This window comes from Taudactylus pleione, unplaced genomic scaffold (genome assembly GCF_031769625.1).
Source record: "Taudactylus pleione unplaced genomic scaffold, aTauple2 ptg000704l, whole genome shotgun sequence".
NCBI lineage: Eukaryota > Metazoa > Chordata > Amphibia > Anura > Myobatrachidae > Taudactylus > Taudactylus pleione.
The window spans coordinates 690,384-823,482 of record NW_028285106.1 but is presented as its reverse complement, the minus strand read 5'-3'; the positions used below and the strand labels follow the sequence as shown (position 1 = coordinate 823,482).

The window sequence follows — 133,099 nt, the reverse complement described above, 5'->3', positions numbered from 1 at the left end:
AAGTGTCACCTGCTCATGTTATCTGGGACTTTGCTGGTTTGTACACATGGAGAGTAGATAGCCGGCCACTGTTATCCAGGCATAGCCTCTCACCAGCACAGCCTGGCATGCTGTAGTCCCACAATCCACATTTGAGGAGCAAATTTGTGAAAGTCTGTGATTGTTACTGTTCGGAGGCTCCGTTATTTCGAGACCGTTTGTCGCTGTTGCAATTAGTAAAAACAGCATTTTTGCTCTTGTAAATCTGTCTCCTACACTGTATCATTAAATCTACATTACTGTATTGATATAGAGGCTTGCAAAACTATTCCATGCCCTAATAAGCCAACATATTTGTCTGTATTACAAATGACACTGACACAGATTGTCCTAGGCAGTGGTTTTAGTTTTTTTTTTTTTTTAACTTAAATGAACTCTGAATTAGAAAATTTACTTTCAAAGTCTACTGGTTCTCAATAAATTTATTATATGGGACAGTCTATGTAAGTGCCATTTGTAGTACAGACAAACCTGACTTTTTACGGGGTTGAATACTTTTACAAGCCGCTGTATAGCGATCCCCTCGCTAGTCGCAGCTTTTCATGTATACCTTGTACATTGTATGTATGCTAGTAAGTTTTGTGAATGTCTGATTTTTAAAATAGGTCTATTTCTATTTATCTTTTTTTTTTAAACCCATCATTGTGGTATTTTAGGGTCTTTACCGCTGTGTAATCTAATTTAAAGCTGCACTTAATAGTACATTTTCACTCGGAGCAGGACAGTTATTTGCTGGCTATTTGGGGGTTCATTGCTAATATTTACATGAAATGCGGGATTATTAAAGGGTCGTTATGCTTAAAATATAAGTTGCCTTGCGTAACAGCGCTACTGAATATCTACGTCAGCCCTCGTGCATTTTCAGCACTCAATACATTTGGGCTGTGTTCGTAGGGTTGGGGGAACTAGATTGTGAGCTCCTTTGGTGCAGGGACATGCCTTAACTTCTGCTTGCTGTGAGTTTGTCATTTGTACAGCACTGCGCAATATATTTTCAAAATCTTTTGTATTATCTGTATTATATATTCTTTCTAAAGGACATTTATCTAAGCCTGTACCTTTGGGTGTCGGCAGTTAGGGAGTGAGTGTCTTGGGACAATAATAGCCTCTCCGGTACACAGGAAACAGGACAGACTAGATCCTAGCAGTTCACATTTTGTTACTCCATATAAAATTGTGGGTGTGTTAATTAAGGTGGGTACACACCCGACAGATATATCTGCAGATCACTCGATGGTATTTCATACACTCTCAACGGCCATCATCTATCAGGGAGGCGGGTCGGGGCCTCCTCTCTCTGCGGTTACGCTGTGTGTGTACTACACATTTACCGATGGACAGAGATGTCCTATGTATTAAAACTCGTGGAAATGCCTCAATTTCTTTGTCTGCATGGCAGCGAGATGGTTAATATTTGTATGTGATTATCCCTGCTATGTACTACCAATTGCTACAGGGATTTTGATAAATCACTGTCCCGGTGTAATACTCAGTGTGTAGAAATCCTGTGACGGGCAGAGGCTGTGGGAAAGGGATCGGAAGATCCTTAGATAAAATGATGCAGAAACTGCAGTTTCAGGCATAATTTTATGAAAAACCAACTTGATCAATAGGGGTCTATGGACCAGTTTTATGGCACATGGAGGCATTCTCACAGGAGAGGGATTTTACATTCAGTCTCCCGCAGCCTCTGTCTGGCTCTCGCTGAAGAACACTGTGGATAAGCGCAGTGTCAGATTCTCAGGAGGAGTCTTTCAAAAAAGTGGAAGACTCCTCTGATGTGGCCGGGATGTGCCTGCCGCTGTCCCTGTGTGTTACAATTAGTACATAGAAAATTAATACATAGGCCTCTAAGGGGTTATGTACTAAGCAGTGATAAGGTGCCAGCCAATCAGCTCCCAACTGTCATTTTTCAAACACAGCCTGTGAGATGACAGTTGGGAGCTGATTGGCTGGCACCTTATCACTTTCTTATCACTTTTCACTCTTATCACTGCTTAGTACATAGACCCCAGAATCTGAGATTTAATGTTTTTTTTTTTTCTATTTATTTTTCTCTTCTCGGATTTTCTTTGGCATTGTCAATTTAATGAGAATTTTTATATTTTAGTGTTATGAGCTACTTGTGTCTCTGTAGAAAAAAAAAGTTCAATCATTATTTGAATTATTTAAGGGTGTTCTAAAATTATATATATATATTTATATTCTACCTAATGTGATTATTCATTTTTTAATTTTTAGCCAATGAATTGACTGTACAGCCTTCTTTTTGGCAGCTGTATTACATCACTCCACCATCTTAAACACTACAGCCAATAATGCCATATTTTTCTACATTGCCTACTAAACTTCGCATCCTAATGGTGCGTACACACTGGGCGATTAAAGTGGACGACTGAACGATAACGATATCGTTATCGTTCAGTCGTCCACTTTATCGTCCATTTTTAACACAAAAAAGATGAACGATGACGACGACGCGCGTTCCCGCGGGTCGTTCGTCATCCTCGTTCATCGGGCTGACATGCAGGCCAACCTGACGACCTCGTCAGGTTGCTGCATGTCAGGGAATGGGTGAGAGAGCCCGGCGCTGAACGATATCGCTAATGATATCGTTCAGCGGCTGTGCTCAATGTCATGAACGACATTGAGCACAGCCTGCCGGGGACACACTAGACGATATCGCTCAGGGAGCATATCGTCTAGTGTGTATGCACCTTTAGTCTGGTGTAACACCCCTCCCCCCACTGATTGTAGATCATGTTAAGTTTAGATAGACAACTGACGCACTCTGTAAAGGCAACGTTTTGTTGTGTGTAAGGGGCCTGTGTGTATCGCAGCAGGAATAATCATTTCTTATCCCCCTATGCTCTAACAATTCCTTTTGATAAAGTGCTGTCACTGTGAAATACTTCCTGGCTCATCGGATGATTCTTTTGTGGTTTTTCGGAGAACTACAGGTTGAAGGCTGGCCGTCTTGCATCCTGTACGCATTGTACTCTCAATAAGGGCCATTTCCTTCATATCTGCATGTAACCGTATCCTGTCACATGATGGCTCGCCCCATGTATGAGGCTACAGGTACTGGTAATAAAGGATCTAGAGCCGCAGTAATCAGGAGAAACTTAAATGACAGTGAGAGTATAAAGATATGGTAAGAGAACCTGCCGCTCGGAGATCTCTTGTTTTGGTTTAGGCCGGGGCCCCAGATTGCTATGACCCTGGTAGGAGCCTCGGTTGTCTCCATGGGCTGTCTATCACTGTGACTAGAACCATCTCAATAAACTTGTTTAAAACCTGTTCTGCACATCCATGTTTTCAACCTTCCCTGAATAGGTAACAATAGAAACAGGAGTTGACAAACCGGATTTTTATTTCTATGATCTGTGACTACAACAATATTAATTATTATATAACCAGTAACTTATTAGGTAAAAATAATTTCCTGGAAACGGAACACACCCGAACTTAGGAGAAATGGGTGAGTCCGAGTCCTGGCTCGAGTCTCCGGATCCTGAAATGAGGCAAAATGTAATCTACATGGCGTCTGATCTCACTTGTTGTGGAATGCGTATAGAAGTATCTCCTTCGTGATCAGGCGCCATTTCACGCAGGAGAGCTGAGGGAGAGGGTGTGTGACCGGGGGCTGGAGCACTGTGTAAAGAAAAAAAAAAAAAAAAACACCCCACAGAATAAACCAACCGCTTTAGCAGAGCTATTACGGTGCCATTAGCAGCAGCAGGGGGTGTGACTGCAGGCATCATTGTCACTTGTCAGTGTATCATACCTGCCTACGCTCCCGCAACAGCCAGCCGGAAAAGTGGGCAAGTCTCCCGTCCGGACCCCTGCCCGCACATACTCCCGTGGCCCAGCTCCCTGCTTCCCTGTCAGTAATCTCGGCATTGTATAGTGGGGGCCGGTCCATGATGATCTGATCGCTCAGTCACTCCTCAGCTCCGCCTCCAATGTCTCGTCAAGTCCCCGCCACGTTCCCCTTCTGCGGTGCCACGCCTCCCCTGCCATGCCGACCTGGCTGCCCCCTCCCCGTTATGTCGGCAGGTATACAGTGAATGTGTGTTCGTCGCCCACACTGCAATGCAACTAAACAGGCTAGCTACTGTCCTCCTTACTGACTTGTTGAGATTGTTTTCTGTTTCTAATGCTGCCCATCCACTAGGCGATTAAACGTAGCGATAATGACCATCGTTATCGCTCAATCGCTTGGTAATCGTCCGCAAATCGGGCAGTTTCATGTAAAAAACGACCAGCGATGCGCATGCCCGCTGGTAGTTTTTGACATCTATCATCGCCCGAACATGACGGTCAACCTGACAACCGCCGTCAGGTTGCCATGTACAGTGTATGCAGATCAATCATCCCCGAACGTCTGAACCTTCAGTGTATGCACTTCACCCCTAGTGCGACGACGGCACGATTATGATGTCATAGTCGTGCCGTCGTTCCCGCATCTAGTAGTGAATGGGCAGCTTTAAAGTGAACCTTTTTTTTTTTTTTTTCTCCAAATATTTGTTTATCTGTCCAAAATACTTTACGGCTGCTGCTCCCCAAAACGACCTCTTTGTGTTGAGTTTTCCACTGCAGGGTCCATAGGGTATCCACAGGATACCTTGGGGTATAGGTGATGACGTCAGTCTTCACGCACCACAGAGTTAAAGTTTTCAGCCTCCCAGGATGCATCTGGGTCCCTCTCCTATACCCCGCCCCCGGGCCAAGGCATCTCAGTTTCGTCGGTGCCTGGTTCGGAGTCGGAGGCACTGTGCAGAGGGGGGCTATGAAGAGCCCCAGAAGTTTGTTTTAAAGGCAGCGCTGGCTGCACATCTGGGAGTACAGCATGGACAGTCAGTACTGACGTCCATGCTGTCTCCCCTACACCCCGCCGGTACCAGAACGCCGGTACTGATCCCGGGATGCTGGTAGACATCTGGGGTCACGGCTAGCGGTGCCCCCAGATGTCTTGGACCATGGCCGGATGCCAGGGGATAGCAGGTAAGCAGTGGGTCCCCGCTGGTCACATGGTCCTGAGTCCCCAGGCAGGGGACTCCCTGGGGACTGGCTGCAGCGTGGAGCCAGGCGACCAACCTGCGCTTCCACTACCCCCTGGGACAGCGGGCCGCTGCTGAGCGGCATGCGCTGCGGCGTTCCAGGGGTTAAATGCATGCCAGGGGAGCGCGCTTTCCCTGTCTCACAGCCGGCGGCTCCCCTGACGCTCTGCCTGATTGGCCATAGTGTGTCAGCGCTCCTCCCCCAGGCCGGCCTCCTTCAGCCTCTGCTCCTCGGTGGCCATCTTTGAAGCATGGTGAACACTGCTGGAAGCCTATGAGCGGTGGCATTGCGGTCTGGGTCCCCCAGCATACCTCTCCTCTGTTTGTCACAGGTCAGTGTATGCAGCGCTGAGTCCTACCAGCCTGAGGGTCTGAGTAGTTGAGAATCAGCGCTAATAGTGCAGGGATTTGTTTCTTCTGCATTGTATGTGACTAATCTGCTAGCCCTGCTGTCTGTACTTTTACTTTCTACTGTCAGCCTTATTACTGTCCCTGATCTTGCTCTGCTCAAAGCCCGCGCGGTGTGCAGGGTGTTATTCACACTATACCAATACGTATAGGTGTGAGTGTCACATACTTACCATCATGTCTGAGACTGACTTTCCTCTCCAGCTCATGTGTACTAAATGTAAGGTACCAATAGCGGAGGGGGAGGGTAACGCGGAGGGGTTATGTCCCCAGTGCCTGGCACTGTCACGGCCGATTATGGTCCCGGTACAGGAACCTCCCTGGGCTTGTTTCGCTAAGGCGCTTACAACCCTTGTGGGCCAGCTAGCTCCGCCACCTGCGTTTACCCAGACGGGTTTGTCCCAGCAGTCAGTGGTGTCGTCACCCATGCGGGAGTTCCCGAGACAATTGATGGTACTCCAGTCTCCCTGTCCCTTCCCAGGTTTCTCCGGAGCCTGCGTGGGTTAATAATCTAACTACAGCGGTTCAGCATTTGTCCGATGTTTTACAGGGGGAGTCTGTGTTGCGGCCTCATAAACGGCCGGTGGCGTCTTTATCTGCTCCTTATGGAGATGACGATGAGACGTCAGATGATGGGGAGATTCTGGATCTATCTGACCAAGAACCTCTCCGTACCAAAGAGCCGGACGCTAAGTCCAAGGTGTATATCCCTGGTCTTATTCGAGCGGTCCGCATGGCTTTAGTTATTGAGGATATTGATCCTTCGGTGGCCACATTCATATATGCCTTTTTAAGGATATTAAGGGTGAGGCTACGGTGTTCCCTCTGTCTGATCAATTAGTGGATCATTTAGAGGAAGCGTGGAAAAATCCAGGTAAACTGTTTCAGCCCCAGAGGCGCTTAGCCGTGGCTTATCCGTTTGCGGTCAATTATTTTTCTAAGTGGGAATCCCCTACGCAAGTGGATTCACATGTCACACGCCTAGTCAAAAGTGCCATGTTGCCTATGTCTTCGATGTAATCCTTGAAGGATGTCACTGACCACAAGGTGGAGATCTACCTCAAATCCGTTTATTCCCTTGCAGGGAAGCATCCAGACCGGCTATGGCCGTGTGTTGGGTAGCCAGAGCTATGGAGCGCTGGGCGGATAATTTGGAGGCGTCTTTGGACTCTGACTGTTCGGCTGAACAGACCGAGTTGGTGGGCAATCTCTGAGAGTCGGCCACTTACATTAATGAAGCGGCCTTAGATATCTGTATGCCTACCTCTAGGATCTCCTCTGCAGCCGTGGCTGCTCGTCGCACCTTATGGTTGCGTTCTTGGAAAGCGGACGCGGATTCCAAAAAAAGGGGATTAGAAGGTCTGCCTTTCAATGGACAGGTACTATTTGGTCCAGATCTGGACAAAATAGTAGCTACGTTGGCAGCAGCAAAATCTGCATGTCTTCCGTCTGCTATGATTCCTTCTAGTGCTGGTGGGTCGTCCTTTTGGCCTCACAGGGCCCAAGGTAGGCCTAAAGCACAGTCCTTTCCACGGCAGGCTGGGACCAAGAAATTGTCCAAGCCCAAGAAACAGGTCTGGAGTACCAGACGTCCGGCTCCTAGGTCAGATAACAAACCTGCGGCCTGACGGTCCGGGCCTCCCTTTTGGGGATCCCAAAGTGGGGGGCCGCCTGCTTCAGTTCACCTAGTGCTGGTCGAGGACTACGACAGACACTTGGGTTCAGGAGGTGGTCTCTCACGGGTATGCCCTCCTTTCGGCACAGGCCTCCATCCCGGTTCTTTACCACAGGCCTTCTGCTAGACTGGAGCAAAGCCTCGTAACTTCGGAAGGTTTTGCACACTATGCTCCAGGCCGGAGTTTTCGTGCTTGTTCCAATTTCCCAGAGGGGCCTGGGTTTCTTTTCCAATCTATTTTTGGTGCAGAAACCCAATGGGTCTTACCGTCCAATACTAAACCTAAAGGCCCTCAACAAGTCCTTGAGGGTGCCTCTGTTTCGGATGGAGACCCTGGGGTCCATTATTCTGGCACTGGAACCTGGGGACTACATGGTGTCATTGGACATCCAGGACGCTTACCTGCATGTCCCTATTCTTTTGCGCCATCAGCAGTTCCTCAGATTGGCAATCCGCAACAAACATTTCCAGTTCCGGGCGCTGTCTTTTGGCCTGGTGACTGCTTCACGGGTATTCACCAAAGTCATGGCGGCTCTCCTGCGGATGCAGTGAGTCCGACTGTTGCCTTATCTGGATGACCTCCTGTTGATAGCGGGGTCTCCAGAGCTTCTTTTACAAAATCTGGATCTGACGATTGCGGTACTGCAACGTCACAGCTGGTTGATAAACTGGCAGAGGTCCACTCTCACCCCGTCTCAGAGGATCCTGCACCTCGGGGCCTTATTTGACTCCAGGCAGCAGCGGATCTTTGTGACGGAGGAAAAGATCCTTACTTTGTAGTTGAGGGTGTGCAGTTGTCTGCAGTGTCGTCGAGTGTCAATACACTCGGCAATGAGGTTATTGGGCTCAATGGTGTCGGTACTCGACATGGTGGAGTACGCCCAATTTCACTCCAGACCTCTGCTGCTATTGATCCTGTCCAGATGGAATGGATTGCCTCAGTGTCTCAAGTCCCAGACGATGGGGCTCACTCCGGATGTTCGCCTGTCTCTAACCTGGTGGTTGCAGACGACCCACCTCAACAAGGGTCACCCGTTCTGGGTGGCGAACTGGGTCCTGTTAACAATGGACGCCAGTCTCCGGGGCTGGGGAGCTGTCACGGGTCCACACTTGTTTCAGGGCAGGTGGACTCGGGCGGAAGCGGAGCTTCCAATAAACATTTTGGAGCTCCATGCTGTGTTAAGAGCTCTCCAGCTGGCACAGCCGGTTCTCCAGGGTCACCCTGTGCAGGTCCAGTCGGACAACGCCACCACGGTGGCCTATTTAAACCAGCAAGAAGGAACCCGAAGTCGGGCAGCACTCGCAGAAGTGTCCCGTATTCTGGTCTGGGCGGACCGCAATGTCCCAGCAATATCAGGAGTGTTCATCCCGGGAGTCCTCAACTGGGAAGCGGATTTTCTCAGCAGGCAAGACGTGCATCCGGGAGAGTGATCTTTACACCAGGACGTCTTTCAGAGTCTGATGGACAAGTGGGGTCTTCCAGAGATAGACCTCATGGCGTCCCGGCACAACAACAAGTTGCCGGTGTACGGGTCTCGAACAAGAGACGAAAAGGCGTCTCTGGTGTAAGCCCTGTCCGTCCAGTAGACGTTCCAGTTTGCCTACCTTTTCCCTCCGTTTTCCCTTCTTCCGCGGGTAATACGGAAATTCAAAATAAGAAGGAGGCACGCTACTGTTGATAGCTCCCGAGTGGCCCAGACGGCACTGGTTCTCCGACCTCCAGAGTCTGTCTGTCAGACGTTCCTCTGAGGTTACCATTACGACCGGATCTGCTGTCACAGGGTCCTTGTCTTCACCCGGACCTGACTCGGCGTGGCTGTTGAAACGGTCATGCTAAGGTCCATAGGGTTTTCTGGCTCCGTGGTGCAAACCATGCTAAGAGCTCGTAAACCTTCCTCGGCAAGAATCTACCATCGTGTGTAGCATACTTTCTTCCAGTGGTGTAGACCTAGAGGGTATTCCCCTAGGGAGTTCTGCCTGTCTAGGGTATTGGCTTTCCTACAGGCTGGACTGGATCATGAGCTTTGCCTGGCTTCTCTGAAAGTGCAGGTGTCTGTCCTGTCAGTCTGGTTTCATCGTAGGATTGCTGCGCTCTCTGATGTGCACACCTTTATGCGAGGTGTTCTTCGCATTCAGCCACCTTTTGTTCCACCGGTGGCGCCTTGGAATTGGGCTGCGGTCCTGAGAGTTCTCCAGGGACCGCCGTTTAAACCACTGGACTTTAAATGGCTTACAGCTAAAACCATATTCCTTCTGGCCATTGCCTCGGCCAGAAGGGTTTCGGATTTAGGGTTTCTCTCTTGTAGACCCCCTTTTTCTGAATTTTCATAGGAATAGGGCGGTGCTTCGCACTTGTCCGGGATTTCTTCCCAAAGTGGTATCCAGTTTTCACATCAATGAAGAAATTGTTGTGCCGGCTTTCAATTCACCTGGACTTTCAGTGGGTGAAGCCACTATGTTGTGCGGGCCTTAAAGATTTAAAGATTTATGTGGATCGCACTTCTTTGTTTACGAAGTCGGACGCTTTGTTTGTCCTCTATGGCTTCCGTAAAAAGAGTTGGCCTGCTTCAAAGCAGACTTTGGCAGGCTGGATTCGTATGGCAATTTCAGAAGCTTATCTTCATGAAGGTCTTTCAGTTCCCTCCTCTGTGAGGGCTCATTCCACTAGGTCTGTGGGTCCTTCGTGGGCAGCTAGACGTGGTGCCTCTGCAGTTCAGATACTGCAAGGCTGATACGTGGTCTTCTGTCCGTACCTTTGTGAGGTATTACGCTTTTGACACCTTTGCCTCTCAGGATGCTTCCTTCGGGCAGCGGATTCTCCTCTCAGCACAGGAGCATCCCCACCCTTGAAGGATACTGCTTTGGGACATCTCCAAGGTATCCTGTGGATACCCTATGAACCCTGCAGTAAAAAATAAGAGATATGGTAAGAACTTACCCTTGTTATCTCTATTTCTACGAAGTCCATAGGGTTCCACAGGACTCCCGTCCTGTCGCACCTGTACTGCAGATGGGCTTTATTCTGGTCACCGGTTTTTCCGTCTCCCTATGGTGAGAATGTGATTCTCGTGAGTGTCCAGATCTTTCTTCTCCTCCTCCGGCCTATGGCTTGTGACGTAACTGAGATGCCTTGGCCCGGGGGCGGGGTATAGGAGGGGAACCCAGATGCATCCTGGGAGGCTGAAAACTTTAACTCTGTGGTGCCTGAAGACTGACGTCATCACCTATACCCCAAGGTATCCTGTGGAACCCTATGGACTTCGTAGAAATAGAGATAACAAGGGTAAGTTCTTAGCATATCTCTTATTTTTTTCCCAGTTATATATAAGTACAAATTGCAAATATATATATACATATTATATATTCCTGTTTAAAACAAAACACCTGCAGTCTATTCTAATTGAATTTGCATAGTGTGTTATCCTTGCAGTGTAAGCGAGGGTGTGTGCAGTGGTGCAATGATGGATCAGTCGCTAGAAGAGCAGGAGCAGCAACCAGATACTAGTGCTGCGGCCGCTGCATTCTGATAGTACTTTAACATCTACTAAAGGTGATCAAGGGAAAAGAATGTTCAAAGCCACCCATACATGCGACGCGACGGGGGATCTGACGGCTGACATATTGGATGGTCCCCGCACACGGTGCGATCGGGTGGCCGACTGCCCGATTTGCCGGCACCCCCCTCTCCCACCCGCATAGCGCTGCATGGGATTGTACATCTCATCCCCAAATCAAGTGAACATGCAGAAAGAGCTGGAGGTGCGATGTACGATCCCACAGGCACTGGCCGATAACATGCCCATACACGGTACGATATAGCAGAGATTTTGTACCAATCCATCGGATCGGCTGCCATATCGCACCGTGTATGGGCACCTGAAATCTAAACCATGTTTCACAATATTAAGCTGCATACACACCTATAGATATATCTGGTGGAAAGGAAAATCTCAGGGGCAAATGCAGGATTTTGAAAGGGGGGGGGCCAAATACTTGATTGACTCTCATTGGCTGCTAAAACAAACACACCGCCGCCTGGTAGTATGAGTGTACTACCCGGCGGCGGTGTACTTATTACTGCGTAGTGCGGACCGCACTCGCTGCAGTCCGCACTACACTTACTGATCGGCGGGCAGGGGGGGTTTCTGGGTACTCAGAAAACCCCCCTCCACTTTCCAGTGTTTGGGAGCAAATTTCTATTGTTATTTGCTCCCATACATTACCAGATTTTCCTTACCACCAGACAGATTGGACAGATATATCTATAGGTGTGTACGCAGCCTTATACGAAAAAAAACATCACCTCTAACAATAATGGGAAAATTTACTGTCGAAAAACGTAAAAATTGCCAGCAAGCCATACACCACACACAGTGGCTAGGAAAGGCACAGACCACGGCCTGTCTGTGCAAGTGCTGATCCTGCTACTGCTCTTCCATGCACTAAAATGTCTATTGTGGAACCTGAGGCTAAATACAGTCATTCATCTTCTGTAACCTCGCATGCAACAACTTCCCCCTCTGAGTCTAGAGGTGTCACCTTTAAAATGGGCAAAGCAGGACACAAAAAAGCACTCAGGGGTAAATTTATTAAGTGCGGGCTTTTAGAAGTGTAAATGTTACCCATAGCAACCAATAGATTGTACTTAACTTTTATTTAGTACCTTCTAGAAGATAATAGCTAGAATCTGATTGGTTGCTATGGGCAACATCTACACTTCTTAAAACTCTCACTTTACTAAATATACCCCTAAGGCTGAAAAACAAACTGTTTACAAACTGCAAATCCCTGTGGAGAGTCTAAGGGTATCCATAAGTGTGTGCACCCTCTGCAAATGTGAGGATGAGTAGCAGTAAAAGTAAAGATTGTGACATAAAAATTGAGGATATTACTGTGGAAGTGCAACAGAATAAGGAGGATATTTGTGTATCTGACGCACAGAGGATGTTGTTTACGTGTTTGACAAGAAGAAGTTGGTAAAATTCAGGAGGAGGATGATGATGATGATGATGTTTGTGTCCAAGTAAGTCAGCCATTAGTGGCAGCAGTTCTTGCCCATGATGATAAGGCGGCTATGGTCATGTCTGGCAATAAGACCAGAAACGCCACCTCTTTTGTGTGGAATTATTTTTACCTAAATTCTGACATTTGTGAAGCCATTTGTACCAAAGTAAGTAGTGGTAGGGATGTTAACCTCCTCCCTGTGATGTCATTTGTAGTGAGTTCAAGCTAAATATTTTGGAAAATATCAAAAATCTTGAAAAAAAAAAAAAAAGAAGCCATCCAGCATCAGCTACCAGGAGCTTCATCATCAATCTCCCCATTAATAATCAGAGGTAGTCATCCTGCATCCAATTTGCAAAGGCTAACTGACTCATCCCCTATCCAGGTCAGGATTCCACCGAAGAATTCTTGTGAGCTAGGGCTGCTGCTGCTGCTGGGGGTGGTGAATTTTTCTCACAGAATAGGACCAAGAAGACTAGTAGTTTTGAAAGCTGCCAGTGTGTTGCACAATGGATCACTGAAGCCATGATGGCTGTGCTAGCATTAGATTTGCATCCAATGTCTGCCATTGATGCACGTGGTTTTAGACAGTTAAGGCCATATTCAATTAGCTGCGAAAACGGACGTTTTTCGCCAAAAAAAAAAAAAAAAAAAAGGCAAAAACGGCAATAGGTGAAAAAAACTGGAGAAAAGTTTTCTCCATCCCAGACCAGGAGAAAAAAAAAATGCAAAATCCCTATTTTTGGCTAAAAATATGGAAATTTCTTTCGCCAGTTTTTTTGGCAAAAACGTCCGTTTTCGTCCAACGGTGAAAAAAAGTCTATTTTCAACGCTAATTGAATACGGCTTTTAGTTGAGGTTCTGTGTCCCCACTACCATATTTCATATCAACTTTCATTTTACCAGAAAAGCAATTCCTCGCCTGTACCAGGACGTAAAAATAACCATATTCTTCATTGTGCCGAGTATCTACTTAACTACAGATATGTGGACAAGTGGTAGTCGTCAAACAAACGATTGCATGACTGTGACAGCCCACTGGGCGGGTGTATCGCTTTCAGCAGGTCTTTCACAGGCAGGCTACTCTCTGTATCACCGGCTTCACCAAGAGGCATACCAGGGTATAATTGCCAACATTCAGCTCCCTCCTTCGGGGAGGGAGCTGAATGCCTGCACACAGCAGGGGGCGTAGCCGGACACTGACTCCGCATGGGGGCGGAGCCAGGGCGTGTCTGCATGATCGCATCATCGTGGCCCCGCCCCCTCCTCACAATGTCAAAAGTAAAGGCATTGTGAAGCAGGGGGCGGAGCCACGATGACGCGATTTAGCGCGAATCGTGTCATCGGGCCCCCCGCTGCGGGGGTTTCTAGTTGTAGTTGGGGGGTCAGGCAGCAGCCGGGAGGCTTGCCTGCCTTTCCAGGGGGTCGGGAGTGTCAACGTGTTGATAAAATATAACACATGGCTTACCCCGCTAGGACTCTCCTCAGGGTTTGTCATTTCCAATAACGCAAGTAACATATGAGCATTGCAACTGGTTGAATATCAACACGTACCATGTTTTGCAAACACAATAAACGGTTGCGTGCAGGAGATGCTGTCTGCGGCCCATAAAATTTCTGGGCGTTTTCTGCATTCAGCAACCGCATGTAAAAGTCTGCAGCAGCTGTACCAACAGTTCAATTTGCCATTCCACCAACTGAAGCAAGAGGTAGTAACCAGGTGGAATTCCACCCTTTCTATGCTTCAGCGACTGGAGGAACATCAAAAAGCCATCCAAACCTACACTACAGGCCATGACACACTAAGAGGATGGGGAATATACTAGAGATGAGCGGGTTCGGTTCCCAGAGAACCGAACTCACCCGAATTTAGCATATCCGAGTCTGATCCAAGCAGGCTCGGAGGTTCCCGCCTTACTCGGTTCTCAAAACTGAGGCAAAACCATAGAGAATGAAATCTCATTGTACGCGAGCTTTCGTCTCTATGATCAATGTAGTATATAGGAAGCACACGACGGACGCCATTTCACTCCGGCTGTGAAGACTGAACAGGGAGGGTGAGTAGTGTAGGGCTGGGAGAGGTGCTGGTGCTATCTGCTGTGTCCTGGGCTGGTGCTGATCCATTATGGTCTCTGGTCACTGTGCTGTCTGCTGATACATCTGGGCTGTCTGCTGTGTCCTGGGCGTGTGCTGTGTTCATCTCTGGGCCCAAGTCCTGGACTCCAAAGAAAAAAAAAATTGAATTGTCTTTATTATATTTTTTCTGTGTGTGCGTGGGTGTTAGGCTGAACCACAATAGCGCACAATATCCAGCGACTCCAGTTGTGCTCAATCAAAAAAAAAAAACAATTAAAAAGTGTTTTATATTTTTTTTTCTTCTGTGTGCTCGTGGGTGTTAGGCTTAACCGCAGTAGCGCACAAGAGCCAGCCAGCAACGCAAGTTGCAACCTTGTGCTGCCCGACTACAGTCGTGCTCCAAAAAAACCTCTGGGGCCAAGTTCTTCTGGAGCTGACAAAAAATAAAAATTATCATTTGTCTTTTTTTCTAATATTTTTGTGTGTGCGCACGACTGCACGTGTGTGAATTTTGTAAGCGCACCTTGGCTGCACTATTGGGGATTGTGACACTGCTTCTAGACTGCAGAAAAAATATGGAGGGCTGTCACATGACAGGAGAGCAAGGCCAAGAACCACATGTTGTAGCTGCCGCCAGCAGTGCAAGGCCGTCAACTTCCTTGACCTCTAGGAAGGCCCATGCCCCAGGGCTTAAGTCACACCATCGATATGGTAAAGCAGGTTTTACTGAAATTAAGAAAGAAAAATTGAAAGGATATTTGCCTTTAGATAAACAAAAAAATGGCAATATGCCATTTACTACACAAAGTGGAAAGGAAAGGATAAGGCCTTGGCCTTCTTACTTTATAAAGACTGCTGATAGCCCTTCTGCTTGTAGCAGTAGTCGTGGTGGTCCAATTAAAAATTTGAAAGTTGTTAAGACAGCTCCGGAAAAACCACCTGTGTGCCCTGAGAAATCGAAATCACAAATCCCCGAGGAGAGTGCAAGTGTGTCCGTGGTTGCCATGTGTGAGCCCGACCTAAATACTAGTGTACTGGAGGATCCTCCAAGTTCCAACAATTGTGTGCCCTCTGTAAATGTGGGGAAGGGCAGTCAATATCTTGCACACGTAGTCATTGAGGATGCTTCTGTGGAATTGCACATGGAGGATGAGGATATTATGGTGGATGAAGGCGTTAAGGATTATGAAGATGTTGGTGATGAGGATGTTGATGCCGAGGATGTCCTTTGTGTAAGTAAGGCAACAGCTGTTGCCCATGGTTTGAAAAAGCCAAAGCCCATTGTTGTCATGCCAGGACAAAAGACAAAAAAATCTACTTCTCACGTGTGGAATTATTTCCATCCCGATCCGGACAACAGTTGTCAAGCCATATGTGCTCATTGCCATGCAAGAGTGAGTAGAGGGAGGGACCTAAACCACCTGGGAACCTCTTCCTTGTTACGTCATTTGGCGCTCATTCATCAAATATCAAAGTGTATGTCGCCAAGTTCCAAAACTCAAAACGTAACAAGTCCAGTGTCACCTACCTGCTCCCTCTCTGTGAGATCCAAGTGCCTTCGATCCCCAACACCAACACCTGCATCATCATCAACATCCTCATTCGTCATCACAAGTAGTCCTGCTGCATCCAATGTTGGTATTCGAAGCATGATTGACTCCTCTCCTATCCGTGATTCCTCAGAAGGATCCTTGGTGACTATGCCTGTTGCTGCTGTTGCTGTCAGTGGATCTTCATTCCAGAAGGGGACCAGGAGGAAGACTACTTGTAGCGTATCCTCCAAAAAAACAATTAACTGTTAAACAATCGTTTGCAAGGGCAAACAAGTATGACAGCAATCACACAGTTGCACAGCGGATTACTGACGCCATAACAGATATGCTGGTATTAGATGTGCGCCCAGTATCCGCCATTACTGCAGTGGGTTTTCAACAGTTAATTCAGGTCTTGTGTCCTCACTACCAGATCCCTTCTAGATTCCACTTCACTAGAAGAGCAATTCCAAATCTGTACAAGGACATTAAAAAAAAACCTTATTAATGTCTTCAGAAATGCCGTTGTACCCACTGTCCACTTGACCACTGATATGTGGACAAGTGAGACAGGGCAAAGTAAGGATTACATGACTGTGACAGCCCACTGGGTAGGTGTCTTGCCTACAACAGCAACATCTACCAAAAGACAACTGATACAGAGGCAGGCTACTCTTTGTATAACTGGTTTCACTAAGAGGCATACCGCTGAGAACCTCTTAGAAAAACTCAGGGAAATCATTGCTAAATGGCTTATCCCCACTTGGACTCTCCTCGGGATTTGTGATTTCGGACAATGCGACCAATATTGTGATTACATCTGGGCGAATTCCAACACGTCCCATGTTTTGCTCACACAATTTGGTGGTGCAACGTTTTTTTAAAAACTGACACGGTCGTGCAGGAGATGCTCTCGGTGGCCCGCAAAATATCCGGACATTTTAGACATTCGGCGACCGCTTGTCGAAAATTGCATGACCAGCAGGTACAGTTACATTTGCCCTTCCATCAGCTGAAGCAACAGGTAGTAACTCGGTGGAATTCTACCCTCTATATGCTTCAGCGGATACAGGAACAGCAAAAGGCCATCAGGTCATTCCCCTCATCAGGCTTTTGCAAAAACAGCTAGAGAAACTGAAGGAGGAGCTGAAATGGAGCGATTGCGCAAAGTATGTCGGACTGGTGGATCAAGCCCTTGATTCACTTCACCAGGATCCAAGAGTCGGCAATCTATTGAAATCTGAAAAATATATTTTGGCCACCATTCTGGATCTTAGGTTTAAGTCATACCTTGTGAGTTTTTTTCCAACAGACCAAAATCTAAAACTATGCAAAGAACTGTTGGTCAAAAAATTGTCAGCTGCAGCCGCATGTGAAACGCCTTCATCACCTCCTTCAGTTTCAACAGCTGCCAGGAAAAAACTAAATTTTCCTTACAGAATGCCTGCTGGTCACGCAGATCAGTCACCAAAAAATTACATCTGGTCGGGCCTGAGAGAACTGCCTACTAGTGACATGTCTTCTACCGTGACTATGTATGACTATGTATGAGGCTACAGGCACTGGCAAAAAAGTTATATGTAATAAAGGATCTAGAGCCACAGTAATCACGAGAAATTTAAAGTGTATGACAGTGAGAGTATAAAGATATGGTAAGAAAACCTGCCGCTTCGAGATCTGTTTTGGTTTAGGCTGGGCCCCCAGATTTATATGGCCCTGGTAGGAGCCTTGGCTGTCTCCATGGGCTGTCTATCACTGTGACTAGAACCATCTCAATAAACTTGTTTAAAACCTGTTCTGCACATCCATGTTTTCAACCTTCCCTGAATAGGTAACAATAGAAACAGGAGTTGCCAAACCGGATTTTTATTTTTATGATCTGTGACTACAATAATATTAATTATTATAGAACAAGTAACTTATTAGGTAAAAATAATTTCCTGGAAACGGAACACACCCGAACTTAGGAGAAATGGGTGATTCCGAGTCCTGGCTCGAGTCTTCAGATCCTGAAATGAGGCAAAATGTCATCTACACGGCGTTGGATCTCACGTGTTTTGGAATGCGTATAGAAGTATCTCCTTCGTGATCAGGCGCCATTCCACACAGGATAGCTGAGGGAGAAGGTGTGGGATTGGTCGTGATAGGAGCACTGGAGAAGTAAGGGATGGTGTATATGTGTGTCCCAGATTCCTGTCATATCTATTTTAAACCCCCAGGAAAAGTCTGTTTTACTAAGCAGATTTGAGTGTCGGCTTTTGGTAAAAGCCGGATAATGGGTCCTGGGGGTGTGGGTGTGAGAGAGAAAGGAGGGCTCCATCCACAGGGCCGTTTCAAGTGTTAAGCTGGCCACACACTAGACCAACTTACATCCAACCAGCCAACTTGTTGATTGGTTGGAATGAAAATCTGGTAACGTATGGGAGTAAATGACGATCAGCAATTTGCTCCTAAATGCCAGAAAACAGATGAAAATGGTCGTCAGACAAGTTTGTTAAATGTTTGATCTAAACAATTTGTTCAAACAACAGTTTTTGTCCATTTTCCGGCGTTTGGGAGCAAATTGCTGATTGTCATTAACTTTCATACCTTACCAGATTTTCATTCCAACCAATCAACAAGTTGGCTGGTTGGATGTAAGTTGGTCTAGTGTGTGGCCAGCTTTAGGCCTTCCAGCCTGTGAGCAGGCTAATTATTGATTACACCTGGAAGTGGCTCATAAGAGCTGTGAGTTTTGATGCAGTGTCTCACACACCCTGGGGAGAACAGATATTGAGGTTTTGTTCTGGGACACTGTGACATTGGTATGTACTATGTTTGTGGTAAGGCTGTAGGCCCTGCCACATGTAGAGAGGGAGTTACCTGTCTAGTTAGCTAGGATTTATTTTAATGTTTTGTGTGTTTGATTATTGGTGTCACACAATAAAAACTGGTGCGGACCAGCTTGCATGAAAACCCACGACTACTGCTGTTTCCTGGCTGCTGTGTCTAATTTGGTGTCCGTCTACCCCAGGAGAGGGTCCGCTGCCTCGATCATATCACGCAGAACAGCAATTCCTCGCCTGTACCAGGACGTAAAATAACCTTATTCTTCATTGCACAGAGTGTCTACTTAACTACAGATATGTGGACAAGTGGTAGTCATCAAACAAACGATTGCATGACTGTGACAGCCAGGGCCGGACTGGGACTAAAAATAGGCCATGGTATTTAAAGAGCACACAGGCCCACCTTGCGTCAGCATCTGGCTCCTGGCATAGGCTCCTCCCCTTCCTATTCCTGACCCCTCCCACTACTTAGTCTATGCTCTTACATATATAATTAATATCACAACAAGAGACAAGTACACATCATAATAAATATTAGAACAAGAGACAAGTACACATCATTCTCTATTAAAATACATACAACAGAACACATCCTGCAGGGGAGTCAAACATTTGGTATTGTGTTGGTTCTGTTAAGCTATGTACACACCTATAGATATATCTGTCCAATTCGTGTGGTGGGACAGAAAATCTGTGAATGTATGGGAGCAAATAACAATAGAAATTTGCTCCCAGATGTTGGAAAATGGACCAGATTTTCTTTCCCAGCAGACAGATTGGACAGATATCTATAGGTAAAGCTGGCACTTCACTGGTGTAGGTCATACACAAAAGAAAGGGGAAGGCATTTTCCCCAAGCCCTAGTTTAGCAGCTGTAGAAGATTAGATAGTGTTCATTGTAGGACTTTTTAGGGTAGGGGTGCTGAACGCTGAGGACACATCTGTGCCACCAAAGCAGAGCTGTAACTACACATTTTGCTAAAAGAGCATGTGTGCCGCCATCCATAGGGGCAGCACGGAGAAAAATTCAGGTGTGGTTTTGCTGGGAAGGGGCGTAGCCACCTAATTTTTCATGGTACGCCACACAGTAGTGTCTCTTTCACTACTGGCGTGGCCAGACACTGACTCCGCATGGGGGCAGGGGTGTGTCTGTGTGATTGCATCATTGTGGCCCCGCCCCCTCCTCACAATGCCGAAAAGAAAGGCATTGTGAAGCAGGGGGCGGAGCCACGATGACGTGATTTAGCACAAATCACGTCATCGGGCCCCCCCCGCTGCGTGGGGTTTCTAGTTGTAGTCGGGGGGTCAGGCGGCAGCCGATATTCGTGAGGGTAGGCAAGCCTGCCAGTGTCAATGTGTTGGTAAAATATAACACATGGCTTAGCCTGCTAGGACTCTCCTCAGGGTTTGTCATTTCCAATAACGCAAGTAACATACGTGTATTGCAAATGGTTGAATATCAACACGTACCATGTTTTGCAAACACAATAAACGGTTGCGTGCAGGAGATGCTGTCTGCGCCCAATAAAATTTCTGGGCGTTTTCTGCATTCAGCAACCGCATGTAAAAGTCTGCAGCAGCTGCACCAACAGTTCAATTTGCCATTCCACCAACTGAAGCAAGAGGTAGTAACCAGGTGGAATTCCACCCTTTTTATGCTTCAGCGACTGGAGGAACATCAAAAAGCCATCCAAACCTACACTACAGGCCATGACACACTAAGAGGAGGGGGAATGGACCTTACTCCAGCACAGTGGAAAATACAAGATACTGAAACCATTTAAAATGACTTCAGACACTGCCAGTCTGAGAGGTAAACCTAACTCAGGGGTAAATTTACTAAGATGGGAGTTCTATTTAAGAAGTAATATTGCCCATAGCAACCAATCAGATTGTACTTCTCATTTATCTAGCACCTTCTAGAAGATACCTGGAATCTGATTGGTTGCTATGGGCAACATCACTTCTTTATAGAACTCCCATCTTAGTAAATTTACCCCTGAGTTAGGTGATTCTATTAGGAAAACTACTGCAAATGCAGCTAAAGAAACTGAAATTAAGTGATTCTGCAAAGTATATTGGACTTGTAGATTAAGGTCCTGATCCAGCAAGGACCGCAATATAGCGTATGCACGCAGTTTTACTACGGATATATGCTAATCCATAGCGATCGCAATGCCGCCGCACCACTACATAAGGTCACCCACTTCACCTATACGCACATCCGTAATGTTTAGCAAGACTGCGAAAACATTGGTGCAATCGAGTAACATCGGACCCATATGCACAGTAAAAGCAGGTCAGACCTTACTCAGGAATTACTCACTTCAGCGCATGCTGTCACGACCAAAGTTGTTGTACCTGGTGAGTCGCGGTCTCTGTCTGGGTGGGTGCTTTGGCGCGGTTCTACTGGTGGGGGTGCTGGTGTCTGGAGGTTGGCGCAAGGTGCCCATGGTTGTCTGAGGGGTACAAGCCACGTGGTGACAAGTAAGACTGGCAGCGCTGCCATGTTGGGATTTGCTGGGCGCCGCCATCATGGTTTTGGGCATGTGACTTGAATGGGCCAATCAGGTTGGTGCATCTTGTGTTCACTCTCAGCAGCCTATCATTTACTTTCCCATGGTACTTAAGGGTGTTTAGCACGCCCTCTAGTTGCTAGTGCAACGTATACACAGTGCAAGCTGTGTTAGAGTTCTCTGTGCTTCTTAGCTCGGTGTGATTATTGCAGTCCCAGCAGTGCTCTGTCTCCTGCCCTGTCTCCATCACAGGATTTACTCACCCCTTGGTTTGTGAACCCTCCAGCTCTCTGGACTGAGAACCCACTCCAGTACTTCAGACCTCTGTTCCTCAGTCACACCTCCATTGGACTTTGTTTTCTCTGCCTGACACCTGTTCCCAGCCTCACTAATTGGACTTTGTTTTCCTGACAGACATTTGTTTTCAGCCACACATCACTTTGACTTGTTTATTTGTGCCAGTTTATATATCCAGCACCATTTCATGAATAATAATACTCCTATTAACACTGCTACATTTCAATACCACAAACCAGTTCCAGTTTCTTCTCCTGCATCCACCCCGGGTTAAAAAAATAATCCGAACCTGACACATGCTATGATAATATATGCACGCCCATGCAACAGTGTTGAAATGCACTGGCACTCCTGCGTTCGACCAACCAGTCCCCCGTCACCACCCACAAATGGCACTTCCTGTCAATGCCTCTGTGATGGGTCTGCTTAGTCATTGAGATTGCAGTGCTGATCGCAATGACTGGTTTGTGCACTGCGATGCATATGCATGTGGCGAATGCAACAATAGGCCCTAAGTTCTTTATTTGCTTCACCAAGAACAAAGGATTGTCAACATCTTGCAATTGGATCACTATATTTTGGCAACCATGCTGGATCCTAGGTTTCATTCCAACTGACACAGACTTTAAGAGATGCAAAGAGCTCCTTGCGAGCAAGTTGTCAGCTCAAGTGGCACATTACACATTGATGTCTCCTGCTTCAGTTTCCCCTGCAAATGAAGGAAAATACTGACCTTTTCCAGAAGTCCCACTGGTAATGCATGCGGCATCTATTAATTGAAGAGAGGGACTGGGTGCATGTCTAGAAGCTCCCGGAGCACTGGGCATGCTCCCAGCATGATGAAAACTGGGGGCGTGGCTAGTGGGTATGACTTTTCCAGTGATACCTTGTCCCTTTTTGGGTGCACCCCAAAGGCAGTCACAAAAGTCCCTTTGTAGAATGTACTACACAATGCATTTTGGATGCAGTACATCTAGCCATTTATCCTGTACATTATAATGCCGGTATGTTCCTAGAATTGCAATTAAAATCGCAATGAACAGCTCTTCCAAAAAGAGCTATTCTTTGCGATGATTTGACTACCGGGCTAATGATCCACGCGCTGTGGGGGGATGCTGGGATGGTTGAAACTGGCTCTCGGTGCACAATGCAAAAAGAAGCCCGTAGGCTTCTATTTGACAATGCCATCTATCAATGGTGTTGCCCACCAGGTCCAAGCTCCAGGATAGTATTACATTCTTGAACTTGGAACATACGGGAAATGCATCCAAAACTCTGAAAATGGTAGTATTCAGAGTTTTGACCATATTTTAGCCTTAGTACAATACTGTACATACCGCCTCCTATTTGCAATTCTATAATGTTGGGAAGTATTATCTATTAACATTGAGTTTAAGCCAGTTTTCTAATAGGTGTATTGTGTTTTTTTAATGTATACTGTATATGTTTATTTGTTACTGGATGTATTTCTCTATTAAGTCTTTAAATTTTATTTTAAAGTTATCTGACTTCGATTTATAAGTAGTTGTTACTTAACATATTTAAAATTTTCATTTACTTTTATTTAATTATAATCATTAAGGCAGCGCTTTTTGCCATTTTTGTTAAGTTACAGAGCACCCCCAACCCTTCAACCCCCTTCTGGGGGAATACACAGTTATTTATTTCTTAAATAATGAAAATAAATAAAAACTAACAAAACACATGCACTAAGATTTTTCTGAGAAAACATCCGCATCTCCTGACCCCCTTCTCTCCGCCCCTGGAGTGACAAAACCAAGGGTTCGACACACGAGGCCACGTCCTTACTGGTGTGTCCACACCCCTCTTTACCGGCGTGCGGCTTAGCCGCACTACTATCCTTTCCGTGGCCCACACCGGATGTCACCAGGGTGAGTGACACCACTGCCTTTGTGCATAACATCATGGTGTTGGGCTGCCAGCTGCTCTGAAGGTGGAGGAGCCAAGCCGCAGCTCGAGGAGCAGCAGCAGCCGGAGAGACCACACAAGGGAGGTGAGGGGCTGGAGAGACAGAAGGGGGCTGTTTATGCAGAGCCGCCTGTCACAGCTATGCTTCACCACCACACCCTACCCCTATGCATCATGGGGTGATCGGGAGGGCGCGGTAATAATGTTGTGCCTTGGCGTGGCCTGACTCTTAATTTAGCGACTGGCTGCATAGCAGGCTGAGATGGTGTACTTAAGCGAAAGCTAATCCGGTCTGCCTTTCAATGAATATGAAGAAGCAATAAAAACCAGCAGCGGCTCCTACCCTGTGACTCTTGGATGAGGGGCGCTGCCGAAGGAGAGGAGAAGACACTGCAGTCCCAGCGGGCAGTGTGGTCACACTCTCAGGGTATTTTATATCAGGGTATCAGGGTAATTCAGACCCGGTCGTTAGCGCCGATGCGCTCGGATCGGGCCGATGGCCCCCCACAGAGCATGCGCGCAATGGCACAGTCAGCGCCGGTCGTAGCGGGTCTCGATCCAAAGGGGGCGAGCTGTCGATGTTGATTGACAACTCGCCCCGTTTGGAAGGCGGGCCGGGGGGGTGGCAGTCCAAACGGGGGCGTTCCCATGGGAATGCCTACCGTTTGGGGGCGGCCCCACTGACATCACTAGTGATGTCAGTGGAGAGCTTCCGGCTCAGACAGAGCCGAAAGCTCTCCGGGGCTTACGACAAGGGAGACCCTACCCTAGGGTCTCGTCGTAAGCCCCGATGTTCTTGACTATCGCGACCATCACCTTAGGCGTTCGTAAGGCTGTGGGTGTTAACCCAGAGCCTTACCACCGCAAAGGAGGACGTCTTGAAAATTCAAGACGTCCTCCCCTCATTCAGACCGACCTCACGCTCTGTGCGACCGGCTCTGAATGAGGTCCTAAGTTCCAACCAATCAGCTTCTGTCGTTTTACAGGCTACAGTTTGAAGAAACATTTTGCGCTTTTTGCCTGTTTTTTTTACTTTTCTCCGTATTCAATTCCAGGATTTTTTCTTCGTACTTCGTAATTCACGTTCGTGAAAACTTTACGTCCATGCATAGGCAGGCGAATTGAAAGTGCAAAATTGCTACTTTGGGGTGCATATGTGGGGATTTGATCCAGGACCCTTTGGACAACCCACCCCCCTCCTAATGACTAATCAGTCAAAAAAATACAAAAAAGTGTTGGAAAACGTGGGAGGTTAGACGTTTTGGGAGCTATATGGATGGGACAGGTGTTTCTGAGATTGAAAGAGGCTGCAGCTGGTGTATTTTTAAATCCTCATTTTAGAGACATCAGTACCCATTTTCATGTACCCCAAATTTAACTGCGGTACTTATTTTTCAGAAAAAAACCCATTGTATTTATATAATTTGTACACACATATGCAAATATGTATATAACAGCCAGGGCTGCCATCAGAAGTTGTGGGGCCCGGGACACTCAAAATAGGCAGGGCCCACCCCTTCCCATACATTACAAAAACCGTGAGGCGGAGAAGGGCTCGGGCTGCAGCCGATGGCAGGTACGGCCAGTACACCCTCCTTACACCATGTATATAGAAATGCAGCATGTTCCTGGTTTGCTGCTGCTAGATGCCAGTGTTATGTCCCCAAACAGATAAATAAAACTACATTTTATTTATATATACACCCATATATATATATATATATATATATATATATATACACACACATACACACTATATATATATTATACACACACACACACACACTATATATATATATACATACACACACACATACATATATATATATACATACACTATATACACACATACACACACACTATATACATATTATATATATATATATATATACATACACACACTGTATACACACACACTATATATATATATATATATATATTTATATATATAGTGTATACACACATATATATTTACACATTTTTTTTATTCATTCTATATAGCCTATGTGACTAATCTGACGTTCCCAGCCCCCTTCTGCCTCACTGCATACTGCACACAGTGTTGGTCCAGCCTGTCCCCTTCTTCCCCAGCAGGCAGCATATGAATTAACTTACCTTTAATTCCAGGTTAGGTCCAGGCTTCTGCTCCATGGTTGTCTAGAAGGGCGCTGCGGCTCCTCTGTCCTCTCTCTCTCTCCTTTAGTGGCGCGTTGACGTCATGACGCGTGCCGGATAATAAACTTTATTGATCCTGCGGACAGTCACAGGTCAGGCACCGCTTACATGCTGGGCGAGGCAGTAGCGGCGGGGGGTCCCCATTCATTTGCGGTGGGCGGGCATCAGACAGGAGGCCCCTTTGCCTTGCTCAAGCAATAGCGGCGGGTGGGGGGTAGGAGCGGGCCGGGCCCCCCTTGTTTGGCGGAGTGCCCGGGCCCGGTACAGTAGTCCCGACAGTCCCCCCCTGATGGCGGCCCTGATAACAGCTCTTTGCCTCAATATAAGTTGACTAAATACTTTTACTAGAACTACTACTCTTCTATATTGATTCTCAGGGTAACTGAAGCTGTTTATGGGGTACAAAATTATTTCCCCCCCAAAAAAGTCCTTTTCGCTAGTTTCGCTTTGTAAGACATTCGCCTATCTGCGTTTTCGCCTGTTTTACAATTGAATAGGACGAAAAGCAGGGACGCGCATGGAGAAACCATTGCGGCAAAACAGGCGGATGAGGCAAATTCATTTCGCTTTTCGCCAGACGCCACTTATCGCGGCTAATTGCATTAGGCCCTAAGTTTGAAAAATGACTGATTGGTTGATACTTTTGTCCTTGCTGAAGATTTGATAAATCTCCTCCCAAGTATGAAAATCGATGGTGAGTTTCAGCAGTTTGTTGCAGGTAAGAAAGGTCAAACTCGCTGAAAAGTTGTCAAGAACTCGCCAGAAAATGGCTCTGGCCGGCAAGATTTGTTCAAACTACCGGCATTCTGAGTCACCAGACTGGGCAGAACATAATACAAAGCCGCATTAAACATATGTACTACATTGTCACTAATTAATACTCTATTAATGGCCCACAAAATAATAAAACAAATCTTAGTACATTTACCCCTCAGTCACACATGTAAGCGGCTGGGAAGGGATGTATCAAACCTTCCAGAGAGGATAACTGGAGTAGTTACCATAACAACCAATCAGCTTCTGGTAGAAGCTTCTTTGTTGCTATGGAAGGCTTGATACATCAGCATCGCTGGGACCCTTTAGTGCGGGCAGCAGATCAGGATGACGGAGCACACAGGTCAAGAGACATTGCTCTCTCCTTCCAGCTCTTTCACCAGCATCTCCAATAATGATCTGACATTATTTGTTTGGACTATTATTGGGCCTAGAGTTTGCTTAGTGATCTCAGGCGCTGCTCAGTTGGGTGACATCACAGTACGTGTAGTCAGCATCAGGTTTCCCAGCATTTATTACTATTAGGCATAGCGTTCGCCAATAGAGAATGCGATTACTAGAACGGCTTTGAAGCACTTCCCTAGTCAGTGGCTTCCCTACCTGCTGATGCACCCAGTGCAGGGGTGGACAGTATAGCAGTGTACGCGGTGCCGGTGTGTGCAGGGAAAAAGGGGCGTGACCTTGTGGCAAGGGGGCATGGACTGGGGGCGGGGCCACGCACCCAAACCACAGTTTTAGTCTCTCAGGGGGGATCCTGGAGGTGCGGGCTGCCCCTGGGGACCAGTGTACCAATAGTGCCTGCTCCCTCACTGTGACAGGAGCCGAGTGCAGCACGTAATTCTACAGCGCAACACGTAATTCTACAGTGCAGCACGTAATTCTACAGCGCAGCACGTAATTCTACAGCGCAACACGTAATTCTACAGCGCAACACGTAATTCTACAGCGCAGCACTGAATTCTACAGCGCAGCACTGAATTCTACAGCGCAGCACTGAATTCTACAGCGCAGCACTGAATTCTACAGTGCAGCACCCGCCTCCTGTCACTGAGGGGGAGTCTGCACCTTGGTGTCACCCCTCGGCGGGTAACACCCGGGTGCGGCCTGCACCCCCCTTGTGACGCCACTGTCCCTAGTCATTGTCATAGGGTCTTAGGGAAATTCTCCTCTGTGTGTGGGGAGACACAGGATCAATACAAAGGTCAATAATGAATGAACCTAAGAAAGGCTAAAGCTGGCTACACCATACATGCCGACATTCAGTTCCCTCCTTCCGGAATGCCTGAGCACAGCGGGGGGTGTGGCGGATGATGACGTGGTGTTAGGGGCGGAGCCACACGATCGCGTCATTGTGGCTCCGTCCCCTCTTCACAATGCCGAAAATATTGGCATTGTGCAGCAGGGGGCGGAGCCACGATGACGCGATTCAGCGCGAATCACGTCAACGGGCCCCCCTGCTGCGGGGGTTTCTTGTAGTAGTTGGGGGGGAATCAGGCGGCAGACGAGAGGCTTGCCTGCCTTTCCGGGGGTTGGGAGCGGCACCCGATATCCGGGAGGTTCCCGACCAAATCGGGAGGGTAGGCAAGCCTGGGCTACACACTGGCAGATATATTGGCAGACCAATTGATCGGCCAATAGATCTGCTGCCCGTCGACCAGTGTGTACCAGCGATATGTCAGTGTCACATGTACATGGGAAGTGCGGCAGACAGAAACAGGGCACTTATACTGCTTAAACCAAGTCTTAGAAGAAATAGCAGCACACAGGTTACAGCCAGGAGTCTCATAACTGAGCAGACTGTAGCTTGCACACATATAGTGGAGATTGCAGGTAATGATAATAACTGAGGAATCTGGATATGGTCTTATTAAGATGTACCAGGATCACCAGACTGAATGGCAGTGTAGGGAACAGAACTCAGAACTACAGTAGCAGCAGAAATGCTGAAAGTAGAATAAGAACCTCGAGCTGATGAACAGAGAACTGATTGCAGCATGCAGCATACTGAGCAGGATATAAGGCTGGCAGGTTCCGGGTACCTGTAAGCAGATAACAGGATAATTGATGGCTGAAGTGCACAGCGTAAAATAAATACTGGAACTTACAAATTGGAGACAATAGAGCAGATATTGTAAATGCAGAGAATAATAAGAGCTGTCCTTTGTGATAGAGGGACTTCCGAGTCTAATACCCAGAAGTGCCTCTGCGCATGTACAGAACACTGCGCACCACTGCAGGGGACACGGGGAGGGAACCAATTGGTGTAAAGGATGTAGAACAGGTGTGTGAAGGTGTAAATGATGTGGGACAGGTATGTGGAGGTGTATATGACATAGGACAGGTGTGTGGAGGTGTAAATGATGTAGGACAGGTAGGTGGAGGTGTAAATGATGGGGGACAGGTATGTGGAGGTGTAAATGATGTGGGACAGGTATGTGGAGGTGTAAATCATGTGGGACAGGTATGTGGAGGTGTAAATGATGTGGGACAGGTATGTGGAGGTGTAAATGATGTGGGACAGGTATGTGGAGGTGTAAAAGATGTAGGACAGGTGTGTGGAGGTGTAAAATATGTAGGACAGGTATGTGGAGGTGTAAATGATGTGGGACAGGTATGTGGAGGTGTAAATGATGTGGGACAGGTATGTGGAGGTGTAAGTGATGTGGGACAGGTATGTGGAGGTGCAAATGATGTGGGACAGGTAGGTGGAGGTGCAAATGATGTGGGACAGGTAGGTGGAGGTGTAAATAATGGGGGACAGGTATGTGGCGGTGTAAATCATGTAGGACATGTGTGTGGAGGTGTAAATTATGTAGGACAGGCATGTGGTGGTGTAAATGATGTGGGACAGGTACAGTCAGGTGCATAAATATTGGGACATTGACAGAATTTTCATATTTTGTCCTCTATTCACCACCACAATGGCTGTGAAATGAAACAAACAAGATGTGCTTTAACTGCAGACTTTCAGATTTAATTTGAGGGTAATTACAACCAAATCAGGTGAACGGTGTAGGAATTACAACGGTTTCTATATGTACCTCCCACTTTTTAAGGGGCCAAAAGTAATGGGACAAACCAAACAATCCTAAATCTAACTTTCACTTTTTAATACTTTGTTGCAAATCCTTTACAGGCAATTACAGCCTGAAGTCTGGAACGCATAGACATCACCAGACGCTGGGTTTTATCCCTGGTGATGCTCTGCCAGGCATCTACTGCAAATGTCTTCAGTTCCTGCTTGTTCTTGGGGCATTTTCCCTTCAGTTTTGTCTTCATCAAGTGAAATGCATGCTCAATCGGATTCAGGTCAGGGGACTGACTTGGCCATTGCATAACATTCCACTTTTTAGACTTAAAAAACTCTTTGGTTGCTTTTGCAGTATGCGTCAGGTCATTGTCCATCTGCACTGTGAAGCGCCGTCCAATGAGTTCTGAAGCATTTGACTGAATATTACAATATAATATTGCCCGAAACACTTCAGAATTCATTCTGCTGCTTTTGTCGTCAGTCACATCATCAATAAATACAAGGGAACCAGTTCCATTGGCAGCTATACATGCCCACGCCATGACACTACTAACACCATGCTTCACTGATGAGGTGGTATGTTTTGGATCATGAGCAGTTCCTTTCCTTCTCCATAATCTTCTCTTCCCATCACTCTGGTACAAGTTGATCTTTGTCTCATCTGTCCATAGGATGTTGTTCCAGAACTGTAATGGCTTTTTTAGACGTTGTTTGGCAAACTCTAATCTGGTCTTCCTGTTTTTGTGGCTCACCAATGGTTTACATCTTGTGGTGAACCCTCTATACTCACTCTTGTGAAGTCTTCTCTTGATTGTTGACTTTGACACATATACACCTACCTCCTGGAGAGTGTTCTTGATTTGGCCAACTGTTGTGAAGGGGTTATTCTTCACCAGGGAAATAATTCTTCTGTCATCCACCATAGTTGTTTTCCGTGGTCTTCCGGGTCTATTGGTGTTGCTGAGCTCTCCGGTGCGTTCTTTCTTTTTAAGAATCTTCCATACAGTTGATTTGGCCACACCTAATGTTTTTGCTATCTTTCTGATGGGTTTGTTTTGATTTTTCAGCCTAATGATGGCTTGCTTCACTGATAGTGACAGCTCTTTGGATCTCATATTGAGAGTCGACAGCAACTGATTCCAATTGCAAATGTCCCACCTAGAATCAACTCCAGGCCTTTTACCTGCGTAATTGATAATGAAATAACGAGGGAATAGCCCACACCTGTCCATGAAATAGCTTTTGAGTTAATAGTCCCATTACTTTTGGCCCCTTAAAAAGTGGGAGGCACATATAGAAACCGTTGTAATTCCTACACCGTTCACCTGATTTGGATGTAATTACCCTCAAATGAAATCTGAAAGTCTGCAGTTAAAGCACATCTAGTTTGTTTCATTTCAAAGCCATTGAAATAGAGGCCAAAATATGAAAATTCTGTCAATGTCCCAATATTTATGCACCTGACTGTGGGCCTGATTCAGAGCCGGACGCTCTGACCAGAGCGCTCGCTCTGAATCAGGGCCCTCGTACTAAAAATGGAGCGGCCTCCTGGCCGCTCGCATAGCTGTGGGTGACCACCCACAGCTTATGCGAGCGGCCAAAAAGATGGTCGCGATGGTCAAGACCATCGGGCTTGCGACGAGACCCTGCAGTAGAGCCAAAAGCACTATCAGAGCCAAAAGCACTCCCACTGACATCACTAGTGATGTCAGTGGGGTCAGCCCCAGACGGTAGGCGTTCCCATGGGAACGCCTCCGTCTGGGCAGCAATGCCCCCAGCACGCCCACCAAAGGGGGTGTGCTGTCAGTCACCATCGACAGCACGCCCCCTTTGGTGTGAGACCCATAGCGACAGCCTGGCTGTCGCTATGCGTGTCTCGCACATGCGCACGACGGAGCTCCCTCTGTCGTGCGCATGCGCATTAGGGCACCAACGACCTGCTTGCAAGCGATCAGCGCTCGTGAGCGGGTCTGAATTAGGCCCTGTATGTGGAGGTGTAAATGATGTGGGACAGGTATGTGGTGGTGTAAATTATTTGGAACATGTATAGTAAGGTGTAAATGATGAAGGAGAGGTGTGTGGTGTAAATTTTGTAGGACAGATCTAGGGAGATGTAAATGATGTGGGACAAGTATGTGGAGGTGTAAATGATGTGGGACAGGTATGTGGAGGTGTAAATGATGTGGCACAGGTATGTGGAGATGTAAATGATGTGGGACAGGTGTGTGGAGGTGTAAATCATGTGGGACAGGTGTGTGGAGGTGTAAATGATGTAGGACAGATATGGGGAGATGTAAATGATGTAGGACAGGTATGTGGAGGTGTAAATGATGTGGGACAGGTATGCAGAGGTGTAAATGAGGTGGAACAGGTATGTAGAGGTGTAAAGGATGTGGGACAGGTGTCTGGAGGTGTAAATGAGGGGGGACAGGTATATGGAGGTATAAATGATGTAGGACTGGTATATGGAGGTGTAAATTATATGGGACATGTGTGTGGAGGTGTAAATAATGCGGGACAGGTGTGTGGAGGTGTAAATGATGTAGGACAGATATGGGGAGATGTAAATGATGTGGGTCAGGTATGTGCAGGTGTAAATGATGTGGGGCAGGTATGTGGAGGTGTAAATGATGGGGGACAGGTATGTGGAGGTGTAAATGATGTAGGACAAGTGTGTGGAGGTGTAAACTATTTGGGATATGTATAGTAAGGTATAAATGATGTAGGACAGGTGTGTGGTGGTATAAATTATGTATGACAGATCTGGGGAGATGTAAATGATGCGGGGCAGGTATGTGGAGCTGTAAATGATGGGGACAGGTATGTGGAGGTGTAAATCATGTAGGACAGATGTGTGGAGGTGTAAATGATGTGGGACAGGTATGTGGAGGTGTAAATGATGTAGGACAGGTATGTGGAGGTGTCAATTATTTGGAACATGTATAGTAACGTGTAAATGATGTAGGACAGGTGTGTGGTGGTGTAAATCATGTAGGACAGGTGTGTGGAGGTGTATATGATGTAGGACAGGTATGTGGAGGTGTATATGATGTAGGACAGGTGTTTGGAGGTGTATATGATGTAGGACAGGTATGTGGAGGTGTATATGATGTAGGGCAGATATGTGGAGGTGTAAATGATGTGGAACAGGTGTGTGGTGGTGTAAATGATGCAGGGCAGGTATGTGGTGGTGTAAATGATGTATGACAGATCTGGGGAGACGTAAATGATGTGGGACAGGTATGTGGAGGTGTAAATGATGTGGTACAGGTATGTGGTGGTGTAAGTGATGTGGGACAGGTATGTGGAGGTGTAAATGATGTGGGACAGGTATGTGGTGGTTTTAATGATGTTGTACAGGTGTGTGGAGATGTAAATGATGTGGGACAGATATGGGGAGATGTAAATTATGTGGGACAGATATGGGGAGATGTAAATGATGTGGGAAAGTGTAAATGATGTGGGACAGGTGTGTGGAGGTGTGTGATGTAGGGTAGGTATGTGGTGGTGTAAATTATTTGGGACATGTATAGTAAGGTGAAAATGATGTAGGACAGGTGTGTGGTGGTGTAAATGATGTAGGGCAGGTATGTGGTGGTGTAAATGATGTATGACAGATCTGGGGAGATGTAAATGTGGGACAGGTATGTGCAGGTGTAAGTGATGTGGGACATGTATGTGGAGGTATAAATGATGTAGGACAGTTATAAGGAGGTGTAAATGATGTGGGACAGGTATGTGGTGATTTTAATGATGTTGTACAGGTGTGTGGAGATGTAAATTATGTGGGACAGGTGTGTGGAGGTGTAAATGATGTAGGACAGGTATGTGGAGGTGTATATGATGTAGGACAGGTGTTTGGAGGTGTATATGATGTAGGACAGGTATGTGGAGGTGTAAATGATGTAGGACAGGTGTTAGAGTCTGTGTTTGTTGTGGACCCGGAGTGGTAACAGGAGTAAACACCGGAACAGGTGTAAATTGAAAAGTAGGTTCGTCAATGTGAATGTTGGTAGACATGAATAAGATAAACTAAAGTCCAGAAATAACAAACTAATAACTGTAGCAGGAGGAAATTGTAGTGAGTGGGAATAAACAAATGTCCAGCACGGTGACAGAGATGAATAAGGTGAATCCACATAGACTGTAAAGGTGATATGGATATCCGGGTATGCAGAGTATTGGCTGAGAGGGATATCTGGAAAGGCTGTGATGATGGCTGAAAGGAGAATCCGGTAATGCTGTGATGATGGCTGAAAGGAGAATCCGGTAATGCTGTGATGATGGCTGAAAGGAGAATCCGGTAATGCTGTGATGATGGCTGAAAGAAGAATCCGGTAATGCTGTGATGATGGCTGAAAGGAGAATCCGGTATAGCTGTAATGATGAATGTACAAGAATGGGGTTAACTGCGGAGACAGGTTCAGGCAGGAGTTGGTCTGGTGGAAGGGGAAGGGCGATCTCCAGCAGAGTGTAAGGCAGAGCAGTGCAGGCTGCAGGGAGCCGAAGGCAGATAAGTAGCTAGGGCAAGCACTGGAGCACAGGTCTCAGGGACAGGGGCGCAAGAACTCTCTCAGCTAACGCTGTGAAACACCTTGCACTGGCAACTACAGGGCGCTCCAAACACCCTTAAGTACCCAGGAAAAGAACGTGATAGGCCAGAGAGAGCAGGTGAGTCACAGACAATTGGCCTGCTATGTTACATGGCCAAAGACAACATGGTGGCGCCCAGACAGCTGTGACGTGGAGACACCACTAGTCTTACCTCCATCAGGACGGCCCAATGCTGCCAGACCTCTGCGCACACGCAATGCCAATCTCCACACGCCAGCTCCCCCACCAGAAGGACCGCGCCACAGCGCCCTCACCGATAAGGACCGCAAACCTTCACGCCAGTTGCATTAGGTACAAAAATGCTCTGCTCCTGGTCTTCCCACCACCTAATGTATGATTGCAGCCATCTGTGTTGAACTAGTTAATAGATGAGACAGGTGTTTCAACGCTATGCAGTCGGGAAGCCGGCTGACCTAATGCCGACAGCCGGCTTCCCGACTGCTTAATCCCGGCGAGGGTTAAATGACAGGCGTCTAAATCTAGACGCCTGTCATTTTACCGACGCCGGGAGACCGGCGCCCGGCATCCAGATCGAAGGGACACCGGGTGCCGAGCGCAGATAGCCGCGGGGAGGGTTAGGTTTAGGGTTCCCGGGGGGGATTTAGGGTTAGGCACCCTCCTGGGAGGTTAGGTTTAGGCTAGGGGAAGGGGGGGTTAGGGTTAGGCACCCCCCCCCCGGTGGACTTAGGTTTAGGCGGCGGGGAAGGGGAGGTTAGGTTTAGGTACTTAGAGGGGGATTACGGTTAGGTACTGGGGGGAAGGTTAGGCACCCCTAAGGGAGGGTTAGGGGAGAGAATTAGGTTAGTCAATACTTACCTTAGGGACGATCAGGATTTTCACCCATGTCCGGCAGCCGCTGTCGGGATTCCAACCACCGGACATGCATCCGGCAGTAAATCATACCGATTCAGTTTCAGCACAGGTGTCTGCAATCATCAATTAAGAGGGAAGTCCAGGAGCAGAGCAGTTTGTACCTAATGGGTCATGTCGGAGGGTCTGCTATTGTAGGCTAAATGCAAACTAAATGTAAATGCATAAGAGCCTTTGATCCTTTTTCCTACAATGACTGGCTACGTAGGTACAGTACATGGTAGGAATCCTGCCCCCACCCTGCTTAGTTGCACACAGGCAGCGAGAGAAGGGATGGGGGTGAGCGCAGCACATCGTGCCGCTATGTCGCAGCTGCGGGAGCAGAGGGGAAGGGGGTCACCTGCTGGCCACACACAGGCAGCGCTCACACCTGCGACACCTGGGCGTGGAGAGCAGCAAATCCCCGCACGCATGCGCAGAGCAGCCGCCAATAATCCCAGCACAGGAGCGACACTCACCTGTATCCTCCTCCTCCTCTCCCAGGCTGACTCCCAGTGCTCCCAGCCATGGTCAACTACAGGTTCCTGTCCGCAAGTATGTACCTACTGTATATGTTATATGTGCCGTCTACCTACTGCTCCATATGTATGTATGTATGTATGTATGTATGTGTGTCATGTATATACCTTGCCTTCTATAGTGTATCATTAATGCACACATTAACATCACACACTTAGTGCATCACACTGTATTCTAGGAGGCTGTAACATCACACGTACACACAGAGCACACTATGGTGTATAATAATAGGCACGTACACATACTATATTATACAGCATAAGGCTGGACCATATAACACATGTTGTATGTGTCTTATAGAACACGATGCTTAGTGTATATTCTCCTTACCATTCTGGACCATACAACACAATGCAGGTCATATGTACTATATAGTATATTATCATCACTGTCACACTCCACTGTGTGTTTGAGGCTGTACTGTAGGCACACCGTGTATGCTACATGTCTGAGGCTGTAATCTATCTATCTATCTATCTATCTATCTATCTATCTATCTATCTATCTATCTATCTATCTATCACACTGTATATACACAGGGACCTATGTCTAATCTGGAGTCTGAATGTACATGTGTGTGTATATAGGTATAAGTGTGTATATATGTATACGTGTGTGTAGCGGCCAGCGGTAAATCATACCGAATGTGTGTGTGTGTGTGTGTGTATATATATATATATATATATATATATATATATATATATATATATATATATATATATATATAATTATATATATATATATATATTTTTTTTTTTTCACTTGTTCCTGCCCTCTCTGGCATGTCACATTGGGAATAATGCCTGTATCAAGGTTAGTGACAAGGAAGTTGTCTGCTTATTTGTTTAGCTCTCACATGGCAGTTATAAGAAGGATTGGCAGATTGTCACAGTATGATTGTATATTTTTATTTATTATTTGGAATCTTTATTACCCGGTACCCCTATCTTATGCCCATGTCGCCCCCCCCATCTGATGTCCATGCTCCCCCCTGTTCCCCATCGGATGTCCATGCTCCCCAATGCCCCCCATCTGATGCCCATGCTCCCCTGGACCACGCATGTTCAGAAGAGTCCTTTGCCCTTTTTAGAATAGATTTGGGGGCCTGAGAGGCTACAGCAGCATTGCTGGGCACTTGCCCAATTTTATCTATGGGGGCCCAGGATACATTGTTTTATATTACATTATATTATATTATATTAACCGTATAAAAAAATATATATATAACCTGCCTGCCACCTTGTACTTTTATATGGTTCCATAATTCCCAAGTGAGTACTTTCTACCCTTATAGATCACAGTTAGGGGCACATGATCCTAATATGTAATAGAAAGCAGGCAGACTGTACAGCGAATATAACTTACAATGATAAATACCCCGCTTTATGCTAACATCCTACTGTATTAAGTAGGATATTTTGGCAGGTTCTATGTGGATGCAGTCAGTTACTTTGTCATTGCAAAAATAGACGTCTGTGCAGCTGATGGTCACTATAAACTTGCAAAAGCCAAAAAAGCTTTGTGTTTGGAAGAAGCTTCTGGCGTGGTGGCCACAAGCCATTAGTGAAAAGGAAACTAGAGTTACATTAGGGCTATTACCAGCAATTGGTTACTTTCGCTTACATGGTAATGAATACAGGAAGACCTCTATGCATGCGACTACTCTGTTGGTAAATTAGGCAAAGCAACACATATCTCCCAGCTGTCTCAATTTAGAGGGGGGGGTGGGCATGTGTTTTGAAGGCACTCTACCACTATTCTGATTAGGCTAGAAGGTTGGGAGGTAAGTACTGGTGAAGGGGTGATACATGCACCACGACAGGTGACGTTCAAAGGGTGCCCTAAGGGAGAATGGAAGGTGGTTGGTCCAACGTTTCAGAAAATTTTAACATGCCAAGCAACACACGTGGCCGTATTCAATTAGTGGCGAAAAGCCGTTTTCGTCTAAAAAGTTTATCCAATGACGCCATTTCGCCAGTGGAAACTTATCCCCGTATTCAATTGTTGCGACTTTTCGCCGGTGCGAAAATGCAATGCAGTGTACCTGACGGAAAAGTTTCGCCTATGAATAGCAGGCGGAAAAAAGTGCAGAATTGCGGTTTTGGAGTACAAAAGTGGGGAAACCACCCTGCACCCTTAGGACAGGTCCCCAAAGGTAAACTGCGTCAAAAAAATCCTAAAAATATTAAAAGAAAACCCCAAAAAATTACTTTGAAAAAGGGAGGCGAAAAAGTACAGAGTTGGCGTACAAACTTAAAAACTAGCGAAATAGACTTTAGGGGTCTGCAAGTAAGGGGGAGGGGTTTTTATGATTGCAGGTGATTGCTGAAGGTGCCTTTTTTACGCTTTTTAAGACCTCACTTTTGCGAATTTTAACCGTGCTTGCGCCCATTTTCATGTACCCCAAATTTGCTGGGACTAGTTATTTCCACCAAAAAAAACTGCTAAATGCTATTCTTCACCACTTGTGCAAAGACACTAATTAGCGACTAATGAGAGCATTTAAGTACCCCAAATAGCTTTAGCAGGTCTATTTGGGGATATCTCCCATGATCCCCAATGTTAGTGCATCTTTTGGGGGGTGTCAGGCTGATTTTCCCCAAATCTGACAGCACTTTTCGCCTGTTTGCGTTCGCCAGGACACGTTTTTGCGTCCTTTGGAATTGAATACGGGGATGATAAGTTTCCGCGGCCAAAACACGAGATGTAGGCGGAAATTAGATTCCGCCGACGGCAGCGAAATTATCGCGGGTAATTGAATACGGCCCATGGACCGTTACCTCCTATGCTTGCACGTATGTTTGTCCTGGCTCCACAAGTGTAAAGCTGCGTACATATAGATATATCTGTCCAATCTGTCTGGTGGGATGGAAAATCTGGTAATGTATGGGAGCAAATTACAATAGAAATTTGTTACCACCAGACAGATTGAACAGTTACAGTATATCTGTAGGTGTGTACGCACCTTAAGTATATATCAGATTGTTGTATTAGCTTAGTCCGTGTGCTGCTTTGTTTGGTAATGTTATGGGCAGAGCAGATAACGGGGTTTATTTACTAAACGATGATTTTACAAACATCAGATTTTCGCAGATTTTTTTTTTTTTAGAGGTTTTGCAGCCGGAGGATTTTATATGATTGATTTTTTTTTCTCTTTTAGAAAGACATTCGCTGCTTTAAATCTGTCGGCAAAACCACCCTTTTAATACACCCCACTGTGTTTAACTTTGTTAATGAGCCCAATCATTTCTAGTTACACCCATGGGTGTCTGGAGACACCCAACGGGAGAGCATAAATATCATATCGGATGACTTTAGAATTTAAAATGTGGGTGTCTGTATTTCTGAAGTGTTATTATCACTATCCACAATCATTAATTAATATGGTGCTTTGAGGGATATTGGCAATGTGCAAGAAATTCATAATTCTTTGTAATTTGCTGGTTTCCATTCAAAAGAAATAAATAAATTGACAAATCCAATTCACAAATTGTCTTTACAGAAACTTTATGGTGGGGGTGCAGGGGGGAGGACGGACATCCGATGGGGACCAGGGGGGAGGACGGACATCCGATGGGGACCAGGGGGGAGGACGGACATCCGATGGGGACCAGGGGGGAGGACGGACATCCGATGGGGACCAGGGGGGAGGACGGACATCTGTAGGGGACCAGGGGGGAGTACGGGCATCCGATGGGGACCAGGGGGGAGGACGGACATCCGATGGGGACCAGGGGGGAGGACGGACATCCGATGGGGACCAGGGGGGAGGACGGACATCCGATGGGGACCAGGGGGGAGGACGGACATCCGATGGGGACCAGGGGGGAGGACGGACATCCGATGGGGACCAGGGGGGAGGGCGGACATCCGATGGGGACCAGGGGGGAGCACGGACATCCGTAGGGGACCAGGGGGGAGCACGGACATCCGATGGGGACCAGGGGGGAGCACGGACATCCGATGGGGACCAGGGGGGAGCACGGACATCAGAAGCTTTTCTTCTGCAAGTTTAGCAACTATCAAAGCCTAAATACAGAACATACTGTACGGCAGATATCCTGTGTGTTTGTATTTAGGCTTTGAAAGTTGCCTGCTTTCTGTTACATATTAGATTCATGTGCAACTAACTGTGACCTATAAGGGTAGAAAGTGGGAATTATGGAACCAAATAAAAGCACAAGGTGTCAGGCGGGTTATTTATTTATTTTTTGTAATACGGTTATGGTAATCCATATTCGTTTATAGCAGGTGTATGTACTATGGTGTAATAGAAAACAATGTATCCTGGGCCCCATAGATAAAATTGGGCAAGTGCCCAGCAATGCTGCTGTACCTCTCAGGCCCCCCCAAATCTATTCTAAAAAGGGCAAAGGAAAGGACTCTTTTGAACATGCGTGGTCCAGGAGAGGATGGGCAGCACGGGCATCAGATGGGGGGCAGGGGGGAGCATAACATCCGATGGTTAACAGGGCAGAGTATGGGCATAAGATGGGGGGCAGGGGGGAGCATGGACATCCAATGGGGAACAGGGGGGAGTATGGGGGGCAGGGGGGGGGAGCATGGACATCTGATGGGGAACGGGAGCTTTTCCGATGGGGGGCATGGACATCCGATGGGGAACAGGGGAGAATATGGGCATCAAAAGGGGGCAGGTGGGAGCATGGACATCAGATGGGGGGCAGGTGGGAGCATGGAAATCCGATGGGAAACGGGAGCTTTTCTACTTCAAGTTTAGCAACTTTCAAAGCCTGCATACAGAACATACTGTACGGCACTTTTCCTGTATGTTTTGCATTTAGGCTTTGAAAATTGCTAAACTCGCAGAACTCTTTTCCAATAATGCCAAGGAGACAATAACGTAACATCTAGTGATTAGTGAACTCCCATTCTTCCCTATAAACCGGTAAAGGCGTTCTGTGATTATGTATAGATAGCTGAGAGCAGGCAGCAAAACCTGTTTCATTGTCTGTGACATGTCTGTCGCTGTGATTTCAGCTCCATACACAGTCTATGGGACTGTTCCCCCTCCCCCCTCACCCCCCATATTTCCGGGACCTCAGACTAATCACATGTAATCACTACTGCTTATTTATCTGGAAACACTTTACGTTATCATCAAAAGGCCATATGATGTGTATATATGAATATAGCTAAAATCTTAGATTTAAGCCCACGATAAAATCTACATTTGTAGTATTTATTGCTTGTAATTAGTGTTACATCTGCGTTTAAGTGTAGCCCAGAGCTTCTGAGTCACGTCATGTGCAAAATATCTCTCTCGGGGGCCATTTATCAAAAATCGCATAGGAGACCGTCCCTGCAATGTTCTCTGAGGGCTGTCGGTGCTACTGCACATGCGCTGACCACATTTGCGTGGCCGCCATTGCTGGGGAGAAACCTATGGGGGCTGCGGCTGATGGCGGGATTGCCGCACGTATCGGAGATATCTGTTGCAGTCCCTCTGTCATACATTTGTGGGATACTAAATATTTGTGGTTACCCCCCCCCCGAAAATGGGTTATTTCGGGGAATAAGCTGCATATACTTATTGATAAATGGGCCCCTCAATGTTACAAGAGTCTTGGATTTATATGGCTTTAGTTTTCCCCAGGGTGATCATGTTGTATTATGAGCACAGAACACAGGGGTCCTCAATCACATTTGGGGCCGTATTCAATTAGAAGCGAAAAGCCGTCTTCGCGTGGTTTTTAGCGATGATATCGTTTTTTGTTTTTTTTCTCACTTCCTATGCGGAAAGTCAAGGCACTGAAATAGGCAATACTCTTTCTCCACAGAAAAGCAGGTGAAAAAAAAGTGTAAAATCTATATTTTGGGGTGCAGATGTTGGAAAACCACTCAAAACCATTGGTACACCCCCCCCCCATTGGACAATTCACCCAAAAAATTAAAAAATTTCCAGGATCCCCCAAAAAACGCCTTTGAAATTGGGTGCGAAAATGGCAAAAGTTTGGGACACAACTTCACAAACTAGCAAAATAATCTTCTGAGGGTGCTCTAAGAAGGGGCCAAGTGTTTTTGGGATTGCAGGTGCTTGTATGATGGAGGAATTTCACTTTTCTAAAACTGCACTTTAGAGCAGTGATTCCCAACCTCGGTCCTCAAGGCACACTAACAGTCCTGGTTTTGGTGATATCCATGCTAAAGCACAGATGGTTTAATCAAAATAACTGAGGTACTAATTAGGTTGCCTGTGCTTAAGTATGGCTATCCTTAAAACCTGGACTGTTAGTGTGCCTTGAGGACCGTGGTTGGGAACCCCTGCTTTAGAGACATTAAAATATGCTAGCACCCATTTTCAAGCACCCCAAATTTGACAAGACTGCTTATTTTCACCAAAAAATACTGCTTAATGCCATTCTTCACCACTATTGCAAGGATGCTAATAACAAGGATTTTAAACAACTTCTGCACCCCATATAGTTTTATTAGGGCTATTGGAACATTTCTACATTGATCCCCAATGTTAGTGCACCTTTTATTGGGGGCGGGGGGGGGGGGATGGGTAAAGCTGATTTTCTCAAGTCTGACATTACTTTCCGCCTGTTCTGCATTCGCCGGTTGCCGTTTTCGCCTGTTTTGGAATTGAATATGGTGGAAAGCGAGGACCCGCACGATAAGCTTCCGCATCCAAAACACACGATGTCGGTGAAAAGTCGGGCAGGCAAAACTTTTCTGCGGGTGCAAAACTAATTGAATACCGCCCTTGGATGGGAACATAGCTCTACAAGGCACCCACTCTTTTGAAAACTTGACGCTTAGATATTCATGTGTGTCTTGAGGACATCGGCAATTGGCTTTGATTTGTTGTTAAACCTAATGAAAGATAAAAGTATTGGGGGGCCAATCGTCATTACTTAAATGGTCCGTTACACATGCAGAAACGCTAAAGTAACGGGCCATTCAACATCAGGGGTCAGTCGTGCGTAGAAGCCGGCCATGAGGGAGGTAGGTACTTCTGTAGCCGTGTTACTAATTGTGGGGCGTCTGCTTTTTGGAGCAGCTGTCCCCGCAACGGACCAATGATGAATTGCTTCGGTGATAAGTATCCCCCTCTGCAAGGAGATTACTTCATCATCGGGAGTCCTCACAGCCCCTGATGATAAGTAGGCCCCTTGGTGAGCTCTCTACCATATTTGGGTTTCTATTAGTTATTCATTTTCTTATAGAATTAATTTGCTTCTCTTTTAAGGGCGTCTAACGAGAAAGAAACGTCATCATTTTCGCCGATTATCCCCGTTTTTCAACTGGTTTTTTTTTTCACCCTATTGTATTATTTTGGTGGAAATAATAGGACAGTTCTCCCGAAAACACACAGGTCCGTGAACTTATAGCGGGTCCTATGTGTTTTCGCCATTTAGGTGGTGAAAAAATGGCACTTATCGTGGATTATGTTTCAGTACACATCGGGTCCCGAATAATATCCATGATAATTGCCGGCGTCATAGACCCATAAGCCCCTCCACCGTAAAGGGCCGCTCTTACCGACAGAGCGGTCCTTTGCGGGGAACGTCATTACCAACGCCAGCATGCGTACGATGACCGGCGGAATGCATCACATGAAAATTAGTTTTTGTTCTTTTATTCTAAACCAGTATGTTGACAGGTGAGAGAGGTATTTGTGCCGTAAAGCAGCTGTGGCACTGCCGATGTGCCTAAGTGCTACATGGTATCTACTAGGCTGTTAAAGTTAATGAGCTGAAAATAACTACAGATAAGGTCTACCACTCCTGTTCCTGCTTAAATACAATCATATTTTTGTTTCCTTATACTGGATTAAACTTTGATCTGTGCTCATATAAATAAAGCTATTGTATTGTGGGTTGGGACACATGACAGTCCTGTTGTGTATATCATTTTCACTGCACCTCGTTTTGCAGTCTTTTTGGCTTCCAAAAAGTGACTCGTATTCTGGGCCATCTAAATCTAATCTCCAACACTGAAAAAGCATACTTACTGACATTCTGCAGGGTGGGGGCTGCCAGGTCGGTGCAGAGGGTGGTGTGGGGGCGGCTTCAGTTGGCGGTGCGGGGGGGGCGTTCCGGCGTCATCGTGATCCCGCTTTATGATGGCGATATTACTGGCATTTGTAAAGCAGGGGGCAGGGCTACGATGAGTCTATTCCCATTCTCACGTGTGTGTGTGTGTGTGGGGGGGGGGGGGTGGTTTGGAGCGCCTCAGGGGGGCGTAGACCACCCGGGAGACTTGCCTCTCCTACTCTGATTTTCATGAGGCTCTCGGCAGTCCCGGGAAAGTAGGCAAGTATGCAATAAAGCATCTAAAATTTGTTTATGTATCTACAGTCATTGCCAATTTCTGCCTTGCTTATCATCAATTGGCGTGATTTATTTGTTTATAAATGTGTATTATATAGATCTTAGACCTTAGTCACTGTGGAGATTTGTAACAAAATGAAAGTAAAAAGAATGTAAGCTCTCACGAGCAGGGCCCTCTTTCCTCATGTGCTTCTCCTTCCCTCACTCATATCGTATACTCCAGACTCCCCACAAGGGCACCTAACACTTGGTAGCTGACGCCCTGCTGTTTATTTGAGTGTTATGATCGCTATTGCAGCAATGTCTATAACCCATGTACTTGTCCTGCATTGTGTTAAGTCGCTGTTTTCTTGTTTGCTCATTTGTTTATGCACTGTGTAAGGCGCTGCGGAACCCTTGTGGCGTCATATAAGTAAAGGATAATAAGTACAAGGCTGTGACTGGTAGGCAGAGGCGGCTGTATATACAGGTCACAGATATCTCAGCTGACTTATAATATCCAGAATCGTTATTAGAGATGAGCAGGTCCGGTTCCCTGAGAACCAGGGCGATCCAGGGCGCCCCTCGGATCTCTCCTCCTGCCCCGGATCCCTAATCGAGGCAAAACCTCGCGATCTCTGTTGGATCTCGAGGTTTTGCCTCAAGCGGCTATTTTTAAAATCCCTTTGCCTTCAATAGGCAAAACGCTGATTGGCTGACAGAGCCATCTGTCACGGCTCTCAGCCAATCAGCGTTAAGCCCATTGAATGCAGGGAAAAAGAAAATGGTGCTGGTACCCGCAGCCGGCACCCCCTGCTGCCGACTCACCTGCTGTCTGCACTCCCGCTGCCGACACCAGCTGTCAGTACCCCAGCTGCTGACACCACTGGCTCCCCCATGCTGCCGACACCACCGGCACCCTGCTTTGAGAACACCCCTGCACTGCCGACATGGTCAGCAAACCTGCACTGAGGACACCGCTGGCATGCCCGCTCTGCCGACACCGCCGGTACTCTGCACTGAGGACACTGCCAGCACTCCCACACTGCCATCCCATGGACTGAGGACACCATCAGCAACCCCTGCACTGCCGACACAGTCAGCAAACCTGCACTGAAGACACCGCTGGCCCCCCGCTCTGCTGACACCACCAGTACCCTTCACTGGGGACACTGCCAGCACCGCAGCACTGTCATTCCATGTACTAAGGACACAGTCAGCAACCCCCGCACTGCCGGCACTCCCACACTGAGGACACCACCAGCACCCCTGCACTGCCGACACTGTCATCACACATGCACTGAGGACACCGCTGACACCCCCGCTCTGCCAACACTATGCACTCAGGACACTGCCAGGGCCCCCACTCTGTAAACACTGACGGCACTCACGCATTGAGGACACCACTGGCACTCTCGCATTGACGACACCGCCAGCACCCCGCAATGCTGACACTGCTGTCACAGTAAGTGCACTATTGGTGTATCCAACCCACACTGTATAACACACTGTATCCGTGTTGGAACTTGGAAGCTGAACTGCCACATCTTAGTGCCGCCCACTGTGTCACTTAGCTTAGTCAGCCAGCTAGCTGGATGCAACATTTTGGACTTAACTAGATTAAAAAAATCATATTGTGAGGTGGTCAAAATTGATTGGAAATTACTGGAAATAAATGTTATTGAAGTTAATAATACTGTAGGAACAAAAACAGGCCCATTTTATGTGATTTTTAGCTGTTTTTTTATGATATTTTAAGAAAAAATCCAGATCCAAAACCTAAAAACAAAACCCCAAGCAAAAAGATCCAAAACCAGATCCAGAAACAAAACCAAAACACGGGCTCGGCGCACATCTCTAATCGTTATTCCTTATAACACAAGTGATTATGGGACACATTCATGACTGAAGGGGAATTTGCGGTAAAACCCCAGAAAATGCTGTTTTCGGGTGATTTTACTGCATTCCCCATATATACAAAGCACCGAAATGCATTGTTTCGATCCCGATGGGCAACGCCATCTTCAGGTGGCATTTGCAATATTCTAGGTACTGTACATAGCGCGGTAATGGACTGCGGTAAGTACCCGAAGACGGGATGTGCCCACTGACTGATTGCTTTTGGTAGTAATGGAGCTGCATCTATCAGTTCGACCTAAGACCCCTTCTAATCTAAAGCCTTACTGTGTCTGGATCACACAGCACTTGCTGTGGGGTATCTTTAATAAAGGAGTGCTGAAGGGGTTAAGTCCTAGCGCTCTGGGGCGAGTGTAAAATAAAATATGAACATGTTTAGTATATAATTTAAAAAAAAAAAGGATGTTATAGTAAAATAAAAGCTACTTCACATATCCATTGGTCTAATGGGGATGAGGGTGCCCTTGGGGGTATTTTACTGCCTCTTTGGGTCACAGTCAGTGAAGCTGGTTTGGCTATTTGTGGACCAGACACGCACTCTGGCATCGGTAGCAAAATCTGCTCATTGGATTTAAAGTACAGCCTGTGGCTCGGATAAAAAAAAGATCCTGGTGATGATCTGATCAGAACTGATTTGGATTATTATTGGCATGTACATAAATGCAGGTTAAATATGATTAGCCTGACTCTATAAGCAGGCTCCAGTGTAATTGGTCTATGTCCGGTTCTCATTTGAAAGGAGATGTACCAAGCCCTGGAGAGAGTGGAGAAGTTGCCCAAATAAACCAATCGGCTTCTAACTGTCATTTCATAGACTGTGCTAGATAAATGACGGAAGCTGATTGGTTGCCATTGGCAACTCCTCCACTTTATTTAAGACTTGATACATTACCGCTTCAGTTTAGCCACTACGTTGATTGGACAATGATTTTGGCACTTGATATTGGCATAAGATAGCTGTCGACAAATAACATACTAACTTGTGCCCCATTTATAAACGAAGCATAACCCCTTTAGCGCTCGCTAAAGGGGTTATGACATCCTTTCTGTATTTAACAAACAGCGGTAATTTAAGGTTACCGCTGTTTGTCACGGCTGCGGTCTCCATCTATGGCAATAGGGACCCAGCGTTGCCTTTCCGGCTTCAGCGAAGACTTCTGGGCGCTGCCTGGTCCCCATGTCATGCGTAGATGGACCGTCATGCATGCGCATTACACAAGACCCCGTCACTGGCGGCGTTAGGCTGCCAGCAGCCCATCGGAGGACATCGCAGACGAGGAGAACTTCACTGGACCTCGTCGGAGGGGTAGCTATTTAATAAATACTAGTGGCATTTTGGTTTGTATTACAATGATACTAGACTAGAAATGCAGCTGGTATTTACTTTCATTTATAAATGGGCCCCTTTTTTTCCACTCTCTAGTAGAAACCCACTGCAAATGCCACAAATCGTGGGCCCGTGGGGAAGTTTCAAAAACAATGTGATTAGTCAATTTAGCCATGCCCCCTCCATGCTGACCCTGCGATTCCCGGTATTGTCTCCTCGTATTGCCCACTTCATTAGGAAATGGGCAGGATGTGGGAGATCCACCCACTCTTGTGGGGGGCCGGGGGACTACCCGAAAAATCGCGAGTCTCCACCACCTTCCAGGCAATCAAAAAAAAAAAAAAAGAACATTTTGTTCTGATATTTTTTTTATTTTTTTTTAATGGACCGTTATTGTTATTGTTTTGCGAATCGGTCTGATACATGTTTTAACAGACCCTGTAAAACCCTGGGATTTTATCATAGCTATGGAATGTATAGCAGTCATCACTGACCACGAAAGCACGGATCCAAATTTAGTGAATCTATTTACTAACGAGTTTGTCCTTTTTAATGATATTTAGCGTTATCGCTCGCCGCAGCTTTTTAAAAAATTTTACGTGAATTTATCAATTATTTGCTCGCCGGCGAGCGGTAGTGCTAAATATACTGTCAGCGCTGCTTCTTCTCTTAAAAACAGCGCTGACGAATGGAAGTTTTATTTTTTGTAATGGGCGCATGGAGGGAGTGGGGTGGAGAATTGGGTGAAAGGGGCGGAGAGTTAGATGAAAGGGGCGGAGAGTGGGAGGGAAGGGGCGGAGACTAGGAGTGGAGAATTGGGTGAAAGGGGCGGAGAGTGGGAGGGAAGGGGCGGAGACTAGGAGTGGAGAATTGCGTGAAAGGGGCAGAGAGTTAGATGAAAGGGGCGGAGAGTGGGAGGGAAGGGGTGGAAAAGGAGCTGCAGCAGTGAATTGTGGGCGAGGACCCGGATGCTGCAACCTCCAGCCGGGACCATAACGCTAGTCAGCGCTAGATAACAGCACCTGCAGGACGGAGAAATCAAACTAAGGCAACGAGCAGTAAGTTCTAAATATCTCTCGTTGTTAAATACAGGTCTGAGTAGGTTTTGAATGAGTGTATGAAAAAAAAGATTCAAAAAATGCAAGCTGAAAACCAGAGCTGCTTACAATGATAAATATCAGATTCCTCTGTAACACATGTAACGAGTTTGAAAAGTGCTCAAACTCGTTAGTAAATGGAGCCCTTCATTTCGGGGATTACACAATGCCACAGGAGAAGCAAAGCACAGAATGCAAATAGAGAGAGATTTAAGATAATGGCCCTCATTCAGAGCCGTACGCTCTGAGCAGAGCGCACGCTCTGAATGAGGGCCGGGCTCCATTTTCATGGAGCGTCCTCCTGGACGCTCGTATAGCTGTGGGTCACCACCCACAGGCTATACGAGCGTGCATTGTGATGGTCGCGATGGTCGAGACCATCGCGACCATCGAATTTGCGAGCCGGAGCCTGCGGTTGAGGTTTTCAACCGCAAGCTCCGGAGTGATTTTGGCTCTATCAGAGCCAAAATCACTCCCACTGACATCACTAGTGATGTCAGTGAGCCGGCTTCTGACGGGAGGCGTTCCCGTGGGAACGCCCCCGTCAGGGAGGCACGCCCACCAAAGGGGGCGTGCTGTCAATCAACATTGACAGCACGCCCCCTTTGATCGGACACAACGAGCGAAGGACTTTCCTTTGCTCGTCGCGTCTGGCGCATGCGCACGACGGAGCTCCCTCCGTCGTGCGCATGCTCAGTCCATAACATCGACCCACTTGCGAGCGGACAGCCGCTCGCGAGTGGGTCTGAATCAGGCCCAATGTTCTCAAATGCTAGAAACTGATTTAATCATCGGTAAAATAAATTAACTTAAATTATCAGAGCATTTAATAACTAGTCACCTAATGTGTTCTGTAACAGTGATACGTGACTGAATTTATGATTAATACCGAGATGCCACACCCCGACTTCATAATTTCTTATACATCCAGTTAGACCTCTCGTAAAAGACATAGGGCAGAGATGTACTAAGCTCTGGAAAGTGATAAATTGGAAAGAGGTAAACTACCAACCAATCAGCTCCTAACTGTCACCTTACAGGCTGTGTTTGAAAATGACAGGAGCTGATTGGTTGGTAGTTTATCTCTCTCCAATTTATCATTTTCCAGTACTATGGGCTCTATTTACTACAATCTGCATATTGACTGCAGATTGTAGTGTGATATTACCGTATTACCGATTGAATTCGCATTGCCAATATCACAGGAATTTACTAAAAATCACTTGCAGGAACAGAGCTTGCGATAAAGCTCTGTCCCTGCGAATCCCCTCCGCACGCTTATCACGGTATTTTTGCAAAAACTACTGTGACAAGTGCCCGCGCATGCGCCGACCGGCCGCCGTTAAGCCCCGCGATCACGGAACCCCCCCCTCGTTAATTACACTTACCTCCGGTGAACGGGACTCAGGTGATGTCCTCCGTGACTCCAGCTGATCTCCTATCCTGCACTGGGACCCGGTCATCTGACCGGGTCCCAGTACAGGATGGGAGACCAGCTGAACGGAGGGAGGACATCACCGGAGGCCCGATCTCCATTCCCTGGACAGGTAAGCTTTTTTTTTTTTTTAATACTAATTATTATTTTTATTTTTTATTTTTTCCACTGTATCAATGTGTGGTCTGTTTAGACTACACAGGTGATCACTGGGGCCGGCTCCCGGCTCTGCTCTCCCCGTTAGAGCAGGGCAGGAGTCCGGTATCCGGGGAAGACCGTAGATAACCCCTCCTCCAGGTGGCGTTATCACAGGGCTTTCCCCAATATTTTTTCACAATTTACTTTTAATAAGTTGCACACAGATCGCATTTCCCATTACAGTTATGGGAAATGCGATCTGATAACTAAAAATAAGTGATAATTAGGGCTTGGAGTAGAATTTTACGAATTCTACTCCAAGTGCCCTTTAGTAACTTTAGGTCATAATTAATGTGAAAAGGGTGTGCGAAAACACTTTTTCACGTTATTATAGTAAAAATAATGTTAATAAATAGAGCCCTTAGTATATCTGCCCTACAGGCTTAGCTAGCCTGATTCTGGCATGCCCCCCTTTCTTGTCACGGGGACTATACTGATGGAGCCAGAGACGGGAAGTTGGCTACACTCAAACTGAGATTGGCGCTGCTGGTAATTGTATTGTAGCTGCTGATGGAATGCTGACCTGGGGCTCTGCAGCCTGTGCCCTTATGAGTTTGCACAGTATATCGGATTCTACTGGCATGATTTGTAGGTCCGATATGCAGGTCCTGTGGACTGTGTACTTTGCTTTCGGCATTGTTGGCTCCTGGCTCCAGGCCTCCATTAAGCAGTCTGTTTATAAATATTATCTCTAGCTTGTACAGTATTGTTCTGTCCTTTCTATTGTACGACCTTTGATATGTGGAGCAGAACAATTTAGGCAGAGATTTATCAAACCTTCTACAGAGGACAGATGGCAAAGCTTCCCATAGCAACCAATCGGATTATAGCTATCATTTTATAGAACAGCAGGAATCTAGTGTTCATTCTAGTACCCTGCACCTGTCACAACCTGCGCAGTTCCTCTTTCCTGTCTGGGGTGTCGCTCTGATCTGGTGCTTCTAGCACACTCTGCCTGTCGCCCAGCAGTGTTGAATCAGCGGAGTGTGCTAGAAGCACCAGAGCAGAAAATGCACCCCAGGCTGGAAAGAGGAACTGCACTGGTTGTGACAGGTACAGGGTGCTAGAATGAACACTAGGAATCTGATTGGTTGCTTGCGGTATACCTTGTGCTTGTCCTCTTTAGAAGGTTTGATAAATGTCCCCTTCTTCAGGGTCCATAGGGATTACCATGGGGTGTGTGTGATTGGAGTGAGCCATGCACCAAACAGATAAAGCTTTAGCTCCCAGAAGCATCGGCCCTCCTCCATATATACCCCGCCCCCAGTCATGGGCATCCAATTTTGTTGTTTGGTGCTGGCAGAAGCAGTCGCCCCTTTGAGAACAGTGGGGATGTGTTAGACAGCCCCAAGCTTTTATTTCATGTTTTAAAGTTTACACTTTGTTTCAGAGCAAGTCGCGCTGAGCGTCCTAATGGACACCTGCGTGACTGCTCCTACTACCCCCGCCGGTGTCGCAACCCTGGTGAGCGGTTCAGTGAATACGGCTGGCACCAGTGGTGCTTGGCTAGCGCTTCCCTGGACTGCAGCCGGATAACGGGGATGTCGGATAAGGCGATTCCCCGCTTGCAGGGAATCTCGTCTGAATGCAGTCCTTACCTTCGGCTGTGGAGACCAGCCGGAGGCCACTGTTGTGGGGCGTCCGGTTCGCCCGCACTCCCACTACACCACCAGGGCAGTAAAATCTGGCATCTGACCTGCTCCTCCTACACCCTCCTCCCTAATGAGATGCTCCGGTGCCTGTAATCAGGGCTGAAGCTGTAGGTCTCAGGAGATCGGGTCCTGTCTCCCTGTACACCTCTCCATGGTTATACAGCGCTCAATACTACTAGCCTAGTGTTGCTTGAGTAGTTGATTCAGTGCCCATTGCAAGTATATTTGTATTTATTTGCATTGTATGTGACTTGTGCTAGCTGTGCTGTGGTGATATACTGCCTTTAACTTTCTGACTGTCGGTTAAATCTATTCCTGCTACTGTTTCTTAACCCATCACTACCGGGTGTGTAAGGGTTTATTTGTACTTCACATTTACATGTATTTGTGAAGGGTGTCACATTGCATTATTAGCTATACACTGTATTGTGTGCTGCTTACTGGTATTACTATGTCTTCAAAAGGCAAGGGTTTACAGGAGGCTGCAGCCCCTGAGATGGTTACATGCGTGACCTGTGCAGCAGGCTTGTCCTCTCAGGATATTGTGCAGGATGGTCAGTGTGCTAATTGTCATCTACCGCCTCTCCAGCTTACCTCACCAGTACCGGTGCAGGAGCCACCTTGGGTGTCCTCCTTTGCACAGGTTATGACAAAGTTAGTGGATCGCTTATCAGCCCCCACGCTTCCTCCCACTGTGGGGTACCCACAGCAGTTACAGCGTGCTAGGTTGGTACCCCCCTATGCATCCTTCCTGGATCAGGATATGGTTGATACGTCTGCCGCCTTTTAGCAAAATATGTTACAGGTAGACAGACCGTTAGCCACCAAAGCACATAGGCAGCCTGTATTATTGCAGTCTGCCCTGCTCTCAAATTCTGACACATCATCTGAGGAGACAGATGATGCACAGGGTTCTACTGCAGGGTCCCCCTCGGGTGACGACGACCACCATTCAATTAGTGGATGTTCCTTCTCTAGTAAGGGCGGTTAAATCAATCTTGAATATAGAGGATGAGGAACCCGCTCCTAAGCCTAAAGCCCCAGTGTTTAAATGACAAAAGGTGGTTAAGGCTGAGTTCCGTCAATCAGACCAGCTCACTGAGCTTATGGGGGCAGCATGGAATATTCCTAACAAATTGTTCCAGATTCCAAAAAGACTAGCTTATTTTTACCCTCTTCCACCTGGTGAGTCTACTAAATGGGTAGTCTCTCCTTTGGTGGATTCTCATGTGGCACGCTTAGTTAAGAGCTATAAGTTGCCTATACCGTCCGCATCCTCCCTTAAGGATTTTACAGATAGTAAGTTGTCTTAAGTCTGTTTACTCGTTTTCTGGAGCTATTACTAGGCTGGCTAGGGCAGCAGCCTCGGTTGCTAAGGCTCTTGAAGGATGGACGAATGCACTGGAAGACAGCATGTCATCAGACGCTAACAGGGAGCAACTGGCTTTCATCTCCCATATTTGGGAGGCAGCCTCTTATTTGGAAGAAGCTGTGTTGGATACTGGACAACTTGCTTCTAAAGCACCTGCGACCTCGGTAGTCGCCTGCAGAGTCCTTTGGCTACGATTCTGGACAGTGGACTCAGAATCTAAGAAGGCCATTTAATCCTTGCCTTTCTCTGACAACATACTGTTTGGCGCAGAATTGGACAAGTTAGTGGCTACTCTGGCAAAATCTGCTTTTTTGCCTTCACCAGCTACTCTTAAGCCTAATAGTTCTTCCTTTTGGGCCTTTCGTCCCAAAGTAAGGCAAAAAGACAGTTCTTTCCAAGGCAGCCTGCTTCAGACAAGACCAACAAGTCTAGATCTAAGCAGCCTTGGGCGGCCAGATGTCCAGTTCCTAAATCTGACGACAAACCCTCTGCCTGATGCATCAGGCCTCCTAATGAGGGATCCCAGGGTGGGAGGCTGACTTCAGTGATTCGACTCATGGCATCAGACAACCACAGACACCTGGGTCAGAGAAGTGGTCTCTCCTGGATACACTCTCTCACTTTCCGGAGACGTCCTCCGCAGCAATTTTTTTTGTACAGGTCTTCCATCAGACCCCATCAAGGCCCAGGCCTGCGAGGAAGCCATTCACTCCCTGCTAAGTGGTAATACCTGTTCCTTCAGTTCATCGAGGATGGGGCGCTGTGACAAGTTATTGTACTTTTCAGGGAAGATGGACATCTCAGGAAAGTCTATAAATATCCCGGAGCTTCAAGCTGTGTACAGAGCGCTCATTTTGGCGCGACACCTTCTTCAGGGCAGGCCGGTCCAAATCCAGTCCGACAATGCGACCACAGTTGCCTACCTCCACCATCAGGCAGGCACGCAAAGTAGGGCAGCCATGCTGGAAGTAGCACACATCCTAATATGGGCCGAATGTTATCTCCCGGCAATCTCTGCAGGATTCATCCCCAGAGTCCTTAACTGGGAAGTGGACTTCCTAAGCCATCAGGATGTACACGCAGGAGAATGGGCTCTTCACCCGGATGTCTTTCAACTCCTGGTGAGCAAATGGGGCCTACCAGACATAGAGCTCATGGCCTCACGTCACAATCACAAGGTCCCCAGGTATGGATCCAGGACTAGAGACCCCTCAGTAGCTTTTCGTGGATGCTCTGGCAGTTCGATGGAATTTCAATCTCGAAAACTTTTTTCCTCCAATTTCCCTCCTCCCAAGGATTCTCCGGAAATTCAAGCAGGAGGGTGGCACGGTGATACTGATAGCTCTAGCCTGGCCCAGGCGCCACTGGTTCACCGATCTATGGAGTCTCTCCATAGACAATCCTTTTCCACTTCCTCTATGGCATGGTCTGCACTCGGACCTCTTTCGTCTGTCTTTGACAGCGTGGCTCTTGAGTTATCCCTTTTAAGAGCCAAAGGTTTCTCTAGCTCTGTGGTCAGAACAATGCTTGGGGCGAGAAAGCCTTCCTCAGCCCACATCCGTGTCAGAGCTGAGCATTCTTATTTTTAAGGTTGCTGACCCAGAGGTTATGACCCTATGGTTTTAGAGTTTTCTAACTGCTTTCTTTTTATTTTGTGTCCACCTCCCCGCCCCGCTCACCTACCCCCTGTCCCGCACTTACCTGCCCGCTGCAACGGCTCCGGTGGCTGCTCTGACATGTGGTCTCCCAGCAGCACACAGTACAGTTTAGAAAAAAAATTTTTTTTAGAAAAAAAAACTTTGTTATGCTGGGAGAACACAGTGTCAGAGCAGACACCGGAGCCAGAGGAAGGGACCAAAGCACCGGAGGAAGACGCCGGGGGACCTGCAAACGCTGACACAGGTAAGTGTCAACTACTATCCGCCACCTCACAGTGGCAGAATAGTAACTCCATCAAATTCCGAAAATACATAATTTTCGGAATTTGATGAATAGCATAATTTCCACATCTCCATACTAATGTATGGGCAGTGTGGAAATTAACGCAGGGGGACTTAACCAGGTGATATCAGTGATCTCTCCTGTGTTAAGTCTCTTCATGAATACTAAAATAACGTTTATTTTAGTGTTGATGAATAGGCCCCTAATATTTAAATCTGAGTGTTTTTTTTTTTTTTCGTTTATTTTGCTACTTTGATTTTATAGGTTGCTTTCCTTCTCACTGAATCTATAAGTCACCCATTCGTTTTATCATTCTATTTGTTAACTTATCTTAACCTAAGCCTAGAAATGAACACACTGACACATGTAATGCAATTAAAGAGGTCACAGCCATAATTTATTGAATTGGTAATGGGTGGCAGGACAAAAACAGTGCTCCGAGGCCACAGCTGGAAACAATAATAAATAAACGGAAGCGGATTCCCGCCCCGCGCAGACTGGCCTGAGGTAGTACCATCCCCCCTTAATTGGCACAGCCTTTGGCCCTTCCCTTGGACAGGGACCAGGTCCCCCCTTATGGGCGGTGACCAACTTGCCGCTCTCAAAGAAAAGATGCTACCCAGGCACTCCTGCGCTAAATAATAGGCCGCCCAGGAGCACTGCTTCCCGCCAAAGCCCGGTTCATAGAACCAGGCCCGCCACCAAACTGTGACCCTCCAATACCTAAAGGAAACTACATAAGTCACTGATAAACAGCTCTAACCCTACTCCCGTTAGGTGTACCCCATCAGGCCTATAGAAGCTCTCTTCTTCGTAACGTAAACGTGGATGCCGTATGACGCGGCCACCCACACTGAGGACAAAACGGCCAACTGCCATATTGACCTTACGACGAACTCCGTCTAATGCCTTACCACCCTGGGGTCCTCGCCAAACTCGCCGTGGAACAATGTCCGACCAAGCGATACGCACATTGGGCCAACGGTTAACTAGCACTTGCAAGTCATTCCTAACAGCATGTATTAGCTCGATGCCTTTGCAAGTGCCCAAATCGTTCCCCCCTAAGTGAATGACCACCCAGTCCGGGGCCCCGAACTTATCCTCTGCTGTCCATAAGGCTTCCAGTAGTCGCTTCCAGCGCATACCGCGGAAACCCAACCAACGGACGTCATCTGCACCTAACAAAAGGGGGGCCTGCAAAGCTAAGGGGTGCCGACCAGCCCAAAATATAAATGAGTGTCCTACAAACCACACCCGACCGTTAGCAATCCTGGGTAACCCTGCAAGAAAAGTTACCTAGTCAGAAACTGAATCACAATATAACAAATAAATGCATCTTAAGGAAGGGAAAACAGTAGTTGGGTGACCCAGCTGAAGGTGAAAAACATAAAACCTCTTTGAGGGCAAAACTGAAAAGCCCCTCAAACTCCAAATCGGCAGTAGGCATAAGGCCCCTGGGTTTCCCAACAAACTCGCAAGGAGCGCAGCTACTTAAGCAACTTGTCCTCCCTTAAATAAGTTTTATAAGCTGATGACTTCCATCGACCCAACTTTTGTAAGGTGTCGACCGAAGCACCATCAACCGCTGCGCAGGTTGCTGCCCCTATCCTAAATGAATGTGTCCCGAACTGGTCTGTGGGCAGGCCTAAGGCTATAAGGCAATTTTGAAACAGCTTTATGAACTGAAACTTAGATAAAGGTGTAAGGTTAACATGTACAAGCCACTGCGCGCCACTTGGAGGGCGAAGAGCATTAAAACGCCGCGCCAAGGTAACTGGGCAGATAACAGTGTCTGAGTGTTCTTTTATAGAAATCCATCGACCCCTGCCAAGTTGGTCAGTCTTGGACCTATGAATTTTACACTATCAATTCCTTCTTAAGTACCACGTGTTTAAACAATAAACCCGATGTCGCGGAACTCTTATTAGACGCTACAAGCTCGCCGATTCTAAACGCCCCGAAATATGGCAATGAAAAAGCTAAACTAAAAAGGGCCGATTCGTACTCGCCTAAAGCAACCCGATACAGCCACAATCAGATCTTTAAGCAAAGCCGGGTCAATTGGTCTACGCGTGTCGCCTATGCTAGGGTGTTCCTTCGCCCACCCCTTCATCGCTTTGGATAGCAGAAACGATTTTGTGGGATCCTCTACGCCATGTAGTTTAGAAAAGTAAGCGATACCAGACTGCACCGCAGACATAGCAGCCTTAGAACGACCCCTTTCATGCCAGTTCCAAACAAACTCTGCCATACGGTCGTCAACCGTCTTACCTCCCTCACGTGTGGAAGCCAAGAAACCCTGCCAATTGTCCCAAGCTGCCGTGTAGGTCCTTAACGTGCTAGGGGCCAGAGACTTCATTGCGAGGCCTTTGATGCCGGCACGACAATCTGCCATACATGGGAGGGGCAGTTTAAACCATGAATAGAAGCGTAAGGAGCGAGAGAACGAAACCTGTCCCACTGCAAACGAGATAAGGCGTCTGCTATCTCATTAGGCACTCCCGGAACATGCTGCGCCCTAAACTCAATGTTCCTCCGTAAGCAAAGAAGCGTCAAGTGCCTCAACAACTTCAAAGCCAACGGAGATTCCGCCCTCTGATTATTTACTGCCTGAACAACACCCAAATTATCGCACCAAAAGAGGAACCTCCTATTACAAAGCCTGTAAGCCCATAACTCAACTGCCACTACGATGGGGAAAAGTTCTAGGAGCAGTATGTTCTTCGTAAGGCCCAAAACTCCCCAAACTTCTGGCCAAGGCTCCGCGCACCAATCTCCTTCAAAAAAGGCGCCGAAACCGATGGAACCGGACGCGTCAGTAAATAGCTGAAGCTCTGAATTATCTACTGGGGCCCGGAGCCATATCCGAACACCGTTAAACTCGCGCAGGAAAAGCAACCAAACTCGAAGGTCTTCTCTCAAATCTTGGGATATTCGAACGAGGTGATTTGGCCTCTTGATACCCGCCGTGGCTCTTTCGAGCTGCCTACAAAAAACCCGACCCATGGGAATGACTCTACAAGTGAAGTTAAGGAGCCCTAGCAACGACTGCATCTGCTTCAGCGAGACTTTCTTTGACAAAACAAACGCTTCAAGCAACTCCCCCAAACGTCGCACCTTTTCAATCGGCAAACGGCACAACCCTAGCACAGTATCTATTTCTATGCCCAAATATGTCAAACGTGTAACCGGACCCTCCGTCTTGTCCCTGGCAACAGGAACGCCTACCACTGTGAACAAGGCCTGCAAGGAAAAAAGCAATTCCTCACAAACCTGGGTATCCGCTGGCCCCACCAACAGAAAATCATCTAGGTAGTGGGTAACCCCCGCTTGCCCTGTGCCCGCCTGTAAGCACCATTGCAAAAAGGAGCTAAAACATTCAAAAAAGGAACACGAGATGGAACATCCCATCGGTAAGCATCTATCTACATAATAGAGCCCCGCAACTCTAAAACCCATGTACTTAAAAGATTCGGGGTGAAGGGGCAACAGCCGAAAAGCAGACTCGTTATCCACCTTGGCTAATAAAGCCCTTCTCCCAAAACTCTGTACTATATCTAGAGCCTGCTCAAATGATTGGTAAACCACCCGACAATCTGATGGATCTAGCGCGTCGTTGACCGACCCTCCCTCGGGGTAAGAAAGATGCTGTATCAACCTAAACTTACCCGGTTCCTTTTTTGGTACGACCCCTAAAGGCGATATGCACAAACCTTCCAATGGTGGGGACTTAAAAGGGCCGCACATGCGCCCCAACCCGATTTCCGCTTTAATCTTAAGTCGAACTACTTCCGGGTGTAGACGTGCCGACTTAAGATTTCTTTTAGACACAACCGAGACCTCCCGTGTCGCTGGTAAACGAAAACCTTCACTAAACCCATGAAACAAATAGGCTGCTTCTTCCCTGAGATGATAACGAGCCAACCAGCTCTTCAACGCCCCTAGGTCCACCGGCGAAGGTGCTGTACCTAACACCACCCCGCGACTCGTCGGGCTGATCAACTCGATTTGTCCTTCCACCGCCGGTATGCCCGCACTCTTTAGCCGGGTGCCCGCTCCCGCAGAGCATGCATATGTGTCTATACCGACAGCCCGACCCTCTATTACATTGCACGTTATTATATGCGTAGCATTTTCCTCTGCCGGCTCCTGCACCGCCTGGGCGGGCCGGAAAGGGCTGTTTACGCACTACCAAGGTATCCGCAGAAGCGCGAGGCAGTTGGTTGACTTCCAGCCACACCTCTACGTCCTTGAAGCCAAACTGAAAATTTGCCTGCCCCTCCTGCTTTTTCCGGAATGTCTCAACATATTTCCGCCAAGCTGTACCTTTGCCTGACGAGTGCATGCCGTGTACCATATGCATATACTTGAGAACATTCATGTACTCAGCCGGGCGTGACTCAAGGTATGAAGCTGCGAAAACGAACATCCCTGCTTCCCAATTCTGGAATGAACGGAAGCTTTCTTCCGTGCCTGCACCAGCTGATTTTGCCCGATCTAAAGCCTTTTTAGCATCCGCTGTAATGGAAAACATGTCCACGAATTTCCCCTTCCTGATCCTTTCCCTAATTTTAGACCTCAAACCCCTAAAAATGGCCGTGTTTGCGCAATGCACCATATCCCCCGTAGCATCTGGGACCTTAGCTGCTGACACTGTGCTGGTCTTTTTGGGACTCCCCCATTTCCCTTTAATCTTGTGCGCTAAGTATCGCATAAGCTTACGCGGCCTCTCTGATGAACTTGCAGAATTGCTAGAGTCGGTGGAAGATGAGTGTGTGCTGTGCAATGTGGAAACAGCATGCTCACCAGAAACTGCCGTCGAAGGACCAGCCACTTCGTCCAGAGTGTTCGCCAAAAGTCCCTCGTTGCGCGGTGCGCCCACCACGACTTGACTCGCCGATGCCATCTCGCTGTCCGTCCGCTGAATCTCAGCTGCCCGATTGGAATGCTCCCCAACTGCAACCTGAGGACTTGACGTAATCACAGGTGACTCAGGCTGCACATCAACTCCCCCCGTGGAAAGGGGGCATGGGGGGGAGGGGGAGGCGGCAGGGGCGCATGGACAGCTGCAGGTGGCTGAGGGGGAGGAGGGGGCGGGGTGGGAAGGGGGGTGGGATATGCATGGGCTGGGCATATGCTGCAGAAGTGGCCGGAGGAAGGGCGAAAGGTGGCGGCAGGGCATGGTAATACGGGCTGAACCCTTGCGGAAGGGGGGCGGGCCCGGGGGTTAACGCAGGGAGGGTGTACTGGAACATAGTGGGGGGCGGGGCCTGGTGGAGCCCGATGGGGGCAGAAAAGTAAGGTGCTGCATTTGAGCGGCGGGGTCTGGGCATTATGAAAAACAGGAATGAGGGGGGGGGGCAGTAAAATCAGAGGACAGAGGGAGGGGGGGCTGAAAACAGCAGGTGGATGGGATGTTAAACACAAAAGGGGGGGGTTGGATAGAAGGAGCTGGAGGGAAAGTGGTGAGAGAAAGATGAGAATAAAAGAGATAGGATGTGAAATAAAAGAGAGAGAATTGGACAAAGATATACAGCTATGCAGATACTATATGGAATACTTAGCCAGCCTGGTTTGAAGAAACTGGAAAAGAGGAAAATGGCTCCTCTTACCAAGGAATATATATGGGTATTTTGTAACCTCCCACAAATCCTATGATAGGCTTATCTCATCAACTGACGACTATCGAACCACACCTTACCCAGCCTTAACCCTTAACTAACTAACAAATTTTAAATATCAAACAGGGTGCTTATCTATCCTCAAACTTAATTAAGTATTCGTATGCATTTAAAGGCAAATCAACCTATAAATCGCTACTTTTTTGCAATCATCCAATTGCACAATCGTTGATATCTCTGTGTTACGTGTAGAACCAGAATGTAAATGTAAGCTCAGGGTTTTCCATTACTAGCAGAAAGGTCCAGCAAAGGAAATCTGACATTTGGACACGTCGGATGCATTCCAATTGATCTCTAGTATTTTTGTGCTATGAAGTAGGGATCCCCATGGAAGGCTGTACTATTGATGGTCGTTGGTTTTTAAACCAGTGGAAGAAAGTTAAACCCATGCACTGAACTTGGCGATCGGACAGGCGCTGCTGATGTTTTTATGAACATCGGTACCGCCATAGATGGCAGAACACTTGCCATCGGCCATAGACCATCAGTGGTTATAAACCATCGATTGCTGATGGCCATTTGTACTATAAGCTTTTTAGCGCTCTGCAAAGATTTGGAAATCTTCAGACGAGTGGTTAATTTATTATCAACTTTAAGCTGCATACACACACAACGATTTTTTTAATGAACGATTTTAGTAAACTATTTTTTCCCTTGAAAAAATGTACTAAAATCGTTTACTAAAGTTGTTCATTTATTAAATGTCATGAACGATTTTTATGAACTACAAACGATTTTTGCATATTCCCTTAATGAAAATCGTTGAGTTGACAAGTCTGACTGAACGACAAACTACAAACGTGAACGCGCATGAACGATAATCGTTCATCGTTTGACTCAGAAAGTGAACGATTTTTGCCATCAATTATCGTTAAACGATATCGTTTAACGATAATCATTAAAAAAATCGTTGTGTGTGTATGCAGCTAAAGAAATTAAATCGTTCTCCTAAAAGGAGTAGTCCTTATCGGTCATTATAGTCATCCTTGTCTGTCTTCTTCAATTGGGTTTGTTTCATGAAGTGCTGGTAATAACACATCCGTGCTCTATTCGATATGTTGTCAATGGCAAATGCTCGGTTACTATCTTGGGGGTAATTCAATTCTGACGTGGGAATTTAGCTATTGGGAAAAGTTCCTGTTAGCTATTCAATTACTTCCCGCAACGGCCACTATTTTCTGCGATAATGATCATGGTTAGCCGCATAGAAGTTGCGTCTCCTGGACTCGGTGCCTGGTGTGATGCAGCTTCGGGTTTGTGACTAGCCAAAAAGCCCTACATAATGCGCCTTTCTGCTCGCACCTTAGGAAATCCATGATAAGTGCAGCCTCGGGGCTAGTTGCGGGAAGTAACTGAATAAGTAATGGCTAAATTCCTGTGTTGAGATTGGAGAGAGGAGAGAACTTCAGCCAGTACGAGGCCCTTAAAAACGTGATGCGGATATATCCATGATTTTTATGGGCTGGATGTTGGTTATAACACAGGAGGTTTATCGAAAGCGCAAGACCAATAAATAACTTATTAATCAATGATTCACAGTTCCTCAAAAGAGCTAACTTGGTTACTATTCCTTGCAAACACCTCGAACGGTAAATAAATGTAATGCTTACATCAATTTTTTTCAATATCACATCTAATTTCAGTATCATAAATACTAGGCCAAATTGCCGCTTGGTTTACATATACACTATAGGAAATGACAGGTATTCATATAGAAATGCACAGTTACATCTAATGGCCTCTTCTCCTCCGTTACCTCCAGCAGATAACGTGACCTTAGTCTGTCTTTAGTCTAGAAAAGTACGTAGATACTTATCTGCAGTTGTAGTCCCCAAGTCTCTTTCTCCAGAGTGGCCTTTATATACAAGCATGTCACTCGCCTAGCCAGGAGATTTAATAAAGCTTGGAGAGAGAAAGCACCAACCAATCAGATCCTAACTGTCATTGTACAGGCTGTGTTTGAAAAATGATAGGAGCTGATTGGTTGGCACTTTATCTCTCACAATTTTATCTCTCTCCAAGCTTTATTAAATCTCCCCCTTAGTGGTTTTAGTTTAGTTATTGATATAACAAATGGTATCACTGATCTGCCCCTGAGGAGCCTCTGTACCACTGATCTGCCCCTGAGAAGCCTCTGTACCACTGATCTGCCCCTGAGAAGCCTCTGTACCATTGTTTTGCCCCTGAGGATCCTCTGTACCATTGTTTGCCCCTGAGGAGCCTCAGTACCACTGATATGCTCCTGAGGGGCTTTGGGCTGGCATTGTGCACCTGTAGGCGCAGTCCTCTACTTCCAGATACCCTTATTGCAAAAATGATGTGTGTACAGTTTTCTCCATGTTTGGTCCCTTGATTCCCTGGTAATGAACTGATGTGACTACTTTCTGACTAAAATCTGCTATGATATTATATCTTCTAGTATCCAATTCAAATGACTCACCCTCACCTACTAAACTCTCAAAACCACCTCTTCACACATCACAGATGTACTCTCAAACTAATTCCTCTTTGATCTTCCTCTGCCCTGCATTTTGTCTACGGTAACCACCTCTCAATTATATCTAATAGACTTCAGCCCACTTATGGAATTCACTACCACACCTGAGAAGATTCTCCCTCAGCCTTTAAATCTATAAATACTCCTCACACTAGTACACCCTCATACCTACAGTACTCCCAGCTATATTCACACTGGTATACCCTCACAACTACCCTACTCCCACCTATACTAACAGTGGTACACCTCATACCTACTCTATCCCAACCTATACTACTCACACTGGTACACCCTCACACCTACCCTACTCCCACCTATACTACTCACACTGGTACACCCCCACACCTACCCTACTCCTACCTATACTACTCACACTGGTACACCCTCACACCTACCCTACTTCCACCTATACTACTCACACTGGTACACCCTCACACCTACCCTACTCCCACCTATACTACTCACACTGGTACACCCTCACACCTACTATACTCCCTACACTGGTATACCCTCACACCTACCCTACTCCCACCTATACTACTCACACTAATACACCCTCACACCTCCCCTACTCCCATCTCTACTACTCACACTGGTACACCCTCACACCTACCCTACTCACACCTATACTACTCACACTGGTACACCCTCACACACCTACCCTACTCCCTCCTATACTACTCACACTGGTACACCCTCACACCTACCCTACTCCCTCCTATACTACTCACACTGGTACACTCTCACACCTACCATACTCCCACCTATACTTCTCACACTGGTACACCCTCACACCTCCCCTACTCCCATCTCTACTACTCACACTGGTACACCCTCACACCTACCCTACTCCCACCTATACTACTCACACTAGTACACCCTCACACCTCCCCTACTACCACCTATACTACTCTCACTGGTAGACCCTCACACCTCCCCTACTACCACCTATACTACTCACACTGGTACACCCTCACACCTACCCTACTCCCACCTGTACTACTCACACTGGTACACCCTTTCACACCTGTCCTACTCCCACCTGTACTTCTCACACTGGTACACCCTTTCACACCTGTCCTTCTCCCACCTGTACTTCTCACACTGGTACACCCTTTCACACCTGTCCTACTCCCAGCTGTACTACTCACACTGGTACACCCTCACACCTACCCTACTCCCAGCTGTACTACTCACACTGGTACACCCACACACCTACCCTACTCCCACCTATATCACTCACACTGGTACACATCACACCTACCCTACTCCCACCTATACTACTCACACTGGTACACCCTCAAACACCTTCCCTACTCCCTCCTATACTACTCACACTGGTACACCCACACACCTCCCCTACTCCCACCTATACTACTCACCAGGGCCAGCCCTAGCCCAAATTTTTTGGTAAGCGAGTAGGTTTTTTGGCGCCCCCCCTATGCAGTGCCCGCGGTAGTGGTCCCCCCTGTGCAGTGCCCCTTGTGCCCCCATTAGTAAGCTTATACAGTGCCCCCTTGTAGTAGTCCCCCCATTGTTGTGCCCCCAGTGGAGGTTCCCCCCCATGTAGTGCCCCCAGTAGTAGTCCCCCCCAGTAGTAGCCCCCCTTCAAGTGCCCCCAGTAGTAGCCCCCCTTCAAGTGCCCCCAATAGTAATCCCCCCTTCAAGTGCCCCCAATAGTAATCCCCCCTTCTAGTGCCCCCAGTAGTAATCCCCCCTTCAAGTGCCCCAGTAGTAATCCTCCCTTCTAGTGCCCCCTGTAATCCCCCTTCAAGTTCCCCCAGTAGTAATCCCCCCTTCAAGTACCCCCAGTAGTAATCCCCCCTTCTAGGAGCAGTATGTTCTTCGTAAGGCCCAAAACTCCCCAAACTTCTGGCCAAGGCTCCGCGCACCAATCTCCTTCAAAAAAGGCGCCGAAACCGATGGAACCGGACGCGTCAGTAAATAGCTGAAGCTCTGAATTATCTACTGGGGCCCGGAGCCATATCCGAACACCGTTAAACTCGCGCAGGAAAAGCAACCAAACTCGAAGGTCTTCTCTCAAATCTTGGGATATTCGAACGAGGTGATGGGGCCTCTTGATACCCGCCGTGGCTCTTTCGAGCTGCCTACAAAAAACCCGACCCATGGGAATGACTCTACAAGTGAAGTTAAGGAGCCCTAGCAACGACTGCATCTGCTTCAGCGAGACTTTCTTTGACAAAACAAACGCTTCAAGCAACTCCCCCAAACGTCGCACCTTTTCAATCGGCAAACGGCACAACCCTAGCACAGTATCTATTTCTATGCCCAAATATGTCAAACGTGTAACCGGACCCTCCGTCTTGTCCCTGGCAACAGGAACGCCTACCACTGTGAACAAGGCCTGCAAGGAAAAAAGCAATTCCTCACAAACCTGGGTATCCGCTGGCCCCACCAACAGAAAATCATCTAGGTAGTGGGTAACCCCCGCTTGCCCTGTGCCCGCCTGTAAGCACCATTGCAAAAAGGAGCTAAAACATTCAAAAAAGGAACACGAGATGGAACATCCCATCGGTAAGCATCTATCTACATAATAGAGCCCCGCAACTCTAAAACCCATGTACTTAAAAGATTCGGGGTGAAGGGGCAACAGCCGAAAAGCAGACTCGTTATCCACCTTGGCTAATAAAGCCCTTCTCCCAAAACTCTGTACTATATCTAGAGCCTGCTCAAATGATTGGTAAACCACCCGACAATCTGATGGATCTAGCGCGTCGTTGACCGACCCTCCCTCGGGGTAAGAAAGATGCTGTATCAACCTAAACTTACCCGGTTCCTTTTTTGGTACGACCCCTAAAGGCGATATGCACAAACCTTCCAATGGTGGGGACTTAAAAGGGCCGCACATGCGCCCCAACCCGATTTCCGCTTTAATCTTAAGTCGAACTACTTCCGGGTGTAGACGTGCCGACTTAAGATTTCTTTTAGACACAACCGAGACCTCCCGTGTCGCTGGTAAACGAAAACCTTCACTAAACCCATGAAACAAATAGGCTGCTTCTTCCCTGAGATGATAACGAGCCAACCAGCTCTTCAACGCCCCTAGGTCCACCGGCGAAGGTGCTGTACCTAACACCACCCCGCGACTCGTCGGGCTGATCAACTCGATTTGTCCTTCCACCGCCGGTATGCCCGCACTCTTTAGCCGGGTGCCCGCTCCCGCAGAGCATGCATATGTGTCTATACCGACAGCCCGACCCTCTATTACATTGCACGTTATTATATGCGTAGCATTTTCCTCTGCCGGCTCCTGCACCGCCTGGGCGGGCCGGAAAGGGCTGTTTACGCACTACCAAGGTATCCGCAGAAGCGCGAGGCAGTTGGTTGACTTCCAGCCACACCTCTACGTCCTTGAAGCCAAACTGAAAATTTGCCTGCCCCTCCTGCTTTTTCCGGAATGTCTCAACATATTTCCGCCAAGCTGTACCTTTGCCTGACGAGTGCATGCCGTGTACCATATGCATATACTTGAGAACATTCATGTACTCAGCCGGGCGTGACTCAAGGTATGAAGCTGCGAAAACGAACATCCCTGCTTCCCAATTCTGGAATGAACGGAAGCTTTCTTCCGTGCCTGCACCAGCTGATTTTGCCCGATCTAAAGCCTTTTTAGCATCCGCTGTAATGGAAAACATGTCCACGAATTTCCCCTTCCTGATCCTTTCCCTAATTTTAGACCTCAAACCCCTAAAAATGGCCGTGTTTGCGCAATGCACCATATCCCCCGTAGCATCTGGGACCTTAGCTGCTGACACTGTGCTGGTCTTTTTGGGACTCCCCCATTTCCCTTTAATCTTGTGCGCTAAGTATCGCATAAGCTTACGCGGCCTCTCTGATGAACTTGCAGAATTGCTAGAGTCGGTGGAAGATGAGTGTGTGCTGTGCAATGTGGAAACAGCATGCTCACCAGAAACTGCCGTCGAAGGACCAGCCACTTCGTCCAGAGTGTTCGCCAAAAGTCCCTCGTTGCGCGGTGCGCCCACCACGACTTGACTCGCCGATGCCATCTCGCTGTCCGTCCGCTGAATCTCAGCTGCCCGATTGGAATGCTCCCCAACTGCAACCTGAGGACTTGACGTAATCACAGGTGACTCAGGCTGCACATCAACTCCCCCCGTGGAAAGGGGGCATGGGGGGGAGGGGGAGGCGGCAGGGGCGCATGGACAGCTGCAGGTGGCTGAGGGGGAGGAGGGGGCGGGGTGGGAAGGGGGGTGGGATATGCATGGGCTGGGCATATGCTGCAGAAGTGGCCGGAGGAAGGGCGAAAGGTGGCGGCAGGGCATGGTAATACGGGCTGAACCCTTGCGGAAGGGGGGCGGGCCCGGGGGTTAACGCAGGGAGGGTGTACTGGAACATAGTGGGGGGCGGGGCCTGGTGGAGCCCGATGGGGGCAGAAAAGTAAGGTGCTGCATTTGAGCGGCGGGGTCTGGGCATTATGAAAAACAGGAATGAGGGGGGGGGGCAGTAAAATCAGAGGACAGAGGGAGGGGGGGCTGAAAACAGCAGGTGGATGGGATGTTAAACACAAAAGGGGGGGGTTGGATAGAAGGAGCTGGAGGGAAAGTGGTGAGAGAAAGATGAGAATAAAAGAGATAGGATGTGAAATAAAAGAGAGAGAATTGGACAAAGATATACAGCTATGCAGATACTATATGGAATACTTAGCCAGCCTGGTTTGAAGAAACTGGAAAAGAGGAAAATGGCTCCTCTTACCAAGGAATATATATGGGTATTTTGTAACCTCCCACAAATCCTATGATAGGCTTATCTCATCAACTGACGACTATCGAACCACACCTTACCCAGCCTTAACCCTTAACTAACTAACAAATTTTAAATATCAAACAGGGTGCTTATCTATCCTCAAACTTAATTAAGTATTCGTATGCATTTAAAGGCAAATCAACCTATAAATCGCTACTTTTTTGCAATCATCCAATTGCACAATCGTTGATATCTCTGTGTTACGTGTAGAACCAGAATGTAAATGTAAGCTCAGGGTTTTCCATTACTAGCAGAAAGGTCCAGCAAAGGAAATCTGACATTTGGACACGTCGGATGCATTCCAATTGATCTCTAGTATTTTTGTGCTATGAAGTAGGGATCCCCATGGAAGGCTGTACTATTGATGGTCGTTGGTTTTTAAACCAGTGGAAGAAAGTTAAACCCATGCACTGAACTTGGCGATCGGACAGGCGCTGCTGATGTTTTTATGAACATCGGTACCGCCATAGATGGCAGAACACTTGCCATCGGCCATAGACCATCAGTGGTTATAAACCATCGATTGCTGATGGCCATTTGTACTATAAGCTTTTTAGCGCTCTGCAAAGATTTGGAAATCTTCAGACGAGTGGTTAATTTATTATCAACTTTAAGCTGCATACACACACAACGATTTTTTTAATGAACGATTTTAGTAAACTATTTTTTCCCTTGAAAAAATGTACTAAAATCGTTTACTAAAGTTGTTCATTTATTAAATGTCATGAACGATTTTTATGAACTACAAACGATTTTTGCATATTCCCTTAATGAAAATCGTTGAGTTGACAAGTCTGACTGAACGACAAACTACAAACGTGAACGCGCATGAACGATAATCGTTCATCGTTTGACTCAGAAAGTGAACGATTTTTGCCATCAATTATCGTTAAACGATATCGTTTAACGATAATCATTAAAAAAATCGTTGTGTGTGTATGCAGCTAAAGAAATTAAATCGTTCTCCTAAAAGGAGTAGTCCTTATCGGTCATTATAGTCATCCTTGTCTGTCTTCTTCAATTGGGTTTGTTTCATGAAGTGCTGGTAATAACACATCCGTGCTCTATTCGATATGTTGTCAATGGCAAATGCTCGGTTACTATCTTGGGGGTAATTCAATTCTGACGTGGGAATTTAGCTATTGGGAAAAGTTCCTGTTAGCTATTCAATTACTTCCCGCAACGGCCACTATTTTCTGCGATAATGATCATGGTTAGCCGCATAGAAGTTGCGTCTCCTGGACTCGGTGCCTGGTGTGATGCAGCTTCGGGTTTGTGACTAGCCAAAAAGCCCTACATAATGCGCCTTTCTGCTCGCACCTTAGGAAATCCATGATAAGTGCAGCCTCGGGGCTAGTTGCGGGAAGTAACTGAATAAGTAATGGCTAAATTCCTGTGTTGAGATTGGAGAGAGGAGAGAACTTCAGCCAGTACGAGGCCCTTAAAAACGTGATGCGGATATATCCATGATTTTTATGGGCTGGATGTTGGTTATAACACAGGAGGTTTATCGAAAGCGCAAGACCAATAAATAACTTATTAATCAATGATTCACAGTTCCTCAAAAGAGCTAACTTGGTTACTATTCCTTGCAAACACCTCGAACGGTAAATAAATGTAATGCTTACATCAATTTTTTTCAATATCACATCTAATTTCAGTATCATAAATACTAGGCCAAATTGCCGCTTGGTTTACATATACACTATAGGAAATGACAGGTATTCATATAGAAATGCACAGTTACATCTAATGGCCTCTTCTCCTCCGTTACCTCCAGCAGATAACGTGACCTTAGTCTGTCTTTAGTCTAGAAAAGTACGTAGATACTTATCTGCAGTTGTAGTCCCCAAGTCTCTTTCTCCAGAGTGGCCTTTATATACAAGCATGTCACTCGCCTAGCCAGGAGATTTAATAAAGCTTGGAGAGAGAAAGCACCAACCAATCAGATCCTAACTGTCATTGTACAGGCTGTGTTTGAAAAATGATAGGAGCTGATTGGTTGGCACTTTATCTCTCACAATTTTATCTCTCTCCAAGCTTTATTAAATCTCCCCCTTAGTGGTTTTAGTTTAGTTATTGATATAACAAATGGTATCACTGATCTGCCCCTGAGGAGCCTCTGTACCACTGATCTGCCCCTGAGAAGCCTCTGTACCACTGATCTGCCCCTGAGAAGCCTCTGTACCATTGTTTTGCCCCTGAGGATCCTCTGTACCATTGTTTGCCCCTGAGGAGCCTCAGTACCACTGATATGCTCCTGAGGGGCTTTGGGCTGGCATTGTGCACCTGTAGGCGCAGTCCTCTACTTCCAGATACCCTTATTGCAAAAATGATGTGTGTACAGTTTTCTCCATGTTTGGTCCCTTGATTCCCTGGTAATGAACTGATGTGACTACTTTCTGACTAAAATCTGCTATGATATTATATCTTCTAGTATCCAATTCAAATGACTCACCCTCACCTACTAAACTCTCAAAACCACCTCTTCACACATCACAGATGTACTCTCAAACTAATTCCTCTTTGATCTTCCTCTGCCCTGCATTTTGTCTACGGTAACCACCTCTCAATTATATCTAATAGACTTCAGCCCACTTATGGAATTCACTACCACACCTGAGAAGATTCTCCCTCAGCCTTTAAATCTATAAATACTCCTCACACTAGTACACCCTCATACCTACAGTACTCCCAGCTATATTCACACTGGTATACCCTCACAACTACCCTACTCCCACCTATACTAACAGTGGTACACCTCATACCTACTCTATCCCAACCTATACTACTCACACTGGTACACCCTCACACCTACCCTACTCCCACCTATACTACTCACACTGGTACACCCCCACACCTACCCTACTCCTACCTATACTACTCACACTGGTACACCCTCACACCTACCCTACTTCCACCTATACTACTCACACTGGTACACCCTCACACCTACCCTACTCCCACCTATACTACTCACACTGGTACACCCTCACACCTACTATACTCCCTACACTGGTATACCCTCACACCTACCCTACTCCCACCTATACTACTCACACTAATACACCCTCACACCTCCCCTACTCCCATCTCTACTACTCACACTGGTACACCCTCACACCTACCCTACTCACACCTATACTACTCACACTGGTACACCCTCACACACCTACCCTACTCCCTCCTATACTACTCACACTGGTACACCCTCACACCTACCCTACTCCCTCCTATACTACTCACACTGGTACACTCTCACACCTACCATACTCCCACCTATACTTCTCACACTGGTACACCCTCACACCTCCCCTACTCCCATCTCTACTACTCACACTGGTACACCCTCACACCTCCCCTACTCCCACCTATACTACTCACACTAGTACACCCTCACACCTCCCCTACTACCACCTATACTACTCTCACTGGTAGACCCTCACACCTCCCCTACTACCACCTATACTACTCACACTGGTACACCCTCACACCTACCCTACTCCCACCTGTACTACTCACACTGGTACACCCTTTCACACCTGTCCTACTCCCACCTATACTACTCACACTGGTACACCCTCACACCTACCCTACTCCCTCCTATACTACTCACACTGGTACACCCTCACACCTACCCTACTCCCTCCTATACTACTCACACTGGTACACCCCCACACACCTACCCTACTCCCACCTATACTACTCACACTGGTACACCCTCCACAGGCTCACACTGGTACACCCTCCACAGGCTCACACCTATCCTACTCCCTGCTATATATCTCACACGGGTGCACCCTCACACCTTCCAGCTTAGTCTTGTACCCAATGGCAGCACTAGCCCCCTTTTGGCGTATGTTAATGTAACAGCACTACTTGTCAAGTGAACTTGTAATCTGTTGGTAGGAATCATCACTGGTGAGCCAGTAAGCTTTATTGCTGCTATGTGAGGTATTGTGTGCAACAATTTTATTGGTTTAATGTGTTTAGTTTCTGCATGGGAGCATACATCTGCCTATTCTCCTGATTAAGGCATCGCCTTCACATCACTTTATTAATTCATCAAACCATTAATTATCAGAGGGAGGCCTGGCCATGTCACCCAACCTTAATTGTTGTGTTTCTCTTGTTCCACAGCTTCCGTGAAGGTGTTAGGCCTGTTATGCGCCTCCGTGTGTGCCTGGTACTTGGGGTATCTCTTTGCAGAAATATTGCCTGAAGATTCCTTGCAGACGGCTATTGGAAGCATTCAGCAAATAGGCGCCAAGCCACTTATTAGAGGTAGGTCTCTCTCTTTTGAGATGTTCAGTTACCCCCAGAGCGTTGCTTTTCAAGAAGTTATTTTGCTCATCTCTAATATTAAAGTGCCCTTGTCACCTACGCTGACTGGAGGCAGCCATTTTGTGGGCTAAACCGACATAAATGAGAATGCTGCCTGCCCGTTTACAGGGAACAGACAACGTCATGGATGCATGATGTGGGTTAGTAGGCTACGTTCCCATGAGATTACAGTAGGACCCAGTTACCCTTTATGTAATCCCCATAGGACTTTCGGAACTTGTCTAGCATGAGGTGATCCCTTATCCTATAGGAATTTTCTCACGTTGCCTCCCTAAGGAATTAGGATGTGAGTCATTGGGCCTGATTCGCCGATGTTTGCGCAGTTAGCGATTATTGGTGATCTACACATGCGTCAAATTCCATTACCGTCGTTGCTCGCAGTGCGGGTTTATTCGCAGAGTGATTGACAGGCAGTGGCCGTGTGTGAGGTGACGGCTCAAACCCAGTTGTGTCGCGTCTGTTTTCGGGGCGTGTCTCAGCCTGCGATCCCGTACTCGGTAAAAATGGCTCTGGCGTCTCTGTTCTGTGCCACCATAGAGATACTCAGGGGTCAGATAATCGACTGATCTGTCACCGACGGTGCGTCTTTCTACGCAGTCGCTTGGATTCGCGAAGCCGGCATGTGGGAGTCTCAGTACAAATCACAGCGCCTGCGACATTTGCATATTTTTGTACAGGCTCAGCTCACAAATTGGAAGCTGCGGCGGCATTAGCGTAACCTCTGAATCGGCCCCATTGTGCGGTTGTTCTCTGCGACAGGCTAAATAGGCTTCTATGGAGGCGACCGTGAGGAGAATTATGCTGATTTTCCTGTAGTAACCTCTGTGTACTGTGCGTCAGTGCTGCCTGTGTCCGTACGCGGGGCCAGATTCAGCTTCAAATGGAATCGCAAAGCTGCATGCAAGCAGCTTTGAAATTCCGTCCTTGCAATAACGGTAATGCAACTGGGAGGCATCGCGCCTCCTGCGGGCATTGCTTATCCGAGCTGCGTTATCCAACGCAGCATCGGATAATCTACGGGAACATCGACCGGCTAAGTGACCTATGAGGTCACGCAAGCCGGCCGCCACACATGAGAAAAAGAGGCCGACGGAGATCCTGGCCTTCCCCCACCCCCACAATATGGTGGCGAACTGCCCGTCTCCACCCCAAACGGCAGCAGACTCTCAATCACTGACAGTCCGCTGCCGCTCTGCATGTGCGTTCACGCGGGACCCGTACTGCACGCGTCGCGCTGTTGAATTGGGCGCATAGCGCACTTTTAGAGGTTACGGTTTTCAGTGTGAATTTAAATGTGGAAAGTTTCATGGTTTCACCTTTTTTTTTTTTTTTTTTTTTTTTTTTTTTTAATGATTTGTAATAAACTAAAAAGTGGATCTTGATTTGACCTGTCAGTGTTACTTCAGATGCCCAACAGGTAGATCCATGTCTTCGATTTTATTAGGCGTTTTAAATAAACCATTTATCGTCAGCATATTATGTGATTCTGCAGAAATATCCCTCTTACTTGGCGTGGCAAATCCTAGTGGTTAAAAATAGGTTCATTCGGTACATGTTACACACCTCACACCTTCCCCGGGACAGGACATAGTGTTTATCAGATCATCAGTCTTTAATAACAGCCAGCTGGACCTGTTCAGCCTCTTCTACAGCACTTCTGCTTTTCTGGTGGCCAATCCCTGCATTGTAGGAAGTACAGGAATGTAAACGGGTGAATTCCACAGTCTTGTAAGTCTTTTGTAGTAAAAATATTTCTGCTTAACAGAGTAATTGAGGGTTCCTGAATTTGGCACCTTTTAAATGCGACTAACCCCTTGGGAAATCACTTGTCCTTCAAAGAAACGTGTTAAGTGTCAATCATTATTATTATTATTATTATTATTTTTTTTAATACATCCATTGATCTTGTTTTTGAGATACAGACGATTTTTCTTCATTTCTGCTCACAGCTTTGTCTGCCGTAGAGATGAGCAGAATATCTCCTCTGTCACCCTCGTGGCGGCTTTACGAGATTCATTGTGATCTGCCCTTTGTCACAATTATCCCTTGACATTGTTTAATGACACAATATCTGTCTCTCAGCACTGCCCTATCCCATTACAGCAGGGCTTCACTGTTGTTCGATTTGGAGCTAGGTCTGTATAAATTCTTAATAAATATCAGGCTCTCGCACATACATGAATTATTTATTCACGGAATGAATGTTTTAATATTAGAAGTTATACTATAACAGTTTTTTTTTTGTATTGCAGCAATAGTTATGTTTTAAAATTATTATTATTATTTCTGTTTTGAAAATGTCCATTCTCACTTAAGCTACTATTGTTCGGTGCCTGTATCACCACCGTAATAAGTCAAATAAGTCCGATGGACGAAGAGGAATAGATTTGCACAGCAGCAACAATGTTTCACCTATTGGATATCTTCAAGCTGCAGCAATGCCTGCATTATTCTCGTTTTTGCCGAAAAATTATGGAGGTGGCGTTATCCACGGTTTGACTCCTGCTCTGCTCTAACAGGCAGAGCAGAGTCGGGTGCCGGCCCCTGTGATCAGTGTGTGGTCTAAATAGACCACACAGCTGATCACTGCAAAAAACAAAACAAAAAAAAACAACCACTTACCTGCATCCAGGGTGATCGGTGCTCGGTGATGTCCTCTGAGGTTCTCTAGGGCTCCTGCACTGTGACCCTGTCGGATGCTACATTGAACAGCTGACCGGGGTTACAGTGCAGGATGGGAGACCGGCTGACGGGGGCTCTGGGGGGAGAACATCACCAAGCACCGATGACCGAAGGTAAGTAAAAGTGCGGAGGGGCGATCACGGGGGTGGGGACGATTGTGCGGGGGTGTGTGTATGGTGTAGATGGTTGACTGTACTTTCTCACTGTGTTTTTTACGAAAATTACAGTGATAAGGCTGCGGAGGGGACTTTCAAAGGTCAGACCCTTAGCGCAAGCTCTGTCCCTACAGGGAATTTTTGATAAATCCCTGTGATATTGCCTAAATTCGCACCACAAATTTAGGTAAAAATATCACACTACAATCTGCATTTCAAATGTGGATTGTAGTAAATAGAAGCCATATGTGTGGTGTAATGTGAGTAAGACTGTGCTACAGCGTGGCATAATTTGAATTGGGGGTACTATTGTACGCCCTACCATATTTTCTATAGTTTGTTCTGTTCCCACCTGCGTCCTAGCAGCTCCCCTGGTATTATGCATGCATAACATTATAGAAGCTGAGATCTGTTGCTTAGCAACCCAATCTGCAATGTACATAAGTAAAGAAAAAAAAACTGTTGCAAGGTGTGTGTATACATTGTGTGTATACTGTATATATATATGTACTGTATGTGTGTGTGTGTGTATATATATATATATATATATATAACACACACAGTCAGGTGCATAAATATTAGAACATTGACAGAATTTTCACAAACTAAACAATCCTAAATCTAACTTTCCCTTTTTAATACTTTGTTGCAAATCCTTTGCAGGCAATTACAGCCTGAAGTCTGGAACGCATAGACATCACCAGACGCTGGGTTTCATCCCTGGTGATGCTCTGCCAGGCTTCTACTGCAAATGTCTTCAGTTCCTGCTTGTTCTTGGGGCATTTTCCCTTCAGTTTTGTCTTCATCAAGTGAAATGCATGCTCAATCTGATTCAGGTCAGAGGATTGACTTGGCCATTGCATAACATTCCACTTTTTAGCCTTAAAAAACTCTTTGGTTGCTTTTGCAGTATGCTTCGGGTCATTGTCCATCTGCACTGTGAAGCGCCGTCCAATGAGTTCTGAAGCATTTGACTGAATATGAGCATATAATATTGCCCGAAATACTTCAGAATTCATTCTGCTGCTTTTGTCAGCAGTCACATCATCAATAAATACAAGGGAACCAGTTCCATTGGCAGCCATACATGCCCACGCCATGACACTGCCACCACCTTGCTTCACTGATGAGGTGGTATGTTTTGGATCATGAGCAGTTCCTTTCCTTCTCCATACTCTTCTCTTCCCATCACTCTGGTACAAGTTGATCTTTGTCTCATCTGTCCATAGGATGCTGTTCCAGAACTGTAATGGCTTTTTTTAGATGTTGTTTGGCAAACTCTAATCTGGTCTTCCTGTTTTTGTGGTGCCCTTATATTTTATAAGGGCACAGTCGCGCCCTTATATTAAAGCTGAATCTAAGAAAAAAAGAAAAATGGAAATCTCCATAGAGAATTCCAGAGGGGGGGGGGGCCATGATGTTTAAGGGGCTACAACTGAAAAGCTATTGGAGGTACTGAGCTGAAATTTGGCACAGGTGGGTAGAACTGTCGTTCGGTGCTGCGTGCCAATTTTCAGGGCAAAAACATAAAAAATGAGGAGTAATCTAAATTCCAACTGTCGGTTTTTTTCTGACATTATCAGTTGGGACCACTTTTCTGCTGTTCTCTATGGGGGATTTTTGGGAAGGCATAACTCAGGGTAGGGGGCAAAATTAGACTTTGGGTTTGTTTTATTAGTATTGTTCCAGGGTAGGTGCTTTGGGGTTCAGGTAATTGAGAAAGTTACAGGTTGTTTTTTTTTTACCTCAAGGATGCGCCATTGTAGAGATAGGATGTTTGAACTTGTTGCGCAGCCTCAGTAAGAGCCTCCAGCAGGTGTACTCACTGTGGCTTCACTTGGGTACACCAAGATGGCTGCCTTTTGTGGGCGTTGGCGGTGCTGGAACACGGCAATGGCAGCAGGTGGTAGCAGCTGCAGTGGCCCGACGGCGGTGCGGCCATCGGCGGCGGCGCGGGAAGCAGTGGCGGAGGTGGCGGCGCGGGTGTCAGCGGGACTAAGCGGCGGCAGAGCAACCGGTGGTGCAGGCGTTGGCGGCGGGCTTCGACCCGAGAATCCTTGCCCGCCATTTTGCAGCGGCAGCGGAGCCCATTTTAAAAATGGCGCCTCAGGGCCATTTTTGATTCAAAGATGACCGCCGTGAGCCAATCACGGCTCGTGACATCGCCCCACCCACTCGGCTGGTTTATATAAGCCAGCGCGAGGAGGCAGCATGCCAGTCCGACGGTCGGGAGGGAGCAATGAAGGACTCCCGAAGAAGGAAGACGTCCTAGTGGGCGGCGGCTATGAAAAAGAGCTGACATGGTGCCGCCCACTAAGCAAACATGATCTCACTGATGCGTCCATGCATCTGTGACTTATTGATGTTATTTTCTCGGGTGCATGTCTAGTACTGCTGAGCCCTCTACTGTGCACCGCTCCGCACCCCCACTGCTGCCGCTACCCCGCACGCCTACAGCCCACCCCCACAACAGTCTCTCACTCTGCACCTCCCAGACCACCTCAGGTGTTCCGACCCCTCTTACACCTGCACTACTGTACAATTTTGTTACCCTTCTACCATGCAGGTGGCCTAGTTTGCTCCTCTAAACCCTGAGTGTTAAGTAATTTAAAAAAAGCAATCAAATTCCATAGACCAAAAACCTTATGGTTTCACATGTCCCATTAAGGCTTCTTAAAAATTATCTGAATTTTCACAAAACCTACTGAATTTCTGCTACTCAAACTTAAAAAACAATGAAATTCCAATAATTAAGGCTGATGCATTAATGGACGTGTTCATTGCGCAATGCAGATATGGTATACCATCACACCCTGTGGTTAACTACAGATGCGGCACTCTCACAGAGTGAGATTGCTGTCACTCACAAAATGGTGGAGCTGCTAATTCACACAATTGTGTGCTCATTGGAATACACACATGCAGTCTATGCAGCTGAGGTCTGAGCAGTCATGTAGCACCCACATCCCACTCAGTGCCCACAATCTTCCCATTCGGTCACCACAACAATCCCACTGGGTACTAAGGATACTGACTTTAAACCTCTATATGCTCCTGCCTATACCTTCTTAAATTGACGCTATTTGCGTACGCAATCATACAGTAAAATAAAGACCTTAGACTTTGAACATGTGTTTCCAAAGCGCAAAGTATTATTTCAAGCAAAGTACAGTTAGTTACACGCTGTACTAAGTACAATATAGCGCAAAGATATTATACAGACCCAAGATACAGTTATACATATGCACACGCTCTGGGACCAGATTCCGGCATCAGCAAGAAACCTCCATCAACAGCATCAGCATGAAGACTGGGGTCAGAACACACATATTTATACCCCCACAGGAATAGACTACACAATAGAGAGGTTCGTTGCGATCCCATTAGTTTCCCATCACGTTGCTTCTGTTACAGGGCATTTAACAGGTTGATTCAAATGGACACAGACCAGCCTCCGACAGCTGGTTATCTTTGTTTCACGCCTCATGCAAATCTAGGCTGTTGGCATTACAAAGTACATTTTGGTGCTTTAACTTTCTACGGTCCATAAGTTGAGAATGCATGTTGCGATCTTCACACCGATGATACCGGGAAGCTGTTGAGAGAGTGCAGATCAGTATAACACCAAACACGGCTTATTTATCATGTATTAAACCTTAGATACTAAATAACCTTTATTTCACAGCATTTGTAATAAATTAATAAAACTTGAATCTTACACTTTAAAGCTATGGAACCTTTTATGTGAGTGTGCATTATGTAAGTATTAGGGGTTTGGGAAAAGACGCTGGTTAACTTGGGGCAGATGCGTACGCACGAAGCTAATAAACAGCGTTCGCATGCGGAGTATTATGCATTCGCTAATTTGCGACATGTTAACAGCGCAACTGTGTGTATTAATGTGTGTATGTGGTATGATAAAATATGCGATCGCGTGATGCTAATAATAGCATCGCCATATGTACTAAAGTGTGGGTTTATCTAAAATGGCGCTGGGTGGCCATTCGCAAAATGGTGTCTTGCAGATCTCATTTTCAAGATGGTGTCTTGTGGCCAGTCGCAAGATGGCGTCGTCTCAATCTAATTTTAAGCTGATCTTGTCTCAGCCAATTATCCAGCTTCGACAGTACCAACATCCTTCTCACTCAATACATCCATCTCATTTAGAATATACATTCAGCTCCCTAATTGCTAAAACTATTATACTCTGTCTATGCATGTACACTACCTCTTTACGCCTCCATGCTGCTCTATCTTACCCAATCCCTACTGCTGTCTGTTTTCCCAACTGTGCTAGTTATTTATTCCCTCATCTGCACCAATCAGTCTTTCCCCATCTGCGCCGCCCTGTCTTACTGCATCGGTGCAAATCTGTTTCCTTACATCTGCACCACTACCTTCCCCCCCCCAGCCATGCCGCTCTGTCTTGCCCCCATCTTTGCCACTCTTTCTTCATCCTTCTGCACCACTCTGTCTTCCCCCACATCCGCACCAATTTGTTTTCCCCAATCCCAACTGTTGTCTGTTCTCCCATTTGTGTTAGTCAGTTTTCTCTCATCCACACCAATCTGTCTTTACCCATCTGCGCTGCTCTGTCTTCCCGGGTCCATGCCACTCTGTAGCACTCTGTCCCACCAAACCGTGCCACTCTGTCTCTCCCCCCGCTTCCACCATCCGTGCTGCTGTCTTCCCCCATCCGCACCACTGTTTTCTACCCATCTGAATCACTTTGGTTTCCCCATCTCTACTGCATAATCTTCCCCCTCTCCATGCCTTTCTGCTCAGACCCCAGTTGCATAGACTACATGTGTGTATTCCAATGAGCACACAATTGCAGCTCCACCATTTTGTGAGTGACAGCAATCTCACTCTGTGAGAGTGCTGAATCTGTAGTTAACCACAGGGTCTGATGGCATACCATAATCTGTATTGCGCAAGGAACATGTCCATTAAGGAGTCAACCTTAATGATTGGAATTTTATTGCTTTTTTTTAAAGTTTGAGTGGCACAAAATCAGTAGGTTTTGTGAAATTTCAGATCATGTCTATGCAGCCTTGATGGGACATTTGAAACTGTAAGGATTTTTGTCTATGGAAAATATATGTAGACTGTAAATCTACTATATATGGACAAAACTATTTGGCCACACCTGTTAATTATTGAATTGAGGTGTTTCAATCAGACCCGTTGCCATAGGTGTATAAAAGCAAGCACCTAGCCATGCAGTCTCCATTTGCAAACATTTGTGATACAAAATGGGTTGTGACTTCAAGCGTGGTACTGTGGTAGGATGCCACCTTTGCAATAAAATGTTTAGTGAAATTTCATCCCTGCTGGATATTCCAGTCAACTGTAAGTGATATTAGAAAGTGGAAGCGTTTAGGAACAACAGCAACTCAGCCACGAAGTGGAAGACCACGTAAAATCACAGAGCGGGATCAATAACTGCTAAATGGTGCATAAAACAGTTCCAAATTTCCACTGGCATTAATGTAAGCCCAAAAACTGTGCAGCAGGAGCTTAGTGGAATGGGTTTCCATGGCAGAGCAGCTGCATTCAAGCCTCGCATCACCAAGTCCAATGCCAAGGGTCAGATGGAGTGATGTAAAGCACAACGTCACAGGACTGTGGAGCAGTGGAAACGTGTTCTGTGGAGTGATGAATCACGCTTCTCTGTTTGGCAGTCAGATGGGCGAGTCTGGGTTTGGCGGATGCCGGGAGAACATTAACTTCCTGACTGCATTGTGCCAACTGTGAAGTTTGGTGAAGGAGGGATAATGGTATAGGACTGTTTATCTGGGTTTAGGATAGGCCCCTTATATCCAGTGAAGGACAATCTTAATGCTTCAGCGTACCAAGACATTTTAGACAATGCTATGCTCCATCTTTATGACCACAGTTTGGGGAAGGCCCTTTTCTATTCCAACATGACTGTGCACAAAGCAAGGGCTATAAAGACATGGTTTGATGAGTTCGGTGTGGAAGAACTTGACGAGCCCTGACATCAACCCCATCTAGCACCTTTGGGATAAACTGTTACGGAGATTGCGCGCCAGACCTTCTCATCCAACATCAGTGCCTGACCTCATAAATGCTCTACAGAATGAATGGGCACAAATTTCGCACAAAAATACTCCAAAATCATGTGGAAAGCCTTCCAAGTGGAAGTTATGGCTGCAAAAGGGGGACCAACTCCATATTTAAGTATAAGTATTTGAAGACAATGTAATTACAGTCCCTGTTGGTGTACTGGTCAGGTGTCCGAATACTTTTGTCCATATAGTGTGTTTGTGTGTGTGTGTGTGTGTGTATAATATAATTATAATTAGCACAGAACTTATCAACTTCTTGTTGAGATATAAATGTTCCATCATTATTACAAATAAGAGAGGTTTCACTCTGGCAAAGCTAATGGTACATAGCTCACCTGTGTACCTACAATTGGTGAAACATCTTGTCACGGTGCGATTGTCACATATTTTATTTCTTATTGTTATGCCTATGGCTGGGTGGAGAGAAGTACACTACATGGAGATTGGATCATGTATCCAAATTGCTTCAAGTGTTATCTGGATAGATTCTGCTTTAATGCAAAATACATAGTTACAGTGATAGCAGGTTACAGTGCTATGAGGTAATAATTAGCCCATTGTTCTGTCCCTGTAGCTGTAAAGGGCAGACTTGCTGATCTGGTAGCTAAAGGATGATTTAGTGCAAGTTAGTCAGCCAGAAAAGTTGGGAGTGACCAGTAAATATTTGCACAAAGTCAATAGAGCCGTTTTTTGGTCGTGAGGAAGGGGCTGGCAGAATGTGGAATCCCGGTGACCATTTTATTATAATAGGGAGAATCATTGCTAGAAGTACACTTGGCTGAGACTCTGGATTAATAATGGTAATGGGGTTATTTGTGGGGTAATGTTAAGTTCCATTAGCAAGGAATCGCCACCAAATAAAGATTTTTAGCCCTGATGTTATGGCATAGTGAGCCAATCTGGGGAATTCCTGGCTGTGATAATGTCGCAGAAGCTCTAATGCCCTGATTGGCTGATAATGGCATCTAACTCTGCCCTCTTCATAAATGAACTAGGTGAATATTTTAGGCATCCTCATTTCAGAGTACACCCACATGCGGTGCGAATCATTCGTGTTATCGCATGTGCTCATGCAAGTACGGATTTTGTAGAGTCGCGCACATCTAGGACTTATCCACTGCGTGGTCGAAACTGAGCTGCAGCGGGGAGTTCTCACGTAGGCAGCGATTAGAGAGGGCATGTCTGCCAGAATTGCTTGCTGTATAGAGCCCAGTCTTGAATCCGATTGAACATCTCTGGAGAGATCTGAAAATGGCTGTGCACCGACGCTTCCCATCCAACCTGATGGAGCTTGAGAGGTGCTGCAAAGAGGAATGGGTGAAACTGCCCAAAGATAGGTGTGCCAAGCTTGTGGCATCATATTCAAAAAGGCTTGAGGCTGTAATTGCTGCCAAAGGTGCATCAACAAAGTATTGAGCAAAGGCTGTGACTACTTATCTACATGTGATGTGTTAGGTTTTTTTTTTATTGTTTTTTTATTTAAATTTGCAAAAATCTCAAAAAAACTTTTTACAGGTTGTCATTATGGGGTATTGTGTGTAGAATTTTGAGGACAAAAATTAACGTATAAAATTTTGGATAAAGGCTGTAACATAACCAAATGTGGAAAAGGTGAAGCGTTGTGAATTCTTTCTGGTTGCACTGTATGAGATCAGGATTTTCCAAATCTGGAGGGCATTAGAGCCTGCTAAGTCAGAAGATAGACCACACGCAGACCGATGATAATCCTCTACCTATGTATGTATGCATGTGTGTGTGTGTGTGTGTGTGTATATATATATATATATATATATATATATAATATGCGCACAGCTTCCAGTGGCAAACACAGGATTTCTAGAGGGGGGTTTCCAATGCTTGATTTTAGAGTGAGTGTGGCCAGTCCACGAAAGGGCATAATTACCACTTATCCAGCTTTAATATGCGTCATACAAAGTGTATTGTGTGTCATAATTCCAGCATATACAGGGCCAGAGATCACAGTAAGCCATTAAATGCGGCAGTAGGACCATCCTGCCTGAGCTGAATGTTTTTATTTTAGATGTGGGCACCTTTCCAGGGCATGGAAGCAAGTCCGGGAGTCTGGGGGAGCAGCAGAAGAACCTAGCACTGCCCTGGACATATATGTAAATATTAGGCTCTATAGCAGCACATCCCTAACAGTGCATGTTTTCCAAATACCCTAATTGGTGCACAGGTTATTTATTACTGGCTGATACATGTTAAAAGATCCACAGGTGGTGCTATTTATTTAATTTCTGATACTGGGAAGAACATGCAGCACTAGTAAAATTCCGTTATATTACTATTTCTATTGTGGTCATGGTGTGGACTGGGGAGGGAGGTTTCGAGGCAGATGGATACTCCCCCTGCGTTTGCCTATGGCTTCCCTGATTCGGAGTGCGAGCTAAACCCGGGCATTTGAAAGCACGTACACTTTACTTGCCAACCCCCCACATATTTTGTCCTGCTTTTATAAATTGATCATAAGATGGCTTTTTGACATATCGCCCTAATTTATTATAGACTGGGAATATGATCTGGGAAATCTCCCTGTTGGTAATTCTCAGGACACAGGAAGGTTTATCCAGGCGGTAAATTGGGGTTTAGATTTGGGCCGTCTCTCCCTGTATGGTGAGAATGCTCTGCTATCTGCATTTTGGCTGGAGATTATTAATATACCCAAAACCATATTGGGGAGGAGAGTTTCGGACGCCCCCAGTTTCTGGCTGTTGAGCCTCAAGCTCATTATAAAAAAAGATATCTCAATACTGTGGAGGGTCATGTATGATTTAATTCTATCAGCATAATAGAAGAGTATGGTTCAGGTGTTTGGAGTAAAAGGAGACTGATGGCTTTGGTCCTCCAATGCTGCAAAATTTCAATGTTGACCACCCGGCTACTTAGTCCTTATGAGAGAGTACTGGCCTTGACATGGCGATAAAGTCTCCTGGACTAGACTCCATATATAGAGAATTGGGTTCTGGCTCTTCCCATCTCTTCTCCCCACAATACCCCCCACTCCAGTAGCCCACACAGCCTTGTCTCCATCTCTGCACCATTTGCAGGCCACCCCCCACGATCGGAGCTGCCTGGGCACTGCTTTTCAGTCATCCCAGAGTGAGCATGGGAGAAGGAGGATCACCCAGCAGTCCGGCACATAGAACTTTAAGGAGGTCCGCAGTAGAGCAGAGGTGGACACTGATTGAGAACTGTGCCACCTCCGGGGATGCAGTGGAGTAAAGGGATGACAGCATGAGCAGCTAAGTAACAACAAAAATTTACAGGGGTGTTCTGGGGCTTGAGGGGGCACACTGGTATATTAATAGCCCTGGCACCGATTTTTATAATAAGTGCAGTAATCGAGTCCATGCGTGCGAGGAAGCTAAACGCAGCAAATTCAAAAGTGCAGTGTGTGTTCCTGTGACTGACGCAGTAACACAGGCAGCCTGCATTCCTCACCCCTACACTGCTCCAGAGTCCTTTTCAGCCCAGCAAGCTGACTCGTGATCATTAACTCCTTGGATGCAGGATGCACAGTCAGGTGCATAAATATTGGGACATTGACAGAATTTTCATATTTTGGCCTCTATCCACCACCACAATGGCTTTGAAATGAAACAAACAAGATGTGCTTTAACTGCAGACTTTCAGATTTAATTTGAGGGTAATTACATCCAAATCAGGTGAACGGTGTAGGAATTACAATGGTTTCTATATGTGCCTCCCACTTTTTAAGGGGCCAAAAGTAATGGGACAAACTAAACAATCTTAAATCTAACTTTCACTTTTTAATACTTTGTTGCAAATCCTTTGCAGGCAATTACAGCCTGAAGTCTGAAACGCATAAACATCACCAGACGCTGGGTTTCATCCCTGGTGATGCTCTGCCAGGCCTCTACTGCAAATGTCTTCAGTTCTTCTTGGGGCATTTTCCCTTCCGTTTTGTTTTCATCAAGTGAAATGCATGCTCAATTGGCTTCAGGTCAGGGGATTGACTTGGCCATTGCATAACATTCCACTTTTTAGCCTTAAAAAACTCTTTAGTTGCTTTTGCAGTATGCTTCGGGTCATTGTCCATCTGCACTGTGAAATGCCGTCCAATGAGTTCTGAAGCATTTGACTGAATATGAGCATATAATATTGCCCGAAACACTTCAGAATTCATTCTGCTGCTTTTGTCAGCAGTCACATCATCAATAAATACAAGGGAACCAGTTCCATTGGCAGTCATACATGCCCACGCCATGACACTACCACCACCATGCTTCACTGATAAGGTGGTATGTTTTGGATCATGAGCAGTTCCTTTCCTTCTCCATACTTTTCTCTTCCCATCACTCTGGTACAAATTGATCTTTGTCTCATCTGTCCATAGGATGTTATTCCAGAACTGTAATGGCTTTTTTAGATGTTGTTTGGCAAACTCTAATTTGATCTTCCTGTTTTTGTGGCTCACCAATGGTTTACATCTTGTGGTGAACCCTCTATATTCACTCTTGTGAAGTCTTCTCTTGATTGTTGACTTTGACACATATACACCTACCTCCTGGAGAGTGTTCTTGATTTGGCCAACTGTTGTGAAGAGGTTTTTCTTCACCAGGGAAATAATTCTTCTGTCATCCACCACAGTTGTTTTCCGTGGTCTTCCGGGTCTTTTGGTGTTGCTGAGCTCTCCGGTGCATTCTTTCTTTTTAAGAATGTTCCAAACAGTTGATTTGGCCAGAACTAATGTTTTTGCGATCTCTCTGATGGGTTTGTTTTGATTTTTCAGCCTAATGATGGCTTGCTTCACTGATGGTGACAGCTCTTTGGATCTCATATTGAGAGTCGACAGCAACTGATTCCAAATGCAAATGTCACACCTAGAATCAACTCCAGACCTTTTACCTGCTTAATTGATAATGAAATAACGAGGGAATAGCCCACACCTGTCCATGAAATAGCTTTTGAGTTGATAGTCCCATTACTTTTGGTCCCTTAAAAAGTGGGAGGCACACATAAAAACCGTTGTAATTCCTACACCGTTCACTTGATTTGGATGTAATTACCCTCAAATTAAGTTTTAAAGTCTTCAGTTAAAGCACATCTTGTTTGTTTCATTTCAAAGCCATTGTGGTGGTGAATAGAGGCCAAAATATGAAAATTCTGTCAATGTCTCAATATTTATGCACCTGACTGTAAGTAATTTGTACAGAGAGGTGTGTCAGTGTGTGTGACAGTGTGTGCTGCGTGCTGTGTGTGTGTGCTGCTGCTGTGTGTGACAGGGTGTGTGTTGTGTGTGACAGGGTGTGTGCTGCTGCTGTGTGTGACAGGGTGTGTGCTGTGTGTGACAGGGTGTGTGCTGTGTGTGACAGGGTGTGTGCTGTGTGTGTCAGGGTGTGTGCTGTGTGTGACAGGGTGTGTGCTGCTTTATGTCGGAGGGTGTGTGCTGCTGTATGTGACAGAGGAAGGAATTAAGGGGGAATATAATTGCTTCGTTGTTTACGTGCTGTAAAACCCTCCTGGTCGGAGTCAGAGATAGCCACTATCTCTTTATGTGCTGCTGGTGTTACAAGATGACCTGGGTACCAGCATGCAGCCAGGAGTCTCCACTGTGTGAAGTGACAACAGTGGCAGAATTTCAATCCACATACCATCTCTTCCCTCTCCCTGTCCAAAATAACAATAGCAGGTCTGACTCTCCTTCCCTGTTTATGCGTGACATGTTTGTCTGGTCTAAAGTTGCATGGTGATGGTGTATATATAAATATATATGTAGTTGCTTTTTTTTTTTTTTTTTTTCTAATCAACCGTTTGGAAACCCCCCCTTTAAAATTCCTGCGTTTGCCCCTGCCACTCCCACCATACAGTAATATTGTATGAAACATTTGGCATCTGTTCTGAATGTTTGCTCATTTACAGAGGTTGATCAGAACCTATGGAGATGTTGTGTCATCATTTTAGCTATGTTCCTTCAATATATTTCTCACCTCCCATCTAGCTGAACTCATACGTCTAAAAGCAGCTATAATTTATATGTCTGTACTTACCTTTGCTGCTTTGACTTACCCGTTGATATTTGTGGGCCTATATACAGTAGCAATATTCGCCTTCTCCGTACAATGTTTATGTAACTTTCCGTATTGCTGCTGCTGTTGTTTTTCTTTTAATAAAAAAAAAAAAATGCAATATTTTTAACTTAATGATTCCGTTTCAGTATAATACATCGTTGTAATATTAATGCCCCAGATGTCTATTTCCCAGTGTGTGTGGCCAGACAGATTATAGAGTGTACTGCACAGTGGGGATGATTTATCAAGCAGGGAAAAAGTGTGCCAGTGGAGTAGTCACTCATAGCAACCAATCGGCTTCTACCCATCATTTTATAGAATGTACTTGATAAACGCTCTCGATGCTGATTGGTTGCTATGTGTAACTACACTCGTCCACTTCTCAACTCTTTTCCCTCCTTGATGCATCACGTCTCAGACCCAGTAGCCTTAGATGAAGAAGCGTATTCATACATTATGGAACCTGCAGCTTACAGAACGTTCATTACCAATGTTTATACATTTCTGTGACAGCCCCCAAACCTATGAGACAAAAGTGTGCAGTTTGGAGAAAATGCTCCTCTACTGAGATTGTGTATCGGGTACGAAGTGGCGCCGGGAAGAATGTTTTACCCGAAATCTGCATGGATGATAAGATGTAAGTACAAGGGCTTCAGATTTCCTTCTATGCTTTTATCTGTCTAATGATTTAAATACACCATATGGCACTATTTATGGTGGGACGGGTTACTTGTGGACAGCACTATATGGTCATTGCAAAAGGGTGCATACGATTGGATGGCTGATCATTTAAAGCACATTTATGTAAATAAAATGAATATAAGATCATATGTAAATATTGGCAAAAAGAATCCAGGCTCCTAATTAAATCACAGTTCGTGGTGATTGATATGAATGAAGTGACGATATGTTTGGTCCAACTTTATATAAAGAAAATCGGGGTCCATTAGCAGAAGTAGTAAGTTACGGCACATGGTGGAAAGAGGCATTCATATAGTCCTTTAGTAAGATGTCTCGTAGATGGTAAAGGGCTGTTGTAAGTATCTACAGTGTAACTGAATGCTACAGCAATCTGGTCTACGTGAATAATAAGGGGTTCAGTCATGGTCATAGACTTGACGCGTTTCGCTGAGCAAAGGGCATTTTGCTTCCTCCGCATATGTTGGTCATGCTGACATCACCTGCGTAAATATCCAAAATTAATTGTACAACAATGACAGCTGTGTGACTCAGTACTCATTAATAAAAGCCATCCAATGAAACACTTAATAAATATGAAAGCAATCTTACCTGTATACTGAGTCTATTAGATGTCCCACAAATATAAAAAAGAAAAGTAAAAACAACTTTTTGTATTTGTTTTAAATCCGATAGCCAAACTGTGCTGGGCCTAGGCAAATTATTTTCTTTGCTTATATTCTAACCCAGAGTTTTTCAAACACTCTGCCGCGGCACACTACAGTTGTCAAGTGTGTTGTGGCGGTCAGCTCGGCGCACTTATTCTGTAGTGTTTTTATTCCTGAGGAGGTTAATGTGCGTGTAAATTTTTTTTATGTGGGAGCCGATGTGTAGGTTTTTTTCATTAGTCACACACTTCGCATTGCGGGATGGTGTGCCCTGGCAATTTTAGAATCTTGTGTAGTGTGCCTCAAATTGAAAAAGGTTGAAAATCACTGTTCTAACCTCATCAGACATATCCCTTGAATTATACTAACAAGGATTTTCTGTTGTTGGCCTGATAATAAATAATTAATATTATTACTACCACCAACTAACCACACTAATCTTAATGTTATTGGGAAAGCAGGCTGACACACAATGCTAGGTGATTAAAGTTGGTCACTCAGCAATAACTCTTTCTGAAGAAACCAGTTACTATCTAATTATCACCAGTTTGCTTTATTCTTTGTGGCCACAAATGATTTTGAAGTATATAAGCTCTTTATTAGTACGGGGACTGCGGCAGCTGCTGTTGGAATGGACGGACCAAGTCATCTGCTGCTTTAATGATTTCTCTATCCCCAGGCTGCTGTTTTTCGATTTATAAGCCGGAAAGGGGCATTTTGAAAATGTCGATTACCATAGCGATTGTTCTCCAAAGTGGAGAGTTTTAAAAGGACATACTGTAAATTAGTTATGTAGTGTCCGTAAAAGGGATAGAATTTGCATGATTTCTATTCGTAGATGGATTTTGGAACTAGCAGGCCCCTTAATATTCCTACCTGCAAAACTTATCAATAATAAAAAGAACGTTGATATTTGAGTACATGTGTTTAGTATATATGCGTTATTCTTACTTTAGGAATGTTACGTTCGTGAACTAAACTTTTTCTTCTCTCTTTCAGATTACTAGGGGGAAGTTTAGAGACCGGCAATCGAGGGATCAATTTTGTTCTTGTCAGTCGTAGGTTCATTTCCTAAATCTATATATATTTGTATCTATTTAGCACAGCCGCGAGATGTCCCAAGGATTAACAAGTTGATTGGTGCAGCATATATCTAGTTTGAACTTTCAAAACCTCGGAATAGTGACTGATTAAGCAGCGCTGTTTATTGAGGCGGTAATGACGCGAACAAATTGCATACAATGTAGGCATACTTACCTAGTCTCCCGCAGCATCCAGTAGACTCCCAAGTTTTCGGGGGGTGTTCCCTGAGTATATGACCAACCTCATCCCGCCCACTTCCTACTGAAATGAGCAGGACAGGGAGCCTAATGCCACAAATCACTGGAGCATGGGGAAGGGGTGGAGCCAGTATGACTTTAACCTGAGAATCGTCTCCTTTTGGTCCTGTCCACTTTTCCTAGGCTCACAGTTTGCTGCTTTATGCTGTGAGGGGACAGGGGGTCTCATTCAGACCCGCTCGCGAGCGCTGTACGCTCGCAAGCGGGTCAATGTTACCCAAATGCGCATGCTCACGACGGAGGCGCCTCCATCGTGCGCATGCGCGAGACCCGGCGAGCGACAGGGAAGCCGTCGCTCGGGGTCTCGCACCAAAGGGGGCGTGCTGTCGATGGTGAGTGACAGCGCCCCCTTTGGTGGGCGTGGCTGCCCAGACGGAGGCGTTCCCATGGGAAAGCCTACCGTCTGGGTCCGGCCCCACTGACATCACTAGTCATGTCAGTGGGAGTGTTTTTGGCTCTGATAGAGCCAAAAGCACTCCGGGCTTGCGGCAGACGAGACCCTACCACAATAAAAAACAGTGAAAGAATGTGCGGAAAATTCATAGAAGGAATAGGGGTAGATTCCTTGATCTATTGCCAAGTATTCAATAAGGTATGTAATCACATTTCAGAGGAAACCTTAACTATACCATATGTAATATAAAATATGAAATATTTAAATGTGATCAAATGCCTTACTGAATTTATCATCGGTGTGATCCGTGTGTATGTGTGTGTATTATTTGTTTCATTATTTTTTGACTCTCTTGATAGTCACGAACCAGAATGTTCACACAGCTTTTGTTTGTTTAGTGCATCATTATTGTATTGTAAGTAATATATTATACCTCCTACTGACTGTAACTTTAATAAAAGTTATGTTTTAATTAATTTAACAAGTGCCCCCATCTGGTGAGTCTTTTCCCTACCCCAGAGGTTCCCAACTCCGCCATTTGCAGTTCAGGTTTTAAGGATAGCCATGCTTGAGCACAGGTGACTTAATTAGTACCTAGCCATCTGGGCTCAAGCATGGATAGACTTAAAACTTGGACTGCAATGGTGAAGCTTGGGAACCTCTGCCGTACCCTGTAATTGTGCGAACGCGTTTACTCACTGGGGAGTGCCACCACTCTCTATAATGTATGTTTTTAGGACATGAGTCCTCTACTATTATATCAGTAGCATTTATATTTCATGATCATTTGGTGCATAAGTGCCCCTCTTCTCTTGTAATTATAGTATGATACAATGGCATGATGAAACAGAAGGTTAAGTTGACCCTGCCCTAATGAGCTTACAATCTAATACGGCAGGTGTGGGGGAACGCTTGATACATAAGGTACAGATGAAATGTGTCTGCAAACTCCAGTGGGGAGATGTATCCGCTCTTAGGGCGGGATGCAGGACACATTTCAGCCGTCCTTCGCATGCATGCCGGCATTGGTAACTCCGGTAGGCATGACCAGCGCAGCAAAGGACCGCGCTCTCGGTAAGAGCGGCCCTTCGCCATGGAGGGACTTCCTGGTCTGTGATCCCTCCCATGAGACCCCACGGTCGGCGGTCTTTGGCGCTTGCGCAGAAGGATGCCAAAGAGACTTCTGGGTGTTCAACCCGGAAGTTCCTCTGCCCGGCAGCATCACAAAGCACAGCTCTTATCAGGAGAGTTGTCCTTTGCGATACTCTTGGTACATACCATGGTAATGAACCGCATGTACTGAATTGCTGATGCGATGCTTAGTACATCCCGCCCTTAGAGAGAGAAAGTGGAGAAGTTACACATAGCAGCCAATCCGCTACCAGGTATCATTTACCTAGCACAGTCCATAAAATGACAGAAGCTGATTGGTTGCTATGGGCAACTACTCCACATTATCTCTCTCCAAGGTTTGATGCATTTCCCCACTGGTCAGAATGAATTGGTACAACGTCATCCAACTCTGTTTAGATTGTCAGCTCATTAGAAGCACCCTAAGCCCTTGCATGCAAGTCCTCCTTTATATCGCTGCGTGATCTGTTGGGGTTTAGTACATATCATTATAATACTACTAAGAGGTCTGCGTTATAGTGGAGGTGACACACAGTGGCGTAACTATGGAGGGTGCAGGGGGTGCGGTTGCTATGGGGCGCTTCAGCTTAAGGGGCCCGCCGGCCCAGCGATCGCACCCCCTGCACCCTCCATATGCCGGGCGCCCGCTGAGATTGTGTTACCAGCGGACGCCCGGCTCCTATTCAAACCCCCGATGGAAGCCGGAGGACGGAGCTCACTCCGTCTTCCGGGTCCCGCAGTGCACTATGGGAGTGACGTCATGACGTCACTCCCATAGTGCCGAGGAGCGGTCGCCGGGGCGGACGGTGGCTTCACAGGAGCGGGGATAAAGGTAAGGGGGGGGGGGTGTAAGGCAGCTACTGGGATTTCACTACTGGGGGCAGCTACAGGGGGCTCATTACAGGGGGCAGCTACTGGGATCTCACTACAGGGGGCTCACTACTGGGGGCAGCTACAGGGGGGTCACTACTGGGGGCAGCTACAGGGGGCGTCACTACTGGGGGCAGCTACAGGGGGCTCACTACAGGGGGCAGCTACAGGGGGCTCACTACTGGGGACAGCTACAGGGGGCTCACTACTGGGGGCAGCTACAGGGGGCTCACTACTGGGGGCAGCTACAGGGGGCTCACTACTGGGGGCAGCTACAGGGGGCTCACTACTGGGGGCAGCTACAGGGGGCTCACTACTGGGGGCAGCTACAGGGGGCTCACTACTGGGGGCAGCTACAGGGGGCTCACTACTGGGGGGCATTACAGGGGGCTCACTACTGGGGGGCATTACAGGGGGCTCACTACTGGGGGCATTACAGGGGGCTCACTACTGGGGGCAGTTACAAGGGGCCCACTACTGGGGGCAACTACAGGGGGCTTACTACTGGGGGCAACTACAGGGGGCTTACTACTGGGGGCACTGCGTAAGGGGCACCATTACAGTGGGCATTTAATGTTTTAGGGGAACTACTGTGGTTATTGTGTGAGACCTAAGTTAGGGGGGCCCCTTAAAAATGTTGCTATGGGGCCCAAAAAGTTCTAGTTATGCCCCTGGTGACACATGATACAGTATTATGTGATATTCACTTCAGCCTTCTACTGCTAGTTCTGGAAACCTTAGATGTTTTGTCTTCTGACCTCTATTATGTCTGTGTTTTTATTTTAGATAAGACCATGGAGGTCACAGCCACAAAGACATTCGATATGTATGAAGGAGGTACGACATAATAATATAATAAAATATGCTGCATACATGTGACAAATGGATGAATGGTCTAAGGAGAGCAGAGTGTGGGAACGGGTATATCTTGCACCACTTATTGTAAAGATATGTGGTAATGCGCCCCCTACTGCCCATTATATGGATACTACAAGTCACTGAGTAGTTGTGTAACCATTTATTTCATGGGGCCATTGGCCAAACTTTTTTATATAGGTCGCAGATCTCAGAGATGACTCTTAATGTCCATAATGATTCACAGGTGGGGGATTGTTCCTTTATAAAATACAAGTTTTCCGAATGAACACTGAGGTGGTGGCAGTGGGGTTTAATTGCTATCACAGTGTATCGCAACCCATAGCAGACAACCGGCCATGTGTTCTCATTGCCCTACCTGCACTAGAACAAGGACTGCTAATGGCTGAGTGAGTGGTTGGTGTGGTTACGAGTCCAGTTAGTTGTGGTGACGGTGATTTGAAATCACTGTCAAACCTCTAAACCCTGAAGTCAGAAAGGTAAAAAGCTGAGCAGTGTGAATTTAAGAAGGATCTCAACACAATGGGCCAAATGTAATAGGGTGAGAGTTTAGAAAATGTGAGAGTTTAGCAGTAAACTCTCACATTGGTTGAGTTTTATCTTCAAAATGGGAAAACATCTGAATGAGATTTTAAATCGTGAGAGTTTTTTAAGTCTAAAAAAAACATGCACGTTTGCTCTGTTACCTTGTTTTTGGACTCTTACATTGGCAAAGTTTAAAAAGTGTCAGAAACTCTCACTTTTCTAAACTCTCACCCTATTACATTTGGCCCAATGTGTTTGTTGCGGATGTAACATAACTGCATGGCAACCGTCGCTAAGCCTAGCTCTTATATTCTATTGCATTCTCAGATTTCTCTGGACCAATGGTTGACTTTATGAGCAAGATCCCGGATGGTTCCATTATCTTGGTTGCCACCCATGATGATGCAGCATCGAAGTAAGTATAAGGAATACGCCCCCCTGTCGGAGTATTGATCGGCACATTGGTACATCTAGGGTCAGGGCAGGACCTCGAAGGGATATCAGTTCCTGCAGGGATGACTCGCATTGGTGCATCTAGGGTCAGGGCAGGACCTGGAGGAGATATTAGTTCCTGCAAGGATGACTCTCACTGGTGCATCTAGGGTCAGGGCAGGCCCTCGATGGGATATCAGTTCCTGCAAGGATGACTCGCATTGGTGCATCTAGGGTCAGGGCAGGACCTGGAGGAGATATATGTTCCTGCAAGGATGACTCGCATTGGTGCATCTAGGGTCAGGGCAGGATCTGGAGGAGATATTGGTTCCTGCAAGGATGACTCTCATTGGTGCATCTAGGGTCAGGGCAGGACCTGGACGGGACATCCGTTCCTGCAGGGATGACTCACATTGGTTCATCTAAGGTCAGGGCAGGACCTGGAGGGGATATTGGTTCCTGCAGGGATGACTCGCATTGGTGCATCTAGGGTCTGGGCAGGACCTGGAGGGGGGATATCTGTTCCGGCAGGGATGACTCTCATTGGTACATCTAGGGTCAGGGCAGGACCTGGAGGGGACATCCGTTCCTGCAGGGATGACTCACATTGGTGCATCTAGGGTCAGGGCAGTTACTAACTAAGCACTTTGCATAGAGTAGTGAATCATTCACATCAATCCCTGCAGCTGGGTGAGAAAGGGTTGAATTTCTACCAGCCAAAATCTAATTACGTGTACACATCCTTTTACAAATACAGAAGTATCTGTTCCAGACGGTCGTCCGTATGTGCTCCTATGCATTCACCAAGCAAATGTCTTTTAGATCAATCTAAAATATTATATATACAGTCAGGTGCATAAATATTGGGACATTGACAGAATTTTCATATTTTGGCCTCTATTCACCACCACAATGGCTTTGAAATGAAACAAACTAAATGTGCTTTAACTGCAGACTTTCAGATTTCATTTGAGGGTAATTACATCCAAATCAGGTGAACGGTGAAGGAATTACAACGGTTTCTATATGTGCCTCCCACTTTTTAAGGGGCCAAAAGTAATGGGACTATCAACTCAAAAGCTATTTCATGGACAGGTGTGGGCTATTCCCTCGTTATTTCATTATCAATTAAGCAGGTAAAAGGTCTGGAGTTGATTCTAGGTGTGACATTTGCATTTGGAATCAGTTGCTGTCGACTCTCAATATGAGATCCAAAGAGCTGTAGTGAAGCAAGCCATCATTAGGCTGAAAAATCAAAACAAACCCATCAGAGAGATAGCAAAAACATTAGTTGTGACCAAATCAACTGTTTGGAACATTCTTAAAAAGAAAGAAAGCACCGGAGAGCTCAGCAACACCAAAAGACCCGGAAGACCACGGAAAACAACTGTGGTGGATGATAGAAGAATTATTTCCCTGGTGAAGAAAAACCCCTTTACAACTGTTGGCCAAATCAAGAACACTCTCCAGGTGGTAGGTGTATATGTGTCAAAGTCAACAATCAAGAGAAGACTTCACAAGAGTGAATATAGAGGGTTCACCACAAGATGTAAAGCATTGGTGAGCCTCAAAAACAAGAAGATCAAATTAGAGTTTGCCAAACAATATCTAAAAAAGCCATTACAGTTCTGGAATAACATCCTATGGACAGATGAGACAAAGATCAATTTGCACCAGAGTGATGGGAAGAGAAAAGTATGGAGAAGGGAAGGAACTGCTCATGATCCAAAACATACCACCTTATCAGTGAAGCATGGTGGTGGTAGTGTCATGGCGTGGGCATGTATGGCTGCCAATGGAACTGGTTTCCTTGTATTTATTGATGATGTGACTGCTGACAAAAGCAGCAGAATGAATTCTGAAGTGTTTCGGGCAATATTATGTGCTCATATTCAGTCAAATGCTTCAGAACTCATTGGACAGCGCTTCACAGTGCAGATGGACAATGACCCGAAGCATACTGCAAAAGCAACCAAAGAGTTTTTTAAGGCTAAAAAGTGGAATGTTATGCAATGGCCAAGTCAATCCCCTGACTTGAATCCGATTGAGCATGCATTTCACTTGATGAAGCCAAAACTGAAGGGAAAATGCCCCAAGAACAAGCAGGAACTGTAGACATTTGCAGTAGAGGCCTGGCAGAGCATCACCAGGGATGAAACCCAGCGTCTGGTGATGTCTATGCATTCCAGACTTCAGGCTGTAATTGCCTGCAAAGGATTTGCAACAAAGTATTAAAAAGTGAAAGTTAGATTTAGGATTGTTTAGTTTGTCCCATTACTTTTGGCCCCTTAAAAAGAGGGAGGCACATATAGAAACCGTGGTAATTCCTACACTGCTCACCTGATTTGGATGTAATTACCCTCAAATTAAATCTGAAAGTCTGCAGTTAAATCACATCTTGTTTGTTTCATTTCAAAGCCATTGTGGTGGTGAATAGAGGCCAAAATATGAAAATTCTGCCAATGTCCCAATATTTATGCACCTGACTGTATACTGCACATGTCTATTGTTCATGGTCTGCTGAATTTTACAGTAAATAATTAGGATTTTGTCTTTTTTGTAACTGTATTTATCATCTTATAAACAGGAGAAAAACAAAACCTCTCCGGCTTCCACCTCACAGACACCCTCCCTACCTGTGGACTAAACGTACTCTCTGGGTCTGAAGGGGAGCGTCACTCAAACACAAATAGTTTTTATCAGTCGGCCAGCACTTTCTGTGTTGTGGCTATTGCACGGGGGAGTGTGTGGCTTTAGCGGCTGTCTATATTCTTTTTATGAATCTGAGTATTTCCACATTTCTGGGTTGAACACGTGTTGAGGATTTCTGTGACCATTCCGCAGTAGCGATAAATACACATTCCAATAATACACTAGAACATTGGGGCTTTTAAGGCAGGGTTACAGATTTTTGGCCCCTGGTGAAAGATTTGTAAACCTAAAATAAAAGTGTAGTCTTACACGCTTTAATGGCACTCAGCAGAGTAGGTGTCAATGTTGATTCTCAAGCGTCAAAATAATCGTATTTATTATATTTTGAATTGTGTTATTTGGCTATAAGACATTAACCGCAAAATGGGGTGTAATCATATAGACAAGGTAGGAGCGTCCTTTTCATTCTTGTTAGTCTAGCTGGATTATGTACTTTTCTATTGTTATGTGGTGATTCAGCATAGCACCAAGAATGCACTCTGTGTCCCTGTCTATCCGTCTGTGTCTTAAATTATAAAACTTGCTCTTTGTATGTGTTTTATTACTGCTAGACAATGATCCCCTGTAGGTCTCATGCAACAAGTGATTTGTTATAGTGACACCCAAAGTGTTAATTCTAGGTCTGACGTGGGGCAGGGCGTCGCACTGTAGAAGAGGCACTCACGTGTGTCCGAGAGGGGTGTGTGGCCACAAGAAAAGGGGCGTGTCTTTAAGGCCCCCCCCCTTTTATCACTCTTGCGAGCATGCTGGGCTGCCCCCCAAGCTCTCCCCTCACTGTGAATAGATGCCATGCGCATGCATCTATTCACCAGCGGCTGACAGAGTCTCCATAAGGGGGCAGGGGTCATTCTGCCCTTATGAAATCGGGTAGGGCGCAACGCCCCACTAACACAGTTTAGCGGGAATGCTACACTTAGCACCCTCACGAAGTCCACAAACACTAGTGTTGCAAGTGCTCTTTGATATTGATCAGCACGATTGCCGTAATGGTTAGCATTGCTTCCTCACAGCAGTTTGTATGTTCTTCCTGTGCTTGCGTGGGTTTCCTCCCACATTCCCAAAAAATACTGATAGGGTTAGTTTTTGTCAGGAGGATTAACCTAATGTGTATGTACAGTATTGTTCAAAAGGTTTAGGCAGGTGTGGAAAATATGCTGCTAAGTAAGAATGCTTTCACAAATAGAAGTGTTCATAGTTTATTTTTATCAATTAACAAATGCAAAGTGAATGAACAGAAGAGAGATCTAAATCAAATCCATATTTGGGGTGACCACCCTTTGCCTTCAAAGCAGCATCAATTCTTCTAGGTAGGGAGGTTGTTCCAAACCTCTTGGAGAACTAAGCACAGATCCTCTGTGCAGGGGCTGGCCGGCAACTTTTAGCCTGGGGGGCAAATGCATGCAGGCGGCCCTGGCAGAGGAGTAGCGTGTAGCCAGGGTGCCCGAAAGAACGTGCGTGCTACGGCGCCCCTCCCCCTCAAGTGTTCTAGGGAGGAGGCGGGTCCATATGGGATTAATGTAAGGTAAAAATAAAGATTAGGGTCAGCCCCCTGTCGTAGTGCCCATATGCAGTGCCACCCTGTGCCACAGGAGAGGACACCCTAATGCAGGCCTCGAGTAGTGCCCCCAGTAGTGATCCCCCCTATGCAGTGCCCCTTGTGCCCCCAGTAGTAAGCCCCTTATATAGTGCCCCCAGTAGTGGTAACCCTTATGCAGTGCCCCTTAAATAGTGGCCCCAGTTGTAATTTTCCCCCTATGCAGTACCCCCACTATTGCCCTTTATATAGAGCCCACAGCAGTGGTCCCTCAATGCAGTGCTCCCAGTGGTAGTCTCCTCCCCCCTATGTAGTGCCCCTAGTAGTAGTCCCCTCCCCCCTATGCAATGCCCCTAGTAGTAGTCCCCTCCCCTTGTTGTGCCCCTAGTAGTAGTCCCCCCCAGTAGTAGTACTCCCCTTGTAGTGCCCCCCTTGTAGTGCCTCCAGTAGTAGTAGTGCCCCCAGTAGTAGTAGCCCCCCCCCTTGTAGTGCCCCCAGTAGTAGTAGCCCCCCCCTTGTAGTGCCCCCAGTAGTAGTAGTCCCCCCCCCTTGTAGTGCCCCAGTAGTAGTAGTCCCCCCCCCCCCCCTTTTAGTGCCCCCAGTAGTAGTGGTCCCCCCCTTGTAGTGCCCCCAGTAGTAGTCCCCCCCCTTGTAGTGCCCCCAGTAGTAGTAGTCCCCCCCCTTGTAGTGCCCCCAGTAGTAGTAGTCCCCCCCTTGTAGTGCCCCCAGTAGTAGTAGTCCCCCCCTTGTAGCGCCCCCAGTAGTAGTCTCCTCCTTATAGTGCCAGACCCCCCGCAGTAGTAGTAGTCCCGCCCTTGTAGTGCCTCCAGTAGTAGTAGTCCCCCCCCTTGTAGTGCCCCCAGTAGTAGTAGCCCCCCCCTTGTAGTGCCCCCAGTAGTAGTAGCCCCCCCCCCCCCTTTTAGTGCCCCCAGTAGTAGTGGTCCCCCCCTTGTAGTGCCCCCAGTAGTAGTAGTCCCCCCCCCTTGTAGTGCCCCCAGTAGTAGTAGTCCCCCCCTTGTAGTGCCCCCAGTAGTAGTAGTCCCCCCCCTTGTAGCGCCCCCAGTAGTAGTCTCCTCCTTATAGTGCCAGACCCCCCGCAGTAGACACACATAATATAAAAAAAAAAAAAACACTTACCTGACACCCGCTCCTGCTCCTGGTCCCGCCGCCGAGATCAGCTCCTCCGTCCGCCGCTTTGCATTATGGGAGTGACGCATCATGGGAGTGACGCGTCACTCCCATTACCCACTGCGGGAGCCGGGAGATGTCCGGCTCTGGCAGTGGGAGCAGCAGCCGATGAGTCTGTCTGACTCTCATCAGCTGCTAAAGCAAACACACAGCTACCGGCTCCGGCGGCTGTGTGTTTGTGCTGTGTATCGCTGACCGAACTCCATCCGGTCAGCGCTACACTCGCGGTGCAGTCTGTGTCACAGTGACAGACTGCCCGCGGCCCACATGACGCTGCGGCCCGAGGGGCACATGGCACCCTGCCTCCCGGCCCAGCCTGCCACTGCCTCTGTGGATGTAGCTTGCTCACATCCTTCTGTCTCTTCATGTAATCCCAGACAGTCTCGATGATGATGAGGTCAGGGCTCTGTAGGAGCCATATCATCACTTCCAGGACTCCTTGTCCTTCTTTACGCTGAAGATAGGGCCTGATTCAGACCTGATCGCACGGCTGCATTCACACACATCCTGTCGTAGCGAAAATATGCTCATGACCCCAAACGCAATGTAACCGCAGCACAATAAGTAGACCCCCAACACTACATAATGCCGCCTACTTCCCTTTACTTACGTTCTCGCTAGACAGCGAAAAAATTGGTAACATCGAGAACCATCGGAGCCACACGCACAAGTGGTGGTTGACCTGACCCTACCGCAGACATTGCTAATGTTTGTGTGTGTGACTAGACGTTAGGATACGTATGCCATCGCTGGGGCCTAATTATGCATGCCCCTGTAATGGCGTTTAAATGCCCAGGCACGCCTGCGTTTCTCTGACCACCCCCCGTCACCACCCTCAAATGGTCACTTCCTGTTGATCACTGTGTGAAGACTCTGCGTGCTCGCTGCGATCAGTTCCCGATCGCTGTGGCTGGTTCGCGCATGCGCACTGCGTCTTATACACATGTGCAGAATGCAAACATCGGCTGGCTGCGTGCCAGCCTGAATCAGGCCCATAGTTAATAAGCTGAAGATACTGTATTTCTTAATGGCACTGGCTGTATGTTTGGGGTCGTTGTCCTGCTGCAGAATAAATGTGGAGCCAATCAGACACCTCCCTGATGGTATTACATGCCGGTATTTCTCAGAAATGATGACACCATTCATCCTGATCAAATCCCCAACTCCATTTGCTGAAATGCAGCCCCAAACTTGCAAAGAGCCTCCACCACGCTGCACTGTTGCCTGCAGACACCCATTATTGTACCACTCTCCAGCCCTTCGGTGAAACTGGCTTCTGTTACTGCCAAATATTTAAAATGTTGACTCATCAGTCCACAGGTTAAAGGCAATAAAAACCTGATTTGAACCTGGTGCCAGCAGAGGTGTAAATTGCTACAGGTCTCTAGTGACAATAGTTGCCAATCCTTTCACAAACAAAATACCAAAAATAAGAGCTATATAAAACAAGACCATGGTTAAAAAAAAGGGAAAATATCCAGTTTTATTCAAATATAAAACAGTAAATATACAAGTACAATAATCCTGAAAATATGGCAATAAGTACACTAACAATTATAATCACAATATTGGGTACACTTTAAATGGCATGAATATAAATCAATAGTTACTGGCAAGCACATATGAAGTAGGAGCGTCTCCACGCTATCCCGTAACACTAAATGACCAAGGTTAGAGTAATTGATACATCTGTATCCACCAAAATTGAAACAGTTCCTAGGAGATAACTTAGTAACATTAGTATCCAATATTGAGGTTATAGCAATAAAGTGTCAGTGATACAACAATAGTCAAAGAGCCGTCAGAAGTAGTAATTCTCGGCTAATACTCAACCTCTAGCCGGCCAGTGAGTTAAATGCTCGGCTTATAATTAAGAGAGTACTGAGTCCTCCGGTCCAGTAATAGTGGTAATAAAACCGCAAATTACAGAAAGCTGTCGGGAGTAATAATTCTCCACTGATATTCACAATGTTTAACCAGCCAGTGGATAAAGTGGGCAGCTCAGAATTGAGTGTGTGCTGGATCCTCCGTTCAGCGGTAACATGAACAGGCTCCCACTTGCTAACACTGCTGTATTCGGCTTTCTTCCAAAGACAGTGTCTTGGTTGGCAGGACCCCTGGTAGATGGGTGGAGGTGCCGGTAGTTGGTAATTTACTGAGGAGGTAGATAGTTGATGAGGAGAAGGAATTCCCAAGTGTAGCAGTGTAGCACTACCCGCCGCTGTGGAGCTTATTAAACGTCTGGCTCCACGGGATCTCTTTGCTGCTGCACAAGTTGGTCTCCTATGCTGCTATGCCAGTGCTCTGTGTCCTAACGCGTTTCTCCGCACCAGGCGGCTTTCTCAAACTTCTGTCTTGTGAGATACAGATACACGGTGGATACAGATGTACTATTACACTAACCTTGCTCATTTAGTGTTACGGAAGAGCGTGGAGACACTACTTCATATGTGCTTGCCAGTAACTATTGATTTACATTCATGCCATTTAAAGTGTACCTAATATTGTGAAACACTTAGAATTGTTATTGTGTAGTTATTGCCATATTTTCAGGATCTTTGTACTTGTATTTTTACTGTTTTATATTTGAATAAAACTGGATATTTTCCCTTTTTTAATGAACCACCACCTATATAGCTCTTATTAACAGTCCAGAGCACCTGCTGCCATTTTTCTGCACCCCGGTTCCTATGTTTTCCGTGCATAGTAGAGTCGCTTGGCCTTGTTTCCACGTCAAAGGCTTCATCTGAGGCACTAAGTTTCCTTGGCCAACCACGGCGTCTACGGTCCTCAACGTTGCCCGTTTCTTTGTGCTTCTTCAAAAGAGCTTGAACAACACTTCTTGAAACCCCAGTCTGCTTTGATATTTTTGCCTTAAAAACGTTGCTGATGCTGATAACCAGAGCCGGCCCTAGGCATAGGTATTTTATAAGCAAATGCGTAGGGCGACTGGAATGCCTAGGTGCATTCCAGGGCTCTGTGACGCTGCCCCTCCACCTACCTCTGCCTAACCACCTCCCCTGCTACCGCCATCGGAGCTCAGCTCCGATCCGGTAGTGCAACGATTGGCCCGTCACGTGATCGTGAGCGGCCGCCCGGCCAGGTCAGAATGCGCTTCTGCCTCATTGCATTACAGCATCAGCGTGATGTAATTTCATTTATTGAGACCGGAGTGCCACTGTCCGTTTGCATGTGTGTGTATATAGAGGGGAACCAGCCAAAATCTCGCCTAGGGCACCAAATTGGCTAGGGCCGGCTCTGAGTATAACTACTGTACTGTACCTTGTGTCTTGTTGCTGTGCTCAGCCTTGCCATGGGGTATAATCTGTGACATGAAACTGTCTACCACAACCTTAACTTTGTAGCAGAGTTTGGCTGTTCCTCACCCAGTTTTAAGCCTCCTACACAGCGTTTTCTGTTTGTTAATGACCGTTTCTACCTACATATGAAAATGATGATCATTATCACCTGTGTGGTATGATTGATTATTCATACACCTGACTACAATCCTACAAAATCCCTGACTTTGTGCAAGTGTACCTGATGCTGTTTTGAAGGCAAAGGGTGGTCACACCAAATATGGATTTGATTTATATTTCTTCTGTTCATTCACTTTGCATTTTGTTAATTGATAAAAATAAACTATGAACACTTCTATCTGTGAAAGCATTCTTAATCAGCAGCATTTTTTCCACACCTGCCTAAAACTTTTGCACAGTACTGTATGTGTGGGTACATGTAATAGAGAATATAGATTGTAAGCTCCACTGCGGCAGGGGCTGATATGAATGGCTATATTCAGCGCTGCTGAATATGTGTGCGCTATATAAGTAACTGATGATAATGATGTGTAAGGAAAACAAGCACCCCGATAATGGGGCGGGAGCGTGGCGAGCCTCATACAACCCTGCATATAACTCTGCCATTACATGTAGTTTTTAGGTTATCCATGCTTGAGCACAGGTGACTTAGTACCTCAGTCAATTTGATTTAACCGTCTGGACTCAAGCTGGACACCTGGGCTGTAACGGAGGAGTTGCGGAAACTGATATAGGAGAACGTAGACCTATTTTACCCCTGCACGCAATGGTCTTAGCGTGGAGATTTTATTTCTTGAGGTGGGAACTTTCTTGGTACTTGCTTATAAGGTCCTAAAAAAAACAAGAAAAACGACATTGTCCTGTGTCATTTTATCTTGTAAGACTCTGCCGCTAGGATCTGCAAACACAGATCACTTTGTGTTGTTCAAAGTTGGCAAAGTACAGAAACTATAGGGTTGGGATCTATTACAGCCCTGAAGCACAGGAGCGGGTATGTGAGAATATGTACAGATGGAAATATAAAACCTCCATTGGATTCCCGAAATATTGTGAGTTCCTGTTTTGCTAAGTAAATAGGATGTAAAGTAGAATGCTAAAAAATTAGGCAAAATGCAGTGCTGCTAATGTACTTTGTGTGCCCGGGGCAGATGGGCAGATTAGATTGGTCACAGGCAGTGCTGGTAATGTACTTTGTGTGCCCGGGGCAGATGGGAAGATTACACTGGTCACAGGCAGTGCTTGTAATGTACAGTGTGTGCCCGGGGCAGATGGGAGGATTACACTGGTCACAGGCAGTGCTGGTAATGTACAGTGTGTGCCCGGGGCAGATGGGAGGATTACACTGGTCACAGGCAGTGCTGCTAATGTACAGTGTGTGCCCGGGGCAGATGGGAAGATTACACTGGTCACAGGCAGTGCTGCTAATGTACAGTGTGTGCCCGGGGCAGATGGGAGGAGTACACTGGTCACATGCAGTGCTGGTAATCTACGGTGTGTGCCCGGGGCAGATGGGAGGATTACACTGGTCACAGGCAGTGCTGGTAATGTACGGTGTGTGCCCGGGGCAGATGGGAAGATTACACTGGTCACAGGCAGTGCTGCTAATGTACAGTGTGTGCCCGGGGCAGATGGGAGGAGTACACTGGTCACAGGCAGTGCTGGTAATCTACAGTGTGTGCCCGGGGCAGATGGGAAGATTACACTGGTCACAGGCAGTGCTGGTAATGTACAGTGTGTGTCCGGGGCAGATGGGAGGATTACACTGGTCACAGGCAGTGCTGGTAATGTACAGTGTGTGCCCGGGGCAGATGGGAGGAGTACACTGGTCACTGGCAGTGCTGCTAATGTACAGTGTGTGCCCGGGGCAGATGGGAGGAGTACACTGGTCACTGGCAGTGCTGCTAATGTACAGTGTGTGCCCGGGGCAGATGGGAGGAGTACACTGGTCACTGGCAGTGCTGGTAATGTACAGTGTGTGCCCGGGCAGATGGGAAGATTACACTGGTCACAGGCAGTGCTGCTAATGTACAGTGTGTGCCCGGGGCAGATGGGAGGAGTACACTGCTCACTGGCAGTGCTGGTAATGTACAGTGTGTGCCCGGGCAGATGGGAAGATTACACTGGTCACAGGCAGTGCTGCTAATGTACAGTGTGTGCCCGGGACAGATGGGAGGAGTACACTGGTCACTGGCAGTGCTGCTAATGTACAGTGTGTGCCCGGGGCAGATGGGAGGAGTACACTGGTCACTGGCAGTACTGGTAATGTACAGTGTGTGTCCGGGCAGATGGGAAGATTAGACTGGTCACAGGCAGTGCTGGTAATGTACAGCGTGTGCCCGGGGCAGATGGGAAGATTACACTGGTCACAGGCAGTGCTGGTAATGTACGGTGTGTGCCCGGGGCAGATGGGAAGATTACACTGGTCACAGGCAGTGCTGGTAATGTACGGTGTATGCCCGGGGCAGATGGGAAGATTACACTGGTCACAGGCAGTGCTGGTAATGTGCAGTGTGTACCCGGGGCAGATGGGAAGATTACACTGGTCACTGGCAGTGCTGCTAATGTACAGTGTGTGCCCGGGGCAGATGGGAGGAGTACACTGGTCACTGGCAGTGCTGCTAATGTACAGTGTGTGCCCGGGGCAGATGGGAGGATTAGACTGGTCACAGGCAGTGCTGCTAATATACATTGTGTGCCCGGGGCAGATGGGAGGATTAGACTGGTCACAGGCAGTGCTGGTAATGTACAGCGTGTGCCGGGGCAGATGGGAGGATTACACTGGTCACAGGCAGTGCTGGTAATGTACAGTGTGTGCCCGGGGCAGATGGGAGGAGTACACTGGTCACTGGCAGTGCTGTTAATGTACAGTGTGTGCCCGGGGCAGATGGGAGGAGTACACTGGTCACAGGCAGTGCTGCTAATGTACAGTGTGTGCCCGGGGCAGAAGGGAAGATTACACTGGTCACCGGCAGTGCTGGTAATGTACAGCATGTGCCCGGGGCAGATGGGAAGATTACACTGGTCACAGGCAGTGCTGGTAATGTACAGTGCGTGTCCGGGGCAGACGGGAGGATTACACTGGTCACAGGCAGTGCTGGTAATGTACAGTGTGTGCCCGGGGCAGATGGGAGGAGTACACTGGTCACTGGCAGTGCTGCTAATGTACAGTGTGTGCCCGGGACAGATGGGAGGAGTACACTGGTCACTGGCAGTGCTGCTAATGTACAGTGTGTGCCCGGGGCAGATGGGAGGAGTACACTTGTCACTGGCAGTGCTGGTAATGTACAGTGTGTGCCCGGGCAGATGGGAAGATTACACTGGTCACAGGCAGTGCTGGTAATGTACAGTGTGTGCCCGGGGCAGATGGGAAGATTACACTGGTCACTGGCAGTGCTGGTAATGTACAGTGTGTGCCCGGGCAGATGGGAAGATTACACTGGTCACAGGCAGTTCTGCTAATGTACAGTGTGTGCCCGGGGCAGATGGGAGGATTACACTGGTCACAGGCAGTGCTGGTAATGTACGGTGTGTGCCCGGCGCAGATGGGCAGATTACTCTGGTCACAGGCCACTGATCAATTGTCTCTCATGTCAGTCACAAATTGCAGCATTCCCAAACCCTTTTACCCCAGAACAATACAAACTGGGTGCCAGGTACAGATGTGTCCACATACATCTATCCTCCGTGCGCTACAAGTCACGTTACATTAATGTGAGCGCCCTGCGCTGAGCTTCTTTTTGTGCAACTTTTTCCCTTAAAATGCGTCTTATTCCCAAAGCAAGCAGCTTCTGCTGATTAAAATGCTATGCGGCATGCCTATATTCTGTGTGTGACTGCGGGGGTATCCGCATGCGAAATGCTACGTTACAGGGTCAGCGGCTGAGACACTGTAACGTACTCGCAGTCGCACACACAACATAAGCATGCCGCATATCATTTTAATCCGCAGAAGCTCCATTTCACATTACTTTACGAATAAGACACATTTTAAAGAAAGAAACGTTGCACGGAAAGATGCTTGGAGCTACCTAGTCGCGCCGCGGCACAGTGCGACTAGAAGGGATGTATAAAGCGCAAGGAGGCTAGATGTATGTGGACACATCTGTATGCTGTAAGCTCCGTATATTAGGCTGTAGACATGTCGCATTTGCGGGGCATTGCTGATTAGCATCTATTTTATGCGATGGGCCTGATTCTCCAGGGGTTGCAAATAATTTTGGTAAGTTTTTTTTAGGACACATTTCTACTGAATAGCAGAATGTAGAAATTTTCTCTGAATTTTGTAATCTTCTTGATCAACACAGAACCCTCTCTAGCCATAAGTGGCAGAGTACTTAAAAAATAAAAATACATTTTTGAGCAATATTCTATGGCTTGGGTGGTGGTTGATCGCCTGATACCCCCTCTCCAGACATCCACAGGTAGGTATTGCGTACATTTGTTAGGGACCTGCATGTAAATTAGACAATGTGTTAATCTCTCAGTCTAATTTTTGTCTCATTTGCGAGCCGTAGCGAGAATAAGTACGAATGACCCTTTTATGGGACGTTGCGTTGTCATTCATGTCACATGACTAACCTTTTGTGGTTACAGATTAAGCGATGCTGCAAAAAAAGCCTTTGAAGACCTCGGTAGTAAAGACATTCGTAAATTGCAATTCCGGTCGCAGTGGGTTTTCCTGGGTCTGAAAGGTGGTACTGTTCCTGAGAATATTGAAAGAGAAAAGGTATGCTTCCAAAGACACACACAATGACATTCTTACTGTATAACGGACTCATTGAACTGCTTGGACACTGTAACAGGAAGTTCAGGCAGCAGGGTCCAGCTATACATAAATGATGATCCACATAATAATTTTACCAAGTCAGTCCAGTGTCAGACACGCACGGTGGACAGACTCGCGCCTGCGCCCCACTTCCCCGCTAACAGCTTCCTCTGTGGGAAGGGGATGGAAAGAATGGACCGAGGGGTGACCAGGTGAGTGTAGTGGGGGGGGGGGGAGGCTTGCATGTGGCAGTGCAGAATGATACGCCGTCTCTCAGTTTTTCTCTCTCACAGTAAAGAGAGGATGGCCCCGCACATGCTTAGTAGTAAATTCGGCGGCCATCTTGGAGCAGGGCATGAAGCTTTTGTGGAGGAACAAAATGGAGTCTGCGCAGTACTGCACTCCCTTATCGACGATAACTGCTCAGGGTCCATGGTTGGGTTGTGCTTTGTGCTGAAGACAACTTTTCGAGCTCCCTCTAGTGCTCAGGCTATGGACAAAAATAAACCTCCCATTGGTAACCAATGTAGCCTGCTAGCAGCAGAATTAAGTAAAAAATATACTACATATGACCAAAATAATTCTATGGGGCCCACGGATGTCTAGATACTTACTAGTTCTGCCTCCCACCCCTTACTTGTGATGGCTGATTCAGCTACTTTATCCCATTCAGGAGATTACAATTAAAGCCATGCTGATGTGGATCTTATCGTAGATGGTATTGTTTACATTGGATCCGTTAGTCATAAAATGAATTGAGCGCTCTAGAAACCTCTGATTCCTAAAGGTATGGCTTCGTTAAATAAGGTTCATAAAGCAGCCTCTTAGGAGTATCTCCTTTTCGACACCCTCATATTATCAGAGCAAAATGACTTGTCTCGCGTACGGCTTCCATTTTGGATTACTCAATCTCCAGGGGCTGCGCAAAGCAGGGTTGCCTACCTTTAACATTCTTTTCCCGGGAGAAGCCCGGGTAAGAGAAGAAGCAGGGAGCCGACGGGGCGGGGCTTGACGATTCGCGTCATTAAGCCCCGACCCCTCGCGGTAAAATTGCCGCGATTGGGCACAATTTACATAGGGGGCGGGGCCAAATGCTGAGATTCATGCAGAATCACAGCTTAAGCCCCACCCCCTTCACGGAGACCCGCGATTGCCGCGGGTATTCTCCTAATTCTGCCCACTTCACTAGGAAGTGGGCAGAATGCGGGAGAAATGCCTACCCTTCCGGGGGAGCGGGGGGTTACCCGAAAAATCAAACCGGGAGGGTAGGCATGTATGGCGCAAAGGTCTAAAGTGAAAGTAATAACCAATTGTTTAATGTTGTTCACTGTATTAGGCTAAAACACATTCCAGTAAAATCGTATAGCAGATCAGCATAAAATAACCGCTTCTCTCCATAACTTGAGATGTCCTATGTTCATCTTTAAGCGCATTTGGCGTCCACTGTCAACTGGTATCAATAGGTTTTATAACAGAAAAAGAATATAGTTATATGTGCCATACACAAATATACTAGGTACACTCCTGGAAAAGTAATGGATGTGGTCCTGGTAATAAAGTGTTCCTGGTTTACTATTTAGTAGCAAAATCGGGAAACCAGGACGGGCGAGAAAAACAGGAGAAAAGTTTCCACCATCTCGGACATGGTGGGGAAAAAAAAATGCAAAATCCTGATTTTTGCCTAAAAGTGTGGGGATTTCTTTCAGAAAGTTTTGGACAGCCCTCCTGATGATAAATTACCCCAAAAGTTTTTTGTAATTTGTGAAAAAACGACCGGTCAAATTTTGGGTGAAAAAAAAAAAATAGTTGAAAATGTTTTTTTTAACGTTTTGGGGGGCCTATTCATTAAACCTAAAAATTCTCTGGAGATAATTAGCTTTAGAACTCACATGGAGTTCTAGCTAATTATAGGTGGAATTCATCATTCCACCTCTCCATAAGTATCTATTCCGAAAAGCTGTCATTTTTGCGATGACAGCTTTTCGGGAAATAGATACTTTTCCCTCTCTACACTACCTTATCGCATCTGGAAACAGTGCTGCGCATGCGCTGTTACATCTGTAAAACCAGTGCATGCGCAGCACTGCCTACAGATGTGTTAAGTTTGTGTACCCCCCTCCCCCCCCGACCCCCCTCCGCTCACCTCCCCCCCCCCCCCCCCCCCCGACTTACCTGTCCTCGCAGCAGCCTCCGGCTCCGTCCTGCTGGTCTGTCATGTGGTTTCCCAGCAGACCACATGACAGATTAGAAAAAAAGAAAAAAACTTTTTTTTTTAATTTGTCTTAAACTTTCTTGTGCTCTGCTGGGGAGCACACATGTCCGACCAGCCTCCGGAGCCTGAGGACGGAGCAGAGCGCCGGAGGGACTCGTCGGGGGACCTGCACACGCGGATACAGGTAAGTTTCACCTGCTATTCGCCACCTCACAGTGGCGAATAGTAACTGCATCAAATTCCAAAAATTTATAATTTTCGGAATTTGATGAATACCATAATTTCCACATCCCCATACTAATGTATGGGGAGTGTGGAAATTAACGCAGGGGAACTTAGCAAGGAGATATCTGTGATATCTCCTGTGCTAAGTGGCTACATGAATACCAAAATAACGTTATTTAAGGAAAATGTCCTTAAAAATGTTATTTTAGTGTTGATGAATAGGCCCCTGGGTCTGGTATTTCTGGGGGTTACATGGATAGCGGTGTTTTTTTGAACTGTTTTTAAAAGTACGCTTTTACGAAACAAATATATATGTGCACCCATTATAACATACCCCCAATTTACGTGGAACAGTAATTTCCTGGGGAAAAAAATAGCTTTCTATATAATTTTTACAATTTTTTTCATATACGCAAATTATCGCCAACCGACGCAATTTAAGCGCCCCAAGTACTTTTATTACGGTCAGTAATAAACTTCTAAATTTCCTATGTACGTCAGCCATGTTTTGGAGTACAGACGCAATTTCCTGACTTTCGCCTGGTTTTTTTTTTTGGCCCTACCGTTTTTGTGGCGAAAAATCTGCTGATTTCACTGGCTAAATCGCCCAATTTTCGTCAAACAACAGGCGAAAACGGGAGGGGCGAAAATAGGCAAATTGAATCTGGCCTTTAGTCTAATAAAGTGAAGACTATTACACAATGGAAATGCCGCCATTATTTGTTTTCTTTTTAAGGATACTCCCTGTTTCTGTCCCCTGTGCACAAATACTTTGTGTTCTTGTACTCAGGACAAAAACATTCCAGGGTAATTTTTTATATTCTTTTATGTTTATGACAGAAACAGTTTTTCTGGTTTCCCATACCTAAAGTATAATGTTGTTACTAACCTTTCCGATTTGTGAGGGCTGTCTCCCGTCCCCCCCGCTGTATAGAAGTGTGCCTCTAGTGTTTGCGGTAATAAAATGGCATTTCTGTAGAAAGGGAGGGCGGCCTAGCACTTCAGAAGGGACCACTATGATGCTATCACGCCCCCGTGTGCCGGTTCCAGTAATAAGAAGGTTGTTAAGTATGCTAATGTAGTTATTTAAATATGTAGCCAAAAGCTGCGCAATTAAAATACCAAAATGAAATGGTCCTGTTCATAGATGGCTGTACGGTTGGTACATTCAGTTCAGGTTGAAGGCCGCTCTGCGTAATTCCAGAACGGCGCATCACAGAAGGCAATACTGCATGTTTTTCCTAGCAGGTGCGCAGGAAAACTTGTGGCGTTCAGGTTGCCGTATATATGGATTTGTGCGCAGTCAAACCATTGAGGTGATGTTTGTGGACACATTGCATTGAATTGAATTAGACCGATTTAGATACACACTATAAGATTATCTGTCCAATCTGGCTGTTTGGAACGAAAATCTGATAATGTATGGGAGCGAATGACAATCGACCATTTGTACCCAAACACTAGAAAACAGACCAAAATCGTTTTTGATCAGACAAATTGGTTAAATCCATTTGATGTAACCAATTTGTCCGAACGGCCTTTTTCATCTGTTTCCCGGCATTTGCTTGTTTATCCTGTTCTATACAAATCACATTTTGATTGTGTTGATTGAGTTTGATTAATTTTTAGTGTTCTTATCAACATGGCAAAATGTGACCAAATTGTGATATGTTGTATGTCTTTGCTCAATGACTGTTCCCTATTGCATTGTACCCATGCAGATTTGTTATTAAGGTCTCTTCCAAAACTCAAATAATAAAATTAATTATTACCAAATTGCTCGACCAAACCACACAATAGAGGATGACGATAACCTGACGACAAGTATTTGGAGATCTGAAAATGTTATCTCTGTTTTTTGTCCACCACAGATCAACCTCTCGGACAATTCCAAGAACAGATATAGCGGCTGGCCGGCGGAAATCCAAATCGAAGGATGTCTACCAAAAAATTAAATTAAAGCTCTGATCATACGTTTGCCAAATGTTTAAAGAAAAAATTTTTTTGGGATGAAACAAGATCTGCGAAGGCTTGATCAGGCCAGGGCTCAAATATTGTTTTATATTAATACCTTGGACGGATGAAGAAGAGACTTTCTTTAAATCTGCAGATATCAGGGATGTTGTGACGGTACATCTAACTTTCTAATACGTCTGGTATTTTTTACCTTATGCAGATTTCACCAATATTTTGGGTGTAGGAGTTGCTATGTTTATATGTATATTTCGTGGAGATGTTCTCCACACTGGCTAAATATTGTGTCTTAAAGCTGCGTTTTTTTTGGGGGGGGGGAAAAACCGTTGGCGTAATGTCAATCAGGCGTCTAATCGTTCCAAATCACAACTGTTCATTATACAGTATGTTGTCTAGTGAAATCTTTAATCACTCCATTGTAGACCTCGGCGGGTTTGGACAAGTGTCCAAGGCACTCAATAAAAACTGTTTGATTAAAATGCCTAAAAACTCTATAGACATTAAGCTTGAGCTCTTCTGAAACGGCGAGAGCGCCAGCTCAAATTTTGCCTGTGTGCCGCTTCCGTAAAAAAGCCTTGACCACTGCCTTGCCCAGAGTCCTCTGCTTACAGATATTTGTGTGAAATGTTGTTTAGAAATTTATTTTTTTTTGCTAAAAAATGCAAAATAAGCCTGTTTTTGTTTTTATTTTATTCCTGGGGAAGAAACTGAGTTTTACAGTTCTGTATATGATGTTACATTTAAACTCAGATATTATAGAAATAGATTTTGACAGTGGATGAGAACCACACGGCTCATTTTAAAAGACAGGTCGGGGGTAGAGCAATGTTCTTTCATACTGGCACAGGTGTTATTATTGCTGCCTCAGAGCACAGGGGTCATGGGGTAAATTCCAAGCAGGGCCCTGTCTGTGTGGAGTTTGTATGTTTTTCCTGTTTTGTGTGGATGTACTCTGGGTACTACATTTTACTCCCACACTCCAAAAATATGTTGGTAGGTAAATTTGCGTCTGATAAAGCAAGGGCTGTAAGCTCAACCTGTGCAAGGACTGATGTATATGACTAAAATATTATCTGTGAGGTGTTGTGTGCTCTATATAAGTAAATGCAATAAATATCTCACAGGAGGCGGGATGTACTCAGAGGCGTAACTAGGGTCTTTGGCGCCCAGGGCAAGATGGAAGACACACACACCCCCACAACTGTGTGCACACGCCGAAGGTATGTTTGCCAAAAATGTACATGGCCACATGCCACAAGGTGGGCGTGTCAACATGACACACGACTGTTTCTCGTCACTTTAGGAACATTCCGTTCCATTCCAGTTTGAATCCCAGGTATGACTGTATTTTAATTTAAGGTGAATGTGAAGTAGCTTGATATAGGTAGAATTCACAGCTTTCACTAAGTAGCAAATGGCTCCATTGGTAAGGTACACAAAGAAGAAATACAGGTGCACAACTCCAAATTAACTGATTATATATAAATACATTTTGCAGTAAATACAGTAGAGGTTTTTGGCATAATCTTAGCCAAGGTTATGGGCCTGCCCACCATATCCGGGTAACCTCTTGTCGGGAAGGTCCCTAACATACTAAGGCTCAAATCCAGAGCGCAGGACACCCCCAAACTAGCCCAGCTAAACCATCCCAAGGCACCGCTCTAATAAGAAAAGTGAAGTGTTAAGAGCAGCCGTTGGCTGCATATAAAGAATAAAAATAAAAAAGTGAAATACATATATATATATATAAAAGAAACAGACAGTGAGGTATTAAAATGTGTTAAAGGAAAATGTGTTATACTGTGGTGCCCTGAAGCAGATCAGCAAAGCAATCTAGGGGGACCCACACCCCAAAAATGAACCAAAGCTGCACTACACAGTCTAAATATTAGCAGGACTTACCTATATTGTGCCTCTGACTGGTGTGCATATTACATTGCCAGACTCCATGCTGTAACCAATGTAGTAGGGGTGCTAGTCTGAGAGGGAAGTGGCTCAGGCTTCCCAGGTGCGCAAAGCAATGCACTGATTAGTTTACAAAGAAAATGGATCGCAGACTGCACACTCTGGACATATATATATATATATATATATAAAAACAAATCTCTCTAGCAGCACTCCTCATCCAGCAAAAACATGGCAAAGCAGGTGCCCTCCTCATATGAGCCTCCTCGAAGGATCATGACGTATAATGTAACAATCAGGCGGCACTCATTCAATTAAATGGCAGGAAACACCGATACGATGGCGTATCTGGGTTTCCTGCTATTTCATTGGCATGAGTGCCACCTGATTGTTGCATTATATATATATAATATATATATATATAAAATTGGAGGTGCTACCTGTGGAGACCATTGATATATGCACCTCTACTACATTGGTTAGAGCATGGAGTCTGGCAATGTAATATGCACACCAGTCAGAGGCACAATAATAGGTAAGTCCTGCTAATATTTAGACTGTGTAGTGCAGCTTTGGTTTATTTTTGGGGTGTGGGTCCCCCTAGATTGCTTTGCTGATCTGCTTCAGGGCACCGCAGTATAACACATTTTCCTTTAACAAATTTTAATACCTCACTGTCTGTTTCTTTTATATATATGTATTTCACTTTTTTATTTTTATTCTTTATATGCGGCCAACGGCTGCTCTTAACACTTCACTTTTCTTATTAGAGCGGTGCCTTGGGGTGGTTTAGCTGGGCTAGTTTGGGGGTGTCCTGCGCTCTGGATGTTAGGGACCTGCCCGACAAGAGGTTACCCGGATATGGTGGGCAGGCCCATAACCTTGGTCAAGATTATGCCAAAAACCTCTACTGTATTTACTGCAAAATGAATTTATATATAATCAGTTAATTTGGAGTAGTGCACCTGTATTTCTTATTTGTGTATATATCAATGGTCTCCACAGGTAGCACCTCCAAATTATATATATATATATATATATATATATATATATACATATACATATACATATACATATATGTCCAGAGTGTGCAGCCTGCGATCCATTTTCTTTGTAAATCCATTGGTAAGGTTTCTGACTGCAAAGCATGAGGTAATAAGCTTGAATCCTAGGTATGACTGTATTTTAGGTTTAATAAGAATGTGAATTAGCTTCATATAGTTAGAATTCAGTCTTCCCTTGTAATAGCAGATGGCTCCATTGGTAAGCTGTCTGACTGCAAAGCATGAAGTGACAGGTTCAAGTACCAACTTTGACTGTATTTTGAAATGTGAATATAACTGAAGGGAAGGAGATGTGATCAGATGCAGAGAGGAGACGCCGAGACTCACAGAGCAGGAAGCTACATTGCAGAGGGACGTTTCTTCTATAATCGCAACCAGTAGCGGCTCCAGGCACGAGCAAGCCGGTCCGTCGCCCGGAGCGCTACTGGTTCCGGAGGGCACAGGAAACGCCCACCTCCTCCCAGCGTTATGGGCTATATTTAAGCTCAGCTGGGAGGGAGCGGAGGAGGGAAGGGGCGGCAACGCAGGACGGCGCTGGGCGCAGCACAGCCTAGCGCCGGCCCTGGTCGCAACTATCCAAATACGCTGCCCTGGCCGGCGGCGACCCGCTCTGCTCGTCCTGCCCTAGTTACGCCACTGGATGTACAATAGGCAAAAATATCCAATGCAGTTTTTGGAGGTTTGACTGCATTTCTCATGTTTCCAAGCATCGTAATGAAATACATTGCGGTGCTTGGACCCGGTGGGTAACGCCATCTTTACATAGCATTATTCAATAGAAGACTATGGGCTTCTATTCGCATTTCTTCTGGGAGGGATCCAATCGCAGATGGAATTTTGGGTATTAAAAACATGGAAGTCCCTCTATTGCAAAGGACAGCTCTCCCGATTTTAATCGCATTTTTAGGTACATACTAGCGTAATTACCACCGGTATGTACCAGATAAGTGGCTGGATGTACCGCATCGTGGATGAGAGATGCTTAGTACCTTCCACCCAAGGACTTTTAGGCAGGGTCAGGATGTCCAGAACACTCTAACAAAGATTCTCTTTTGTAAGATACAACACACATTCTCTTCATAGAGCCGATCTGCTGTGAATTTCCATCAACATAACTTACTGACTGTTTTATTATGTGCAGTCGCACAAACCCCCCCCTAAAAACACAGTATTTTAAGTGAAATATCTATTTTTTTCCCCTACATTTTGATAGTTTATTTATATGCTGAGCGCCTTGTATACCAGTAACTGCTGGTAAAATCGCACATCTCTTTCTTTGTGGTCTTCTTCTGGCTTAGTAAACCTGTGGGTGGCAGGGCATGCTGTGACTAGTAGTTCTACAATGGTGGATTTATTGTTTGATGTCCTCTTTTCTATGCAATTGCGCTTTCCGTTAGAAGGACATTTTGCTGTGACAGAGTTGAGCTGTGGGGTCCAATAATTGCAGTATTCAGAGATTTATATACAGTATATATATATATAATATATATATATATATATATATTATATATTAAAAAAAATTACATTAAAGACTTGAGATTAAACACATTGTACAGCTGTAATCTTTTCATTTTGGTATTAACTAGTCATAAATCTGTGCATTACTTATTCAAGTTAACTAAAAATGACCCCAATGATTGATTTCTTAAACTCATCATTTGTTTAATTTAATTTTCCATTTAATTACATTGTTCATTTATCAGACTTGGAATTAAAATTTGTTTAAAAACAACAACCGTCCCTTACTTTCCTTTCGGCTCCAATCCTCTGTGTTGCTTGGGTTCGCAGATGAAGTAGGGTCCTCTAATAGGAGGACCAGTTTTGCCGAATTTGCCAAGTGGAGCTTTATGTTGGACCCTAAAAGTTTGCGGATTAATCCCACCGATGTGATTATTGTCAAAGTCACTCCTACATCCCAAATTGTATGCCAGGGTGCTCCTTTGGTCAGTTTGCGTTTAGACTAAATCGGTGCTTCTCAAATCCAGTCCTCTGCTAACAGTGCATATTTTCTATATCTCCTTGCTGGAGCACCAGTATATTTATTACTGACTGACACTTTTTAAAAGATCCACAGGCGGTTCTAATAATTTTACCTGTGATTCTGTCAGGAGACCTGGAAAACATGCACTGTTAGTGTGTGTCACTAGGACTGTATTTGAGAAGCACTGGTCTAGATATTGAAATAATAAAATTGTTTAGTGTTGATTTATCCTTGTTTGCTGCCTGTCTCAACCCTTGCTGGTGACCTGACCATTTTTGTCTGCAAGATGATCTGGATACTGCCCGTGACATGACTCTCCTTGTTTGATGCGTGCCACAAACCTTGCTATGACCTGGCTATTTCCCTTTTCGAATTTCTACCATTTGTCACGGTCTGCATATTCTGAAGATCCAGTTTGGGACCCGTGGACTGAATGGAGGTGCAGATGAAATGAGAAGGCTTAATGTAACTCTTTACGCATGCATATATCATGAGTACAGGTACTGTGCACTAGTGACAGTGGAGGAACCACAGACTTGTGATTGGCATGGATACGGTACTGGAGTGTACAGACCAGGTCCACTTTACCCCTCACCGAGTGACCTGTAAAGGCCAACAAGACCAGGGATACACTCCAGAAACAAAGCTGAACCCCCAGGACTCAGAACAATATAGTACTGGTAGATAGGAACTCAGGAGCTCATTCAGACCCGCTCACTAAGATGCATACTCTCATTGCTGTCGATGGTATGCAGTGTGTATACGTTGTGCGCATGCAGCGAAAGTTCACAATGCAATGCACTCTCTCGCTGCGCATAGGCAGCCCAGCAAAGTGAGTGACAGGGGAAGCCGTTTGTAGGTGGTAACGGGCTGGCCATTTAAAACGGAGTGGAGGTGCAACGCAGGCGTGCCTGAGCATCTCAACGGCGTTCTAGAGGTGTGCATAATTATAGGACAGCGTCATAGTACATGTCACCTGGCTTGTTTTTACACAGAAGTGCTCACGGCAGGTTATGGTCAACCTTAAGCGCTGTGATAGCATCCGATGTTACCCGATGGTTGCCTACACTTCCTGGACATGACATGCACAAGTGGGCGTCTGCATACACTTTTCGATCGCTCTCTTAAGAAATCCTCTGCGTGCTAATGCATTGCTGTGCGATTACACTGCCTACGCAATTTGCATACACATCGTACGAGCGACTCTGAATCAGGCCCTCAGAACTCAGTCCAGGAGTCGGAGTCTAATGTAGTCAGAGTACAGCTTGAGGAAGCGGTAACTCTGGTACTGCTCTGACACAAGACCTGGAACTGGAACCTAGTGAGGAACTCAGAAACTGAGAGTCAGGATAAGTAATACAGCTTACTGGGCACCTCCAGTGTACAGACACTGGAGGTGACACTGCACACTGAACCACAGTTCAGATGGAAGGCAGTGTACTTGCTGGCTGAGACAAAGTGGTTGGAGCAGGCCTGTATGCCTGGGAGCTACGGCGCTGACAGGTAATGGAACACAGTGGCAGATGGTACATAGTGAGAGTCCATGTAGTAGCAGGTAGTCACAGAGATCACAGGATACAAGGAGTAAGCCTGGAGCTCAGAACTATCCTGGGAAGGGACACGTTCAGGCAATGGGTTGCTCACTAGGAGGTGGTGAATAGCCATTGGTCTAGCTGACCAGGTGAGCGCACAGCTGAGCTGCTCAGGTGCATCAGGTAATTACAATGGAATGTTTCGGCATTGGCCTGGATACAGCAATGAAGGAGTGCCTGAGCTTGTCAGAAATGCTAAGACCCTGATTTGTAACACAATTGCTAAATTCATCTGGGATAACGTCTTCCAATACCAATGTGTTGGCAACTAGAGTGTATTTTGATATATATAATTTTCTGCATAAACCAATAACTATCATGCATAGAAGACATGGGGGCAACATCTGTACATTGGGTAAGCACAAGTGAAGTAAATGGTATTGATAGATAATGATGCTGGATAAGTCTCACAATCCAGAATTGTTTCAAAGTTAGAAAATATTTTCTCTGTCTGGGAGGTCCATTTAATGGCTGTGCAACAGTCACGGCTTTACACTGCCAACCGTATAGTGAAAGCTGTAGGTTGTGCTGCAAAAAGTTCATCAAGAAACTTTACCAACTCCTGGCAATACCACAATGTACCACAGAAAAAAAGAAGATTCCCTCCAGCACACTGCAACAATATTAGCAAAAATACTTGAATCCTATATGATAATAGAAATTCAGAGGTATTGGTTGCATACATTTGCAAATATATGATTAAGCGCCGGGCCAGCGTCAAGGCTCCTCTATACCATCGTCCCTAACATTAAGGGGTTCACGTCCGAGGCGCAGAGCAGCCCAAAATAACCCAGCCAAGGACCACTCCCAGGGCATCACACGAAAAATGGAAGAAAGGTGATAGTGAAGTGTATAGTATAGATGTGTCAAGATAATAAATAAGTGTTAATATAATAAGAAAGAATTAAAATTACATAAATAATAAACAAACAAATGGAAAGGTGATGAAAATATCTATGTGAATTAAGTGGTGATGCCCTGAAAAAGGCCCAGCCAGAGCCACTCCGTGGGCACCACGCCCAAACGCTCACCCCAAAATAATTATTGCTACAAAATAGTAGCACCCACTCTGGGTCATATAATTACAATTAATGTACTGCATGATAACAGCACAAGTATAAGCTGAGAGCTGACTCACCTAGGAGGTACCCCAAAAACCTCCAAATGGCACAATACGGACCAGCATATCCTCCCAATGCTGGCTCCTTTCATGCCTCTCAGAACTGCAAATAGAAAGTATGGTGGCCGCTCACATCAGCTTAATGATATTGCTCAGGTGCTTGTAAAGGGTGGGGTTTATACTGAACCACAGAAAAAAGAAGATTCCCTCCAGCACACTGGAGCAATACTAGCAAATATACTTGAATCCTACATGATAATAGAGATTCAGAGGTATTAGTTACATACATTTGCAAATATATGATTAAGCGCCAGGCCAGTGTCAAGGCTCCGCTATACCGGCATCCCTAACATTAAGGGGTTCACTTCCGAGGCGCAGAGCAGCCCAAAAGAACCCAGCCAAGGACCACTCCCCGGGTATCACACGAAAAATGGAAGAAAGGTGATATTGATTATCTTGACACATATTTACTTTACACTTCACTAAGTGTTAATATAATAAGAATTAAAATTACATAAACAAATGGAAAGGTGATGAAAAAATATCTATGTGAATTAAGTGGTGATGCCCTGAAAAAGGCCCAGCCAGAGCCACTATTATCATGTAGGATTCAAGTATATTTGCTAATATTGCTGCAGTGTGCTGGAGGGAATCTTCTTTTTTCTGTGGTTCAGTGTAAACCCCGCCCTTTACAAGCACCTGAGCAATATCATGAAGCTAATGTGAGCGACCACCATACTTTCTATTTGCAGTTCTGAGAGGCTTAACCAGAGGCTCGGTGCCGCTGTTGGCAAGAGCGAAGAGATAATGTTATAACTGAGGAAATGGAAGAGCACATAAGGGAAGAGGGCCTCGTCATGAGAGCTTACAGTCTATGGGTGAAGACCAGACAAACGGGTGAGACAGGAGTACGTCAATGTGTGAGGAACACAGAAGGGTGAGTTAGGATGAGAGCTGGCAGGTTTTAATGAAAAATGGGTTATCAGGGGATGCAGTTAAAATACTGATGGAGGGAATTCCAGCAGTCAGAATGCTGGTGTTTGGAATCCCGAACGTAAGTAGCGGGGCTGTGGGTTAGGTTAGGGTTAGGCACCAAGGAGGGTGAGGTTAGGTTCAGGTACCGGGGAAGGAGGGTTAGGTTAGGGAGAGGGGGAAGGTTAGGATACCGACCAAAAAAGTGTCGGTAGGCTAACCCTGTCAGGATTCTGACCGCTGGCATCCCATACTCATCCCATTTTGAGAACCTGATTTGTAGCTTTGGTGAGTGGGGGAGAGGAGCGTGGGTAAAATAATGGAGGTAATCAGTTGAACGAAAGGTGGCAGTCCTTGGCAGAGCAAAGTGGGTAGGAGGGAGTGTGGTGGCAGATAACTTTAGAGATGTAGGCTGAGAGGACTAGGTGATGGCTATATATGTGAGTGAGGGGTGTAGTGGAGCAATGCTGAAGTTGAGATTGCAATAGTTCAGTCAAGTGATGACCAGTGAGTAGAGGAGAGTCTTCAATGTTTCCAGTGTGCGAAAGGTTCTGATCCTAGAAATATAGAAATGGCAAGACTTGAAGATGGATTGAAGGAGAGTGCAGAGTCAAGGTGAGGGGACTCTGGAGAGCCAGAAGATGATGAGCTCAGTCTTCGGTTTAGTTTAGGAATGTGCTGGGACATCCAAGAGAAAATAGCCGAGAGACAGTTTGAGCTAAAAGTGAGGGAAAGAAGGGGAGAAGTCTGGAGGAGAGGTAGAGCTGAGTGTTGTCATTGTAAAGATGATCTAGGAGGCCAAAACAGCAGATGAGGTCACACAGGGAGGAAGTATAAAGGCATAACACAAGGGGACCAGGAACAGAGCAGAAAAGGTAGCTGAAGAGACAGAAAACAATTGGTCAGAGAGACAGGATGACACACAGACTAAGGAGGTAAGGACTTTCAAGAAAAGAGGGTGGTCCACGGTTTGAAAGACAGTGGTGAGGTTAAGGAGAATGAGTATAGAGTAAGAATCTTGGATTAAGCAGCAAGAAAATAGTTTCTAAATTTAATGAGGGAAGTTTCTGTTGAGTAGAGAGACGACAGCTAGACTGAAGTGGGTCAAGCAGGGAGTGGGGAAAAACAAAGATGGTAAGGTGGCTATAGACAGTCCATTCAAGGAGCTCAGAGGCAAAGGGGAAGATAAAGATGGGTTGGTAATTAGAGAGAGTCATGGTCAAGGGTTGGTTTCAAGGGTGAGAAACAAGAGCATGCTTGAATGCAGAGAAGACGGTGATAAGAGAGAGGTTGAAGAGGGAAAGGTGGAAATAGACAGTGGGCCTGATTCAGACCCACTCGCTAGATGCGTTCGCTCGCTCCCTGCGTATGCAAATTCAGCACACGCCCACCAAGGCAGGCGATTGTACAGCAAGGAATTAGCATGCCCACTATGTCTTGGCATGCGATCACTTTGTGTATGCAGACGCCCATCAGCCATTCATAAGATGCCCACTTGCACACGACATCTCCTGGAAGTGCATGAAACCATTGGTACATCGAGCACCATCGGATGCAATCGCAGCGCTTGATATTGACTATACCCTTCCGCAAGCACTGCAATCACTTCACGTCACCACCAAGTGACGTGTACTATGACACTGCCTTTTAATTATGCACGCCTTTGTAACGGAGTTGTAACACTTGGGCATGCCTGCGTTCGCACCTCCACTTCCCCGTTTCCAGTGGCCAGTCCCTGTCACCAACTACAAACGGCTTCACCTGTCAATCACTATGCTGGGCAGTGTATGCACAGCGAGCGAACGCATTCCGATCTCTAGCACTGGCTCGTGCACATCATAGCGAGTGGGTCTGAATCAGACCCAGTGTGAGATAGGTGGGTGGGAATAGGATCAAGGCAGAGGGGGGCAGATCTGGGAAAGAAACTGGAAAGAATGAAGACAGGGTTGGCAGGATGGAGGCCGAGGATGGGGATAGGTTAGGAGGGAAGTGGCTGGAAGGGAAGAGAGGAGTGGGGGCTTGAGCAGCCTTGTCCTGATGGATGGATTAAATTTTAGGCATGAAGTGGGTGGAAAAGTCAAGGAGGGTGGACCGTGTAAGAGGGGACAGATGAAGGAATTGAAGATAACAGAGAAGATCGAGGTTGCATACTGGAAGGAGAATGGGTTTTGAAATAAGAGATGTTTGGAGAGGGAAAAACTGTAAGTGGAGAGCATACATTTAAAATGCAGGAAGTCTGCAAGGGAAAGCGCTTTCCTCCAGGGTCACTTGGCAGTTATTTTTGTAGGTATCATGTGCATTTGGAATGATCAGCTTGTGGTTTATTTAGACCACAAAGCTGATCACAGGCACCGGTTCTCGGCTGTCAGGCAGAGCAGTAGACAGTGAAACAGGGGACAGCCCTAATAACGCCATCTCCTGGTTGCATTATTATCATAGGGTTCCCCGTTATTTTAGTAAATTTGAGGCAGATCGCATTCCCCATTACAAGTATGGGATACGCTTATTTTGATTCAGGTGTCTAGACTTTGGAGTTTAAGGAAATTTGCGACACAGCTGTTATAGGTGACACTATTGTGGAATAATTATTAATGAATGTATTGATTGTAATAATTGGTGAATCCAAGAAAACTTTGTGTTGCCTTGAGACCAGCTGATTGAGGCTAGTTGAAAATTACTTGTAATTTTGTTATATCCAGCCAATGGGCCTTAGGAAAGGTAACTCGGCCAGTTCAAAAATAAATTTTTTAAGTTTACAAAGAAAAGACGTTTCTGATGAGTAGATAAGTCTTTAGAACACAAAACAAGAATGTCTTCTAAGTAAATTACTACAATTTGATGGTGCAGAAACCTGTAAAGTTTATGGTCATACTTTTGAAATGCAGCTGGTTCATTGCCGACTTGCCAAATACTCATATTGGCCATCTGTTTAAAGGTCATCATCCGCTCATCTCCCTGTCTTATTCTGATGACTTTGTATGGTCCCTTCCAACCCAGCTTGGTAAATATAGGTGCTCCCGAGTACCTGCAACTTGTCAAATAACTCCGTAATGAACAGTAAAGGGTATTTATCTTTTATTGTGATAGCATTTAAGTCTCGGCAGTCAATACACGTTCTAAGGCTGCCATTTGTTTTCTTAACGAAGAAGAATTCTGCACCAGTGGTTTCCTATCATGCAGAACTAGAAGGCAAAGGACCCTGTGACGGTCTCGCCAGGTATAGCACTACTTCCCCAGAGGCACGGAAGCTAAATGAGGCACCAGTCTTCACTTGGGACTCGTGCAATCACTAAAAGATGCCAGCAAGTCCTGCTCTGAGGTCTCATAGAGTCCACAGTGGTTAAGCAAGGAGAGTTATAAGTTACATCACAATTGATACTCAGAAGGTCTCAGAATAGCCACAGGGACTCATCACTGAGGAGTTTCAAACAGAGCCAAGTCAGAATACCTGGAGGTCACAGGGATTATGCAGACTGAAGTCTCGAACAAGCCAGGTTATACACAGGATCATATACATAGGAAGTCTCAATGTGCTGGAGCTAGGTAAAGAGCAAAGCACCCTGGCCACCATCTGCAGCCAGAGCAGCATTTAAATGGGGCAGCCCTCATTGATCATATGACTGCAAGTATAAAGCCAGGGAAGTGCCATGTGTCTGCCTATATAGCAGAGAGGAATGGTGCAGCACTAAGCATCCTAAAATCCAATTACCTCCTGTATCCACTTTATGTGCACCAACGAAAGAGCTGGCCAGTGAAGAGTTATGCTGGCCATACACCTGCACAACCAGCATCAGAGCCGATTCACCATCCGACTCTCCGGAGCTCCCTGGCAGTCCCGGCAGCATGTTTGTTGTTTTTCTTAGCACAGAATCTGTTGTATAATCGATCCTGTGCATCACGCGCTCATTAGGGAAATAGTCATTGAAATTACTTGAATTGCCGCACGATGGATTGCATGAACAAAATAAACGGCACGATCTGCACACGATAGGATGGAACATGTGGGCTGCACATCTGATCATAAGATCCGATTATAGGAGCTGCGGGAGTGCGCATCGGATCATATCTTACTAAAATAAATACACGATTTTCACAAGATCCATCATATGACTTGTCGAAAATCGGGCAATCGGTGCAGGTGTATGGCCAGCATAATAGGTTAACACATTATTTGCCAGGACTCATTGTGTTAAGATTAGGTATCTGCCCTTGCTACTACCGAACTATTGAGTAATTTGATAACCTTTCATTATACCGGGTATAATGGATGTTATTTATGCTGTACATTGAATGCACGTGAATTCCTGCATTATTATTTTATGTGATTGCCCACTTTATAGTCTTAAGTGTATTACAGCCCCATGGTACTGTAGGACCGTACAATCACGTGACAAGCTTTCGGAGCGTACAGTGTCAAAGTGATCTACTGCGAAGTGTACAGTACCCAGAGTATTTGTCTTTCTTAAAGTATTTTCACAAATTGCTCGATAGATATTGCGCAGTATATTCAGAGTAACGCTCAATAGTGTCACCCTTGGCAACGGCCAAAATCTAGAGCATTAAGGTAATCGTGGTCTCTACTTCCCTGGTGCCCACCTGATAATTGGGATTTGGGGGTTCCCTGTTCCTTTGTTCCGTGATAAGAACATAAGGAAGATAACTCTCGTCTGAGACCATGTATGATCAATATTACATATGTCGAAGCTGAATAATTGGCTGAGACAAGTTCAGTTTAAAATTTAATCGCGGCGACGCCATCTTGCGAATGGCCGCAAGACTCCATTTTGGAAATGAGGTCGCAAGACACCATTTTTGTGGTCAGCGTCAATTCAAGTTATAACTCAGGAGCTAAGAACAGATGGCAATGTTTTTGTTAACCTACCAAGGGCAACTGGAAAAACAAGCTTTCTGAGTAAAAGTAAATAAGAAGAGACAATGGGTATTTTTACATACAAATTGGGAATTCCTGGATGCAGATAAAGGATAGTTGTGGCAATTGTAATATAATATCTACACAATTGGATTTGTCTGAATCCTAGACAGGATGGCCCCAAATTCCACAGCTTGAGGTGGTAATACATTTGCATTTCACACAAGAGTCTGTGAGAACAAAAGAGGTTTTGTTTTCCTTTGAACACACAACAGGTGGGGGCCTGCTGACAGAGGGCATGTAGAACTACAACCCTCAGCCATCCCCACACTGCTGGATGTTCACTTCGTGTATGAGAAATTATGCACTTAAATTTCACCCAGTAATAACTAGCGTCCTTATATCAAACCCCGAATACTCACACACTACATATTCGCACACAAGGTTCCATTAGCATCAAATTGTATGATTCAAGTTGGTTAAGTTAGTTTAAATGCTAAGAAATAGAGGTTTTTGATATCTAAGGTATTATACATGATAAGCAAGGTGTGTTTGGTTTTGTTCTGATGCGTACGCTTTTTACAGAATCCCGGTGTTATCGGTGGAGAGATCGCATCATGCAAACTCAAGTTCCGGATCGCAGAACTTACAAGCAACAAAATGTTTAGTTGATGGAATGTTACAGGAGGCGTTACCAGAAAGACTCCGGCTGTTAGAGGCAGGGAAAGTCTATTTGAAGCAACCTGTTAAATGTGTCGTTACATATGCTTCTCCTCTGGGAACCAATGAGATCAGCAGGAAGTTCCCCCTTTGTCCTGTTTCAGTCTGGGGGGGAATAAATACATGTGTCCGAACACTGGTTTGCCAGTTCATGCTGAATTTTGGGTGAACTGAGGATATCTAGTCAGAAGTCTATCTCTGGGTCCAGAGGCGCAGCGTATGTATAACCGTACTTGGGTCTGTATTATTTCCTTTTACGCCTAACTTGTGTATGTATAGATTGCGTGTAACTGACTGTACTTTTACACGAATAATACTTGTGCGTTGGAAACACAGATTCCACTCCTGTCTCTATTTGCGGTTAAACTGCGTACGCAATTAGCGTTCTGTTTAGAGGTTTTAGGCAGGGTTTTGTCTTAGAGGTTCTAGGCAGGTGAATCTTAGAGGTTTATAGGAAGGAATATATTAAAAGGTTTATTGACGAATTCAACAGTGGGGGCTCATTGGTTTATCACACTATCTGATACACGATAACACTCGGTCAGTCCTCTCTCAGCAAAAGGGTGGAGGCGCCTTTTGGGAGACGCATTAGTCTTTCATTACCACAGTGTTGCTGAGAGCGTACTGCCGGTTATTGTGTAGAGGAAGCGCTGATTAGAATCCAGGGACAACAGAGGAAAAAAAGTTTGTTTTTCCTCTGTTGATAGGACCTTGTGTTTAGAGGGGTGCTGCAGTATTTGCGTATGCAGCTAAAACGCATTTTTGCGTACACAGTTAAAAAAAAAAAAAAGTAATTATACGCTTGTGTGGTAGTCGCATAATTGTGTATGCAGACGATCGCACAATAGCGTATACGCACTTCCGGTTCTGCTGCCACGTGTTAGAAAAAAATGTAAACCTCAATGGCTTTGTTCAATCTACCAATATCTGGGTTAAACATTTATTTCCTGCACAGAGAAAAAGTGTGTAACAGTGTGTGTATTGTTGGTAGGGGTAATTTATTCCCTAAAGTTAAGGGTACCGTATGATCCTTAAGGGCTAGGTGCAAGGGTTAGCCTAGTCGCTCGGTAAGCAGCTTTACCGTTCTAAACACAGTAGCAGGTGTACATGTTGTCTTTGTTGTATAGAGGTGCGTGAGAGTGGCCGACATACAAACTCTCATAGGTTTGGAAGTACCTTACTAAAACTTATCTAGGTGTGGAAGTGGCCTTACGAAATCTTATCCAGGTGTGTGGGCGCCGCCGACTTAAATCGTTCACAGGTAAGTGAAAGTATCTTGATTGTCTTTCACCAGTTTAAATTTTTATTGAAAAGCGTAGGAGTTGTCTCAAAATGGGAGCCACGCAAATGGTAGAAATGTTAAGCAATGATGTGCTGCTAATGGAGGCTCCAATTGGATCAGCCCGTCGTATTATGCATACTAAGTACGGTACTTATGCAATAAGGTATTGTGATATATGGTTTAATATGACGAGAAAGAGTGTTAGACCGTTTCCCAGAATTGGTAGTTTTGACAAAAATGTGTTAATGTCCAGGATCACATCAGTATGGTGCGATCCCGAGAGAAAAAGATTAAGTATTTTGAATGTTTAAAAATATGGCAGCATGAAGGGGATGCTTGGCTTAAAAATGTGCAAATGACGCAAACTAGCGTTGCGAACGCATTGCCAGAAAATACATCCGTGACGCTGAGTTGCAATACGGGCGAGCCGCAAATTGGCGCGCACAGGCGGCAAAGTAGCTTCGTGGAGCGTATTGCCAGCAGTTCACGCTCACCTCCCCCACCTTATGTGGATGGAGGTGCAAGTACGGTTACCAAAAATACCAATAAAAATGTAACTAGTAATTTGTACCCCCTCTTAAGTAACCATAAAGAAAATGTTTATGATGTAGAAGATGAGCCTATTGCAATGTCTTCTATTTCCCATGCTGTACAAATGATAGATGCTGCATCACCACAATCACGGGTGGTGCCGCCATCTCCATCGGTAACAGCAAGGGAAGTGTTAATACACTCGGCACCCATTGAGGAAGTTGTTAATACCATACGTAGCAGCAGCAGATTAAACCCCCAGCCAGGTAACCAGGTCAGAGGTAGCAACGCTGCCGGTCTGCATCCCATTCGGACAATAACTGTTCCGAATGGAAATGCAGATGCAAACGGTGTAGTGCCCACGAGGGAAGTAGTAATGCATTGTCCATGGACAAGAGCAGAACTGAATTCCATTATAAATGATTTCCCCAATCCCAAAAAGGAACTAGCCAAATGTCAAAGATTTTTGAGAAATTTGGGTAGTTCTCATGAGCCCACTATTAAAGATTGGCGTGTGATGTTAAGGGCCTGCCTGCCACACAATACCGACGTGACAAAATTTATCACGGACTGTGTATTGGATGGCGACGTTCCCTTAACAGACCAAGTAAACCAAGGTAACATTTCCCGCATTGTGACTCAATTGGGTGTATATTTTCCAGTAGTAGTTAACTGGAACAAAATCTTCACAATCAAACAAAAAGAGAGTGAAACTGCAGAAGAATATTGCGACCGGGCTCTGCAGGCTATCACCCAGTACACTGGGATAGAAGAGATTAAAGATAGCATTCACCACAGGGGAATGATAGTCATGATATTAATGGATGGGTTAAAAGAGAATTTAAAAACTCGGGTTCAGACCTCACAGCCTGGCTGGCGGGGACTTACAATAGATAACCTCACAGAGTCTGCCATAGAACATGACAAAAACATCTCAAAAAAGAGGGAGACCCAGAGCGAAAAACTAATGGCTGTCAGTATACAAGCTCTGGAGAGAATGACGTTAACATCACAGCCAACAGACACGCTTGCACTTTCACACACACTCATGCCAGAACAAGTTGCTCTCACTAACCCCACTCAACAACAAACACAACTCTATCCCACTAACCCAATGCAACCACAGGTCCCAGGATATCCACCCACTTCTTTTCCCCCACAATACCCTTACCCTCCCTATCCTTACCCATATCCACCACCTTTGCCCTCTGCTCAAACTTCACAACAACACATGCTTTCACCTGAATCACGGACATGTTTTAATTGCAAACAAACAGGACACTTAAGTAGAAACTGCACAGTAAAAAGAGTATGGACCCCACACCAAGGGAAACCTGGATATCCCCATAAGGGATATGCACAGAGATCAGCAAATATTCAGCAAGCACCAGCTCCAATTGTAGCCGTAAATGCTTTATTGGAGAATGGTAGCCAACGCTAGGGGTCAGGTCATACCTGTAGTCTACAGATAGTCAGGTTAACGGGAAGTACTAGGGAAGAACCGGTCTTGATGGTTGATGTAGCTGGTACTGAATATCCTTTTCTTGTAGACACGGGCGACCAAGTCAGTGATGAAATCTCCCGTTAATTTACAGGTGACCAACGAGACAATACCAACAATGGGTGTGACAGGTAAAGTGGAACGTTATCCTTTAACCAGACCCGCAGAAGGTAGTATTGGGCCGTTGCATACCAGACATTCTTTTCTTCTGGCTGCCGCGGCTCCTACTAACCTGCTGGGCAGAGACTTGTTATGTAAAATGGGATGTGTCATATATTGCACCCCTGATGATGTATATTTAGATATCCCAGAGAGAATGGTATACGAGGTGCGGGATATGTTAGACACCCCACAAAGGATAATGTACCATTCTAAGTAGATGAAATGTTGTCCCAAATTCCAGATTCCCTTTGGACAAAAGATGGACAGGACACTGGATTAATGGCAGACGTAAGCCCGGTAATGATACACTTAAAAAGCGGTAGGCAAGCTCCAAAAATTCCCCAGTACCCACTAAAACAGGAAGTAGAACTAGGGGTGTTTCCAATAATCGAGCGATTATTGCAACAGGGAATTTTAGTTCGTACAGCTAGTGTAGCCAACAGTCCCATCTTTCCAGTAAAGAAGAGTGGTGGGAGGGGTTATAGGCTGGTGCAAGACCTTAGAGGTGTTAATAAGGTAGTAGAGAGCCAGTTCCCTGTAGTGCCGAATCCAGCTGTCATCCTGATGCAGATCCCACCAAATGCAACCCATTTCACTGTCATTGACCTCTGTTCTGCTTTCTTCTCTGTGCCTCTCCACCCTGACTGTCAGTACCTATTCGCATTTACATACAGAGGTGTGCAATATACATGGACACGATTGCCCCAAGGTTTCATAGACAGCCCCAGTATTTTCTCCCAGGCATTGCATGACTGTTTACAAGCTTTTCAACCTGCCAATGGATCAGTTCTAATTCAATATGTGGACGATTTATTGCTATGTTCTGACTCATTTATGTCATGTGTGAATGATACTAAACTTTTGTTACTTCATCTCTCGCAAACAGGACACAAAGTGGCTAAGGACAAGTTACAGCCGTGCCAGCCCAGAGTAAAATATTTGGGACATTGCCTAACCCAGGGGTTACGACATCTCACAAATGATAGAATCCAGGCCATACAAAACATGACACTGCCGCAGAATCAACAGCAAATTCGTACCTTCTTGGGAATGTGTGGATATTGCCGAATGTGGATCCCAGGTTTTTCTATTTTGGCCTTGCCTTTACAGGAACTAGTCTCTTCCTCAAAGCCCGATCGCGTCACACACACTGAGGAATCAGAACAGGCTTTTCTTAATCTTAAGGATAGCCTGACAAAAGCTCCTGCATTGGGAATACCCGATTATGAAAAACCTTTTGATTTGTATTGTACGGAAGCCGATGGTTGTGCTGCAGGTGTCCTTACACAAAAACATGGTGATGCCAGTAGGCCCGTAGCATACTACAGTGCCCAATTGGACACGGTAGCAAGATCACTCCCCACCTGTTTGAGAAGTGTAGCAGCTACCGCTTTATTGGTGAGTAAAAGTGAGGACGTAGTATTGGGCCATGATATGATTGTCTACACTCCCCATGCTGTATCTGCTCTGTTGAACTCAGCTCAAACCAGACATGTCTCCTCGGCTAGGTTCACCAAATGGGAACTAGCCCTAATCGCTCCTGCACATATTACAGTTAAACGTTGCAGTACGCTGAATCCAGCAACATACCTACCATATGTACAACATGATGTACAAAGGGTGGAAGGAGAGGAGTTGCTGGCGGGAGGTGAGTTCAGCAGACATGATGACACCCACGATTGTATGACATATCTGAATCAGACCTTTACTGCTAGACCTGACATACATGACACACCTTTAGAGAATGTGGATGTGACTTTCTATACGGATGGGAGTTGTCATAGACAAACAGACACAGGTGAATTATGTACAGGTTATGCTGTTGTAAATGACACAGACATCATGGAAGCTAAACCTCTCGGTCCTCCTCACTCAGCCCAGGTGGCAGAGTTAGTAGCACTGACTAGAGCATGTGAACTGGCAGCAGGCAAATCTGCTAACATTTACACTGACTCGAGGTACGCGTTCGGGGTGGTGCACGATTTTGGGGCTCTATGGCGTCTGAGAAATTTTATGACAGCAGCAGGCACACCAGTTGCACACTCCCGACACATAAAACATCTCTTAGAAGCAATCCAACTGCCCAAAGCAGTGGCAGTAATTAAATGCAAAGCCCACACATGTGAGGATGACCCAGTGTCACTGGGCAACAACAGAGCTGACGAAGCTGCAAAATGGGCAGCGGGATTAAAAATGCCTTCTCCAATTGAAACAATTATGTCATTCCAAACCATTGATATGCTGAAATTAATTGAGATGCAAAATTTGTGTTCAATTCAGGAAAAATCCATATGGAAGTCCAAGGGGTGTGGGCAAGAGTCCTCCGGGCTCTGGAGGGACGGACATGGTAAGCCAATAGACCCCAAGGCATATTACCCCAGCCTGGCTGAAGCAGCACATGGTCTGACTCATCTGGGTAAACAGGGCATGTGCAAGTTGGTGAGGGCATACTGGTGCGCACCAGGGTTTTCTTCACAAGCAGAGAAGATAGCAATGTCCTGTCTGACCTGCTTGAGAAAGAACATAGTGAAAGCGATCCCTACCGAACCATCCCACATTTCACCGACTGATGGACCTTTCCAGGTGATCCAAATTGATTTCATCCAATTACCACCCTGCAGGAACCTTAAGTATGTATTAGTGTGCACAGACGTATTCTCTAACTGGGTTGAGGCCTACCCAGCAGCCACTAATACTGCTGCGTTTACTGCCAAGAAAATAGTTCAGGAATTTGTATGCAGGTACGGTATCCCTAGAATCATCGAAAGTGATAGGGGTACCCATTTCACAGGTGATGTTTTCCAAAATATGTGTAAGCTGATGGGTATTAATAGCCGACTTCACACCCCCTACCGACCGCAAGCCAGTGCCAAGGTAGAGAGGATGAACGGGACTAATAAAAATATGCTAAGTAAAATCATGGCGGAGACTGGACTAGGATGGCCAGAAGCTTTACCTTTGGTCCTACATAGTATAAGGACCACTCCTAGATTTCCTCTGAATCTGTCCCCATTTGAAATATTGTTTGGTAGACAACCTCATTTGATTATAAGTCCACAGGAAGATCTAAAGGGTAACAACGAGGTAACTGTGAAGTATCTTATATCAATGAGTAAGCAGTTAAAGCAACAGCAGCAGAAACTGAAATTGTTGTCCCATGATATGCCTGAAATGAACTGCCATGATGTTGAACCAGGAGAATATGTAATGATCCGAAATTTCTTACGTTCAGGTTGTTTGACTGATCGGTGGGAAGGTCCGTACCAGGTGCTGCTGACAAGTACTACATCTTTGAAGGTGGCCGAGAGAGATACCTGGGTCCATTCCACTCACTGTAAAAAGGTCAGAGAACCGGTGGAGAAACAGGTCGGAGACAAAGCTGATAGTGTGGATCTGTCACTCGCGAGCTTGTTCCGGGAGGATTGAAAAGGTTGTAGTGAGATACCTGAACTGAGAGAAATTTGCAGGTCTTGTTGTGACAATGGACGGGCCTGCTGTGTTCATTTTCATATTCTCTTTTAGAGTGTTCACCATCCTGGTCAGTTCGGGAATACCCAGTGTCTGTGATGGGGGACCTATTGAGGAAACAGGAGCTGATGGCAGTACTGATGGAGTGGAGAAAGGAGGAGTGCAATGCCAATCAGGGGAGTGTCTGACCAATCTTAGTACTGTTATTGTTAAGAGAGCTGTCATTCCGGATA

At 46.0% G+C, this 133,099-nt stretch overlaps 1 protein-coding gene and 1 pseudogene across 1 annotated transcript; one reads left to right on the top strand and one right to left on the bottom strand.

Moving 5' to 3' along the window:
- The first annotated feature begins 35,221 nt into the window (after positions 1 to 35,221).
- On the top strand, positions 35,222 to 113,150 carry FAM3B (FAM3 metabolism regulating signaling molecule B). Its single transcript, XM_088456442.1, has 8 exons — positions 35,222 to 35,365; positions 71,669 to 71,812; positions 87,368 to 87,491; positions 89,200 to 89,258; positions 92,722 to 92,772; positions 93,664 to 93,751; positions 107,116 to 107,248; positions 111,596 to 113,150. The coding sequence occupies exons 1-8, from the start codon at positions 35,338 to 35,340 to the stop codon at positions 111,677 to 111,679; spliced, it is 711 nt and encodes a 236-aa protein (XP_088312568.1). The 5' UTR covers positions 35,222 to 35,337; the 3' UTR covers positions 111,680 to 113,150.
- LOC148477625 (uncharacterized) lies at positions 56,053 to 66,771 on the bottom strand (annotated as a pseudogene).
- Positions 113,151 to 133,099: the final 19,949 nt, after the last annotated feature.

Bases quoted from the DNA above. Each gene is read 5' to 3' on its own strand.
- FAM3B (XM_088456442.1), top strand. From the start codon at position 35,338: ATGGTCAACTACAGGTTCCTGTCCGCAA. The intron at 89,259-92,721 runs GTAGGTTCATTT...TTTTTATTTTAG, and splicing joins CAATTTTGTTCTTGTCAGTC to ATAAGACCATGGAGGTCACA. The intron at 107,249-111,595 runs GTATGCTTCCAA...TGTCCACCACAG, and splicing joins AGAATATTGAAAGAGAAAAG to ATCAACCTCTCGGACAATTC.